Here is a 126,286-nt window from a genome sequence, read left to right as displayed (position 1 = left end):
CTATGCTTATGCCTTTTACTGCCCTGCTTTCTCAGTCACTGCCCCTCCAGCCCCTTTCTGCTGACCAGATCATTATCAAAATCTCTCCCATAGATGGGAACTCTTTGGAATTAGTTTATGCCCTTGATTCCTTTGCTCTTAATTTATGGAGTCTCAGGAATTAGAGGAGATAAATACATTCCACCTTCTTTTTCTTTCTTTCTTTTCTTTTCTTTTTTTTTTTTTTTTTTTTTTGTACCAGAGATTGAACCCAGGGACACTTCACCACTGAGCTAAATCCCCAGTATTTTTATTTTGACTTATTTTGAGACAGGGTCTTACTAAATTGCTTAGGGCCTCACTAAATTGCTCAAACTTGTGAGTCTCCTGCCTTAGCCTCCTGAGTCACTGGGATTACAGGCATGTGCCACCACACCTGGCTCTACCTTCTTGAATGGCAATTAGAATCTGAATTTTTAACTGCCTCCAGATTATTTGGATATACCAAATATGTAGACCAACATCTGTGAGCCATCAGCAATGGAAAAAGCATGGGTTTGGGAATCAGATTTGAGTTTGAATTCTGAGTCCCTGACATCCTCACATCCATGCACCTCAGTTTCCCCTCCATAACATAATGTCCTGGGTAGAATACAGTTCCAGATAGAACAATAGAGTCTACCTGATAGAGTTTGGGGTAAAATTTCCTTAGGTACTATACATAAAGCATCCAGCACAGGGCTTGGCAGACAGTAGGTGTCAAAAAATAGGAGTGATCACTTTTTAATGGGAGCAAGTGAGAAATGTGATTGGAAAGAATTGAATCAGGTTTTAAGAGGGCATGGAATGCCAGGACTTATTCTTGTAACACGGAGGAATCTTGGCAAGCTTGTCAGCAGGGGAGCAAATGGATCCTAAAGGATTTGGATTGTTTCCTCAGTCTGGTCGGGGGAGGGAGCAAGAAGCCCTTGGCCCAGCAGTTCTTGGGTTAAAATCTTCGTCTGCATCTGAGTTATTTGTAACCCGTTGTCATGGCAACAAGTTTGGCAAGCGAGCCAGTGCTGCAAGCTCCTGACAGTGGGGAGGGGAGGGCAGTGGGAGAAGACGGAAGATTTGGAAGGGGGTTCGTCTGTGACCAGCGCCTCACTTTCCTCTGATTTGCCTGAAGCTTTCAGCTGGAGATGAGGGTGAGCGTCCTCTAGGGAGAATCATTGGATGTTGGAGACTCTCCTTCCCAATCTCCTGACATTTCAGATGTGAAAATAGGCCAAGAGAGGTCCAGCAGCTGGCTCAAGGCCCCACAATAAGTCAGGGACTGAGACAGGACTAGACTTTTTGTTTTTGTTCTTTTTTATTCATTTTCTTTGGGAGGTGGGGAGTCTCACTACCCATGTTACTCAGGCTGGCCTTGAACTCCTGAGCTCAAGCAATCCTTCTGCCTAAACCTCATAAATAGCTGGGACTACAGGCACATGTCACTGTGCCTGGCAGCACTAGACTTTTTTTTTAAAAAAAGGATTCAGGGTCATAGAATTGAAGCATAACACACTAGAGGAAGCCTCTGAAAACATTTAATCCATCTTCCCATGAACATGCATGCGTATGTCTTTTTGTTGTTCTTGTTCATATAGGAAACCTGGGACCCAGAGTGGTTTAGAACTGACTTAGCATCACACAGCATTTTTTTAATAGAAAGATCCTTATTATTTTAATTTTTTCATATTTTTAATGGGTGCATTATAGTTGTATTCACACAACAATTTTGATGCTGCCTTGAAATCAGAACCCAGAGGCCTCTGGCCTCCCAGGCCTGAGTACTTCCTGAGGAAATGGTAGTCTGAGATTCACAGTTCAGAGAAGTCCCTCTCTGTTGACTGCAAGATGTGGCATCCTTGAGTAAGACTGATTTCACTGCATCGGCCTCTGACATCCCCAAATCCAACATACATGTGTTTGAGTCACATTTTCCCTGCATACAGACACACACCCCCTTCATCTTGCATGTGTGTCCTCCTGCCTGTGGCAACACTATTGCACAAGTAGTAGCCCAGAGCCACCCCTATCATGTCCTAAACACACCTGCCACTTGCCTTCTTCTCGAAATCACCCATAGGGATAGGCACTTCCTGAGCATTCTCTTATGTAAGTCAGTTCTCACAATTATCATTTTCTTTCTCCCAATTTAGCAGATGGAAACCTAAAGGACCAGGGAAAGATAACATGACTGGCCCGAAGTCACACAGTATTAGCCTGAATCCCTCCTTCTCCCAAAAGATGTTTCTGCCCATTCTATCCCACACTGATTTCTCAGTTCTCAGAGTTCCTCTGGCACTTGTCTTTGTCTTACTCACCCCCTTAAACTTGTGCAATACATTTCCTCTGTGTTCTCTGTCTTATGTGCAAAATGAACTCCTGCCTCCTTATAGCCAATCTCTCACCAAGTTCATTTGATTTTCTTCTTTCTGTCAAATCTATCTTCCTTCCTCATCCTCTGTTACCACCCTGCTCCAGCCTCAACATTCATTGATGATGAATGACCCCAAATCACACTCCCTGTCTTCTAAACCAGCCATCTTCAAATATGTTGCACACCTGCAGTGAGAGGGCATCAACCCAAAAGCCAACATATTCTTCCCTCCTATGACACTAAAGGTTTAACTCCTTCTTTGATAGTTAATGTTATTCAAAGTGCTAGCCCCTGCCTAACTTCTCAAACCTTAGCTCTTACCACTCGACCTCACACAGTATGCTCTGACCACTGAACTAAATATAAGTGCTTCCTAGTATGGCCGGGGGTTCACTTTTCTGGGTATTTCTGCAATGTCTTCTGTATAAAAGTATCTTAACACTGGTCCCCCCAACCTAATGAACTCAGCTGTTCAAGCTCAACTTCATCCTTGCAGCCCACCTTGATTCCCAAGTTAGACCTAATTCTGTCCTCTGGGCATCCATACCTCCTAAAGTTTTCCTTTGTCCCTGAATCATGTGGACCTGATGGCTGGGGTACTCTGTCCTATCAGATTGGAAGCTCCTTAAGGGCAGGGACTCTGTCTCTAGCAAAACCCAGCAGCATGGCCCATCCCAGATGAAATGTTCGTAAAAATTCATTGAATAAATCTAAGTTCATGAATAGTTGATTAATGAATGAAATTGGGGTTCAGGCCCATACCTCTAACCCCAGCAACTTGGGAAGCTGAGACAGGAAAATGGCAAGTTTGAGGAAATTTAGCAATACCCTGTGTCAAACTGAAAATTCAAAAGGGCTGGGGATGTAGCTCAGTGGTAGAGCACCACTGTACAGAGAGGGGAGGGGGAACAAAAAGAAATTTGGGTTGGGTTCTGTGATTGCACATTCTTGCCCCCAAAAGGCATAAAAGACATCACTTGTTGCCTGACATCTCCCCTCTGCCCAGAGGCATGGTTTATAGGGAGGAGTCATGACTTGAATCAGCTGATGCAGGGTATGGCTGCCCAGCAGTCCAAATCAGCCAGGTTGTGACCAATGATGCTGCGAGGTGGGGAGGGATGGAAAATAAAGTGATGTACTGTGTTATGTGCTATTATTTTGCCTCCTCTTGTAGGTAAGGAAATAGGCATAGGATGACTTGCCAAAACCATACAGGTGTGGTGAAACTCCAACATTGATCCCAGTGACTCAAGAGGCTAAGACAGGAGGATCTCAAGTTTGAGGCCAGCTTGAGCAACTTAGCAAGACTGTCTCAAAATAAAAAATAAAATTAAGGTCTGGGGATGTAGCTCAATGTTAAAGCACCCCTGGGTTCCATCCTCAATATTGCAAAGAAAAAAAAAACAGGAAAAAGGAAACTTGAATGAGCTAACGATGATAATATGTCTGAGCCATGGAGCATGAATAACTTCACCCTCTGCCCAGAAATCCCAAAATGACTAAATAACCCCCCATCTCCCCCAAATTAATACGTGTTCATTGATGAAAACATCCTACCATTCAAACACAACCACTGTTAGCATATTGGTGTGTTTAGCCTGTATTGTAATCTTAAAAAATATTTCTGATCATGCTGCATGTTCTTTTTTAAAAAAATATATTTTAGTTGTTGATAGCCTTTATTTTATTTATTTATATGTAGTGCTGAGAATCAAACCCAGTGCCTCACACATGCCAGGCAAATGTCCTACCACTGAGCCCCAGCCCCAGCCCCCATCATGCTGTATGTTATACTGTATACTGTCATTTTCACATAGACATTTCCCATTAAAATTATTTGTAACCACCATTTAAATTGCTGCAAAATATTCCATTGAGTACATATGCCATTTTGGCATTATTTGGTCATTCTTTTCTTTAGAATTTTTTTTGGGGGGGCAGATTTTGGGTTGGATATTCTGTGTCTTATTTTGGGTACCAGCATAAAGAAAGAGAGATTGTTGGAAAGAAATTAAGAAAAGCAAGGTAGGCTTTTGGAAAGCAATAGTATTTGAGGGGAACTTGGAGTACAGAATACATATGCAGGATAAAACCTTCAAATGATACAAAAAGATATGCAGTGAAGAATAAGTGTTGTATCCCTTACCCTTGGTTCCCTAGTTCTCCAGTGGCCTTTGTGTGGATTTTCTGAGCCTGTATGTGCCTGGGTATTCTAGGGGAACTGTTTTCAGGACTCCCCATTGGATACCAAAACTCACAGACACACAATTCCTTATATAAAATGGTATACTATTTCAAATAACCTACACAAATCATCCCATTTACTTTAAATCATCTCTAGATTACTTACAATACTTAATACAATGTAAATACTATGTAAATAGCTCTTATATTGTATCATTTAGGGAATAATGTCAAGAAAAAAAGTCTACACATATTCAGTAAAGACATAATTTTTAACTTTCCCCCCCAATTCTCAATTGTCCAAATCTTCAGATGTGGAAACCACAGATGTGAGGGACAATTGTAATTACAGATTATGTGGATAGGATGTGGACTAGTGTGGGGAGTGTGTAGCTATGATTTTTGTTCTTTTAAATATGTTTATTGAGATATAATTTATCCACTTGTAAAATACAATAGCTTTTGGTATATCCATAGAGTTGTGCAATCATTACCACCATCAATTTTAGAATATTTTCTTTTACCCCAGAGAAAGCTTACACCCCTTAGCTGTTGCCCATCAGTGTCCCCACTCCATACCCAGACACCTAATCAACTTTCTGTATCTATAGATTTGCAAATTCTTAACATTTCACATGAATGGAATCATAAAAATGTGTCCTCTGTGACTGACTTCTTACTTAGCATAATGTTTTCAACAAACATCCATGTTGCAACATATAGCAGTACTTTATGCCTTTTTAGAAATACATATAGAGCTTTTGCTAGTATGGTCATTTTGATAATGTTAATTCTGCCTATCCAAGAGCAAGACAGATCTTTCTATCTTCTAAGCGCTTCTTCGATTTTTCTCTTTAGGGTTCTGTAGTTTTCATTGTATAGATCTTTCACCTCTTTTGCTAAATTGATTCCCCATTTTTTTAAGGCTATTGTAAATGGGGTAGTTTTCCTCATTTCCCTCTCAGAGGATTTGTCACTGATATACAGAAATGCCTTTGATTTATGGGTGTTGAATTTATATCCTACTATTTTGCTAAATTCATTTACTAGTTCTAGAAGTTTTCTGGTGGAATTTTTTGGGTCTTCTAGGTATAGAATCATATCGTCAGCAAATAGTGCTAATTTAAGTCCTTCTTTTTCTATATGTATCCCTTTAATTTCTTTCGTCTAATTGCTCTGGCCAGTGTTTCAAGAACAAAGTTAAATAGAAGTGGTGAAAGAGGGCATCCCTCTCTTGTTCCAGTTTTTAGAGGGAATGCCTTTGATTTTTCTCCATTTGGAATGATGTTGGCCTGGGACCTTTACAATGTTGAGATATGTTCCTGTTATCCCTAGTTTTTCTAGAGTTTTGAACATGAAGTTGTGCTGTATTTTTTCAAATGCTTTTTTCTGCATATATTGAGATGATCATATGGAAATTCCTTGGAAAACTGGGAATGGAACCACCATTTGATCCAGCTATCCCTCTCCTCAGTCTATACCCAAAAGATTAAAAACAGCATATTACAGGAAAGCAGCCACATCAATATTTACAGCAGCACAATTCACAATAGCTAAACTGTGGAACCAAGCTAGATGCCCTTCAGTAGATGAATGAATTTTAAAAATGTGGTATATATACACAATGGAATATTACTCAACAATAAAAGAGAATAAAATCATGACATTGCAGGTAAATGGATGGAGTTGGAAAAGATAATGCTAAGTGAAGTTAGCCAATCCCCCCAAAACAAATGTTGAATGTTTTCTCTGATATAAGGTGACTGACCCATAATGGGGTAGGGAGGGCAAGCATGGGAGGAATAGACAACCCTAGATAGGGCAGAGGGGTGGGAGAGGAGGGAGGGGGTAGAGGGTTAGCAATGATGGTGGAATATGATGAACATCACTATCCAAAGTACAGTGATGTATGAAGACATGAATTGGTGTGAACACACTTTATATTCAGAGATGAAAAAATGTGCTCTATATGAGTAATAAGAATTGTAATGCATTCCGCTTTCATGTATTTAAAAAATAAAATCAATTAAAAAATGACACCAAAAAAAAGAAATACATATAGACCTACTAACAATTTTAGATTTACCAAAAAAGTTGGGTGGAACGTATAGAGAAGTCCCATATACTCCTGACCCTATGCTACTTCCCTCTATTATTAACATCTTATATTAGTGCAGTACACTTATTATAGTAGATTGGTGTGTTTGCTTTCTTTTGCTATGACAAAATACCTGAGAAAATAAAATTAGAAGGGGAAAGATTTATTTTGGCTCATAGTTTTTTAGAGGTTTCAATCCATGGTCATTTGGCCCCATCACTCTGAGCCTTTGGTGAGGCAGAACATCATGGTGGGGAGTGGGTGGTGGAGCAGGGTAGCTCAACTCACAGTGGCCAGGAAACTTAATGGGAGGGGGTGAGCTACAAGATATAGTTTTCAAGGACCAGTTGAGGACCAAACTTTCAACATGTAAGCCTTTGGGGGAACATTTCAGATCCAAACTGTAACATTGAACCAGTATTAATTCATTGTTATTAACTAAAGTCCATAGCTTGCATTAGGGTTTGTTCTTACTATAGTACATTCTATGAGTTGCTTTTCTTTTTCTTTTTTTTTTTTCTTTTTGTTTTTCTGAGACAGAGTCTATCTATGTTGCCCAGGCTGGTCTCAAACTTCTGGGCTCAAGTGATCTTTCCACCTCAGGCTCCCAAGTAGCTAGGATTATAGGCACAAACCACCACACCTGGCTTATTCTATAGTTTTTTTCTTTTTTCTTTTTTGGTACCATGGATTGAACCCAGGAGTGCTTAACCACTGAGACACATGCCCAGACCTTTATATATTTTATTTAGAGACAGAGTCTCTATAAATTGCTTAGGTCCTTGCTAAGTTGCCACGGCTGGCTTTAAACTCACAATCCTCCTGCCTCAGCCTCCCTATAGAATGACATTGAATCATTCTATACTTTTTGACAAGTGTATAATTATGTATTTGCCATTATAGAATCAAACACAGTAGTTTCACTGCCCTAAAAAACTCTTCTGTACTCCACTCAAGCCCCTGGTAACCACTGATCTTTTTCCATCTTCATAGATTCGCCTTTTCCAGAATGTCATAAAGTTGGAACCATATGTTACTTAGGCTTCCTTCACTTAGCAATACATATTTAAGGTTTGTCCATGTATCCTCATGGCTTAATCACTTATTTCTTTTCAATGCGGAGTAATATTTCATCATATAGATAGATATACCATAGTATGTTTATTCACTCATCCACTAAAGGACATCTTGGTTTTCTCAAAGTCTTGGAAATCATGAAAAAAATAATCTGCTCTAAACATTTGTGTGCAGGTTTTTGTATGGAAATTAGTTTTCAACTCATTTGGATACATATCAAGTACAACTTCTGGATCATATGGTAAGAGGATGTTTATATTTTAAGAAACTGCCAAATGGTATTTCAACATGGTTGTTCCATTTTGCATTCCCATGAGCAGTGAGTAAGAATTCCTGTTGTTCCACATCCTCATCAGCATTTGGTGTTGTCAATATCTTGGAATTTAATCATTCTAATAGGTGTTTAGTGATGTCTCATTGTTGTTTTAATTTAAAATGCCCTAGTGACACCTGACATTGAACAACTTTTTCTATGCTTCTTTGCTATGGATATTCTTTGGTGAGGTTCCTGTTCAGATCTTTTACCCATTTTTAAATTGGATTGTTTGCTTTCTTATTGTTGAGTTTTAAGAGTGTTTTGTTGGCTGGGTATGTAGCTCTGTGGTAGAGTACATGCTTAGCATGCATAAGGCCCTAGTTTCAGTTCAAAGTGAGAGAGAGAGAGAGAGAGAGAGAGAGAGAGAGAGAGAGAGAGAGAGAGAGAGAGATTGATTTTCGTATGTTTTGAATACCAGTCCTGTATTAGAATATGTTTTGCAAATATTTTCCCCCATAGTGTAGCTTGTATTTTTATTCTCTTAAAAATATCTTCAGCAGAACAGTTTTTAATTTTAATGAAACCCAACTTATTTTTTTCTTCCATCAATTGTGCTTTTGGTATTGTGTCTTAAAAGTCATTGCCAAAGCCAGGGTCACCTGGATTTTTTGCTGTTATCTTTTAGGAGTTTCATAGTTTTTCATTTTAGGTTTATGATCCATTTTGAATTAATATTTGTGAATAATATAAGGTCTGTGTATAGATGAATGTTTTTGCATATGGATGTCCAGTTGTTCCAGCAACACTTGTTAAAAAAAAAAAAACTATCCTTTCTCCATTTAATTGCCTTTGCTCCTTTGTCAAAGAGCAGTTGGTTTGGGCTGGGGATGTGGCTCAAGCGGTAGCGTGCTCGCCTGGCATGCGTGCGGCCCAGGTTTGATCCTCAGCACCACATACAAACAAAGATGTTGTGCCTGCCAATAACTAAAAAACAAATATTAAAATTCTCTACCTCTCTCTTAAAAAAAAAAAAGATCAGTTGGTTGTATTTTGTGTCTATTTCTGGGCTTTCCATTCTGTTCCATTGATATATTTGTTTATTCTTTTTTTATACCTTTATTTTATTTATTTATTTTTATGTGGTGCTGAGGATCGAACCCAGGACCTCTCACGTGTCAGACAAGCACTCTTACTGCTGAGCCACAACCCCAGCCCCTTGTTTATTCTTGATTATTATAGTTTTATAGTAAGTCTTAATGTCAGGCAGTGCCAGTCCTCTGACTTTGTTTATCTCCTTCAATATTATGTTGGTTATTCTAGGTCCTTTATCTTTACAGGTAAACTTCAGAACAAGTTTGTTGATGTCCAAGAAATAACTTACTGAGGTTTTCTTTGGGATTGAGTTGAGTCTCTAGATCAAGCTGGGAAGAACTGATGTCCTGATATTATTGATTGTTCCTAGGCATATACATAGAATATTTCTTCATTTATTTATATTTTCCTTGATTTCTTTCATCAAAGATTTGTTGTTTTCCTTGTATAGATCTTGTACATATTTTGTTAGATTTGAACCAAGTTATATAAGTTTTTGATGCTAATTTACATGATAGTGTATTTTTTTTTATTTCAAATCCAGCTATTCATTCCTGGCAGATAAGAAAGCAGTTGGATTTTATATATTAACCTTGTGTAATGTAAACTTGCCATAATTGCTTATTAGTTAAATTCTTTGGAATTTTCAACATAGACAATCCTGTCATCTGCAAACAGAGATATTTGATTCCTTCCATTTCAATATGTATATCTTTTATTTCCTTTTCTTGTTTTACTGCATTAGCTATGGGTTCCAGTATGTTTTGAATAGGAGTGATGAGAGTGGACATCTTTGCTTTTTTTCCTGATCTTGGTGGAGTAATTCTAGTTTCTCACCAATAAATATGATGGTAGCTGTATGGTTTTTGTAGATGTTATTTAGCTGTGTTCTTTTAATTAGGATTTTTCTTTAAAATCTTTGTTTTGACAATTTCAGACTTACAGAAAATTTCCAAGAATAGTACAAAGAATTGCTATATGCTGTTCACCTCAATTCCACAAATGTTAACATTTTACCATATTTGTTTATCCTACTCTATTTCTTCTTCTGTCTGAATTGATAGTTGTAGACATGATGTCTTTTTATTACTAAATACTCCTTAAACAAGGAGTTGTCTTACATAAACACAAAGCAATTATCAAAAATTGTGAAATTTGGGATGAGGTTGTGGCTCAGTGGTAGTGCGCTTGCCTAGCATGCATGAGGCACTGGGTTCGATTCTCAGTAATACTTACAAACAAAGTAAAGGTCCATCAACAACTAAATTTTTTTTAATTGTGAAATTCACATTGATGCAATACTATTATATATGTAATCTACAGATCTTAGTAACAACTTACTAATTTTTCCTCAACGATGTCCTTTATAGCAAAATAATTCTATGAGCCAGTGCATGGTGGCACACACCTGTAATTCCAGTGACTCAGGAGACTGAGGCAGGAGGGTCAAGAGTTCAAAGCCATCCTCAGCAACTTAGTGAGGCCCTAAACAACTTAGCAAGACCCTGACTCAAAATAAAACATGAAAAGGGCTGGGAATGTGGCTCAGTGTTTGAGCGTCCCTGGGTTCAATCCCTGTTACTACTACTAATAATAATAATAATAACTTTTATCTGAATAATATGCATTTGGTTGTTATGTCTTTTTAGTATCCTTCAGTATAGAAGAGTTCCTCAGTCTTTCTTTGCTTTTCAAAACACTGGCGTTTTTGAAGAGTGCAGGCTAGTTATTTTTAGACTGTCCCTCAATTTGAGTCTAGTGTTTCCTCATAATTAGATTTGGGTTATGCATTTTGGTAGAAACATCACAGAAGTGATGCTGTGTCCTTTTTGATACATGATATCAGGATGCATATAATGTCTATTTGTCCCATTAATGATCATGCTAGCTTTGATTATTTGGTTAAGGTAGTGTCCACCAGGTTACTCCTCTGTAAATTACCATAACTAATAAATATCTTATGGAAAGATGCATTATGCTTATGTAAATATACTGTTATTCAAACTTGAACCCACCAATTTTTTCATGTAGAAATAAAGAATCTATATGTATTAGTTGGTTTTCTAGTGTAAAGGAGAATTTTCTCTTGCACTTATTTATATCTTCATGGATTCATGGTTGTCTCTTTTTATTGTGGGGTATAGCATATTAATATAGTTCCTTATTTTATTTGACCAGTAGAAAGCCTTCTGTATTAGTTGGAGTCCTCAGATAAACTGTGTGTGTGTGTGTGTGTGTGTGTGTGTGTGTGTGTGTGTGTGTGTCTAGATAGATAAATAGATTGATTGATGGTTTTATGATTTATTAGATTGGCTCACATGACGCACAGTGACTAAAATGCTTCACAATAACCATCTGCAAGCTAGAGAGCTGGAAGCCTCAAAACTAGAGGCCAATGTTGTTCTCCACCCCCAGGCCAAGGATAGAGACCCAAGAGACAACCAGAGGGCTGCTGGTGCAAGTCTCAGAGTCCAAAAGCCTGGAGTCCAAAGAACCTGGAGTCTGATATACAAGGGCAGCAGCAACAGAAAACACACCCACTCCAGAAGGAAAAACTAGAACAGTATCTGGTCACATTCATTGTGATTCTTCCCCCCTCGGTTTACTGACCTACATGCCAATCTTTTCTGGAAACACCCTCACAGACACATCAAGAAGTGATGATTTGGGGCTGGGGCTGTGGCTCAGTGGTAGAGTGCTCACCTAGCATGTGTGAGGCTCTGGGTTCGATCCTCAGCACCATATAAGATAAATAAATAAAGTAAAGGTATTGTGTCCAATTACAACTAAAAAATAAACATTTTAAAAAAGAAGTAATGATTTATTAATTCTTTAAGCATCTCTCAATCCAGTCAGGTTGACAACCATATTTAACCATAATTCCCTCTAAACTGGCTTCTTTGTCCTTGTGGCCATTGTGACTCCATTTTTCTTTAACTTCCTTGTTTTCTGATAATACAAGATGCTCCGGTCCTCTTGTCTTTTCCCTGCCCTATCCCAGGTTATTTTTGGTAAACATTAGCATTTAGAAACCAAAATTTGAGTACTAGTGTTATTGTTGAATTTTAATAGTTTGCTTTTTTTAATTCAGAAAGAAAGCTGAACCTATACTACTGATAATCAAATGTTCTTTTTTGGAAGTGTTTGCAGATGGGCAGTGGCTGCCTGTAAAAGTTATTAACTTTATTTTTCAGTGTTGGGGATGGAAACCAGGGCCTCACACGTGCTAGGCAAATGCTGTACCATTGGAGCCACATCCCCAACCTGAAATTTATTAGGGGTTAATGTGTTCTGAAAGCAAGTTGCACCTTGGAATGTGGTAACACAGAGGTTAGAGGAAAGAAGCAGAATTGGAGGTGATTGGCAGTGAGGTTGGGCTAGACCTATTGAAAGGCTAATAACAGCTAATACTTTCTATTTACTGACAACTTACTGTGTGCCAGACAGTGTGTTGGGAGCTTTACAAACCTTTTCCCTGATCTCTACAATAATTCTGAAATATGGAATGAGGTTTACTGACAGGCTAGTAATAGGTGAGAAAAGGTAAGAACCCAGAGAGAGGGGAAGATGGTGGGGGAGACCATTGAACAGGAAAAATCATATCCCTGAGTTTTAGAGCAGGTACTCTGCTGTATTAGCTAGGACTATGAAGATTGCAGCTCTCATCCTATCTCTGATACCCACAAATTGTGAGATCTGGTGTGGCCATTGTAGCCTCTTTGAAACTTAATTTCATTGCCTGGCTACCTTACAGGGTTGTTAAGAGAAGCAAATTAAATATGACTCCAAAATTCTGAATTGCTACACAAACAGAAGTGGTTACTATTTACCTGGCCTTAAAGCCTGAAGTCTCCTCTTCTGCCAGAGACCATAATTCTCTTGGAAATACAATTGATTTAGGTTATAGGAAAAGATCTGTACCCTTTCTTTTGTCCATATGCCATGGGATTTCTAGGATATTCCTTTGGCAAATTTTGATGCCACAAAACCTACCATAACTTACATTTCTTGGTAATGTGGCAGGTAGCCTTTAGAATGACTCCCAGTGATGTTTGGTAGTCACACCCTTGTATAATGCCTTCTCCTTCAGTGTCAGCTAACCTAGAGACTTGTTTCCTCCTGCTAGAATGTGACTTCTTTCTTGCTAAACTACATTTTTTTCTCTTGTTGGGTGTGTGTGTGTGTGTGTGTGTGTGTGTGTGTGTGTGTTACTAAAGATTAAACCCAGGGCCTTTTACATGTTAGGCAACTGTTCTACCACTGAGCTACACCCTTATCCCCTTGTTGGCTTTGACAATGTGAGTCTTCATGTTTGTTAAATCCATGTGTCAAAGAACTAAAGACCAACATTCAACAACCAACTGAGTTTCTCAGTCCAACAGTCTTTGAAAAACTGAAAATCTGACCTTGGAAGTGGGCCCTGTCAAACTCTTGAAGCCTTTTTTTTTTTAATATTTATTTTTTATTTTAGTTATCGGCAGACACAACATCTTTGTTTGTATGTGGGGCTGAGGATCGAATCCGGGCCACACGCATGCCAGGCGAGCATGCTACCGCTTGAGCCACATCCCCAGTCCCGAGCTACCAGGGACCCTTGATTATCTCAATAGATACAGAAAAGCAAATGATAAAATTCAGCATCACTTCATTGTTTAAAAAAACTTCAGCCAAGATGGTGGTACACACCTGTAATCCCAGCGGCTTGGGAGTTTGAGACAGAAGGATCACAAGTTCAAAGCCAGCCACAGCAAAAATCAAGGCACTAAGCAAGTCAGTGAGACCCTGTGTCTAAATAAGATACAAACTAGGGCTGGGGATGTGGGCTCAGTGGTTGAGTGCTTCTGAGTTCAATCCCTGGTACCAAAAAAAAAGAAAAAAAAACTCCAAAAAATGATATAAAAGGAGTGAACCTCAACACAGTCAAGGCTTTATATGACAAATTTATAGGCAATTTCATACCAAATGTGGGGAGACTGAAATAATTTTCTCTAAGATCATGAAAAAGACAAGTATGTCCACTTTGACCACTGTTATGCAACATAGTATTGAAATCTTAACCAGAGTAACAAAATAAAGAAATGAAGGACATTCACATAGAAAAAGTCAAACATTTTTGCAGACATCATTTTATATGTTGGAAAACCAAACATAACACACAAACACACACATACACACACACACACAAAAAAAAAATCTTGAAGCCTTTTTATGAGACCCCCACCCCTGACTAACATTCCTGACCCATAGAAACTAAGATAAATGTTTTAAACCACTAAATTTGTGGTCATTTGTAACTAAAAAATAAATAACTAATATAGTAACCATATTTTTGTGGGGGCACAGGGGATTGAAACCAGGTATGCTTTGCCACTGAGCTATATCCCTGGTCATTTTTTAAATTTTTTATTTGAAGATGGGATCTTACTAAGATGCTGAGAGTCTTGCTAAGTTGCCAAGGATGACCTTGAATTTGCATTCCTCCTGCCTCAGCCTCCAGAGTCCCTGGAATTATAGGCATATGCCACCATGTCTAGCTCAAATAATTTTTAATTGACATTGCATTTAAATTGTATCCCTTTATAATAATAAGAATCCATAAATAACCAGGAAAATTATGAAAATGAGTTATGAGTAATAACCAGTCTTACCACTTACTGAAGGACATTGTGAGGCTATAGGAATTAAAACACCATGGTACTGGTTCAAAACTAACAACTAAATCAATGGAACACAGTAGAATGTTCAGGAAAAAAATTAGGTCCATAGAGAATAAAGGGTATCGAAGATGATATTTCAATTTATTGGTGGAAAGATTGTGCAATAAATGGCACTTGGATAATTGTCTTGTAGTTAGGCAAAAATAAAGTTGCATCATTTTTTCATTGCTCACACCAAATTGAATTACAGGTGTTTCAAAAATATATTACAAAAACAGTCATACTTTATAATCACCAAAACAATGGAAAACCCAAATGTCCCTCAGCAGGTAAATGGGTAAACTATGGTACAGCCCCACACTGGAGGACTACTCAGCAGTAAATGTAATGGACTCTTGATACAGGAAACAATTGGGACAAATCTCAGAATCATTATGCTGAGTGAATGAGGCCACACAAAAAAAGAGCACATAATGTATTATTCCATTTTTATATTGTTCAAGAGCAGATAAAACTAGATGAAACTCTAAAACTGATAGAAGTCAGAACAATGGCACTTTTTGGAGCAGCTGATGTTGAAGGGTCATTAGAATGATGGAAATGTTCTATATCTTGATAGAGATGTGGGTGACATGGGTTCATGCTTTTGTCAAAACTGATTGAACTTTTCACTTAAGATCTGAGCATTTCATTGTATGTAAATTATACCCCAATAAAAACTATTATTACTATTATTAGTTACAATATCACTCAAAGTTTTAGAAGAAAGTGTGAATAGATATTTTTGTAGAGGAAGACCTTTTCTGTGTGACTCAAAACCCAGAAACTATGAAGGAAAGGATGATGTTTTCATCTTATTTCATTTTGTTGTTTATTTTATTTTATTTTGGTACTAGGGATGAACCCAGGGGCACTTTACTACTGAGCTAAAGTCCCAGCCCTTTTTATGTTTTGAAACAGGGTCTTGCTAAGTTGCTCAGGGCCTCACTAAGTTGTTGAGGCTGACCCCAAACTTGTGATCCTCTGCCTCAACCTCTTGAGTCACTGGGATTACAGATGTGTGCCACCATGCCCAACTTTGTTTTATTATTTTAATTTATTGAATAGGTAATTTATTTATATGTTATAGTAGGCTAAATAATGATCTCCCAAAGATGTCTGCATCCTAAACCCCTGACCTGCAGTTATTACCTTAAATGGTGTTTTAGTTTGTTTAACTGCTGTAGCAAAATACCTCAGACTGAATAACTTATAAACAACAGAATTTATTGCTCACAAGTCTGGAGGAGGAGTCTAAGATCAAGGCACTGGCAAATTCAGTGTCTGGTGAGGGACTGTTCCTCATAGCTGGCACATTCTTGCTGCATCTTCACATGATTGATAGACAAAAAGGGGCTAACAAGCTCCCTTAGGCCTCTTTTATAAGGGCACTAATCCCATTCATGAGGGTGGAGGCTCCCCAAGGCCCTATCTCTTAATACCATCATCTTGAGGGTTATTTTTCAACCCATAAATTTTGGTGCAACATGTACATAACACATGGCAAAACACATGAACTTTCAGATCATAACATATGGCAAAAGGAACTTTGTGGATGTGATCAAGTTAAGGACCTTGAGATGGGGATGTTAATTTGGATCATTTGGGTGGGATTAATCTAATCACAAGGGTCCTTGAAAGTGAAAAGAAGGAGGAGAGTCAGAAAAGGAGGTGTGACAATAGATGTAGAGATGAGAGAGCAAGTGTGTGTGTGTGTGTGTGTATGTGTGTGTGTGTGTGTGTGTGTGAGAGAGAGAGAGAGAGAGAGAGAGAGAGAGATTTGAAGATGGAATCATAAACCAAGGAATGCAGGTGGCCTCTAAAAGCAGGAAAAGGTAAAGAAATGAATTCTCCCCTAGAGCTTACAGATGGAACATACCCTTTGCTTTTAGCCTTATAAGACCCATTTTAGACTCCTGACCTCTTAGAACTGTAAGATAGAAATTTGTATGTATGGGGGTGTTGTGGTACTGGGGATTAAACCTGGGACCTTGTACATGCAAAGTAAGTGACATCCCACTGAACTATATGCCCAACCCAACTTATATTATTTTGATCCTGTTTTTTGGTCATTTGTTTTAGCAGCAATGGGAAACTAATGCAAAAAGTTCAAAAATCAAAACCATAAGAAATGTATACTTAGAATTAAAAAGTGTATCCTGAGAATTATTGTCTGCACACTGTCCCCATCTATCTGTTCCCCTTAACTCTTATAGAGATAAGCATTTTATTTACTTCTTGCCTGTTTTTCCATTGTTTCTTTATGCAAATATGAATATTCCCATTATCTTTCTCTTAAGCAAAGAGTATCACTGTTTTCTGTTCTTCACTTTTTTCCCAATTAACAATATAAAGCAGATGCATTCATCTGTATAAATTTTAAGCTTCTGTTGGTGAATAATATTATAAATAAAGTCAAAGTATACAATTGGAAAAATATTTGTATGCAACCCACAGTAAAAATGAAAATCTGTTCATTGATAGGGACTTGCTCAAGTAAATTAAATGTCACATTCATGAAATAATGTCAAATATATAATATTAAGTGAAGAAGGCATTGGAAAACCAGTATGAATAATATGAGCCTTTTGTTTATGAAAAACTACTACTCTTAACCTAGAAAAATATATAAAGACTATGTAGTAAACTATTAATAATAGTAATATTGGGATGTGGGATTATGAAGGACTTTTCATTTTCTTCACTAATGTTTATGCAATGTTCAAATTTTTGACATATATCACTTTCACTATCAGAAAAAATTGAAGATATATATTCTAAAATATCTTCATCCCCATATCCTTTATTAGTCATGGTTCTTGATTGCAAATAGTGCATTGTGTCAGCAATGACTCTGGTTAACTGTAGCGGAAAATGAAATCATTGTAATTAGAAGGTGTGGCAGAATCATTTACAATTTACTGAATTTCCCAATATTAGAATTAGGTGAACCCATGTAACTAGCTCTAGCCAGTGGACTGGTGTTCCATCCTCCCATTCTCTTTCTCTACTGTGGCAATCATGAAGACTAGATCACACAGCCACAAGATGATATGTTCCATCAGCCTGGATTCCTGAGTTACCACTTGGAAGGAATATTTTCTGAAAAGCTGCTATACCTACAGTAGATTTTGCATAAAGTAGGAAATAAAACTTATATGAATCAAGTAGTTGATATTCTTTAAGTTGTCAAAGAAATCCAATCTATCCTAATAGAAAAGGATGTAAGGTCATTCATGGGATCCATGAGAGGTCTAGAGAACCAGGCAGGGTCATAAATCAGGGGTGGCAATGCAGCTCAGGTTTTGCTACAGGAATGGTCTGATAGGATAATCCTTTTGCTCTCACTGTTAACTGAACACTTGCCTGTACATCCCTGGACCCTACTCTCCCTTAACACTATTACTGTACTATTTGATTCTTGATTGCACAAAAACTACCTTGAACAATCACTAAATAAACCTACACACTTTTGTGTCATTCCCTCAATATCAAAGTTCTATGCAGGATCATGTGAGTCCCAGTGCCAATGAACCATCTACCAGGGGATAGTGAGAAGAAGTATGTGTCCTTCTCCCAGGTTTCAGTAGTGCATGGTGCGGTCCTGCCTCTAAACCTGCCTTGTATGTCTCCCAAATAGAAAGAGTGTTTGAATGCTGAACAGCCAAATTACTAATGTTCACTCTAGTGTCTCCTTCACTGACCAATATTTTACCCCTTGACTTAAATGAAACTTACCTCTCCCTTGAAAAGAGTAAATCTAAGCTGACATTCTCTAGCTAATAATATCCTCAATTCATGGGCCTTGTTCCTCCATCACAGCCCCAAACCTAGATGAATACAACTCTCCACCCTTCCCTGTGTCAATCCTGAACTCATACAATTGCTCAGATGGGAGCCACTAAAAATTCACAGTAACCTCTGTTTGGTTCTTCAAATTGCCATGACAGCTTTGCTAAGTCCCCATTTCCTCAGCCTGTTACATCTCCCTTTTCTTTTCCCCCTCACCTCATATCCTGCTGCAAGTAGAAGACCTCAGATGGCAATATCTTCACTTTCTTACTGTGAAGTGCACACAAACTCATAAGTATCCAACTTGTCCTCTCCTCATTCTTCTCTCCTAAGCCAGTAGAAGAGGTATCCTTTTTCCTGATGACTAATCCTTCCACTGGTGCTCTGTATCCCATTCCCCTCCCCATCTCCTCAGTGACATTGGTCTAAAAGTTTCCTCTCACCTTCATTTATCTCCAGTCTCTCCCCCTTTACTGACTCAGGCTTTAATGTTCGAGTCTCTTGCATCTTTAAAAAAAAACCACATTTCCCTGTTTATGACATCAAAAAGAATGTATTAGTTAAGAATAATTTTACCAAGGAGATTCAAGACTTATACACTGAAAAATATAAAACATTACAGAAAGAAATTAAAGAAGACCTAAGTAAATGAAAAGACATCCCACATTCATGGATTGGAAGATTTAACATTATTAAGATGGTAATACTACTCAGAAGGATCTAAAGATTGAGTGCAATCCATATCAAAATCCCAATGGCCTTTTTTTTTTTGCAGTAATGGAAAAGCTAAACTAAAGTTCATATGGAATTGCAAGAGACCCCCAAATGATCAAAACAATCTTGAAAAGGAAAACAAACAAACAAAAAATAGTTGGAGGATTCACACTTCCCAGATTCAAATTTTCTGCAAAACAACAGTAATGAAAAAAAAGTGTGGAATTGGCACATGTATAGACCTATAAATCAATGCAATGTAACTGAGAATCCAGAAATAAACCAATACATCTTGATTTTCAGCAGGTTTGCCAACACCATTCAATAGAGAAAGAATAGTCTCTTTAATAATAGTGCTAGGACAAGTAGATAACATGTAAAAGAATAGAGTTGAGCTTGGTGCAGTGGTGCATGCCTATAATACAATCTACACAGAAAGCTGAGACAAGATTGCAAGTTTGCAGCCTGGGCAACTTAGCAAGATCCTGTCACAAAATAAAAAATAAAATGGATTTGGGATGTAGTTAAGTAATGAAGCACCCCTGGGTTCAATCCCTAGTGCTGATTTAAAAAAAAGATTTCTATTTCATACCATATACAAGATTAACCTGAAATAGATCAAAAGACTAAATACAAGAGCTAAAACAATAAAAGTCTTAGAAGAAGAAAACATAGGGGTAAATTTTTATGACTGTGGATTTGGCAGTGGATTCTTACATATGACATCAAAAGCACAATCAACAAAAAGAAAAAAGAAAGAAATTGGATTTGGGGTCTAGGGATGTGACACAGTGGTACAATATCTGTCTAGCATGTGAAAGACCCTGTTTTTAATCCCTAGCACTGCCAAGAAAGAGAAATTGTATTTCATCAAAAATTTTAAAAACTTTTGCATATATAAGGACACCATCAAGAAAGTGAAATGACAACCTATATAGTAAGGGAAAACATTTGCAAATCATATATCTAATGAGAGACTTATATCCAGAATAGATTAAAAAAAACTCTTACAACTCAGCAACAAAAAGACAAACAACTCAACTGAAAAATGGGCAAAAGGCATGAATAGGAAAGAAAGATATAGAAATGGCCATGAAACACATAAAAAGATATTAAGAATCTTTAGCCATTAGGTACATGCAGATCAAAATCACTTCACATTCACTTGGGTAGCTATAGTTCTTGTTTAAAAAAATTACTTTTTAGTTGTAGGTGGTCACAATATATTTATATCAGTTTTATGTGGTGCTGAGGATGGAACCCAGGGCCTCACATGTGCTAGGCAAGCACTCTACCACTGAGCTACAACTCCAGCTCTATAATGCTTTTTTAAAAGGAAAAGTAATGAGTGTTAGCAATTGGAACTTTGTAACATTGCTAGTGTGAGTGTAAAATAGTGAAGCCACTGTGGAAAACAGTTTGGCATTTCTTTGAAAAAGGTAAACATAGAATTACTATATGACCCAGCAATTACACATATAGGAATATACTAAAAAAATGGAGACAAGTATTCAAATATATGCACACAGTGTTCATAACAGTACTAATCACAATAACCAAAATTGGAGGAACTCAAATGTTTATCAACTAATAAATGGATAAATAAAATGTGGTATATTCATACAATGGAATAGTGTTCAGCCATAAAAGGGAATGAACTCCTGATACATACTGTATTGTAGATGGACCTTGAAAGTAGAATGCTAAATGAAAAAAGCCAGACATAATAAGCCACATGATTGCACTTATATGAAATATCCAGAAAAGGTAAATGCATATAGACAGAAAGCAGATTAGTGGCTGCTAAAAGCTGGGATTATGTAGGGAAGAGAAGTGACTACTTAATGGGCATAGGGTTTCCTTTTAGTGTAATGACAGTATTTTGGAACTAGATAGAGATGATGGTTGCACATTATATGTGTACTATATGCCACTGAATTGTACAGTTTAATTTTTCATGAATTTTATATCAGTTATAAAAACCATGGTCTCCATTTCTTGACAAGTTAAACATAAATTTACCATGTGACCCAGTAATTCCACTCAATATCTATCCAAAAGAGATGAATACATATGTATGTACAAAAAATTGTACTCAGATGTTCATAGTTAGCAGTATTACTCATAATAGCCAAAAGGTGTAAAAAACCCAAATGTCCACCAACTGGTGAACACAAACAAAACATGGCATATGCATACTATTTGGCAATAAAAAGCAACAATACATGCTATAGTATATAAGAACCTCAAAAACATTTTGCTTAAAGATGCCAAGCATGTGCGCTTAAAGGTGTGCATGCAACACAACACATATGCATCACATTCTATGATTTCATTTATATGAATTTTTCTAAAAATACAAATCTATTGAGACAAAATGTAGATTAGTGGTTGCCTGGGGGTAAGTATGGGGCTAGGGAGTAACTACATATGGACATGAGTGATTTTGCGGGGAGATGTAAATGTTCTAAAAGTGGCTTGGGGCTGGGTGTTGTGGTGTGCACCTGAAGTCCAAGCTATTAGCAAGGCTGAGTCAAGGGGAACAATTGAACCTAAGGGTATTAGGGCCAACTTGGGTAACAAAATGAAACCCTGTGTCTTTAAAAAAAAAAAAAAACAGTGGGGAGGTTGTCGTGATGATTGTACAACTCTGTAAATATGTTAAAATTCATTGAATCATACACTTAAAATGACTGAAGTTTATGCTATATAATTATACATTGGTAAAGCTAATTTTATAAAAACAACAACAAAAACATTGCCTCATGGCTCATTGCTCTCTAGCTTTTGCCTGATTTCTCTCCTTTCTGTCACAAAGAGCTTGACAATGTTGTTTGCACTTCTGTCCATGCTTCCTCACCTTTCCTTCACTTTTTCATCTTCTCCTGTCACCCCCTTAACCCATCATATTTCAACTTCCACTCCTTCCTTTCTAACCCATTGTAATTTACCATCCACTCCTGCCACTCCATGGAAACTGCTTTCTGCAATAGTACAAGTGGTCTTGTTGCTAAATCTGGTGGATGGTTTTCAGGCCTTGTTTTGTGTCATGTTTGGCACGGTGGACCACTTTCTCCACTTGGTACATAATTTGCCCTTGGCAATTATATTCACACTCTTAGATTTACTCTTTGCTCCTTGGTCCCTACTTCTCAGATACTTTTATGGGATGCTCTTCCTCTGCCCTTTTCTTGAATGTTTTTGTTTATTAAGGCTATGTTCAAGCCCTTTTTGCTTCTCATGCTCATGGAAATAAAGTCCAACCATATGAGCAAAGCCAAGCCTAATTTCTTTAAAGCTTGCTATAGCAAGGAAATCAGCCACCATCACTTGTATTTTGGCAGAGACTCAAAGGAGGCAGAGGGGTGGGAAAGCTTTAGTGGGACAGCTTCAGGTATGCCCTGTTTGGAGATTATTTGTCAGTTAAGTAGAAGAAGGGCATCTTGTGTAATTTGTGAGGAGGGCATATTTGTCTTTCTTGGTCCTAAGTTGGAAACAGGGACTAAAGTTCCAGAAGCTGTTATTCATCAAGTCCTGGTCATTTGGGATTGATTGTTTCAGATGTTACTAATTAGCTTCTTGGGTCAGCACTAGAGGTAGCAATCTGACTTCCTGCAAGTCTCATGTATAATAGGCTGGTTTGCTGGCCTGCTTATCGTGGATAAAGGGTAGAATTCCCGGACAGGTTGCTGCAAGTTGTGGGTCAGAATTCTATATATGGTGTGGCCATTTTTCTTTTGTATATTTAGTCTCTCACTCTCTACAGTTTGGATGGGCTATCTCATCCATTCTATGTATATAGTAACCATCTAAATGCTGACACCTCCCAACTCTACAGCTCCAGCAAACATTTCTTTCCTGAGCACCAGATCCATGTATCCAACTGCTTCCTGTGTATTGCTCTCTAGCTTTTGCCTGATTTTTCCCACTGAACATCCCACAGTTGCTTAAAGCTCAGCAGGTCCTTCAGTATTTCCCCCCCAGAAATTTATTTCTCTTTGGGTGTTCTTCTCAGTTAATGGTTCTGTCATTCACCCAGCAACCTTAGCCATAAACCAAGCTTCCTTTTGACTCACTGAATACAATCCATTTGCTGATCACGTTTATTTTTTTAAATTTTCTAAATATTATCTAATTCAGAGATTCTATACAGGGTTCATGGACCCTGGAAGCTTTCAGAGCATACAGAATATACTGAATCGTAGGCAAAATTTGGTATCTGTGTATTAGCATTTTTCTGGGGAAATGAAAACCAGGTCTTCATCACATTCTCAGACAAGTCTGTGACTCAACAAAAAGTTAAGAACCATTTCTCTAAATCCATCCATTTTTCTTCATCCATCCCCCTACACTGACCAGATGTAGTCACCACATGGACTATTTCTTCCTATAGCAGCCTCTCTGCTCTCTTAGAACTGCAAATCAGGAAGAAATTTGCTGAGGCCATGGACCAAAGCTAGCAGTGGTATGTGTATTCTGCCCCAGGGGGCTCTGCTGTGCCATTTTGTCCTGTTCCCTTCTCCATTTTCTACCAACAGATCATGTGTTCTATTTTCCTTTTCCTCTCCTCTCCCCCCTCTCTTCATCTTCTCTTCTCTTTCATTCATTTTCTTTCCTTTCCTCTTTCCCTTCCTCAACATCTCTGTTATGCTTCATTTATGCACTAATTATAGGGTAATCAGATTGTTGATACACAAAGCTTGAAGCCTCTTAAAACCAAGACTTAAGGCAGCACTCATCCTACTAATTGGCTCTCATTTACAGTGTCTCCAACACCCTCCCTGTAGAAGATGAAAGGAGAGTGAGGGGCCTGAACTTGGAGGTGTGGTGTCAATAAGTAGGGAGACCCAGTCTCAAGAAAGCTGTAGTAGGTTAGGACACATATGTGGAGCAGGTCAAAGATCCACCAATCTTTGATTGAATCTTAAAGTTTAAAAGAAATTTCTAATTTTCTAGATTGATCTTCCTCCCATCTCTTACAGTCCTTTGTTGCTTTATTGTCCACAACTCATATTTCCAACAAGTTCTATTGGTTTTATCTCAAAATATATTCTATTCTGTCCTATCGACAATGTGAACATTCTTTAACATCACACTCCTTTATGTATTGTGGCTTTATAGAACCATACCTGACTTGAAATCAGATACCTTGAATCCTCCAATTTCGTTCTCCAGTGTTGTTTTGCTTGTTAGGTCTTTTGCCTTATGTATAAACTTTAGAATCATATTGTCTATGTCCAAAATATGGCTTTCTGAGAATTTGATTGAAATATGTTGAATCTACAAATTGGGAAGGATTGATATCCTAATAATATCAGGTTTTCTTCTATGAACATGGAATATCTCTCTATTTAGATCTTATTTGATTTTATCAGTTTTTTTTGTTTTAAACCCTCAGATATTATACATATTTTATTATATTTGTAACTAAGTATTTCATTGCTGCTATTTAAAAGTCTTTCTTAAAATTTTAAGATTCTGTCTATTGCCGATATACAGGGAAACAAATTGATTTTTGTATGTTCACCTTATATTCTGTGACATGGCTGTACTTACCTATTAGTTCCAGGAGATTTGATTTTGTTTTGCTGTAGATTGTTTTGAATTTTCTTTTTTTAAATATTTTTTTTAGTTTTAGGTGGACATGGACACAATGTCTTTATTTCATTTTTATGTGGTGCTGAGAATCGAACCCAGTGCCTCATGCATGCTAGGTGAGTGCTCTACCACTTGAGCCACATCCCCAGGCCTTGAATTTTCTATAATTGCATTGTTCAGGTAAAAATATATTCCAAATTTGCCCACTTATCTTTCTCTATCATCACTATTCTAGCCCAAGCTATCATGTTCTCCAATTTGGACCGCCTAACTAGTTCCTAGCTGCTCTCCCTGTCTCTAGTTTTGCTCCCACTGTAATCCATTTTCATACATCAGAGTAAGCTTTGAAGAACATAACTCAGATCATGTCACTCCCAGCTCAAAATTCTCAGATGGCTTTTCATTGTACCTGAAATAAACATCTTTACAGCTTTACACAGTCTTATTCTAAAACTTCTTTCCTATCACATCTAGAACTAGTCTTTCCTTTTGCTTCTCCAATTGGACTTCTTTCTGAAGTCCCTTGAATACACTCAGTTCCTTACCACCCAATGGCCTTTGTCCTTGTGTCTCACTCTGCCTGGGATGCTATGCCTCTGGATCTTTTTGAAATGATTGCCTTCTTATCATTAAAGCTTACCTCAACTTTCATAACTGTGAAGAGTCCTTCCCTGACTAATGTATTTAATCTTGTTTCTAAGCTCACTTTGTACTATTAAATATTCATTCTCATAACACTTTTGACTTTTTGAAATTATTATTCATGTATTTGTATGATTGTTTGTGTTTGTCATCCTCCCTCAAAAATGTGAACTCCTCAGGGCTGGGGCTGTGGCTCAAGTGGTAGCGTGCTTGCCTAGCATGCATGAGGCACTAGGTTTGATTCTCAGCACCACATAAAAATAAAATAAAGATATTGTGTCCACCTAAAACTAAAAAATAAATATTTTTTTTTAAATGTGAACTCCAGAAGAGCAGGAACTCTCTTTTTTTTTCTTCAGAGGAAAAAAAGTAACATTTATTCCTAACCTCATCACTTAGCGACAACAGTTTGAACAACTCAAGGTTTATCTGTTATGTAGTTTCCACAAATTTAGACCAAACTGTAAACACTGTTTTTTTAACCCATTTTTTCACCCATTTTTCATTTGCCCATATATCTAGATTTATTATCAGTCTTCTATAATATCGCTTCAGATGGTTACAAAGCATTACACCATATATAGAAACTACAAAGTATTTAACTGGTCCCTTATTGATAAATAATCAATTGCCAAGCATAAATTTTCTTTACCACTAAATGGCCAGCACCTGGAACAGTGACTGGACCCTAAGTCTTTAATGAATGGCTGCACTTGGGCTTGAACATTCACAGTAACTTGGAGCTGACTACTTTGGTCCATGAGGAAGCCAATGGCTCTTTGGGTAGTTTTGTGTGGTAGAAATTTTACCATTCTTTTGCGATAATGCTGAATTCTTGACCATATAAACAGAAGGGGAAAATGTATAATCATTAGAAAAGATGATGAGGAAGCATTTGATGAAACTTAGCCCCTATTCATGATGAAGTTCTTAGCATACTAGGAGTAAGAGGAAACTTCCTTAAACTGATAAAGATTATCCTCCAAAATCCTACAACAAACACTATACATAGTGGTAAAATATTGCAATTCTTTCTCTTTTTCCGAAACAAGATGCCCATGTCATCTCTTTTGTTTGATATTGAACTGGAGATCCTGCACAGTAAGACAAGGAGATGAAATAACAGAAAAAAAACATTTGGAAAGAAGAAACAAAACTGTCATTTAAATCTACTTTCTTATCTTTCACTCACTCCTCCTCCTTCTGTTTTCTGGAGGCCCACAGAACAAAGCTGTCCCCTTTTCTGCATAATAGTCCCAGTTCTACTCCCCTCTTTGGGCCTTGATCACCTCCTCTGAAAAAGGAAATTTGGAGTTCTATCTTCTCGTGCTTCTTTGAGTTCATAGTCTCCTTCCTACAGGCTAAACATTTCCATTTTCCTCAATGGTTCCTAATAGGGATAATTTCCAGATCCTTCCTTTCCTAGCAACACACTCAATTTTAGTTGTTTTTTTTTTTTTTTAGTTTTTTTTTTTTTGTTGTTGTTGTTGTTGTTTTTCAGTAATATGGTGCCCCAAACTGGGGCAGAAGGTGATGACAGGCAAGGGCTCAGAATGGTGGAAGTGGAGGGAATTCGACTGAAAATAGAACTTAAAAATGGTGGAGAGAGGAGGCAGAGGAGGAGAGCTGGAATGAGGGAGAAGAAGCCGGGAACAACATCTGAGGAAAAAGTGGCCTGGCTGGTGAGCTTGTGAGAGGTGCCCCATCTTCCTGCCTTATTTCCCTGGAAGAGAAGAAAGGTCTCCTGCATGGCTTGTGGGTACAGAGATGGGTACAGAAAGTGTGGTAGGCCACAAGCATTTGGTGCTTTGCCAGTCTGCCCTTCCAGTTTTCTTGCCTCTGGTCTTCAGGACCCTCCCTCTCATAGGTGGAGTAGGGGTAGAGGCAGGGGACATTGACAAAAGTCAGATCAGGATGGGAAGCGAAGCTGAACAGATCCAGGTCCCTGTCCAGGAGGCAGGAGCAGCCGCCACAGTGGGAGGGAGCAGCAAGCCAACAGCTGAGTGAGACAAGGCCTGGGTTATTTTTTTTCCAGTTTGTTGGCATGTGGGTGGATTTTTCTCCTTTTTTCTTCTCTCCTGCTCTCTGCCGTTTCCACAGAGATGTGGGAGTTTGCAAATTTGTCTCAGTGGAGGGGAGAGGCAAGAGCTGATTTGGGGGGTCCTTGTCAGGGACCAGGGGAGCAGAGAAGGACACTGCTATTTTGGCAGCAGGGAAACTAGGACCCATTTCCCTGGGGCAAGGAAGGCATTCATATTCTGCCTTTCCTCTAGCAGCTGCAGGTTTGCCTTCTCACCTCCTCTGGCTCTTGGCTCTCAAATCCATCCCACCTGGTGATTGCATAGGCTTCACTTCACTTCTCTTCTCACTCTGCAGTGCCAGATGCCCTTTTCTCAAGGCTCTGGACAAATTAGGGGCACACTTGAAACTCTCCTAAGCAAAGGCTGCTCTCCTTCCCAGTATCTCTGGTGATGGGGGTTGGGGAGGCCGAGGAGCATCTTTTTTTCCCCAATATACATTTTAAAAAGTTTTGTAGTTGTAGATGGACAGCATGCCTTTATTTTATTATTTATTTTTATGTGGTGCTGAGGATTGAATGCAGTGCTTCGCACGTGCAAGGCAAGCACTCTGCCACTGAGCTACAGCCCCAGATCCCCCATATACATTTAAATGATTTTTAAAAAGTACCTGGTTGGTTGTGGTGGCACACGTCTTCTCAGAAGGCTAAGGCAGGAAGATTGCAAGTTTGAAGGCAGCCTGGGCAACTTAGTGTGACCCTGTCTCAAAACAAACAAACAAACAAACAAAAGGGTCTGGAATTGCAGCTCAATGCTAGAGGAACTCAGGTTCAATCAATCCCTAGTACCCAAAAGAAACAAACAAAAACCAAAAGCAGTACCTGTAGCACATACTAAGAGCCAAATAAGTCTTTCAAGCTTTCAGAGGGGAAAGCTTTCCGAAAGGCTGAAGAGGTGTGTAGTTTAGGGAATGGCTTCTGGAGGATGTGAGACCTCAACAAACTGACAAAGGAGCTGAGAACATGCCAGGTAGGGGCAATGATCACCAGCCTGTGGGTCCAGACACCTAGATGCTGATACTGGTTCTGCCATTCATTGGTAATTTGATGCTGAACAAGGAAGTACTTTCCCTTCTCTTGAGCTTTGTTTCCTTGTCTGGAAAATGGGTTGAATCTCTAAAGCTCTATGGATCTATACAAATTTAATGTTGATTCCCAGTTTGGGGAGTTATGAGCCATATAATGCGATGATGTTTATGCAGAATGCATTGCACACCATCAAGGGGGTAGGATGACCAACTGTCCCGATTTGCCTAAGACTCAGAGGTTTTCTGGGATGTAAAAACAATGTACTAAATATACTAAAACAATCCTGGGCAAACTGGGACAGTTGGTCACCCTAACAAGGACTACATTCACTAATTATTATTTATATTATTATTATCATCATCATTATTATTATCATCATCATCATCATCATCATCATTATTACCACTAGAGGGCAACACTCGCTCATGGCTGGGAGTAGGTCTTACCCCCACCCAAAAGGAACAGAATGACGGGTGATTCCAGGACCAATCGATCCTCCCAGTCTTTCTCCTGGAGAGAGAATGCTGATGAAGACAGAGATCTGAATCCCAGGAGCTTCCTTTCAGCTCTGCCAGCCCCCTGTGGTCTGACTGCCAATTGTGCCTGAACCCCGACTAGCACACAGGTGCTGGGTCTGTCCCACTGTGGCAGAACAGCCTGCTTCTCAGGAACTGGGGAAATAGAGAGATGCTGACAAGTAGCTTTGGTTTGTCTGAACACAGGGACACTTTCACCTGGTTGTGTAGTTCTCCCTATGCCTTGGCTGACTGGCAACATACACATTCCACAAGAGCAGCTCCATTGATCCAAGAGCTGGCTTCCTCCTTCCGAAAGAATTGATTTCTGTATTACCTTCTACCTCTTATCCCACTGAATTGTAGTTATGATTTATCTATCTATATACCCCATTAAGTTGTTGATTCAGGCATTCAACAAACACAGATTGCTTATTGCTTACCTACCACATATCAGGCTTTTTGACAGACTTGTGTACAGTGGGGAACACAACAGACAGAATATCTGCCCTTGGAGAACTAACAGTCCAATGAGGGAGGCAGGAGGTAAACAAACAAAGAACTGCACGAATCAATATGTAATTACAAACTTGCTAAGTTCTGGGAAGGAGAGGACTTACTGAGCATGTGTCAGAGGGATCTGTGTAGTCTGGGAGTGAGAGAAGTTTCAGCTGATGAACTGACATTTGAACTGAGATCTGAAGGATAAACAGGCCAAGGCAGCAGGGAGAGCTTTCCACAACAAAAGAACAGCAGGTGTGCAGAGTCTGAGCCTAGTTGGGGTGTGGTGGGGGATGAGTGTTTGCTCCTTGAGGGCAGGCGGCAGCCTGACTCTTTCTTGTTCATCTCTTGCTGTGGCTCCAGGCCTGTGACACAGAGTTGTGAAAAAAAATGTTTCTGGATTAGAACTGATGGACTTTCTGTTATGGAAAGCATCATAGACTGGGTGTCAAAAGGCCTAGCTTCAGGGGCTGGGGATGTGGCTCAAGCGGTAGCGCGCTCGCCTGGCATGCGTGCGGCCCGGGTTTGATCCTCAGCACCACATACAAACAAAGATGTTGTGTCTGCCGAAAACTAAAAAATAAATATGAAAATTCTCTCTCTCTCTCTCCCTCTCTCACTCTCTCTTAAAAAAAAAAAAAAAAAAAAGGCCTAGCTTCAAGTACCAACCCTTCTGGGCAATTTGATTCAATTCAGTTTCTTCTTACTATGTACCCCACTAGGTGCCAGGACGCAGGGTCAAGCCCATTTAGGGGATTGAAAAATAAATAAAATTGTCTCTGCCTTTAAGCAGCTCATGGTGAGGTAAAGTAGCCAACAGGTAGACTGGTCTCTTTTTTTTTTTTTTTTTTTCAGGCTCTAAAACGAGGGGGTTTGGATTACATACTCTTTAAGGTCCCTTTCAGCTCTGATGGTCTTGACCTGTTCTTCTTTGAATAACAGCCAGTAAGATTGTGGTGGGGAGAAATAGAACAGACTTTTCGATTTCTCATGCCCTTATAGGAGTCACATGGGATAGGGCTGGAGCAGTGCAGGCTTGGTTCTGTTTATGGACCAACCATTTTTCCATTTATGAGTGTCTCTGGAGTAGTCAAGGCTCACTGCTTTTGGCTGGAATGTTCCAGCATTTGATAAATCTTTTTCTTTCCTGTTCCCCCTCCACACTTCCCCGCTCCCATCCAGTTTTCTTTTCTACATCCAGGACTGTGTTTTCAATATATCGGTACTGAGAAGAGTCTTTAAAAATTAACCCCTCCATCCAGTTTTTCCATTCCCTATGCAACAGATCCTCCAAATGAAGCCACACAGCCACTATTTGGAGACCTCCAGTGATATGCTCTGTTCACTAAGCTTCGCCTATGATAGTTTTCTTCCCTGGGATCTGTCGCCCTGTAATTTTCACCCATTGCTTCTGGCTGTGCCCTTTGGAGCTAAGCAGAATAATTCCACTACATTGCCTCCCTGACAGCTTATTGGATATTTGAAGACAGTAATCATGTCCTCATAAGCCTGTCCTCCTCTAGGCCAAATATCATCTGTTCCTTCAAATGTTCTTCATTGTTTCAAATCCCTTTAGCATCTGTAAATATAGTTTAGTTTATGTAGGATTTATATCTCGCCTACTTTAAAGAGGATATTAGGCGACTCGTCAGTTTATAACATGAAAGAAAGACAATTAGGGATAAAATGTGGAAGAAAACAGAACAGAGACCATGTAAAGGAAGTACGAATAGATGTTGCCAGGTACCTAAAATGAACTGGATTATAATTGGACTCTGAATTTGGCTCAAAGTTTTATGGCAGCTAGGACAAAATTGGAAACACGTTGGGTTATGTGGTTTCGTGTTCTGACAGGATCAAGCTTACAAATCATCTTCAGAGAGAAAATTTCTCCTAAAACAAAACTCCAGATTAACCTATTAGGATTGCTTTCTGTGCAGCTATTGGAGGCTGACAGGTACTTTGGTTACATCTCATACCATCCCCCACTAGGGGGAAGGGGCCTGGAAGGATAATTAATTAATTAGCCAAATGCTGTCTCAGTTTTAAGCACCGCTGTCTCTGTCGGAATCCCCGAGAGGAGTGTGTCTTCTTTTTTCCTTCTATGTTCCTCAAAGATAGTCACTTTTCTACCTTTCTGCCCTCTAAAGTCTACAATCTTAAGGCTCTTTGGAACACCAGACCCTGGAAATAGCCCATGAAAAGACCTGTATCCTGGTGGTACTGACCACAGCAATTAAGTGCTGATCACTTTTCTCTGGCTCTCAGTGTTCTCAACTGGAAAACGAGTTTATCTCTGAGATCCCTTCGGCTCTGATATTATTTCTAAACCCTCTAGGGGAAAGACTGGTGGGAATTTTTTTTCTGAGGGTGCTTAGAAGCAAACCCAGGGCCTCACACATTGCTAAGCACATGCTCTACTGAGATTCACCACCTGAGTTTTGTTTTTAATTTCAATTTTCCCATCTCGTGCTTGGCAGCTAACAAGTATAGGAGAAGGTCTGCTCATAGATAGAACTGTGAGAATCCAGTAGGCAAACCCAATTTGAACAGATGCCACCGTTGGATCTGAGGAAAATGTTTCATGGCTCTCTGTATCCTGACGAATTCTTGTTGACTGGATACTGGCAGTGGTGAGATGTGGATTTTAGGGTTCTTTCCTACTCTAGCTTCACATTCCTTGGCAGAACTGGTCCCAGGGTAAGGGGAATTTGAGCAATCACACTGGAGACTAAGGCTCTGGGAAATGACTATGGGAGGCAGCAGACAGGAAAGGAAGGTAGTGCTATAGTTTCTGCTGAGCAACCACAATGAACCAATACTAAAGTCATTCTGTGGTGTGAAATATTCAGTGCACACAATATACCTGTGGGCACCTCCCCACCTGCTATGTCACTCCTTTGCTTAAAAATCTTCTGTGACTTTTCATTGCCTATGAGAAAAGATTTCCCTTCAAGTTACAATAGGAACCCAGAACACAATCATATATGATATATGCTTGTGGCTCTCTGCTGCGAGACTGGGAGCTCCCTGAGGGGCTAGGCTATGTACTTGATTCACCCAGGCTCTCCTTTATCGTTCACTTGTCTTTCTCTTTCTCTATCTATCTATCTATTTCCCTCCCTCTCTGTCTCCTCTTTCTTTCTTTCTTCCTCTCTTCCTCCTTCTCTCTTTCTTTCTTTTCTTTCCTTCTTTCTCTCTCTATTTCTTTCTTGGGATTGAACTCAGGGGCACTTGCCCACTGAACCACATCCCCAGCCTTATTTTGTATTTTACTTAGAGACAGGGTCTTACTGAGTTGCTTAGCACCTTGCTTTTGCTGAGGCTGGCTTTGAACTCACAATCCTCCTGCCTCAGCCTCTTGAGCCACTGGGATTACAGGTGAACCATGCCCCATGCCTGGCTACCTTGTCTTTCTTTTGAGCACTATCACCATCTGTATTAGTCCGCTAGGGCTGTCATAACAAAGTATCACAAACTGGGTGCTGCCAACAAAAATCAATTATCTTGCAGGTCATGGTGGCACATAACCCCCAAAAGCTCAGGGGGCTGAGAAGGAAGATCACAAGTTCAAGGCCAGCCTCAGCAAGTTAATGAAGCCCTAAGCAATTAAAGCAAGATCCTGTCTCAAAATTTTTTTAAAAGAACTGAGGATGTGGCTCAGTGTTTAAGTGCCCCTGGGTTCAATCCTTGGTACCAAAGAAAGAAGGAAGGAAGGAAGGAAGGATGGAAGGAAGGAGGGAAGATAGATATGATTCTCTCATAGTTCTAAGGAATAGGAGTCTAAAATCAAGATGTCACCTGGGCCATGCTTCCTCTGCAGCCTCGAGGGAAGAATCCGTCTTTGCCTCATCCATCTTCTGGTGGCTGCTGCAATTCTTGGTGTTGCTTGTCTTATTACTCCACTTTCTGCCTCCATCTTCACATGGCATTCTCTCACACATGTGTTTCCATGTCCAACATTCCCTCCTCTTTGAGGATAACAGTCATTGGATTAGGACCCACACTAATCCAGTATGACCTCAACTTGATTATATCTGCAAAGACCCTTATTTCCAAATAAGGTCATACTCTGAGGTGGTTTTTTTTTTTTTTTTTTTTTTTTTTTTTTTTTTTTTTAGTGGATACAGATTTTGGAGGGATACTGTTCCTTGTCTCTCTCCCCTTTAGAATGTCAGCCCTATAAGGCAAGGGATTGTTTGGTTTGTTGCTATACCCTCATTATTTAGAGAAATGCCTAACAGATAGTGGACACTCAATAAATATTTTGTGAATGAAGTTTAGTACCCATCTGCCTCCATTCCCAGAGGGAATCTGAATGATCAGAAGCGGGGATGAGGTCAAGAATGCAAGAACAGGAATAATGCTTTGCAAATGTTTGCTGGATGAATAGAAATATTGACTGTCTATACTACTTTAACATTTACAGAGTACCTATTTTGTACAAGTTACCAGGAGAAGATACAAAGAAGTGAGAAGGAAGCAGACAAATATCCTGACTATACCTCCATGTGACAGTAGGCAGCACCCTCAAACTAAGTGATTAAGTGATTTCATATATGTAAAATATTTAGCATAGGGCCTGGCACATGGTAACCACCATAGAAGTGCTAGCTATTATTATCATAGTAGTTGTTATGTGCTAGCTCTCTGCAAAGTGTTAAAAAAAACAGCTTTATTGAGATATACTTCATGTGCCACAAAATCCACCCTTTAGAGGATATGAGTCAGTGGTTTATAGTGTATTAGCATGGTTGTGCAACCACTACCACAGTCTAATCTTAGAACATTTTCACCCCCCTCCAAAAAAGCCCCATACCAATTAGCATCAGCCCCAGCCCCACTCATGCCCTAGCCCCTGACAACCATTACTCTATTCTCTATACCTATAATTTATTTATTCTGGAATTTCATATAAAAGGAATCATACAATATGTGGCCTTTTGTGACTAGCTTCTCTCCTTAACATGTTGTCAAGATTTATCATATTTTAGCATGTATTGGTACTTCATTCCTTTTTAAAATTTTTTTAGTTGTAGATGGACACAATATCTTTATTTCATTTACTTATTTTTATGTGGTGCTGAGGATCTAACCAAGTGCCTCACACATTCAAGGCAAGCGCTCTACCACTGAGCTACAACCCCAGCCCCTTCATTCCTTTTTTTTTTTTTAAAGAGAGAGTGGAGAGAGAGAGAGAGAGAGAGAGAGAGAGAGAGAGAGAGAGAGAATTTTTTTAATATTTATTTTTTAGTTTTCGGCGGACACAACATCTTTGTATGTGGTGCTGAGGATCGAACCCGGGCCGCACGCATGCCAGGCGAGCGTGCTACCGCTTGAGCCACATCCCTTCATTCCTTTTTAATGACTGGATAATATTCCATTGTGTGGCCATACCACATTTTGCGTATCCATTCATCAGTTGAATTGGTTGTTTCCACCTTTTGACTATCACTTTTATTATTATTCATAAAGCTGCTATGAACACTCATGTACAAGTTTTTGTGTCGATGTATATTTTCATTTCTCTTGGAGAGATGCCTAGGAGTGGAATTGCTGGGTCATATGTGTAACTCTATGTTTAACATTTTGAGGAACTGCCAAACTGCTTTGCAAAGTGACTGTACCATTTTTACATTCCTGCCTGCAACAAATGAGGATTCCTATTTCTTTACATGCTTGCTAACACTTCCCATTGTCTATCCTTTCAGTTTTAGCTATCACAATCCATATGAAATGGAATCTCATTGTATGTGTTTAAGGAATTTATGTTTATTTTCCATTAACCTTGTGTCCATTTTCTGTTCAAGAGCCTGCAGAAGGACACCATTAGACCACTCAGTGGTTGTTCCTATCCAGTCAGGTGTATGAGCAGTGGGAGCTGCAGCCCAGTCTTCCTTCAGTGGCAGGCTGAGCACACCAAGCTATTGGAGAGAACTACTGAATAGGCATAGAGGGACTTGCATGCCTTCAGACCAGTCTGCACCTTGGGTTGAATAGCAGGAAACTCAGCAGCTGGAGAAGTTCATTGACCCTGAACTTCCTGCCTTGGTCTTTGCCTTTTCAGCAGCAGCCTGCTTTTCTTTTTCAATTTCCTCATGATCTCTGTAGAAGTAGAGATCAGGCATGACCTCCTATGAGTGTTCACAGGAGCTGGTGCCACACATGCACAGAACTTCCCAGGCCAATATCCACCACATTGGACCCACTGAGTGAGCCCCCTTGCAGTGCTGGGTGGCAAAGTTCATGTAGCACAGAGGAGAATCTGTGTTACATGGAGCCATGATAAGCAGGTTATCATAGGACTCTGTGAGAGGCTAGTAGTCAGCCCTGGGATCAGTGAGCACCAGCAGATGTGGCTCCCAGAAGGCTGCCTGAATCTGTTGAGTAAAAGTTCCAGAAGCCAAGTGCCCACTAATAGGAGTGGTGCCAATGGAAGTAGCAAGCTTCAATGCAGCCCATTGGCCAGTGTTTCTGGAGAAGAAAACACTGACATCAATTAAGTTTTCAGTAGTAACAATGGCAGAAGCTTCTCCCAGCTCCTTTTTTGATTTATGATGTAGATGTGGTCATTTTTCCTTTTGTAGATATATTGTTCCATTTGGAACTAAGTGAGTTACTGATGCAAGAAGTTCAAAGACATCCTCTTCCTCATGTGTAGGACATGAAGAGCTTTGGATATTGGAAAGTTTCCCTTTAAGTTACAACAGGAACCAAGAGCACTGCCTTACGGATATCATAGAAAGCTCATTGTGCTTTTGATTTGCATTTGCCTGATGAATAATAATGCTGAGCATCTTTTCATGTACTTATCGCCCATTTGTATATCTTCTTTGGAGAAATGTCTGTTCAAATTCTTTTGCCCATTTTTAAAAATTGGGTTGGCTTTTGTTGTAAGAGTTCTTTACATAGTTTACATACAAGTCCCTTATCAGATATATGATTTGCAAATAATTTCTCTCATTCTTTTCTGTGCAAGTTGTTTTTGAATGTTTTTTTTTTCTAAGACCACCTCTGTGAACTAAGTGTTTTGATAGGGAAATGGGAATTCAGAGAGGAAAAGATGGAATTTAAATCCAGTTTTGTATAACTATAAAACTCATGTTTTCCCCTCTTATCTCAATGTCCTCACAAAGATAAATCAAGACATGTTTAAGGCTTTAAGGAGCTCAGTCTGGAAGAAGATATAAAGCCAAATTCCATTTGTCCCAAAAATGCCACAAGAGAGGGGCAGAGGAAGTGTAGTGGGAAGTCAAATGGCGGGGGGACTTCTTACTGGGGAAATAAGAGTTGGCTTCAGTAAAGTGGCATTTGAGTTAATTCTCGAAGGATGGGAGAATGGGATGGGTACAGTTTCATTGGATGGAGATGATGGAATGAATGAGGAGAGCATTTCCAAAGGAGAGCGGGAAAAGAGGGTTGAATGAATGGAGCTTTGATCCCAAGTTTAACTTTGACGGGGAGTCCCAGGGCTTGTTGGAATGGAAAACCCTGGGACTGCCTTGGTTGAAGCCCCAGGGACTGGCTAAGATCTGGTTGGCTAGGATAGGGAATCTGGGCACTGGCTTAGATGAAAAGTTTAGGGGCTGGCTGGAGTTGGGGGATGCCTGGGATGTGTGTGTGTGTATGGAGTTCCAGGTGTTTCCTGGGACTGAGGGAGCTTCACACTGACTGGGCTGGAGGGACATGGGGCTGACTGGGATAGGAGGAGGGTCCAGACTAGGACTGGAGACCCAGAGACTATCCATGGTGGGGGCTGGACAGAGGTCTCCGGAGACAGGAGGTCCAGATGTTGTCTAGGATGGGGTATCTGACATTGCTTCGGGCTGGCAGACCTACGGTTCGGGAGAGAATCCCGTCTGTTGTCTGGACTTGGGGACTGCCTGGGATGGGTTTTTTCAGAATGGCTTGGATGAAGACCCTGGGCCTGGCGAACCCCAGAGAGATGTTGGAACCTGGTTATAAGGAGAGATTCTTTAGGCTGCATTTGTGAAGTGAGGACCCTGGGACTGGTGGGTGGAATGAAGAGATCTCCTGAAGGATGTGATGGGGCTGGCCCCGGCCGGGCGCCGGTGCCTAGGGGCTGGTCCAGCTGCGGGTGCGGGTGGCGGCTGCAGGTGGGGCGCGCGGGGGCGGGCCGGGCGAGCAGGGTGGGGGCAGGGGCGGGGGGCGGGCCGGCGGCCGGGGCGGTCCCGCGCGGCCGCGCTGCGCAGTGACTCCGCAGCGGGCGGAGCGCCGTGGGCCGCGTCCTCCGGAGCCGTGGCGGTGGCGGCGGCGGCGGCGGCGGCAGCGGCAGCCTCAGCTCCTGCTCCCCGTGCCGCCGGCCCCAGCGCTGTCTCCCGGGCCCCCCCGGGCCCCCGGGCCCTCAAGCCCGGTGCGCGCCCTCGCGTCCCGCCGGCCCCCTCCCCCGGCTGGGCCCGGGGGAGGGTGGCGCCGTGAGCGAGCGGGGACTGGGCTCTCCTGCCCCTTCCCCTGCCCCTGGGCCGCCAGGATGGAGGCGGGGTCGGGGCCCCCCGGCGGCCCGGGATCCGAGAGCCCCAATCGGGCGGTGGAGTACCTGCTGGAGCTGAACAACATCATAGAAAGCCAGCAGCAGCTGCTGGAGACCCAGCGGCGGCGCATCGAAGAGCTGGAGGGCCAGCTGGACCAGCTCACCCAGGAGAACCGCGACCTGAGGGAGGAGAGCCAGCTGCACCGCGGGGAGCTGCACCGGGACCCCCACAGCGCGCGGGACAGCCCCGGCCGAGAGAGCCAGTACCAGAACCTGCGCGAGACCCAGTTCCACCACCGCGAGCTGCGGGAGAGTCAGTTCCACCAGGCGGCTCGGGACGTGGGCTACCCGAACCGGGACGGCGCCTACCAGAACCGGGAGGCTGTGTATCGGGACAAGGAGCGGGACGCCTCCTATCCGCTCCAGGACACTACCGGTTACACAGCCCGTGAGCGCGACGTGGCCCAGTGCCACCTGCACCACGAGAACCCAGCCCTGGGTCGCGAGCGTGGCGGGCGGGAGGCCGGGCCAGCGCACCCGGGCCGCGAAAAGGAAGCTGGCTATTCCGCCGCGGTGGGCGTGGGGCCGCGGCCACCGCGGGAGCGGGGCCAGCTGAGCCGTGGCGCATCAAGGAGCTCCAGCCCTGGCGCTGGCGGAGGCCACAGCACCAGTACCAGCACCAGCCCGGCTACAACCCTCCAGAGAAAGTAAGGAATGTGTTTGTACCCCCACTTCCCGCTCTTCCCCTGTTAGCTCCCTCTCCAACTTGTCCGACTGATAAAGTAAGAAGCTCGTGTCTGATTCCATGTCCTCTTCTCCTGTCCCAACCGGGTGAAGCCAGGTTCTCCTCGTCCAGCCAACACCCTTTCCCTGGCCAGGGCACATTGGGTTGGCCAGATGAGTGCAGGCATCTCTCTTCTCCCAGTACCGCTGCCAGTGAGGGACTAGAGCAGTCATCACCGCCCCCCCCCTCCGCTTCTTCAACCCGTAGCTGCATCCTTGCCAGAGGATGGGTTTTCATTTATTTATTTATTTTGGCTGTGCTGCTTGGGGTTTTTATTGTCAGTGATGGTGTCAACTCAGAGCCCCAAGGGAAAGGAACCCCCTTCTTTTCTTTTTTCTTTCTTTCTTTCTTTCTTTCTTTTTTTTTTTTTTTTTTTTTTTTTTTCCTTTTTTCGCCTGATCTTGTCTCCCCTGTTGGTCTCTGGCCTCCACTCCATCCTTTCCCAGAGAGGCAGGTGGGGACCAGAATGGCTGCTGGAAGCTGAGACATCCCTCTGAGGGGAACTGCAGCACATCCTGGCCAGGGGGGGAGCAAAGATGGGGGAGCAAAGATGGAGGCCAGGCCCTTGGCTAGTTCCTCAAAGTCCACCCCCTCTCCACCCTTCAAGAAAAACAACACCCATTTAAAGAGCCCTACCAGGAAGGGAAGCCTACAGATTTCCCCTCTGTTGGATCGGCTCCAGTTCCTGTGCTGGGGTCTGTGTGTCTATTTGGGACACCTTGGCAATATCTTCTGGGTTGGTGGGACATGGGCTGGGTCCACTTTTTCCATGTAGATCTCATCGTGTGCTGATTGGGATAAACATATCAGGCTGAGAGTCAAGGGTGTGCAGGCTCAGGGGGATGCCCTAAAGGCTCCCTTATTGCTTTTCTGCTGTATTGGAAAGAATACTGAATTGGGAGTTAGGAGACCTGGGTTACCCTTCCAGCTCTGCTATAGATTGACTTTGTGACCTTGACTGAGTCCCTTCTTCTCTCAGTTCATCAATTCCCCTATGTCTTTTTTAATGGTGAGGTCTGCTGTGGATGCTTTTTAGGGACCCCTCCAGCTTAGATTCCATGGTTCTCTGACTAATCCAGCCACACTACAGAGCAAGCCTGAAGTCCTCTAGCGAATGGACAGGCTTCCCCCTCCTCTCACTGCTCAGCTGGTCCTACCATGTGCCACAACCAGTGGAGTGTCTCTTGGAGGCTGGGCTGGGGGTGGGGAAGCCTTCTGCCTCAGGAAATCTGCTGGGAGACAGCTCTCTGCAACTCCCCCGTGGTGAGGCAGCAGGCTGGGGTGCTGGGTTGAGATGGCTGGGCCCCAGGAGCAGCAGCTGCAGCGTGAGGGCTCGGCTGGGCTCCACTGCAGCGCACCCTCAGCTGAGTCTTGGTGTAGACTGCTCCAGGGTAGTCTGGGGGCCAGGGGAATAGGCTTGCCTGCCCAGGCAGAGCTACTGGGAGCCCAGTTGAGGGGACTGACCATGTACACCATGGGGCACCACACTGGAAGAGAGATGCAGGGAGATTAGGGCCTGTTTAGGAGAGGGCCATGGTTGGGTGGGGGCATTGTGGTCCTGGAATCTGACTGCAGAAGACTTTTCTAGAGGGGGCAGGCTTGTGACAGAGGGAGCAGCTTCATTATGTATGGTTCCAGGGAGCAGAAGCAGGAACAGTGGGGACATTTGAGATAAAATCAGGAAGAACTTTACAACCTGGCCACTGGTGATGCAGTAGATTGCCTCAAGGCGTGGGGGTGGCAGCTGGCTGTACATGTCCAGCAGAGGCCTGGTGGGGATCCAGGAGAGCTGAAGAAAGTATAAGACCCAAATGGGGTATAAAGCCCAGTGAAATGATCTGGGTCTTCCCCAATTCCAGTATTTCATTGCCCTCACATTCTCTATCCTGCAGACACAGGTCTGAATCTCTTGGTTGGCTGGAAGCCCATTTGCTCTTGTGCCATCCTTGAGGGCTTGCCTCTTGTTCCATCTTTGTGTGCACCTTCCAGGTCGCTCATTGCATATCCTTGTTTCACATTTCCTACTGGATTAATAAAGGGGTTTAGATTGTACTTTGAATTTCTCTCCTAACCACTTATTAACTATTCACACATCCTTGATTACCTCTTTTAGTCTTCACAACAAGCTTTGTGCAGTGATTATTAGCAATTCCATTTTAGAGATGGCAAAACTGAGGCTGCAATGTGAAGGAACCTTGTTCAAGGTTATGCTACTAGTTGCTAATGGAGCTGGTACTAGAACCCAAGTGTGTCTGTCTTCAAGGCACATTATTTGTTCATGAGTGTTCTCCAACCCCTAGGAGTGTCTTGGCCTTGGGTCCTGAACAGGTAGATACTGAACTGGGAGAGGCCAGAAGAGCCTTAGGTATCTGCAAGGTTTGAGTTGGAGGAGATGAGTCTGGGATGAGTGGGGGAGTTGACAGGGAGGAAGGAATATTGTTTCCCTCTTGTACTCTCCTCCCAGCAAGGCATTAGGAGGACCTGGCAGTGTAGTAGCCATTGGTGTCACTGCTGCTGCTGTTAAGTGACTCTCCTGCTAGGCCTTTCTGGGTTTGTAAGGAGTGGGTGAGAAGGCTGCTGCTGGAAGCGCAGGCAGGCAGGGTGGGAGTTCAGCAGCAGAGGCTGCAGCATTGGGGGAGGACAGGCAGAGCTGGGTGCTCCTGGTCCCCGGGCTCCCTCTGCTGGATGAAGAGGGGAGAACGGGGCTTTGGGCTGAGCTGGAGCTTGTTGGGGGCCACTCTGCCTAGGGATTTTCTTTAGCCCTCCCAATGACCCTGGGCATTTGTCACCGCAATCCACATGTTATAGCAGAAGAAACTGAGGGCTTCGAGAAGCAAAGCCCACAGAGGTCATGCTACTAATAAGACAGACTCCCGATCCTGTGGACTTACCTTTCCCTGCATTGGACATCAGCTGTCATTCCCGTCACCATCCATATCAGCCATCCAGGACTCCCACATCCTCCCACACTGTCACTTCTGGACAGGTTCCAGGATGCCAGTATCCCTTCTGCTGTGCTCTGGGTGTGGCTTTCCTAGTGCAGTATAGAGCTAGATGAGTCCCTACATCCTTCTGGTCTCTGGTCCTCTGTTTGTGAGGGTTTCGTTGATTTGTCTAGTAGTTGTTGGTCTTAACTAATGCTCAGATCTTTTTACCTGGAATTGTCACCCCCACTCCACCATCCTGCCACTATCAGAGAAGAGCTCAGCTTTCCTTGTTGATCTGGCCTGGCCCCCTGCAGTTCTGGCACCTGGAATGATTTACAGGAATGCTCAGGGCCCCTTCTGAGGGGGTCACTGTGGAGTACCCCACGCTGAAGAGAGCTGTGTTTCCCACGCTTTTTGCATGGGCCCAGCTCTGGCTCTGCTGTAGGTGGTGGTAGGCTGTAGCTGGTATGGTGGTAACTCTCCATCCTCTGTCCCCACCCACCTCACAAGCTGGCTCACATTTGGGGACAGCAGCCTGAGGGACCAACCTGGTGTTCTTGACAGCCAGGGCAATGCGTGGTCTACTGTTTGGCTGCCAGGCTGTCCTCCGCAGGCAGTGGGGTGCTGGTGTGCTCCCTGCACGGACTGAGGCTACTGAGAGGAAGCAAGGGAGAGACTCAGCCCAAGGAGAGGCTCTGGAGAAGCCTGTCTCCTTTGGGGTCTTGGGTTCTTTTCTCAGGGGGGTTTCTCCCACCCCCTAACAGGGAAAACCATTTATATCCCCCTCACACACTGTGTTATGAGCATCATGCTCGTGTGGGAGGAAATGATAATGTTGAGTTTAATGAGAATTAGAGGAGTCTTGCTTTTCTGTCTAGATCTAGGGCAAGAATGGAGTTGTCATCCACAAATATTTCTTGGCTGTATGCACAGAGCAGGAGGGGCCACCAGGCTGAGCAAAAACCACCATGATCATGGCGCTTGAAGAGCCCCTCTCTCATTGGCCAGGGAGACAAGTCTGCAGGCCCAGTTCATGCCATAGAGATGGGGCTCAGGACCAAATGAGTAGCAAAGGTGGTGAGGAATGGAATTTCTCAAAGATGGAGGAATCAGGGAAGGCCAAGCCAAGGACCTAGGCAGTGGGGAAAGGGGCTCTGAAGAAGGGTGGGTGGTACCTGGTATCTGACGGGGGGGATTGTGAGGAAGACACCAGACTCAGGCTTGTCACCTGCTTTCTACCTTTTCTTCCTCTGTTATCCTGCCTACCATGGCCTCTGGGTTTGCTGGGAGCATAGTAAATGCCTGGAGCATGGTGAAGAGGCCACACAGGTACTGAATGAGGCTCAGCCTTCCGTATAACAGGTACTATACTATGTGGTTTTATATAATAATAGCTAACATTTTCTACTGTACTTACTGTGTGCCAGGTCCTGTTTGTTTTAAACACTTTCCATGTAGTAATTTATTTTGTCTTCATGTCAAGCCTTTCATGTAGAAATTGCTATTAACTCCATTTTACAGATGAGAAAACTGAGGCTCAGAAAGGTTGGCTGGCATACCCAAGATCAGTTAATAAATAAGTGACAGAACTGTGAAGGAGCTAAATGGGAGCCTGAAGGAGCCCAGGTGGTGGGGATCCAGGGTTCATGGAGTTCTTACCCATAATGCAGTACTACTTCTTGTCTTATTTTCACATAGAATCCCTGCCAGGTGGATGCTATCAGCCTCATTTTTCAGATGAGGAAATGAGGATCAGATGGGGGCAGTGACCTGCCGGAGGTTGCACAGCTGGATAGGGCCTGGAACTGTCTGGTTCCCATTTCTGTAGAACACCTTTCCCCTCCTGCAGGTTGGGTTTAAGGACATCAGAGCCACTCCAAATGAGGCTCTGGCTTTTCCCCTACAGAGTTCCCAGGACTACTGCTTGAAGCAAGGCAAGTTCCCACTCATAATCACCTCCTCATCTTTGCCATAGTGTGTGTGTGTGTCTGTCTGTCTGTCTGTCTGTCTGTCTCTCTCTCTCTCTCTCTCTTTCATTGTCAATGGGCCTTTATTTTATTTATTTATATGTGGTGCTGAGAATTGAACCCAGGGCCTCACACATGCTAGGCAAGTGCTCTACCACTGAGCCACAACCACAGCCCCTGTATTAATCTCTTAATAGATCTTGCTCTGGCTTCAATAATTCCACTCTCTGGCCTGCAAATTCCTTCACCTGTAGTCCATGGTCTTCTTAGGGATCTGACCCCAACTTCCATTTCTCATCTTTTTGTAGTCTCTTTCTGACAGAATATGCTCCAGCCGCCCTGGCTGGTGTGCCCTGTCATTAGCCCACCCAGGCCTTTTGATAGCCTTTGGATCTTGGCTTATGCTATTCCCTTCTCCCAGACTGCTCTGTCTGGTTCCTGAACTGAACTTAGCTGTCACCTCTCCCATGTTTATTTGATAGTCCCTAAGGATGTTCAGTTTATCCCCAACAGTTTTAAGGAACAGTCTGCCCCTTTTTATACCTTAATGGTTGTTTACATCTTGTGTCTCCTCCAATAGACTGAGAGCGCCCCAAAGGATTCATATTTAACTGACATATATTGAGTGTGTATTGTGTGTCATATATGTTGTATGTATAGGTACTGGGAGCATGAGTGAAGGAATGAAAAAGCTTGGAAATACACAGCATAGCACAGAACACAGTAGCTGCTCAATCAAAGCTGACTAGACAAATGAATGACTCATTAAGTCCTGGTGAACTAATGCCAGGGGTACCTCATTTTTTTCTCTCTTCTGGAACTCCCTTTGAGAGAAATGACAACTTCAGAATTATACTGGCTTTTTGCTGTTTTTTCCTCATGCACTCTGAAGTCATCTGGCCTTTGTTCTCTCTGCTTCTCATACCCACCAGTCTCCCAATTCATAGAGTGACAGAGAAGCAGAGTTGGATGAGCCTTTAGAGACATACAGGCCAATATGCTCATTGTTATCTCTCTCTACCATACTATGGCTGTGTCTTGCCATGGTCTTGACTTTTGATGTAAAATCTTCTTTTCTGAATAGAGGATAGAGGCTCACCTAGGACCTGTGTGCAGTCACCCAGCCCAATGAGAAGTTGTTAATTTATACATCATATTTATTTGTCTTGCAGTGCTAGGGATTGAACCCAGGACCTTACGCAAGCTAGGCAAGTGCTCTATCATTGAATTACCAGTGTGCCCCCCACCCCCATATCTGTTGAATCTTTTTAAAATTTTTATTTATTTTTTGGTACTGGGGATATTAAACCCAGGGGTGCTTAACCACTGAGCCACATCCCCAGCCCTTTTTATTTTTTTATTTAGAAACAGGATCTTGCTTAGTTGCTCAGGGCCTCGCTAAGTGGTTGAGCCTGGCTTTGAACTTGAGATCCTCCTGCTTCAGCCTCCTGAGTTTCTGAGATTACAGGCATGTGCTACCGTGCCTGGCTTCATTGAATCTACCAAGCTCAGGTCCTGGGCTAGCCACAGTGTCTTGGGGTGGGAAGAAGACCTGAACCCTCTGGCTCATTTCCTGCTGTACTCCCTGGAAGGATAATAAACATTGGACATGGGGAAGAGTGATGAATAAATGACTTATTTCCTCCCTTGGGGGAACTCTTTAGGGCAAGATGATTTGCTAGCAACCCTAACTTCCCCATGGTATTTAGTCTGTCTCCAAGCATCCAAGTTGAAAGCATTTACATGGGGCAACTCATTCCCAAGTGCTTAATAGCTTAAGCTCCTTGGAATCTTAGTGTTCAGATAAAGTGTGGTGCCCTGGAGGGAGGACTTCTTGTGACTCTAGGCATCACATCACTTTTGGAACCTCACTTTTTTCCAGTAGGAAACAAGGATTCTAGTGTATTTTTTGATATGTAATATTCCCACCCCCCACCATAAAAATGTATCAGAAACTTTCCTGGCTGCTTCTCATGCTTGTCAGGGTCCTGATCAGTCTGGAAAGCTGAAGGCTGAGGATGGAAAAATATTAGATGGAGCTGCCCTGCCCCCTAGAGGCGGAGCATAGCAAATAAAACAACAACAAGAAGACTTCCCATCACATCCTTTTCAAAACAAAGATGACAAGCCAGAGCTACACAGCCCATCACAATTGTTTGTATAACATCTGAGCTGTAAATTTATCACTCCTATCACATAAGAGGTACCATTTCACTAATACCATGTGCATTTCCTTGGAGCTATATGGTTTTTAAAAAACTGAACAGTTTATTATTAATTGACAGTAATTATATTGGAGCTATGGTTTTTTTTTTCTTTTCTTTTTTGGTACTGGGGATTGAACCCAAGGGTGTTCTATCACTGAGCTACATCCCCAGTCCTTTTATTTTATTTTGAGATAAATTGTCTAGCCTATCCTCAAACTTGTGATCTTTCTGCCTCAGCCTCCCAAGTCACTGGAATTACAGGTGTGCACCGCCACGCCCAGTGGAGCTATGGGATTTTTATACCTTTTGAAAGGGGTAATATGACTACTTGTGTAGGCCTTATGATTTCTTAATGGATCCTAGGATACAGTGTACCACACTTATCTGGATCAAAGCAATGTTTTTCTCACTTTAGAATTATTGTCATTATGTCTGTGATGAAAAGTACCTAACTTTTACTTACCCAAAATTTCCTTATAAAACAGGGAGGCATCTTACACAACTGCATGTCTGATATGCTAGCCACTTCACAAACAATCCATCTCATCATGGTTATTTTTTTCCCCTAGTACTGGGGATTGAACCCAGGGGTCCTTTATCACTGAACTACATCGCCAGCCCTTTTATTTTAATTCTTATTTTGAGACAGCATATATACTAAGTTATAGAGGCTGACATCAAACTTGTGATCCTCCTGCCTTAGCCTCCCAATTCCCTAAGATTACAGGTGTATGCTACTGTGCCCGGTTTCATCATTATTGTCAGAATTAAATAAGATGACATAGTTGAAGTGCTCAGCACATAGTATGTGTTTCCTCAGCATTAAGCATTATTATTAATAGTAACTTCACAAAGCTCTGCGCTAAGGGAGGGCAGAAAGGACAGGCCAAGTGGGAGCTCACCACATTTCTGAGAAAGAGGTCAGTGCAGTGAGTATCATGCTGTGTCTTGTACCCTCGCAGGCAGAGAGTTCTGTGATTTGTATTATACGGTTCCTGACCTCAGAGCACTCATTGTTGGGTGGAGAAGATGGTTGTGGAAACACAATTGCAATGTGGGGTGCAATGTGCTATGCTTGGGGAACTCAGGGGGCCAAAGGTGCCCATAGGAGGGACATCTACCCAGATTGTGAGGGGAAGGCTTCTTGGAGCTAAGGATCAGAGGATAACTACGAATTGGCTAGGTGAAAAGATACAGTGTGCTGGGGTCAAAAGGGAGGGTGAGTGCTGGGCACTGTAGGTGGCATATGTCTGTAATAACAGTGGCTTGGGAGGCTGAGGCAGGAGGATTGCAAGTTTAAGGCCAGTCTGGGCAACATAATGAGACCCTGTCTCAAAATGAAATAAAAAGGGCTTGGATGTAGCTCAGTGGTAGAGTACCCCTGGGTTCAATCCCCAGTGCCTGAAAAAAAAAAAGAAAGAAAGAAAAAGGGGAGAGAGGTAAGGTAAATTACAGGGTATGTGTTGGGGGAAGAAGCACTTTTGTCTGTTTAGTACAAATTCAAGAACCACCTGGGAGGCAGGTGGGGTCGGAGAGGAGCTTGGAGAGTTGGCCAGCCTGGATCACGAGGATCCTTGAAGAACAGCATCAGGAGGTTTATGCTGTTGGAAACCGGAAACCAGCATGGGGATTTAAGCTGGAAGGAGGTATATCCATTGTACATGACAGGGAGGGGGCACATGGATAGTCATGTTTTGAAGAGATTGCCCCTGGAGGGCAGATTAGAAGAAAAATTGGAGGACATGCAGTGAGGAGGCTGGTGCAACAGTCTAGATGAGCCATGAGAGACAATAAGACGCTTGGCAGTGGCAGTACAGATCACCATGGGGGAAGACGGATGATGGCAACATACTGACAAGTGCTGTGATGGAGGGAAGCACAGGCCACTGCAGGTGCTCAGAGGAGCATCAAGGTTATAATGATACCAGCGTTGAAGTCAAGAAACTTCAAGGTGGAAGGGTCCTGAAAAATCCTACAGCTCAAGGCATTCGTTTTACAGGTGAGAAGACTGAGGCCCGGGGAGAGAAAGCACTTGTGTAAGGCCGTACAAGGTTTGAGAGCTCTGAATGGAAGAGTTGCTCTAGTACTAATGCCAGTATTCAAAGCATCTTTCCTTAAATGTGCTATTTCCTGCCTTGAAATCTTATGAAGGTGTTGGGGATCATTATTTTTGTGTTGTACATGTGACAAAACCAGAACTCCAATAAGGTTGGGTGACTTGTTGGAGAGGAGGTAATGAAGAGAAGGCATTGCATAAAGGGGCTCTAGCTTAGATGGCACACAGACCCTTTTATCTGTTCTGTATCTTTAGAAATCACAGCTGCTGGATTCAGAGCTAGGGCATGAACCCAGGGTTCTCTTGCCCCACCCAGCCCAGACCCGGCCTTCTTTCTGCTGATTTCTCCCTTAGGTAGCTCATTTAGATGTAACTGAGACAACTCTGGGGCAATTTCTAGACCCAGACCCAAGCTTGTCCCCCTCTTTCTGTTTTCATAAAGGAAGGGAGACTGCATGGATTATTAGTGTGTCCCTATAGCCTTGGGCAGGGAATCTCTGGCCTAGCTGTCTTTGTTTTGGGGCCCTGTGGTATGATGCACAAATAATGAGCTTTTTACACAGACTTGGATTTAATCTAGATTCTACTCCAATCTGCTGCATGCCCTCAGCAAAATCATTTTACCTTTTCTGAGTTTTTGTTTTCTCATCTATAAAATGGGATAACAATGCCCGTCTCTTAAGATGAACCAAAACAATTTGAATGGCATTCCCTGCTACTTACACGTGTTTAAAAAATATCTGTTTTCCTTCTCTTACATGAAATCTCTCATGGACAATGACTTGAAGAATCCAGTGTGAGGCAAAGTTTCCTTCCTCTGAAACCTGGTTTATTTCCTCCTTCCTAATATGAGGCTGTCACATTTCATTGAATCTTGCTTTTTGCCTCTGCTACCAGTTAATTTGAAGTACAGCTCTAGCATCTTTGTTGATCTCTGTTTTTGAGATCTTATTTTGTAGTTCAGTTTCTACATTCTGTCCTTATGTGTGTTCTTGGAGTGAGCAACTTCAAATCCTTTGTGACTCAAGCAGGTATAAATAACTAATAGGTGTAAATAGTTGAATGAATGGAAGGCTGGAGAGGTTGGATTGGGGATGGTGAGATTTAAAGAGGACCAGAGGATGGTGCAGGCTGTGTCAGCTGAGGAGGTACCTCCATGGATGGTTGTAGGAGCTAAAGAAGTTGTTATCACTGGGTCATCCCTTACCTACCTCTCTTGCTTCTGCTTTAAAAAGAAGCAAAGCTTGGAGAACAGGACCTCTGCTCATCCAGAATCATCCCCTTTATATTTTTTATGTATAGTGTAGGATACAGAGGTCTAAGAAAGAGAAAGGATTTGTTTTTTTTTAAGTACCACATAGTTACTTTTTTAAAATTATTTTTTAGTTGTAATTGGACACAATACCTTTATTTTATTTATTTTTATGTGGTGCTGAGGATTGAATCCAGGGCCTCACATGTGCTAGGTGAGCACTCTACCACTGAGCCACAATCCCAGCCACCCCCCGAAAGGACTTGTTTTTAGAAATTAAATAAAATCACTGCACTAGTCTCAGTTACTTGGAAGGTTGAAGCAGGATGATCACTTGAGCCCACACATTCAAGAGCAGCATAGATAACAAAATAAGACCTCATTTCTGTCTGTCTGTCTGTCTGTCTCTCTCTCTCTGTCTCACACACACACACACATACACACACACACACACACACACACACACGGTGGCAGATGCCTATAATCTTAGTGTTTTGAGAGGCTGAGGTAGGAGAATCACAAGTTTGAGGCCAATTTAGTAAGGCCCTAAGTAACTTAACTCAGTGAGACCCTGTCTCAAAAAACAAAAAGGGCTGGGGATGTGGCTCAGTGGTTAAGCAACCCTGGGTTCAATCCCTGGTACTAAAAAATAAAGCAACACATATGCATAATTTTTTAAATGCATTTTTATTTTTAATTGACATATGGTAATTGTATGTATATATGGGCACAGTATACATGTATACAATATTTAATGATCAGATGAGGTTAATTAGTACATCCATCACTTCAAACATTTATGATTTGTTTGTGTGGGGAACATTCAAACTCTTTTCTACTAATCTGAAATGTTCCATTGATTGCTGTCAACCATAGTTATCCTTCTGCCTATAGAACATTAGAACTTAGGCCTCATATCCACCTGCATCTTTATACCCATTAATCATTCTCTCTCTATTCCCCTTTCCTCTGGTGCCCTCCCCAGTGTCTGCAACCATTATTCTGTCCTTTACTTCTATGAGATCAATTTTTTTAATTTTGTTTTTTCTTTCTTTTATTATTATTGTTGGGGGTGTACTGGGTGTTGAACCCAGGGATGCTGTACCACTGAACCACATCCCCAATCCTTTTTATTTTTTTTATTTGAGACAATGTCTTACTAAGTTGCTAAAAGTCTTGCTGAGTTGCTAAGGCTGACTTTGAATGTGGGATCCTCCTGCCTCACTCAGCCTCTTGAGTCACTGGGAGGCGACTCAGGTGGTGTGGTGCCTAGTAAGATCAACTTTTTAGCTTCCACATATAGGTGAGAGCATCATACATACACAATTTTAAAAAGGCAAATAGTAAGGACTTGTACAGTTAAAAATAAAACCTTCTTGGGGATGGGAATGTGGCAGGAGGATCACTTGCCTGGGTTTGATTCCCAGCACTACAAAACAAAACAAAACAAAACAAAACTCCTAAAGTCTACCCGCCTCCCACTTCCTAGCCCCAAGATGTAACTACTTTTATCATTTTGTTTTTCTGGTGATAACTTCATATCTCTAAATAACATGCTTCAACAGTTATTTCTTCATTTATCAGCTTTGAACATTATCTCCTGACCTCTTGCTTCTGTGACAAATGATAATTTAGCTTGTTTGCAACACTTGCTCTTTCTCTCCCCCATCTCAAATTTCTATTGTTATGTTACTATTTGGTATCCTCTCTTGGTTACCTTTGTAACTTTATTAGATAGTATTTTAAACTGTGATTTCCTATTCCTACAATTTTCTGGGTTTACGTAATATTTCTTGATCAGTTGCTTTGCAAGACATAGATATTATTGTTCCATCCTTTCCTTCACCATTCCTCCCTTTATTTTATTTATTTATTTTTTGTACTGGGGATTGAACTCAGGGCCTAGCATATGCTAAGCAAGTGCTCTACCGCTGAGCTACATCCCTAGCCCTTTGTTTTATTTTAAGACAGGGCCTCACTAAATTGAGTACATTATCATTCTTTGCTATAAAAATAATCAGGTCTTCATTGCTTTATCTAGAGAGACTAATTATAAGGATTGACCAACAATACAATATGTTTATGTAGTTATGATTTTGTCACTATTATTCAGTGTAGGGCCAAATAGTGTACTATAATTGTACCTCATTTCCCATAGTTCTGCTGTCATAATATCTGTACTACTAGGAACATCAAAATGAAGTGACATTTCCTTTCTTACATTCTAACAATTGATGAAAATTGCATCACCTTTTACTTTATTTGAACCAGGACTTTCTTTCCTTTTCTTTCTGCCTTTTTATTTATTTAATTTACTTACTTTCTTCCTGTTTGTGGAGTTTATTGAAATCATGGGATAATCATAGCACATCTTTTGGGAATATCATTTTACTTAGAGATTTTTAGGAGAGGAATTTGTAACAATTCATTCTAAAATATAATATGCATGCAGAAAAGTGCTCATATCATAAATGATATGAGTATTTTACAAAGGACATGGTCAGTTTTTATAGACCAAACACTGATTTATCCGGCACTCAGATGAGGTCTTTTTTTCCACATACTTGGTACTCAGGGAGCCCTTTCAATTTGAAGGCCTTGTCTCTTCTTACATTATATCTTTGATAATTATTCCCCTTCATTTTTTCTGTTTTCTCTTTCTGGAATGTCTGTTATTTGATGTTGAACATCCTGGATTGGTTCTCTAGGCTGTTTATCTTTTCTCTCCTATTTTCTATTTTATAGGTTATAAATGAGTTAGTAGAAAGTCTCATTGACCCATCTATACCCAGGCTCACTTCTCTACAGGCTGGTTTTATTTTGGTGGGCCAACAGGGAGTTGGTTGTCATCATGGGTGCTCCCCAAGTACCAGAATGATAAGCATTCTATTTGGAGGCCACCTTAATTCATCCCATAATTTAATTTCTTCAGCAAGGAGACCTCTGATATTTTGCCTAGGGGCAAATATTGAGTGGCCTAGGTCTTGGGTCTGGTGATTGGGGTAGCAGGGAAGGGAGGATTTATATACTCACCTTCAGTTTATCCCCTGTCTTGAGCCTCATGATCATTTCTACCCTCCCTGCTACCTACCATTGCCAAGTCTGGAGTTTCTCTTGGCCTCTGTTGGCCTGACTGGCTCCCTCTTCAACTGTAACCTCCTACATGGTGTCCTTGGCTCTCCTTCAACTGCAGGTAATCTTTTGTTTATTTTTTTGCTCCCAGAAATTTGTTGAAATCTCTCATCTTACTGATACCACTCTCTGTGATTCTCTTCCCTGAAATGAGTTCATACCTTGTTTTATTGTTTCACTTTCATTTTGGTGAGGCACTGGGAGAGAAAGGAGATAAACATTTTTTGCTATTGAGGTATAAACTTAGGCTAAAGCTACTTTTAAAAACATTTGTTTTGCTCTCTCTCAGATTGAAGCTGAAAACTACTAATGAACCCCCCTACCCCCTAGCCGAACTTGGAATGGCCTCATTTGGGCCTTGTACTGCTACTGGCCCCAACCCTTATCATGAGCTTCCTTTAGCAGCCCTGGAGCATCCCTTTCCTCAGCCTCTGCCTCCTAGACTATGCAGTCAAGGGAGCCTCAGCTGAGGATTTCACATCTGGGCTCTGTCCCCAGTCCTCCTGCTGCCTTGGGCCAGCCCCTCTGACTTCTCTGGGTGCCCTGTCTGTGACTCAAGAGGCTCTTGGTCTTCTATGAGCTGGGCTTTTCCAGGATTGGCTGGGTGCTTGGAAAGCAGCCCAGCCTCTTTGCTCAGGCATTGGGAGCAGGTGGGCCAGAGATGGGCCCCGAGCACACAAGAGGGGGTTTGGAGGCTGAACTGAGACTTCTGCAACAGCAGGCTGCTCTAGCTGCTCCCCCTTCCACCCACTCTCTTTCCCATCATGGCTGAACCTCCAGCCCTCTGCTGGAGGCAGAGGGAGGAAAGAAGGGAGGGCTGGAGAGCCAGTTCCTTTTTCCTTTGCTTTTTTTTCCCTCTCTCTCTCCCCCATCCAGCCCTCCCTCTCTCTTTCTTCCTCTCTCTCCCTCCCTCATCACAGTGTTGATCTGATCTGGGCTGTAATACCTGTGCCTACTCCTACCTTCCTTCTTGGGCTCTCCCCCTTTCCATCCTTGAGTGATTGTCTTTTCTAGAAGCACTCCCTGAATGTGAATGTTCTTGGTGTGGAGGGCCCTAGGCTGTGCTATGTGGAGGAGATACAGGAGACTGGTGAGGAAGAAAGGCCAAGCTCACAGGCTGGTATGGGAGATGAAGCCCTGCTTGGCTCTGGTATGACAGAAGGAAGCAGCAGCTGTAGCAGTTAAAAGCACCGGTTTTGGAGTCAGAAAAACCCAGATTTGAATCTCAACTCCACTGCTTATTAACTGTGTGACTCTGGGTAAATCACAGTATTTCTATGAACCTGTTTCCATATCCATTCAAGGAGACAAAGAATGACTACCTTCCACACAGTCCTGGACCATTGTAGATGCAAAATAAGTAGTAACTTTATTATTACATGGATTTTTTTTTTTTTTTTTTTGGTACTGGGGATTAAACCCAGGGGTGCTTAACCACTGAGCCACATCCCCAACCCTTATTTTTTTTATCTTTTGAGACAGGGTCTTGCTAAATTACTTAAGGCCTCACCGAGTTGCTGAGGCTGGCTTTGAACTCGTGATCCTCCTGTCTCATTATCTTGAGTAGCTGGAATTATAGGCGTATACCACTGTACCTCACTCTGTACCTGCTTTTTCTTTTTTTATTTTTTGTGTTGCTGGAAACTGAACCCAGTACCTGGTGCATGCTAGGCAAGCTCTACCACTGAGTTATATCCCCAACTCCCCACCCTTTTTTTGTGGTGCTGGGGATTAGACCCAGGGCCTTGTGCATGCAAGTTCAACCCTTTTTATTTTATTTTGAGACAGCGTCCTGGAAAGTTGCTGAGGTTGGCATTGAACTTTTGATCCTCCTACCTCAGCCTCCCAAATAGGTGGAATTACAGCATCATCGCATCCAGTAGGAATCTGCTTCTTATTGCCATTTCTAGTTCCAATTCTTGGCTCAAATGTGCCCCCGAGAAAGGAGTCTTCCTCTCCACCTGAATCAATTTTCAAAGGCTTTTCTTTTACTTTTCACATCGTCTTGTGTAGTACTTGAACTCAGGACACATATTTACCTCTCCTTAGTGCTTTTTTACTTCCTTGCTGTCACAAGTAGGCCTTCATACCACTTGTGGTCTAGGGGAGCTCTTGCATGTTCCTTTGGTTAAGGCTGTAGCCCCACTCATCTTTCTAGCCATTCTGTTTCCTTCCTAACCCTGCACTCAATTTGTATTGAACTATCTAGAGTTCTCTAAGCATTTAGGCTTCTTTATGTTTCTTCTGCCTTTATTCTGGCTGTTCCCATGGCTAAATGCCTTTTCCCCCTTTTCTACACTGCAGACAGCCACTCAACTTTTGAAGAGCACCTTCTGTGTTCCTCACATTGTTCCAGGCACTTGGAAATAGTGAACAAATCAGATAAAAACCTCTGTCCTGTGAAATTGACATTCTAGTATGTGTATGTTGGGTTAGGGATAGAAAACAAACAAGCAGTTATGTATGTCAAATGGTGGTGTCATGGACAAAAATAAAACTAGGCAGGGGGATGGGTTGTACAGAAGGCCTGGTCAACTCATGTACAACCATTTGTGGTAGGGGGGATACTGGGGATTGAATCCAGGAGTGCCCTACCACTTAGCTATATCTGCAATCCTTTTTATTTTTTATTTTGAGACAAGGTCTTGCTAAGTTGCCCAGGCTGACCTAGAACTTGCAATTCTTCTACCTCGGCCTCCTGAGAGGCTGGGATTATAGGTGTGTGCCATCATGCCTGGCTGCATGATCATTATTAAGCAACCTTTTCCTCATTTAAGCATTTCCAATGTTATAACATATTTTTATAATCATATGGTATTCAATGACCTTAGGTTAGTAATATTTTTAGCTTGATTATATTGATAAGATACTGAGACTTAGAGATGTAAATCTCATAGCCAGGAAGGGTAGATTGGTATTTAAACCCTGAACTGAAGCCTCTGCTCCCAACCATTGTCATTCACCAAGCCTCACTACAACTCTCTAAAGTCAGAATTATATAAGATTCCTTTTATAGTTGGGAAAACTGAGTTCAGAGAGGGGAATGGATTTACCCATGGTTGCACAGCCAGTGAATGAATTTGAACCCAAATCTATCCAACACTCAAGGCTATGCCCTTCTGCAAACCTTGAGGTTTGCAGGGCTCTCTGGGTTTATCCACCTTTATATTTGCAGGCTCTATCTAGGCAAGCTACCAGTTAAAGCCCTTGGTTCTCCCCCTTCTCTTTGTACTAGTGGTTCATATGTAACCTTCAGATACTCACAGCCTGTCTGTCTCCCCTTCTCCTTTGGCCACCCCTTGGGCCTAGCAGAGGGACCTGGATAATAAGACCACATAATTTCTGAAAGTAACTTCAAGAAATCTGGACAGGGAATTCTGGGGTCCTGGGTATCTTGGAGTGTGTTCTAGAAGGGATAGGCCAAAGATCCCAATGGACATGACTCCTTGACCCCACAGATATTTGATTTATGGGGAGGGGCCCCTAAAGAGTGGGGCCCAGTGTAGGGGCCTCTGTTTCTCACTATAGCCTATGATATTGAGGCTTGTAATTGACTGGGCTCCAAGATCCTCCTCCTCTGGTTTCCTGAGCTAGCTCCTGCCTTGCAGTGAAGGGAGTATCTGTGGGGGTGTGCTATGGGACTAGGCCTTCAAGATCTTTGGCTACTCAAGAATGCTTCCTTCACAGTAAGCCCTGGATATGCACACAGATTTTTAGGGCATTCTTTAAGCCCTGGATATACACACAGATTTTTAGGGCATTCTTTTTAAAAAACAGTTTTTAGTTGTCAATGGACCTTTATTTTATTTATTTATATGTGGTGCTGGGGATCAAACCCAGTGCCTCACACATTGCTAGGCAAGTGTTCTACCACTGAGTCAACAACCCCAGCCCCTTAGGGCATTCTTTGTAGTATTTTGTTCAGAGTACTCTCAGGATACTTATCTTCATTTCTTAGTACCTTTGAACAAATTGTATATTTAATGTGTTCTTCCATTAGAAAATTTAGAAAACCTTGGAAAAGTAGAGGAGAAAAGCATTATGCATAATTACAACATAGAGAGGCAGCCACTCTGAACATTTGGTGTATTTCCCTCATTCTTTGCATTTTTTCATGTAGTCGAAATGATTTTGCACATATGATATTTTTTCTTATTTTTCTCATTTGCACATTTTCCTATGTAATTGCATATTCTTCCTCACCATCATTTTTAGTATTGCAGATATGCTATGATGTACTTAAGTATCCTCTACATGTAGGGCATAAAAGTGGGACCCATTTTTTCATTGATTTAAGTTATGCTGCAGTGGGCTTCCTTATACATACAGCTTTAAGGGAACTTACAGCTTTTAAAGAATTGACCTTATATAGGAACAATTGCATCCAGGTTATTTCCCTTTGTAGATGGACCCTGTCAGGGTCTGATCCATTCTTATAGTATTTCATTCATTCATTCATTGAATTTAACATGTTCACCTTGTATATCTGTAAACCCAACCCTGAGAGCTGGAGTTATGAGCAGGAATGAGATACAGCCCTGGACTGCCAAGAATTCCCAGTCTGCTGGGAGAGTTGGGCATGAAAATGGACAATTTTGGAACAACTTGATCCTGGTTGAGATGAGGCAAGAATAGTCTACTGTGGGAGAAAAGAGGAGGGGCTCTTAACCCATCCTGAGGACATGAACATAAGCTTCCTGGAGGAGGTGGTGCCTTTGTGAGTCATAGAGGATGAATAGGAGTTGGCTGGAATAAGAAAAGAAGCTTCCAATTAAACACAAGTTGAGCTAGGTATGGTGGCACACACCTGTAATCCCAGCTACTCAGGAGGCTGAGGCAGGAAGATCACAAGTTTGAGGCCAGCCTGGGCAACTTAGCAAGATCCTGTCTCAAAAAAAAAAAAAAAAAAAATCAAAAGGACTGAGGATGTGGCTCAGTGGTAAAGTGTCCCCTGGATTCAATCCCCAGTACCACAAAAACAAAACAAAATAACCTTATTTGTTTTGATTGCTTTTCCAAGTCCCACCAAATATGAGTAAAGGAGTAAAACAGAAACATGTAAGGTTTTGGATGCTGACCAGAAGTAAACTATTTCACAAGGAGGACCTAGCAATGCTCAGAATTCAGAGGTACTATACACTTCAGAAGGCAGAGTGAGGTACGGACCCAAGAATAGAGGAATGTAGGCAGTCTGTTCCTCCTGGCTCTTCCCCAATCCCATCCAGTCAGGGACTCCCTCCACCTGCAGCCCCATTCCTGCAGATGGAGGTTGATTCTCTGGAGAAATTGAAGTTAAGAAGCTTTGGGTTGAGGACAACAGGCACAGTGAAAGATGGAATAAAACAGGACTGCAAGCAAAGGGGTTTGCAACCTGAAACCTCTTTCCATTCCCCCATTTTCAGGACACCAAAGTCAGGAGCACACAAGAGATCAAAGGATTATTCTCTAGGGAAACTGAAAGACCCCAGAAAAAAGGCCCCTAAGAAATGACATTTGGGAGTCTCCCAGCAACAACAATAACAAAAATAGGCCCTCAGCTCAGTAACCCCCTAGTGAAGCTCACTTTTTAGCAAGTTCCACCTGCACCCAAAGCTTCTATACAGCTTGTAGTGCTCTGGGAACTGATAGCCAAGGATCATCAATCAGAGATCCTTAAGTTATGTATATTTTATGTAAACTAAACCTTAATATGATTGATGTGTTTTTTTTTTAAATTTTATTTTTTTGCAGTACTGGGAATTGAACCTAGGGGTACTTACCACTGAGCCACATCCAAAGCCCCCACCCACACTTTTTTTTTTAATTTTGAGGCAGAGTCTCACTAAATTGCTTAGGGCCTCTCTAATTTGCTGAGGTTGGCCTTGGACTTGCAATCCTCCTGCCTCAGTCTCCTAAATCACTGGGATTACAGACATGTTCTACCACTCCTGGCTACAACTGATACTTAGAAAACACTTCAAATTCTAGGCAGCCAGAGATTATCAGATAGTCCAAAACCATTTAGGAAGACCATCAACCTGAAGAACAGACGGAATTACCAAACAAACAGAAGTAAGGAACTGGAAGGGATTGAGGTAATAAAGGAAGGAGAAGAAACCTGGGAAATTAAAAGCAGAGCCAAAATAAAAAATAAATCAGTAGAATCAGAAAGTAAAAGGTAAGGAGATATCCTAGGAAGCATAATAACAAGATAAAGATGACACAAGAGAAAACAGTTGAGAAAATCTGAGGATCAATTGAGGAACTCTACCACCTAGCGATAGTAGTTCCAGAAATAGAAAATGGAGGAACAGCAGGAAGAAAATTCTCAAACACATAATATAAGAATTTTGCCTAGAACTGAAGGAATGAAAACTCCTGCCAAGTACCCAGCAAGATAGATGATACAAAGGCCCATGCCAAGATATGCCACTGCGACATTCTGATACATGGATTTTTTTTTTTTTTTGTACTGGGGATTGGTCCCAGAGGTGCTTTACCACAGAGCTACATCCCCAATGATTTTTAAATTTGAGACAGGGTCTTGCAAAGTTGCTTAAGGCCTCGCTAAGTTGCTGAGGCTGGCCTCAAACATGCGCTCCTCTGTCTTAGCCTCCTGAGTCACTGGGAATACAGGTGTGGGCCACCATGCCCAGCAGAATACCAGGGATGAAAGAGAAGATCCTAAAATCTTCTAGAGAAAAATAACTGCATCACTTACAAAGGATCAAGAAAAAATAATGTTGGATTTCTCACCAGCAGTGCTGGAAGCTAGGAGATGATGGAGCAGTTTTTTGCAATATTATGAGGGAAAAGAATTTCCAACTAGAAGTCTATACTCAGTTGAATTATGAATCAGGAGTGAGGGAATGATAGAGACATTTTCACACATGGAAGGTCTAAATATTTCATGTCCTATACCTCCTTTCTTAAGAAACTTTGGAGAAAGTCCTCCAGCAAGATGTGGACATAAACTCAGGGAAAAAAAAGTCACAGAAACTAGAAAACAAGAAGTACAACATAGAAGAGAGGTGAAAGGAATTCCCAGATGATGGAGGAGAATGTCTTAGGGTAAGACCTGAAGAGCAGCCATTTTTTTTTAGTTGTAAATTGGCACAATACCTTTATTTATTTATTTTTATGTGGTGCTGAGGATTGAACCCAGTGCCTCATACATGTTATGCAAGCGCTCTACCACTGAGCCACGACCTCAGCCCCGAGCAGCCAGTTTTGAGTACAGCAGAAGGATTGATATCTTTAAGGGGAAAAATATGAACTAGTGGATTACTTGATGTATCACAACATATTTTTTTAAATTTATTTTTTAGTTGTAGTTGGACACAATACCTTTATTTTGTTTATTTGTTTTTATGTGGTGCTGAGGATCGAACCCAGGGCCTCTCACGTGCTAGGCGAGTGCGCTCTACCACTGAGCCACAACCCCAGCCCACAACATATTTTTTTGATATTTATTTTTTTGTAGTTGAGTTAGACAAAACAACTTTATTTTATTTATTTATTTTTATGTTGTAATGAGGATTGAACCCAGGGCCTTGCACGTGTGAGGCAAGTGCTCTACCACTGAGCCATGTTACAACATATTGAAAAGAGAATTGCCTTTCTGACGGAATCTGGGGAGCAGTTGATCATTTGATGAAGAAAACTAAGCAAACAAACAAAAAAGACAGTGATCATTAACAGGGAGAATAAAAAAAATTGCAGTCCCCAATACCACAAAAAGTAAAGATTGTATGGGAAAGGAAAAACAATTATATATGATATGATTTATCCATTACAAGTTGACCATTCCTAATCCAAAAATCTGAAATCCAAAGTGCCCCCAAATTCCCATCTTCGAGCAGTGACATGATGCCATAAGTAGGAAATTTCACTCCATGAAACTTTGTTTCATGCAGAAAATTAGTTAAAATTTGTGTGAATTACCTTGCGCCTGTTCATAAGGCGTTTATAAAACATAAATGAATTTCATGTTTAGACTTTGGTCCTATCCCCAAGATTCCTCACTAATTATATGCAGTTATTCCAAAATCAGGAAAAATCAGAAATCTGAAACACTTCTGGTCTTAATCTTTTTGGATAAGGTATACTCAACCTGTGTTAGTATCTATGCAGACATTATAATGTAAACCACCAACATTGATTTCATTCAGACTTTGTGATGTAAGTCTAATGGTGGAATGAGGGGAGGGCACATGTGTACCTGCGTGACAACTGGAATGAATGAAAATGGTCACCATTCTGTAATGCATATAAAACAGCATTTAAAGACTCATGGTGGTGGTAGTATGCATGAGAAGGTTCTAATGGTGTACTGCACAGTAGGAATTCAGGACATAATTTAGAAAACTGAAAAAAATATTAGGAAATAAATTGGCATGTGTGTTCTTTAGAAATGAGGGGGTAAATACTGAAAAAGCAGTGAAAAGAATTGGAAAGGGATCCATCGCCTTTGAGAGTGGCCACTGAGAGTGAGGAAGGATATAGCAGGGAATTGTTTTTCCTTATAATCCTGCAGTGCTATGCGACTTGAAATTCTATAGACATGTATTACTTTGGTAAAAAAATTAAATTAAACAAGCATGTGTGAATGTGTAACAGTTAATTCCACTATTATGTTTCCAAAAACATGGAAATTAAAAAAATAAAATTAGAAAAGACCCACAAGGTCTGGGGGATAGTTCAGTGCCTAGTATGTGCAAGGCTCTGGGTTTCACTCCCAGTATTATAAAATAAATAAAAAGAAAAAAGAAAAAAAAACAAAGAAAAAAGGACACACAAGCAAGCCAGTCATGGTGGCATGTGTGGTTGGAGTTCCAGCTATTAGGAAGGCTGAGGCAGGAGGATCACTTGAATCCAGGAGTTAAAGGCTGGCCTGGGAAACATAGTGAGACCCCATCTGAAAAACAAAACAAAACAAAAGACATGTAAGATAAGGCCAAAAATGAATTAGTGATATGAACACATATTTTAGGAATATGAAAAGTAATTTAGAAAAAAATTACTTAAAAAGTCAAAAAGGAGACTTGTTTTTGTTAAGATCCTTTACAATATGATTTTTAAAACCATGTTCATGTATTACTTCAATAAAATTAAAAATCATTTGAAAACAAATACAAATTTAAAAAATTAAATAAAGAGGGTCAAGTGTGTTCCAGATAGCAAATACTAGGTGTGCTCAAAAGGCAGGGGGAGGGTAGAGGGAGAGATTTAAGAGTTTTATTGAGGCAGAGCCTGATCTCTGTGTGTTTGAAGAAGTTATTGAATGTTCAAAGCAGGAGAAGCACATCAACTGATTTGTGCTTTAGAATGTTCCTTTTTCTCAGTCCTGATGAAAAAGGAGTTGTTCATGGAAGACACATGCAGTCAGCTTGGGAGGGAAGATGCCTGGCTGCTGAGGGCTGGTTGTCAGCTTTTGGAGAGAACTGCATGATCCCTGGGCCAGGGTACCTCTTTTCTCAGGACACTCTTCGGAAGATCTTTGTTCACAGTTGTCCTTCAAGAGTGTGTCTGTCTCTGTCTCTGGCTCTGGCTCTGTCTCTGTCTGTCTGTCTCTCTCTCTCTCTCTCTCTCTCTCTCTCTCTTTCAGTACTGGGATTGAACTCAGGGCTTCATGCATACCAGGCAAGTGGTCTATCTCTGAGTCACATCCCCAGGCTGTTTTCATTGACGTCCAACCTCTTTTCTGTTGGACACACAATCTGTGTGTGTGTGTGTGTATGTGTGCCCGCACGCACATGTGTGTTAGCAATCAAACACAGGGCCTTGCACTCATGAGGCAAGTGCTTTCCCACTGAATCACACCCTCATCCCTGGACACATGATCTTTTAGACACATTACTCAAATCCTGGCTTGAAGACATCTGTCTCATTTGGGTGCCTCTGCATATCTTGTTTCTGATGCTTTTGTTTTGTTTAATTAGTTTAGCTTTCAGAAGACAACTTTGTATCTAATTCCAGGTTCTTGGGGAGAGGTACCATGTTGTTCACCCAGTTGTTGTTTATATTTGATTTGGAGAATCAAAACTGGAGGCAGGGAATCTAGTCTGGAGGCAAGGACAGAAACTCCAGTGTGGCATCCTGAGAGCCTCTAGTCTTTTCAGCTGTTCTGCATTGTCATCTCTGTCAGTTCCATAAAAATTCAGGAACTGTTGAGATTCTGCCATTTATTCTCCCATCTTCAGATTGCCTCTCAGTCCTGGAAGCCATAACATCAAAATTCTTGGGCAGAATACATGCCCAAGTTTTTGGCTCAGAAAATACAGTTACTATACCCAAAGGCCTCAATAAATTACTGTTTATTGAGCATCACTACTGAGCATGGGAATGATAAATCCAAATCATGAGAATCTTGGGGTCTTAAGTGGCCTTTATTAGAAGGCTTTGGGGATCAGCAGGAGAAATTGATTTCTTCTACTTACATGGATAACAAAAGGGGATTTGGTCCCTAGGTCTTTGCATTTCTATATGTGGACAGCTGAATCTAGTTGATAAAAGAGATAAACCTGGGGTTCTGAAAAAACTAAATTTTAAAGTCGGAAGGTTACTTGTAACTTAACTAACATGGCCCTATCATTTTGTAGATGAGGAACCAAGGTTCAGAGAGAATTGATTTGCCCAAGTCTACACTGTCAGTTAGGGAATGAGCCATAAATCAAACCCAACTTCTTTCTACCAGTCTATTCTGCCTTCCAGAATAGTGGCCCAGCTTCATGAAGTAGAAGGTAGATTGACCATTTGGCAGGGCATTGGCCCATGAAGAGGGGTAGGATAGCACTGCATTGATGATTGTTGTCTATTTGTAACATACTAAATGCATAAAGAATGATAGACCCCTCAGGTGAGCTGTATCCCTACATTGAGAGTCATATGGTGCTGTCTCCTCAAACTAATAAGAATCAAACTGCAGTAAGAATTGGCTAATTCACACTGCATTGTGGCCTGGAGCTCTTTCTCTTCTTCACTATCATCTTGAGAACTGTAACTGTGACTCCCAATACTTTGGGAGCAGAGGTATATATCTGAGAATCTCTCAGATGAATGAATGATGGAGAGGAAGGGTCTGTCAATACCTCTGGCTTGATACTGGGGAATGAAGTGATATTGAGCTACTGGTACAGTGAAATGTGGTAAGAGCTTGAGCTTTGGGGTTCACTACAAGCTCCTCTACTTGTGTGACCTTGGGCAAGTCACTTCAGCTTCTCTGAGTCTTGGTTTCATCATCTTAAAATTGGAAGATTAATCCCGACTTTATATATCAAAGGAAATAATTTATGAAAAGAGCCTAACACTGTACCTGGTAAATTGTTAAGTGCTCAATGATTGTTTGTGATGATGAAGAAGGGGATTATATACATTGCTTAATCCCTAAAATGAATGTGAGCAAGTGGCCAGTCCATGAGCTTCTTGATGAGTTGTCTTTCCAGGTTAGGGCCTAGTAGATTAAATAATGTGTGCTGGGTTTGGGGGTAAGTGGGTAGTGAAGAGATCAGCCTGTCTAGAGCAGAGGGTTAGTGTTAGGACAGAAGTTGAAAGGCTCAGCCTCTATTCTGTAGGCAATTGGGAAGTCATTGAAGGGCCCCTCAGACTTGGTACCTGAGAATAATTGGGCCAGGCCTCAGAATCTATCTTGCTACTACAGAGTGAGATAGAAAGTTTTAATAAAAAGGTATTCCATGGCTCTGCTCCTATGTTCCTTTGGGGGCTTAAATGATTAAAAGTTGGTGTCACTGTTATCAGATGAGCATGCACTTGTGCCAGATGCTGTTAAGCCTCAAAGCCACTCCATAAAGGGAGGGATTCTCACCACTGCCCCCACACCCACCCCTTTTACAAGTGAAAAAACTGAGGCTTCATGTAGTGAGGTGACTTCCCCAGGATTATATGGCTGGGAAACAGTCAAACTGGAAGTGCTGTACTCACCTGATACCCTGATGCTTACCTGCCCCACCTCACTCACGGGGCCTCCATTCACCCTTTCAACAGATGCTCTCTCTCAAGCTCCATCTCCCTCCCTGTGTGTCCTTTTGTCCTTCGGCACTCAGCATAGTTAAAGATGGGGCTTCTTGGCACTAGTCATATCTTGGCTCTCTCAGCTGAGGAAAGAGCCTATAATGTGTTTACCTCTGTGTTCTTTTACAGCCCAGCCTAGGAGAGGGCAGGAGGCCTGGGGTAGAGGGAGGATGAAGACTACCAGGGGGAAGAGGAAGACAACTTCCCAGACTATCTCATTTCCATGGTCCCTGGCCATCCTCCCGTTCCCTACCCCCAGTTTACCAGCTCCTCTGCCCTAATCTCCCTTACACAGTACATGTCCATACACAGACACACACAAGTACATGAAGAGTCGGACACACATGGGTACCATCTCTCTCTGTCTTCCACACAGATACACACATGCACACAACACACACACACACACACACACACACACACACTCTCATACATTCCTTTCAGGGAGGAGTAGCTGGAGGGGAGGGGAGTGGTTCACATTTCACTCATTTCCTTGCTTCCCTCAGAGCTGTCCCCCACTCCATTCTCTTCTGTTGTGCTCCCTTTGTCTCTGAGGGGCCTCACAATGAAGAAGGCAGACCAATGTAGTAGAAAGGAACCCAGCAGCTGACTCATTTACCCCCTTGGCTCCATTCTCTTCATCCGGAAAATAAGCAGGTTGGGCCAGGCAATTGGCAAAGCCTCTTCTATGTTGTTAATAATACCTGGCATTTGTCTACTGGGTTCCAAAGGGCTTAATCATCCCAACAGCTCTGCAAGGATCGACCTCATGTTACAAATGGGGAGACTGAGGCTCAGACTCAGAGAGGTGAAGTGACCTGCCAGGTCAAGGGGCTGGTAAGTGGTAGAGCCAATATCTGAGCCTAGGTCTCTATGTTTAAAGCTCAGGCTTTGCCCCTGCCCACAGCTGCTGGCTGCTTATTAGGCCACTCCAGAGAAAATCACATTCCTCACCATGACCCATTAGGCCCCACTGCTGTTGATTTATGGGTACCTCTTTGATCTCACCTCTGACCACCCTTCCCTTGCTCACTCCACCCCAGCCTGTCTTCCTCCATGTTCTTCCAACTGGCTAGGCACTCGCCATCTCAACCATCTCACAGCCTTTGCACCTGCTATTCTCTCTGCATGAATGGAATACCCTTTATCTCATTTCCATCAACATGCATTAGGCCTCAAGGGTACTATGTAGGGCAGGGGAAGAAAGTAGAAAGCACATGTTGACTGTGTTTTTTTTCTTTCTGTTTCCCTTTCAGATCTGATGGGGAGAATTCCAGAACTGTCAGGTCAGTACCTCCTTTCTTTAGTAGTAGTTGGGAAATTGGGCTGGACATGGGGTGGGAGCCTCTCATTTCTTACTTTGGGATCCATGGGCAAGGGTAGGGACCAACTCCAGGGTTCTTTCCCCATTAATATTAGGGGTGGGTGTGGAGCAGAGTGGAGTGGGAGGAAAGGGTGAATGTGGCAGGTCTTGGGAGGGGGTTGTAGACTGTTCTTCAGTTTTTCTGACCCTAGCTGACTCAGGGGCTTGGCTGAACACTTCAGGGGCTCATAGGAGCTGGCCAGATATGAAAGCTGATCTCCGGAGAGATCAGCTCTGGACCTGGGACTTTTACCACCTTCTCTTCTCAGGAGAAGAGGGTATGATGAATGCAGGGCTTACCTAATCTAGTGTTCTTGTTCCTACCCTGAACTATGTCAGCCCTGAGTAGTGGGATTTAGGTGGACTTTGGGTATGACACATCCTAGACATTAGAAAAACATATCATTGTGACAAGTAAACTTTTTTTTTGCTTGGTTAAAACGTTTATAAGATTCAGTAAGTTTTAAAGGTAGAATCAATTGCCACTTGAGTAGGCAGGAGGAAAATTGGGGTAGAGGCAAGGGCTCTTTGTGTATTCCCCCGGCTTCAACCATCAGAAACCTCATGAAGGCAGAAGTGTCAAATATAAGGATTATTTTGGGAATGATGGGGGGCTCAGGATAGGGCCCAATCAGTCTTAGCTTCCAGGCTATGGACTATGGGATGGGCCTCTGAGATGAGATGGGTCCAGGCAGCCAGAGGCACAGGATTGGGACAGTTAGTTCCAGCCAGGGCTACCACTAGCATATATAGCACCTTTGTGAAGAATAGAAAAAAGTTGTCCCTTTCAGGAGCATCCCTTCTGATTCGGATCAATTGGAAAAAATGTTCCTTTACCTCTGAGCCATCTCACCAGGCTTCCCAGCTTCTGACCATAGCAAAGGTTAGATATCAGCCCCCACTCATGCCCTCTTGGCTGTTACCCCTTGTGTAGGGCACAGTTTGCCTAGCCATATGCAGCAGTGCAGGTCCTGTCATCCAGACAGTGGATATGGGCTGGAGGAAGAGGATGTCAACACACACAGAGAGATATAAGACACCTATCCTAGTGTCCCAGGCAGGGGGTCTGTGTTTAACACATTGGGCCAAGGTCAGAGCCATGGGATAGACACACAGTGAGGTCAGTGTGAAAGCAGGGGGAACATGATGGACACAATCAGCCCTGGTGTCCAGGAAAGGGGTATATGATGAGCTATAATTAGTCCCAGCATGCAGCCAAGGAGCATGGCACAGGCACAGCTTGTCCTAGCACTTAGGAAGGCACTTGTCTGGAAAAGGACATGGATCTCACCATCCCATTATGGATTTGGGAAAAGGTAACCTGAACTGACCTTGAGCTCAGGGCTCCTAATGATATGCCTGCCAATTGTTGAGGAATCAGCTTCAGGGTGCCTCTGGTTCTTACCTCTTCCTGCCAGGGGAGTTTCTGAGATCTATAGCTCAGGGTATTTAATAATAATCATAATCATAAGTCATGTGATGATTTATGTTGGGCCTTTACGACTTACAGAAGTTGTCATGGACTTTCTTTTGTTTGATCCTCCCAGTGACACTGTAGGTGGAACCTGGGCTGGCCTTATCATCAGTGTTTTACAGTTGAAGAAACTAAGGCTCAGGATGGTTATGGATTTTGCCTACAGTCACCCAACTAATATGTGGCTGAACCAGGATTCAAACCCAGGTCTGCCTGGCATCAAGCCCACAGCCCTGCCCACACCATCACTGTGGGAGCTCTCAACAGCCTTACAGATAATAATAATCATCCTCATCCTCATGCTAATATTAGTAATCATAGCAATTATCATTGATTCCTCACACACTAAGAACTCTGAATATGATCTTATTTAGTGCTCACAGCAGCCCTATTAGGCATGGATTCTGATTCCTGATTTACTGATGAGGAAAAGGAGGTTGTGAGAAGGTTAATGCCTTGCCCAAGGAAAGAAGAGTAATGGGCAGGATGGCATTTCTCTGATTCAGAACTTGGATTTCTGGCTCTAAAGCCAGTGTTGGTTTTTCTTATACTTGCTTCTTGAGCATCCATCCTGGGTGCCTGGTCAAGGAGGCTATAGAGGCTTTGGGGACTCAGCAGGTAGGGAAGTAAGGGTCAAACCTGGGCCACAGGAAGGACTGAAAGAATAACATTATGGGGCAAGATCTTGCAAACATGGTGGAAAGATTCTTTACCTAGGAACCAGGACTGGATAGGACCCTCTAAGGATGCTCTCAGGCCCCATGTGTAAATTCCTGAGTTCACTGCAGTTAGGGGTCAGGGAGGTCTTCTGGATACACACACACACACACACACACACACACACACACACACACACACTCCTGAAAATGGAATTAGTGTGCATAGGAAAGCAAGGTCGTATGTTTAAAGACAGGGAACAGTCATTTAGGCTGAAACAGAAGATTTGGGCAGGAAAAAAATTAAAGTTCAGAACTCTGGTCAAGGATGGGTCACAGATACTTTCTATCATCAGGGGGGAGCTGAGAAAGGTTGGGGAGAGGTTAAGCTCTGTAGCATAAAAAAAAGGCAGAAACTTTGGATCCAGGCAGAGGGCTCCATTTTTGGCTAGGTTACTTTCTAGTTGTGTGATTGGACAAACCTGTTTGTCCCTTAGAACTCATTTCCTCATCCAATAAGTATGTGTGTGTGCGTGTGCACGTGTGTGTGTACACACGGAGAAGGGTTAGAAGAAACATCAAGGAAGCGAGACATGATGTCATCTGTAATTTGGAAAGCTGAGTAAGGAGGATCACAAATTCAAGGCCAGCCTGAGCAATTTAGCAAGCCCCTCAACAATTTAGTGAGACCCTTTCTCAAAATAAAAATCACAAGGGGATGTAGCTCAGTGGTAAAGCACCCCTGAGTTCAATCCCCAATACCAACAAAACAAAAACAAAGAAAAAGAAAAAGTAAAAGAAACACCGGAGAGAGGGGCTAGGGCTCTGCTGTTGTGAAACCTGCACAGCAAGGAGTGAGCAGGATAGGTGGACTGCAAACCACCTAAGGCAGGGCCCAGGCCTGAGGGTTTCTAAGTATTGGGTGCCAGAGGAAGTGTAGAGTCTAATTAGAGCTGAACAGCTGGTGATGGGGGAGGGCAGTGGGCAGAGTTAGGTACTTGGACTTCCCTTAGATTCTAGAATAGTTGTCAGACATAAAGGCACCTTAAGCCAAAGTCTAGAGAAGAACTGGCCCTGGCTCAGAATCACAAAGCCTGCTTCCTAGCTGTGTGCTCTTTGCAGGCACTTAATTTCTCTGGTCCTTAGTTTCTCTTTGGTAAAATGGGAATGGTAATTCTGACTTCTCTGAGTTGATGAGAGAACTTAAAGCAGTGCTCAGCATAAAACAGTGGCTCAAGGAATTGCAGTGCCTTCTGTCCTTCCCTAATCCAATCCATTGTTTTATGTTGTAGAGTCAAGCGGAAAAAATATGGGGAAGTGCAGAACTTGAAAACAGACAGGGAAGGAGGGGCTTGATTGATCCCTTCACCAAAGATGAGGGAGCCCAGTAGCCCAGTTCCAGCAGCTCCACTGGCAGGCAGTGAGGGGTCAGGCTGGAACTGGGGGTGGGGGGACCAGGCTGGGGTTGCTAGGCACGCAAGGATGAGAGCCGGAGGAGGTGGCCTGTTGCTAGGGAAGGAGGGAGGGGGTGGGGGAGCCACTGACACCCGCGGAGCCAGGGACGTCCCCATGGCAACTAGAGCCGCTGCAGTAGGGAGGAGAAGTGGGAGGAGGAGCCACTGCTGGCTCTATTCCCAGAGGAGGCCTCCCACTCTGGGCCTCAGTGCCCCCATCTGTCCAACCAGAGTTTGGATTAGATAATCTGGAAGATTCTTCCTTGTTTTGACCTCCTGGCAATCAGAGATGGCCTAGCCTTTATGGCCCTTCCATGGCTTTCCCCATTCACATGTCTAACATACCACCAGTCCCCAGAGTCACCCCAGCTGTGTCCAATTCTTCCCTCCCATGCTGCTGCTTATTCAACTCAGCCCAGCTGCCCACCCTGCCCAAGCTCTCTCTATTCCTACTGCTTTGTTTGACTGGAACCTTGTCACTTATTGCTTGCTGAATGGCTGTTGAGGTGTGTACAGGGTTGGGGGGGACAACTTCTTTCCTGCTTGCTCTGGAAATCCTGCCCTGACTGCCATTACCTACCCTGACCACTTCTTCTCTCCTGGGCTTCTCTGGCCTCATAGGTTTGAGTCCCTCCTATTAGCCTTAGGAATTACTGCTGTAATTTATTGACCTGCTTCTGAATTGGGCTCCACACAGTACACTTGACAGACTCAGCTCTTTACAGTAAATTTATGGTGACTTATTGTGAATCTCCATTTTACATATGAGACAATATTCTGAGAGCTTATGGGACTTGCTGGAGGTCCCACAGGTACTGTCTGGTGGAGCCAAGTATGGAATTTGGCTCTGTATAATTGCTGCTACCTCAGGCTTGAGGTGGGGATAATCAGCAGCTGCAGAGCTTACTGAGTGATGGCTAAAGTTACTGTACGTCAGGTACCATGCTGGGCACTTTACCTGCAGTCTCTCTTCTCTTCTTCACAATAATCCTATAGGGCATATGGTGTTGTCATTTTACAGATGAGCAAACTAAGGCTTAGAGAATGAAAATAATTTATCCCATGGTAGAATTAAGGTAGGAATCCGAACCATCAGATTTATGATTACCACACTACCCTGGAGTTGACTCAGTTATGTTCCCGAGGCATAAACAGAGCATTCCCTATGTAGCAAGCTTGTGTTGGGCAATCCACAGGGGGAATGGAAGCAGGCAACCATGGTCCCTACCCACAGGAAGCTCCCAGTCTGGGGTTGCTACAGACAGATGAGCCAGCTCTGAAAAGTCCATATGGGAGTGTGCTGACGAGGTGTACAGCCAAAGTGTAAGGACAAGAATCTGGAAGGGTCAAGCTGGATTCTGACAGTGTGATGGAGAAGGCAAGAAGTGGGGTGAGCTGGGGAAATTTTCCCAAAGCAGATACCTTTCCAGGAAGCTTTAGAGGGGTGAGAAGGAGCAAAAGGTTCTTCTTCTCCTCCCTTTCCTCTTTGTGTTCTCCTGCCCCCCTCCTGGCCCAGCCCCAGGAAGTGGGTGACCCCTAAGCTGGCTGAGTGCCTGGTTGGCACCAAAATAAACTTGCCTTCCCTCTCTTCCCCTCCCCTTGCCTCTGTCCCCTCTGTCCTGGCTTTAATTAGCAGCCCTGGGGATGAGTCACTTGGCAGCTGGGGAGGGAGGCTGTGCAGAGCCCAGTCAAGCTTCAACTCCTGCCCTGAGCCTTACGGGCAGTGCCACTGTGTTCATGTGTGTGGGTGTACATCGCTGCATGTCAGAGAGGCTCTGTGTCAGTACGGCTGTGAAAAGTCAGGGCAATGTCGCATGCTGGCGTGTGGCCATGCACATCAGGATATCTGCATACAAACATATCTGGTGGTTGCTGCATTTGTTTTGGCATGTGACTGAAAGTTAGTGTGTGACTGTGTGGCCATAGTATGTGGCTGTGGCAGCAAGTGTCAGGAAATGCGGGAGCTTTTGAATGAACAAACACAAATACCATATAATTGCATTTACCCCTCCCAACATAAGTGTTCTATATGGGTTTTTGCTTATGCAAGCCCAGCACTCATATTCCCAATTTTCACTTGTCTGGGTACATTTTGCTGCAGGGAACAGAAGCCCACTCAAACTAGCTCAAGAATAAAGGGGGGCACTGTTGTGAGGCTACATCTCACAGAATCTAAGAACAGTAAATGAAGTACTGCCAGGTCTCTTGCCAGGTCTCTTGCCAGCTGGTCCTTGACCTGAATGTCAAGGACCAAGATTGCACTCTTACTCTCTGCATCTCCTAAGCCTATATTGTGTGTGTGTGTGTGTGTGTGTGTGTGTGTGTGTGTGTGTTTGTGTGTGTCTCACACACACAGCTTACCTAGTACCTGTCATTTCCTTTTCATTTCTCTCTCTGTACTGGCTTCCTCTGCTATCACATGACTAACGTGGCTGCCAACTTGGAAGCTATGTGACCTTCCAGCTTCAGAGTCTACCCCATCTGACTGCACTGAGTTCATCCAACCAGTTGTAATATAAATCAGTTGGACTTGATTCTCTTTGAAGTGAGTGAGGGTAGAGAGGTAAAATACTCAACATTTAGTCAGGTGCACTGGTACACACCAGTAATCCCAGCTACTCAGGAGGTTGAGGCAGAAGGATCGCAAGTTGAAGGCCAGCCTCAGCAATTTAGCAAGATCCTGTCTCAAAATAAAAAGGGCTGGGGACATAGCTTAATGGTAGGATATGTCAGGCCTTTGGTTCCATCCCTGCTACTGCCACATATACATAAAATACTTAGCACTTAGTGTTTCTTCTCCAGTGAGTACAGTTTTTATGTGTATACAAGTAAAGTCAGAGCCTAGGGAGGGGTATCCTGTTCAGAGGCCCAAAGTTATAAGATTGCTCATCCACCAAAGTTTTAGTTCCTAATTTTTTGCAAAGATAACCTCAGCTCATTTTGTTTTCAAGTTCTTGAATTGTTTTCAAGTGCTCTTGCATCAAAATACGTGGTTTTAGCTAAAACTGTCTTCTTTTTACTTTTTTGTGTATTCTGGGAGTTAAACCCTAGGGCCTTGTGCATGCTAAGCATATGCTCCACCATTGAGCTACCTTGTCCTCTTATTTTATGTCAAAGTAACTTTTAAATACACAGTGAATATTATCATTGCTCCTAGTTTTTGGTGATTTTCATAGCCTCAGAACAACTGGCATAATGCTACTGATGGTAGCTGCTACCAAGATCTTGATTGCTTCAGGAATTTTTCTGTTTTATTAGTGCAGTCACTGAATTTATAATTATTTGTAGTATATAATTACAAGCACATATTATCAATATTATCAGCTTGACGCTTCAGCTTATTTTTCCATTAATACAAACCCTGCAGTTTTTACATTAATTACAGAGGGAATTAATGACCCCTTAGACAAGTTTTCACCTATGAGTAAAGAGTTAGGAACCAGCTGTGCTACTAATAACTGGTCTCCAGACGCAAGGGCGATGCCCAAAGCTCCGGCCTCACATCCTCTGACTGAGTCTAGAGTCTTCCCACTACTTCCTTGGGGGCCTTCTGTTTCTGGCCTGGCACATAATAAATTGCTGTTGTTATTTTAATAAAAATGACCAATTTATTATTACTGTTAAAGCCATCTTCTTTTTATAAATGGTAAAACTAAGTGGGAGAAATTATCCCAGGCTCAGGGCAGAGTCTCCTTCAACTCCTCCTCCTTCTTTATTTTTATTGTGCCAAATATGAATAATCACTTTGATTCAGAAAATATCTACTATATTTCAGGCACTGTTAGGGAACACTTGACACACATTATCTTGAATCCTGTGGTTACCCTGCCAAGTAGGGGTGATTTACAGGTAGGGAAATGGATGCCTAGAGAGGTAAAGTGACTTCCCTGAAGTCATCCATTCATCTCTCCATTCATTTATTCCTTCATTCAAGCATGATTTATTGAGTACCTACAAAGTGCCAGTTGATATGATGGGATTAGTAGGATAGCGAATAATAAATAGAGTGATGGACCCTGCTTTGATGGAGCACATAGTCTGGTCAGGAAACAGACAATTACCCACAATTATAGGGGAAGTATAGGGTGTCATGGGTGTACTATGGAAGTGTGTCCAACCCAGCCTGAGGGTCAGGGAAGCTTCTCCAAGCTGACACCCAAGCTTTGACTTGGAGGATGAGTAGAAGTTAGCCAGGGGATGGGGTGGCATGAGGCAAGGCAAAGTGGATGGTGTTGCAAGCCAGAACTGGAAGGAGTGTTTGGCACCTGCATTTATGAGGAACTAAATATGTGTAGTGAGATGGTGCTGTCATGAGAAAGAGTCTAGAAAAAGGATAGAAGGTACATTGGGAGGCTGGAACTGGGACCTCAGTCAGTTAGGCCTGGAGCCAGTGAACTGCAGGATGCAGTGGCAGAGTTTCCATATTTCTTGGTGCCTGGAGACACTGTCAGCGTGCCTGGCCCCAGGGTGCCTCTTGGGTGGGCTTGTTAAGCATCAGTACTGGAGTCCAGGGTTCTCAGTGCCCTCTAGTGTCCATCTACCCATCCTACACTCTCCACTTAATGTGTATTGTCTGTCTCCCACATGTACATGTGACTGGGTGCCCTATGCTGGGTGCTGGGAACACTAAGGGGACATGTTCCTGTCCTCATAGAACTCCCAGCTGAGAAGAGGCAACAAGTATATGAACAGAAAGTGTCAAGAGAAGCTGGCCTAAAGAAGAGCAGGATGGAAGGACACCAGGGAATGACCCACCCTGCCTGGGGTGGGATCAGGGCAGCCCAGAAGGTACAACCTGTAGCTGACTTTGAAGAATAAAGGGGGACTAACCAGGTGAGGAGGTGGCTGTAGGGGCCTGGAGGGCAAGCACAGTTGAGAGTGAGGCATGGAACAGCATGTGGCTGAGAATTGCAAGCACTTCTGTCTGGGAGGAGCACAGGCTGAAGATAGGGGGAAGGCTGCGACTACCTGGAGGTGGGAGATAAGAGCTAGCTCACAGAAGGTTCTAGGATGCCTGCCACTGGGTCATTCATTAGGCACTTAGTGCATGGAATCTTATGAGATGCTTCACAAGCTGGACATAGTGGTGCACACCTGTAATCCCAGAGACCCTGAAGGCTGATGCAAGAGGATGGCAAGTTTGAGACTACCCTGGCCAACTTAGCCAGACCCAGTATCCAGATAAAAAAGGGCTGGGGATGTAGCTCAGTGGTAGAGTACCGCTGGGTTTAATTCCCAGTACCTCAAAAAATAAATCAAATGAAAATAAAAAAATTTAAAAAAGATCCTTTGGGATCACAAATGTCTCTGAGGATCAAATGAAAGAGACTTGATATTTTCTCCTCACAGAATAATATTTTTAATACAATTCCAGGGGTATCAGAGATACTCCTTTCCATGCCTATCTGTGAACCACAGGCTTCCAGAATGCTCTTAGTATAAATAAGGAAACCCTTAGTATGGCCTCCAAGGCTCTGCATGATCTGGCCCCATCTACATCTTCAGTCTCACCTTGTCCCCTTTGGATTCCCCACTCAGCCACATAGGCTTCTTTGCAGTTCCTGGATGTAGCACCTCAGGTCATTTGCCTAGGTCCTTTCCTCTACCTGGAATGCTCTTCCCTTGCTACTGTCACTTTTCGCTTAGTTTAATTTTATTAGTTGGTGAATATCTGTTTCCTCTCACATGGATGGAAGTTTCATCAGAGCAGGACATTGTGTACCCTTAGTTAGTGCTATATCTAGCACCTGGCACAATGCTTGGTCCATGGTATCTATTGAATAAAGAAAATGAAGGTTCCACCCATGCCCCTGTGACTGGGTCAAACTCCTTATCCTCAATTCCTTCTTCCCTTCAGCCTCCTGGGGCATCATCCCATGAGTCTACAAAACAGGCCCAGATATGTTCAAATTCCAAAAGTGACTCCAGATTAAGGTGTCTTTTCCTAGAATTCTTCCCCCATCCCTAAACAAACAGGCTACTCATGGTTCTCTTCATATCCCTGGGAAAGGAGTCAAACTCTTGGGTTCAACTTGAGACTCTTAGTGATGTATGCATTTTGTCTCACTGAATCCTAATAAGAACCCATATGTTAAGAATTGTCATTCCTCTTCTACAGATGAACAAACTGAGCCTCAGAGGGGCTACCCAGCTAAAAAGTTGTAGAGCATGTAGATGTTTTGTCTTACCAGAGAGAGGAAGGGGCTTGCCAGAGGTCACACTGCATCAGTCTTAGAGGCAGGACTAGAATTCCTGTTTCTTAACTCCTGTCAAGCCAAGAGGAAAGTCTGGGACAGAGGTAAAGCCTGTAGGGTGATAACTGCAAATGGGCTCAAGGTGAGCTGCTGTGTGAGAGCTAGAAAAATTGCTCTAAGAGAGAACACAAAGCAGAGGCTGAGGCCAGAGCCCTGAGGGCTGGGCTTTAGGGGGTGGGCATAGGGAGAGGAGACCATAAAGGGCCCACAGATGCCAACCTTGCGGTGGTCCGGAGGGCCTCTTTCTCTCAGCAGCTTTGGCTTTCTGGAGAGGAAGCAGCTGCCTCGGCAGGGAGGCAGGAAGGCTGGCCTGTTGCCTGTCAGCTCCTATTTCTTCTAGATCACTGACCCTCTGGCCCCTCCCAGGGCCACCTTCTGCTCAAAACAGCCAGGGGCCTTGGCTCTGAGGCCATGAAAGGACAGGAGACCTCTGAGCTGTATCTGTGGTCCTCTTCAGGAGCCTCACCTTCTTCAGACCCCAGTGGTTCTCTCCCTTACCCAGTGCCACCTATATGGAGGAGAGAGATTACTGTGGTGGGTAGGAAAGGAACCAGGGCAGCTGGATCCTAGTGAGGCTGGCCCTGTGAACTTCAGTGAGACTCTGCTCTTCTATAGGCCTCAGTTGCCCATCTGTAGAATTAGGCTGGGCAACTTCCTTAGAGGAACAGACTCTTGATTGTGAATGGTGTGTCTTCTGATTTGTACTTTTCTCTTTAGGGAACATTTCTCTAGGCCATTCTAGAGAACAACACAAGAAAAAGTGAGAGTTTATTACAGTGGTAAGGAATATTGGCCAGGGCCCCATCTTGATATTCCAAATGGGTGATTTGAATTTTACTTGATGTGGAGTGTCCCAGAATATCTCCTAAATATAGTCTCTTTAACCATGCTAAAAATTAGGATGTTTGTGAAAAGCTTCTATTGAAAGATTTCTGTATTCACAGTGAAACAACCAAGGGGACATATTCCAGATTTGGGAGTGGCCAAGCTAGGTCCTGATCTTGGGCTTCTGCCACTGGTACTGAACTTCTCTCCATCTCCGCTTTCTCTACAGAAGAGACCTAGTGACACAACTTCTCAGGGTGCTCTGGGAAATTCCAGTGGAGGTGCACATAGGGGGCCCAGCTGAGGTTTGTTTTGCCATAAGAAGTAACGAGCTCTCCAAGCTGCTTCCTCTTAGGAGGAGTTCCCAGCTCTCCTGGGGGAGCAGTGAAGGAGCAAAGTTTCCAGTTGCAGCCTGGCCTGCAGCCCAGCAGGCCTGGCTCCGCCTCCTTGGTTCCTCCTTCTAGGGAAGGGCTGGGGAGGAGGGGGTGGTGACACGGTGGAGGCACTGGCGGGCCAGGGGGGCCTGCCCTTGGGACAGGTCCAGACCCATGGAGCCCCCCAGGAGGAGCAGCAGGTAGGAACCTGGGTCCCATAGCCTGATCCCCTTTCTCCCTGCCCAGGCCCAGACCCAGTCCCTGGGCTGCTGATTCAGCAGCCTCCTAGCTTCCTGGTTCCTGGCTCCTTTCTTGGACTCTTGGAGGCCTTTGGCTCGGGGGAGGGAACCCGCTGGAGTAGGCATGGGCATCTGGGTGCCCAGCTCTGTAAGGCCCTTGGAGCCCCAAGCAACACAGTCTGTGGCCTGGGAGGGGTGCGCTTGGTGGCTGCCCTGGCATGCTGGCCTGGCAGGCACAGCACTGCAGGGTTTCAGCCGCTCCAGCTGCTGAGATCCTCTGATACAAATATTCCAGCAGCCCAAGGATCTCTGATTCTCAGATTCAGTAAGATATCAGGTCAAAGATTTGGGGTGGTGGCTGGCACAGAGATGGTACTTAAGAGACAGTCCCTCTGATGATGATAATCATGATCCTGATTATTCTAGAGCCTCAGATAAGAAGTCTCAGATTCAAAGATTCTCTGTAAGGTTCTAAGATTTGGGCATCTTCAAATTCACAGCAAGTGAGAGAGTGGGCAGCTGGCCTGACCTGCAGCCCCATCTCCTAACTTTTTACTTGGGCTCTTGAATGGTCAGGCCCCTACTACAACCTGCTCTTAGGGAATTGGGGAGGTGGGTGCTGATTGACTCTGGCCAACTGGTGTGACCCCAGCATATGCTGGGTAGGGCAGGGACCAGGCCCTTAGCCTTACTCCTTATTGTCCTTCTTCCTCCCCCTTGCCATTCTCTGGACTTTAATCTTGGGAAGAAGTAGGAGGTAGAGGGGCCTTTGGACTCTGCACTGAGGGGTGGGGGTACAGCAGCTGGGGGGGTGGCATGTGGGCCCTGCCTTGGGGTGGGGGGCTCAACACTGACCTTGGAAGCACATACTCCTGCTTGGAACCTTTCTGTCCTCTGCCTTGCCTGGGCTCTACCCGCCTACTCAGCCCCTAGTCCTAGTCCTATCCTGTCACCAAGACCACCGAGACCTTGTCAGCCTCCTCTGCCCTCACCCATCCTCTGCTCTGGCATTCTCTGTCACTCCCTGTCTTCTCTCTGTGTCTTTTGTCTCACCCTTTCTCTGTCTTCCTCTTTCTCCTTTTCTGTCTCTTTCAGTTTCTCTCTGTCTCTCTCCCTCTGCTCCTTCAGTGTTTCCTCCTTCTCTCACCCCCACCTGGGTTCTTCCCCCTCTTTGGGACCAGAGCCTCTCCTTTCTCCATCCTCCCCTCCCTTCCTGTGAGGGGTCTTCTATAAGGGGAGCCCCCTATATAACTTTTCCCTTTCTTTCATCCCCCTTCCTCCTCCCCTCCTCCCAACCCATGTGGCGTCTGATGTGAGGAGGGCTCCTTTCCCCCTTCCCTGCTGTGGTGTCCCAGCGTCTCTCAGTGGCCCAGGTCCCCACGGAGTCACCTGGAACACAGGAGGCCCAGCCGGCTCTTTCGTCTCTACTGCCCCCTGTTGTCGTTGTGTTCTGTTTGTGGTTCGAGTGCCGTCCTCTCTTTCTTGACTTTGTGGTTTTTTTCTTTTTTCTTCCTTCCTTCCTTCCTTCCTTCCTTCCTTCCTTCCTTCCTTCCTTCCTTCCTCCCTCCCTCCCTCCCTCCCTCCCTTCCTTCCCTCCCTTTCCCTTCCTCCTTCTTCCTTCTCTTCCTTCCTCCCTCCCTCCCTCCTTCCCTGTCTTATCTTCCTTCCTTTTCCCCCTCCCCTCCTCTTCCATTCCCCATCCTCCATTCCTCCCAGCCTTCCCTTTTTCCGTCCCCCACTCACTCTCACTTCCTTGTTCCCATTGCCCATCCTGCCTTCCCCTCCCTCCCTGTCTTTCTCTCTCTCCGTCTCTCTTTCTCTCTCTGTCTCTTACTGTCTCTCAGGTCCACAGCGTCTCATACTCTACACCAGTATTGCTGTCCTACTCAGGTCCTTGACTCCATGAAGCTTACCCCCTCAGGCAGGCTGGCAGAGAGCAGGTAAGAGATAGACCCATCCCTCTCCCACTCCCTCACCCTCCCAGACCAACATGCAATATCATTGCCAGACCCTTCCCCATGTCCCTTAGCCCCTGGTGTGACTGTGGAATGGGTGTCTGAATGTCTGAGTAGAGTACCTGAGAGATCAGGTTAGCAGATCAAAGAGGACATATAGAATTTATTTCTAGTTTATCCTTTTTAAAAGAAATCCTTCCCTAGAGATCTGCCCCAAATGGCAAAAGTGGTTCGTTTCAGAATTTGTGACACCTGAGCTGTTCTGAAGTATGAATAGGAGTTTGCCAGTTAGGTAGACTTGGATGTTTAGGCTCAGGGAAGAATCTATCCACACCTTTGGAGGACATTGTTTCCAAGTTAATTAGAAAACATGCTTTATGTTTTCTACTTAGAATTCAACAAAAGCAAATGTTAACGACGATATCAAAAAGACTAGACCCTTCCCCCATTTGAAAGTTTAAAATACTTGCATTAAAGAGGAAATTAAGAATGGAACTTATAGACTATTTAGAAGAAATGTCATCAATGAGAGATCATATACCAAAACCTATGGGATATGACCATAGGGATTCCAGAGGAAAATTTATAGCCTTCAATGCTTTTATTAGTGAACAAGGCAGAGTAAATTAAATGAACTAATTATTCCACCAGGAAGCTAGAAAAAGAACAACCAAAAGAAAACAGAATAAAGTAATTACTGTAGATAAAGCCCCAAATTAATTAAATTAAAAAAAGATTTGATAAAGTAATAGGTAGCTTTTGAAAACAGCAGCAAACTAGGTAGACCATCCTTTAACAGATACGACTGAGAATAAGGCAAGAACAATAATAAAATAAGGTATGAGGGAGAGGATTTAATCATGGATTCTGAGGAAAAAAATATAAGAAAATGCTTCGTGTGCTTTTATACCAATAATCATGAAAATTTAAATGAAGTTTGTTGTTTTCTAGGAAAATGGAAATTACCAAAATGACCTAAGGAGGGACAGAAAACCCAAATAGAATGGAAAAGGATAGAATAAATTAAAAAGTTGGTCAGTTTTTTCCTTGGAAATTGTACCAGGTCCAGTTGGTATTTTAGTAGTCCTAGTATATGATGGAAGTTCAATTGAGTCTGGAAAGGTCAGATAACAGGAAAACATGGACAGCTTTTCAGTTCATTCTCTAAGGCCAGCCTGGGCAACATGGTGGGATCCCATCTCAAAAATAAAACGGGGCTGGGGGTGTAGCCCTGGGTTCAGTTCCCAGCACTGCAAAAACAAATAAATACATACATACATATATACATACAAAACATAACACACATTAAAAAAACAACATTATAAAAAAGGCTAGTAACTAGAAAGGTTTAAACCAAAAAAAAAAAAAAAAAAACCCAAACTATAGCCTAATCTCACATATTAATAGAGCAACAAATATCTTAAATGAAAGATTAGCAAATGGAATCCATTAGGGTATTAAAAAATATAGCTTGACAAATGAAGATTTTCCAGGAATACAGGGATTGTTCAAAATTAGGAACTCTTATTGTAATCTATTACATTAAGAGATTAAAGAGAAAAGATCATATAATCATCTTCATAAATACTGAGAAATGATCTTATAAAATTACACATCTATTCTCTTGCTACAATGGACTCGTTTGTTACACAGCAATAAATAACTAAAAGAAGTAAACTAGGAATCAATGAAAACTTCCTTAATTTGGTAAAGAATTTTTATCAGAAACCAAAGACAATTGTCAAATATAACAGTGAAACAGTAGATACATTACCACTAAAATTTAGGAATAAAATAAGAATGATTACTATCACTGTTCTTTTATAAATAAATAATGTTTTTGGTGGGGAACAAGGGAGAGTACTGGCATTGAACCCAGCAGTGCTTTACCACTAAGCTATATCCCCAGTTCTTTTAATTTTTTTTTTTTTTTATTTTGAGACAGGGTCTTTCTACATTGCTGAAGCTGGCCTTAGCATTGCAATCCTCCTACCTCAGCCTCCCAAGTCTCTGGAATTACAGATGTGTGCCACTGTGCCCTGCTGCTATCACTATTTTTTTAACTAATAATTTTTCTGGAGGCTTTAATCAATGAGATTTTAAAAACATGTAAGTAGCCTAAATATTAGAAAGAGTCACAAATTTTGAAAATGACATGATTGTCTACTTAGATGATCAAAGAGAATAAAATGGAAATTTATTAAAACTAAATAATAAAATGCAATGCAATGGATAGAAACCCCAAACCATTAACTTCTCCTAATACTAGCAATAACTAGTTAGAAGACATAATAGAAAAAATCCTGCTCATAGTACCAAAAATTCTAAAATTCTATAAAATTACTGGGAATTTTCAAAAGTGGAAAATATTTCTCTGTAGAAAACTGTAAAATTTCAATGAAGACTGTAAGAAGACTTAAGTATATCAAGGATACAACCAATTCCTGGATGGGAAGGCTCAATATGGTAAAAAGTGACATTTCCCCCCAATTTGATTGAAAGATTCAGTGCATTTCTTATTAAAATTTCAATGGTATTTTCTTTGTGAATTGGGCAATTGGATTTTAAAGGTCATTTGGAAAAGTAAATACTCATGAAGTACTAAGAAAAATTTGAGAAAAAAAGAGTAATGAGTGGGAATGCCTTGTTAGCTACAAAAACTTACACTAGAACTTAAAAATGTTATATCCTCATAGAAATAGGATATATAAATGAAAAAATGAAGAATTTTTAAATAAATCCATATGTTGACATGAGAAATTAATTTATGATAGAGAAGACACTCAAATCAGTGGGGAGTTATTAATCAGGATGTGACTATTGGCTCCCGCTTTGGGAAAAAAATTAAGTTAAATCCTCACTTCGTGTAAAAACAATACAAAGAATACAACTTTAAAAGTACTAGAGAAAATCTGGAATATTTTTATAGTATTAGGGTGGAGAAGGCCTTTCAGAGCATGACTTTGAAACCCAGAAGCCAAGCCAGTCACTGTGATATGCTGTAGGTGGTATGTAGTAGGTCCCAGCTACTCAGGAGGCTAAGGCAGGAGGGTTGCATGAGTCCAGCCTGAACAATATAGGAAAACCTCTATCTCAAACAAACAAACAACAACAATATGACTAAAACAATAATGAAGTACCATTCTTAGGTACCAAAATGAAAAAGACAGGAAGGCTTAGGGGAAATAGGATTTCTCAGATACTTTGACTGAAATACAAATTGGCACAGATTTTTTATGGGGCTAATTTGCCAGTTGCCACACAAATCTTAAACATGCCTATTTTTCTAAGTTCAGAACCATATTTAGATTTTCTTGTAAAAATCAACTTTTTTCTACTACTTGCCAGAGGTCTTTTCTAAAACATCCCAATCCAACTGCAAACACAAGCATATGAATATGTATATACCTGTATGTACCTGTGTTTTAGTGGTACCAGGGATTGAACCCAGGGCCTTGCATATGAGCTATGTTCCTAGCCCTGTGCAACTCTGTATCACATACCCTTGTAGAATGTCATTCTCAACCAACTCTTTTATTTTTATTTATTTATTTTTGGTACTGGAGATCAAACTCATAGCCTCATGCATGCATGTAGGCTACCACTGAGCTACATTCCTAGCCCATCAACCCAACTTTTTCTTTTTTTTTTTTTTTAATTTAGAAATAGAGACTCACTGAGTTGCTTAGTGCCTCACTTTTTGCTGAGGCTGGCTTTGAACTCGCGATCCTCCTGTCTTGGCCTCCCGAGCTGCTGGGATTACAGGCGTGCACCACCATGCCCGGCTCAAACCAACTTTTAATTAGAAGGTTGCATGATGTATGCTTCTCAAAATAAAGACAGGATTGCAAGATTAGGAATAATCTTTAATTTTAGCCAATCTATAAAAATGTTAAAAGCAATGGAAATAATTTTATCGGCTCTTTTTTTAAAAAATGTTCATTCCTTTGGCCCTGTAGTTGAACTTTTAGAAATCTACCCTTTAATAGTACTTCCAGATATATACAAAGATGTCAGTACAACATGCTTGTGATAGTGAAAAAGGAGAACAATCTCAATGTCCATCAGTATGGAATAGCTTTTAGCTGATGATACACACACACACACACACTATTAGCAGATTGAAAGTAAAACATAAATATCTGTACACAGTTATGAAAAGACCTCCAAGACTTATTGTTAAATGGAAAAATCAAATTGCAGAACAGGGTAATAGTATGATACTAGTTTTGCAATGAAAAGAACCCCCCTCCATAATGACAATGAAAACATGTTATACAAACCCTTTTATCATTTCAAAATTCCTGTTTTTTTTTTCCTTGGTCCTATTTCCTTGCTAACTCATTTTCCTCCTCCTTTATACCTTTTCCCAGATCTTTCTTTTTCTTTTAATTAGTAACTCATTTGTTCAGCAAGTATTTTCTCTTGCCTGCTTTAGGTTAGGCCTTGTGCTGAATTTTGGTAGGATATTGGAATTAATTGTGTCTGGTCCTACTGACAGGGAGCTCAAATCTGGAAAGGAAGAAAGACACATAGACAGTGACAGCATAATGTGGTTTGGGATAGGACAGGATTAAGCTCAGAAGGCTGCCAGAAGAGGAGCACTTAACCCCATCTGGGAGCTGGGGAAGGCTTCCTACAGGAAGGGGAATTTGTTCTGAGTCTCAAAAGAGTAATAGCTTTCTTTCTCCCCCCGCTCCTGCCAGAAATGGTCTTGTCTAATCTTTGACTCTTTGCAAGCAGGATGACCTCAAGGGGGAAAGAATTTAGTCAATACCTTTATTCAAGTCCAAATTCTTCTACTTACCAACTCTGTGAGTGGGCAAGTAATTTAGCCTCTGAGCCTTTGTTTCCTCTTCTGTGTAATGGGGCTAACTCCTGGAGTTATTGTCAACTCTGGAAGAGCAGATACTACCCATGTCTTATTTTCTTCCTAGCCAAACATGTAGCACTGGATTAGATCTAAAAGCTTTACATGTCTAAGGATGATCCTAGAATAAAGGATGGGCCTGACCATAGCAGGGCTCTGTGATAAGACCAAGAGTAGTACATGGGGTTGTCAGGGTTGCATTATAAGAAGTGCCTGGTCTTGGTGTGAATAATATAGGAGGCAAAATAAGAATAGATGGGTTTGGGCAGGATGGTGCATGCTTGTAATCCCAGGTACTCAGGAGGTTAAGGCAGAATTGCAAGTTTGAGGCCAGTCTGGGCAACTTAGTGAAACCCCATTTCAAAATAAAAAAATAAACATAGGCTAGGGATATAGCTCAGTGGTAGAGTGCCCATGGGCTCAAACCTCAGTACTGAAAAAAAGAGAGTAAGTTGTCTTAGGAAACAGAGTCTAGGTCAGGAGTTCTGGCTCTAGCACTTGGTCCTCTTCTGCTGCTGCTGCTGCCATCTCCTAATCTCACAGCCCAGAGCAGTGAGGCATGGTGGACCACTATTTACCATGCCATATCTGGCAATTTCCATCCCAACTCTGTCACTCATGAGTTGAGTAACCCTGAACAACCCACTTCACACATCTCTGAGCCTACTTCCTTATCTGCTAAAAAAGGACAGAATACTACTAACATTATGGGGTTCATTTACTGAGGAGTAGATGAGATGATTCAGATGAATCCATTCAGAATTTATCTCACTAAGTGTTGTTATTAGTATTTATAGCAGTAGACACTTAATGATGGACAGCTGCAGCCAGGGCCTATTTTGGGGAATGGTTCTTGTCCTCTGTGGGTCCTCAGTCAGATAGGGAGACTGAGAAGGGCTGTGGCAGAGGAAAACACAGTGTGTGTGTGGGGGGGGGGCGATGGTAGCCTAGATGAAAGGATCTGGACCAATCTAGGGCTAGTGCAGATCAACTCAGCCTAAGTCTTAAAGGATAAGTAAGAGTTAGCCAGGGACAGAAGGGTGACACGTGGAAGAGCATTCTAGGCAGAAAGAATAGCATATGTGAAAGAACCTAGATATTATTTATTATTATTATTTTGTGGTGCTGGGTATGGAACCCAGGTTGTTGCACATGTTCAGCAAGCACTCTACCACTGAACTACACCCAGAGCCTGATCTAAAAGTTTCTTTACCTGGAACATATGAGTCCCAGATGGGCTTTGGGAGGCCTATGAACCTCCTGAAATTGGATGCAAAGTGTTGCATGTGTTTAGCTATGTACATAGTTTTTGTAGGGGAGATAGTTCATGGCTTTCATGAAATACGTAAAGGGATTTGTGTCCTTGTGAAAAGGTTGGGAACCAGTGTCGTTGGTGACAGTGTCATGTGAAAAAATTCTAAATAGGAGAGTAATTTGGTGAAAGTCATGTTTTAGAAACATATTAGCAGTCAATATGAAAACTGGATTGTATGCATAGAGACCAGCTGGAAGGCCTAATTTGGGGTATTGGCGTAAAAGAGATGAAATTGAGCAGGGCTACTGTGTTGTACGACTCCGGTAAGCCCCATTCATATAGAGGAATTTTAATTTTGAATTGTGGAATCCAAATCCTTTGACAATTATTAATGAATAATTGAATAATAATGAAGCTTCAATAGAAATGTCAGGGGATATAAACTGTTATGGATATAGGAGGTGGAAAGGGAGGAGACAAGGATGAGTGGACTTTAATAGAAGGTCATTAATAGAAGGCCAGAGTAAATAGTACAAGAAATGGGAACCTCTGTTAATGCACATCCAGCATTCAAAGTCCTTCGTCTCAGACATAATTACTAACTTCCATCCTACTCCTGGTTCTTGGGGATCCCGGGTCACCCTGGAAACACTTATTTTCCTGTGGATTTTGGAGAGTGATTAGTTTGTGAATCAGGTAGTTTCCTGAATAAAGTAACATTGGAACTAGTTGTTCAAGGTCCATAAAAATTTTGAGAAGCCAAGCATGGTGCCTTAGGAATCCCAGCGACTGGGGAGGCTGAGGCAGGAGGATCATGATTTCAAAGCCATCCTCAGCAACTTAGTGAGGGCCTAAGCAACCTAGCAAGACCCTGTCTCTTAAGAAAATATTTATAAAAAAGGCTGATAATGTGGATTAGGAGTTAGGTGCCCCTGAGTTCAATCCCCAGTACCAAAAATAAATAAATAAATAAATAAATAAATAAAAGATTTTCAAGAGCTAAAGTTGGAAGATGAAGGATGCTCTGAGGGTCTACACAAAGCCTGGAGGTGAGAATGGGTAAAGCAAAAGGGGGGCAGAGGTTAACATGCCTCAAGCAGCTGTCTGGGGAGTTCAGACTTGTTATTTTTTCCTTTGGGTAGACAGCTGGGGAGCCATGAGCAGTTCTTGAGTTGGAAAAGTGGTGTGAACAAATTAGCATTTTAGAAGGAAGGGAAACAAGGGAGGAGGCTGTTGCAGTAAACCAAGAAGCTAAGGAAGTAGCAGTGGGGATAGAAAAGAGGAGAGGGACCAAGAGGTGATTGAACAGAAAACTGGAGTCAGAGACTGAGGAAATAATGGGGTTGGAGGGAGAGGTGGAGATGGCTGAGTGTGGACTTGACAGTAAATTGGAGTGTTCAGGCCTACCAATGGATTCATTCATTCATTGAGTATTTATCAAGAGCCAGCCACTGGGTTAGGTACTAGAGATAAATCAGAACAAAATTAGATGCTGGTCCTGATGGATCTTACAGTGGGTGAGACAAATAGTAAGTAAATATATAGAATGTGTCTGGTGTCCCTGATTGCGATGAAGAAAAATAGTGAAGGGGTAGGGAATGTTGGGGTGTTTTCTTAAGAGGGAGGGTCCCTCTGATGAGGTAGTATGTGAACAGAGACTTGAAGGAGGTAAGGGAGTAAGCCATGCACCTATCTGGGGAACAATGTTCCAGATAGAAGGAACATGAAGCCCAAAGGCCCTGAGGCAAGAATGTGCTTGGTACATTTGGAGAACAGCAGGGAGGCCAGTGTGACTGGAGGAAGGTTGAACAAGGGGCCATAGGAGTAGAAAATGAGGTGACAGCAGCCACATTATGTACAGACATTTCGAACTATTTAGGAGGTACAATCAGCAGGATCTAGTGACTCACTTGCTAACTGAGCAGAAAGAATCTAGGGTGACTCTCAGGTGTGTTTTGGACTTGAGCGACTGGGTGTATGGCAATGCCTTTCACCTTAGTGAAATGCAGGAGGCCAGGTTTGCAGTGCTAAAGATGCTGAGTTAGAGGTACCTCTGAGATCTGAAGGCCCTGAGGGCCATCCTGGTCGAGCTGTCCAGCAAGCATTAGACTTGATGTGTCTGGATCCAGGAGAGAGATCTGTGCTGGAAGGAGCCACACCTGAAGTTAAGAAATGTGACAGCATCACTAAAAGAAAGTGTGGAATAAAAGAGGACCAGAGCAGAACTGGGGGAGGGGTTCAGATGTGTAAGGAATGGGCACAGGAAGAGAGATTGTCAGGCTGTGGTGGGGTGGGGGAATCAGAGAGGTAGGAGGAAAGCCAGCCAGGAGTGGGCTCACGGAAGCAGAGGAAGGAAGGGGCCATGCAGAGGAGGGCCTTGTTAAGAGTATCAAATGTTGCAGGGCGGGAGGAGTAAGTCGAGGGTGGAAGAAAGTCTATTGGCTTTAACCATCAGGAGGGCCTGGGCGACCTTCCTAAGAACAGCTTCTATGCAGTGGTGGGCGCATGAGGCAGATTGCAGTGGGTTGAAGAGTTTGTGGGAGGTACTGAAGCAGAGATGGCCAGTGTAGACAAATTTCTCAAGGAGCTTAACTGTGAAGAGGAGAGAGGGACAGAGGGGGATGTGGGGGCAGATAGAGGGTTTTTGTTCCCAGATGGGAGAGACTTGAGCTTCTATAAATGAGGATAGGAAGGAGGCAACAGAGGGGGAGAGGTTGAAAATACTGGAGGGAGAGGGGATGATTGTTGTGGAGGAGGTAACAGGGATGGGCTCCAGAGCCCAGGGGGAGAGACTGGCCTTAAATAGTATAAGGACCACTTCTTTCTCACAGAGAAGGGCAGCAGTGATGGTGGTGGGCATATAAGGGTGTTGAGGGGATTGGTGACCACAATGATTCAGGAAAGTTCAAAGCAATTAACATAATTGTGAACAAGAGCATGGATGCTGGAGCCAACAGGAAGCCCCATGAAACAGACTGGTGGTGTCAGGGGCTACTCTTGCAGGAAGCACCATGAACAGGGTCATGAAATTCAGACAGAATACCAGTAGGCAAAGATCTGTGCAAAAAAAAAAAAAAAAGAATCTTCAGAGGGGAAGAAACAGAATCAACAAAGGCATAGAGACATGAAAAGGCTGAGTGTGCTGATGGAAGCTAGTTTGATAAAGGTTGGCCATGAATGAGTAGGATAACAGTGATACCACTGATAATGACAGTCATAAAAATAGTTACCACGTGTTGGCCAGGCAGGGTGGCACATGCCTATAATCCTATCTACTCCAGAGGCTGAGGCAGGAGGATGGAAAGTTTGAGGAAACTTAGCAACACCTTGTCTCTTGTCTCAAATAAAAGACTGGGTATATGGCTCAGTGGTAGAGCACCATTGGGTTTAATACCCAGTACCACACACACAAAAAGTTAGTTATCATGTGTTAAACCCCAAATTACCCTGTGACAGGTACTTTATCATATTTGAATTCATTTAATCCCACCACGTCATGCAGGATAGATATTGCCTCATTTTGCAGATTAGGAAAATGAGTCCCAAGTTGGTAAAGAAATGGACTCAAGGCCACCCAGCTAGTAGGTGGTGAGGCTGGTATTGAAACTCAGGTCTGCTGACTCCATCTGACAGGAAAGGCCAAGTGGGGCTGTATGATGGGGGAGCATTGAATGCCAACTTGAGGGGTCTGAACTTTATCCAGGAGGCCATGTGAAACCAAGATGGGTGCCTGAGCAGAAAAGATTGGTGCACAAAGGTAGACTTTAGGAAGGGGTACGTGGTCCAAGAAGTTAGAGAGAAGAAACAGGGATGCAGTTTCAGGGGAGGAGGTAGCAGGGGCCTGACCTAGATAAGTGGGAAGTAATCAGTGGGACTGGACTATCATTTGTTTCTCATGACAGCCTTGAGAGGTGTGGATTTTTCTTCTCATTTTATAGATGAGGAATGGAAGACTCAGATGCCCAGGACTTGAGTCCTGGTTCATGTGATCTTGCTGACTCAGTGAGTGTGTGGAACAATGTGTCACAGGGAGCTCTGAGTCCAAGAAGTGTGTGTGTGTGCCACATGTGTGCATGTGCTTGTCTGTCTATCCGATAGACAGCAGTGCCTTCCCCTGCTTGTCTGTTTTCCTCCCCATCTCTTCCTGATCCTCCTATTTCTGAGATTTTATACTTACTGTGTCCCCAGAGCTGAGTAGTCTGGGAATAGGGTATTTCTATTTCCTTGGCTACCCCCCAGAAGATCAGCCTTTTCATTGCCAAGGCGCCTGGTTCACCCCTGTCCTACGTCTGTCCATCCACCCCATTAAACTGTAACCCAACCCCAGTGACTATCACATGCAATCTGGCCTCTGGTACTGCTCAGCAGTACCCTGGGGACAGGCGCTGGTTCCTGCAATAACTCTTCTTCACTGTGTTGGCTGCTTCTGTGTGGGCAGATGGCTACCTTGAGAATTAAATTCCATTCACAAGCAGTTAACAATCCCCACTGTGTTCCCATTGCTATTGTTTGCCAGGCATTTGATGTATGTTCTAGACCTTGCAACAGTTCTGGGGAGGCATCATGAGCCCCATTTTATAGATGAGGAAACTGAGGCTCCAAGAGGGGCAATAACATGCCCAAGGACACATACCCTAAAAGCCAAGAGGCATTTGTAGAGCTGGGATCTGAACCCAGGTCTTTTTGCTTCCCAAACTGTGCCTTTCTGTTCTCCATTTCTAAGCATCTCCTATTTTCCTGATCCTGAGCCTTCAGGAAATACAAATCTTTGTCCTTCAAGGACTGGGTGGATTTCAAGACAGATTTGTCAAGTTTACCCAAAAGACCTAGTAGGATTGAGTCTGAGACCTGGAATTCCAAGAACTCTGGGTTCAAATCCTGACTCTGTCACTTGCCCAGCAGTATAACCTCAGATTATCTAACCTCTCTGAGCTTCAGTTCCCTAATCTCTAAAAGGCTGCTTTGCAGAGTTGTTGCAGGGGTTAAATGAGATGTATACAAAGTGCCAACGTAGAACAGGTTGCTGTTATTCACATTAAAATGAAGGTCGGGCACCTATCAGAGTCAGAAACGAAGTTTATATACTCTGGGGATATCTTAGGACTGAGTCCAGGCTGCGTAAGGGGGAGGGCTGTCCCAGGAGGGGCCCAGCAACAGGCTCCTTGGAGACTGAGTTGGGTATGGCCCTGGATAATCCATCACACTGGCCTCCCCATTCAGACCCCTATCTTAGCCCCACCTCGCAGTTCTGGCCCTTCATGTATCTCCCCTGCTCTGCAAACTAATGCCTCTGCCTCTCTCTGTCACCCGCCCGCCTGTGGCCTCTACCCTGCCCTTCCTGGCCCCAGGGAAGAGGAGGAGGAGGAGGAGACTGAGGAAGAGGAAGAGGAAGACGCTCACCAGTTCTGCTGTCCGGCCTCCGAGTGCAGTAGTCCCTCCTCTCGGTAACTGAGAGGACAAGGGCCATTTTCTATGCAGAAGCAAAAGCCTTAACCAGCCCCCCACCCAGCCCCTGTGGATCCCCCATGGGACCCTGTCCCCTGCTTCAGGAATCAAATGGGCTAGCATTGTGCCCCTTCTTCCCCTACTTCCTTCTTGGAACCCCCTCCCACTACTGTCTCCCCTGGGCTCCAGCCCTGGAATTAAAAAGAGCTGGAGCCCTAGGTCTGACTAAAATGTGGGAGAAGCAAAGCTTGGAGCTTGGAGCTTGGAATCCCAACCCTCCCGCACATGCACTCCCACTTCCCACTTCCCACTTCCCGATTCCCGGGCACCCTGGAGCCTGCCACTCCTGGAGAGGTCTCCAAATGACATCCCAAGGACCTACCTCTGTCCTCTGTGAGCACAAACAGAGATGCAGGGTGCCTAGGGCTCAGAGGACCAGACGGGGACAGGACCCAGCCTGCCTAGATCCCTGTCGTTCGTCCCCTTGCTGTGGCCATTGCTGCCATTTCCTCCACTGCTTGAAGGCCTTGCCCCATGCCCCTTGCCACTCCCATAGTGCTCTGTAAATATGATCAGGAGGAAAAGGCCTTTCAGAGTGTGTGTTGCTGTGTACAAAGGAATTTCCATCAATAAAAGCTGATCTCTTCTCTCTGTCTGATGTATGTTCCACTGACCCTACTTCCCTGTCCCCATCCCCACCAGGGACTTGCCTTCTTTCCTATCCAGGGCTGGGAACAGAGACTGGGAGACAGAGTAGGATTTGATTTGTGGTATTCTCAACACCCAAGAGGCACTCAATAAATAAATGTGCAAATGGCTCCCAACTTGCCCCCTTCAGCCCATTAACCTGTGGCTGTTATGAGCTGGCTAACCTTGGACATGTTCCTTGACCTCACTGAAACATAGTTTCCTATCTGAAAAATGGGGAGGGAGGCTGGATCAGAGGGTCTCCAAGAGCTCTTCCAGCTCTGACATTCTATGAATTTGAGATGCTCTGATTTTAAGAAACCGCACTACGTGCATTTAAGATATGATGATTCTGAGACACATTCCATATAATTCTGTGATCTCTATTTCTGTAATGCCATGATGTTTGGAGTCTCCAATCCTGTAATTTTAAGATTATATGATTCTACAATTTTAAACAAATCTGATAATGGGATTTTAATATTCTATGATGTTAAGATTACTTGATCCTATACTTTTAAGGTTTTGATTCTACAAATTTAGGGATCTCTGAATCTGAAAGGAAGCCATTCGTCCACATTCAATGAGCCTAAATATTCTTTGCACCCAGCTTGAAGCAAAGACTCCTTAGAGACTGTCAGCAAGAGAGTGGATAGTGTGCTAAATTTATGTATTTATAGGCTCCTCACCTTTTATGATGTGTCTGTATTAGGAGCACAGCCAGGAGACCCCAAAGTGGGCTCATACCCTGACTTTCCCTCTCCAAGCCTTTGGTATCAGACAAATCTGAGTTTACCTTCTGGTTCTGCCATCTGTTATATTTGTAACCTTGAGCAAGTCTTCTTCTCCTTGAGCTTTATTTTCCTCCTGAGTGCAGTGAGAATCTATCTACCTCTCTGGTTTGTCATGAAGCTTATTACCAAGAAAGAATGCAATGAGCCCAGCATAGGGGCTAGTACATGCTTGGGCAAGTGTGCCATGATTAGTGGTTCTTGTTTGGATTAAGGTCCAGGTTAGAGTTCCTTTCTTTCCTTCCTCCCTTAGAACCCCTGTCATGTAGAACCTGTAGTTTTTCCAGAACCTCACCTCATTTCCTCACTCACTGCTTCCCTCAGATACTCAACTCACCTATTCATTCACTCATTCATATTCTCATTTCTCACTTCCCTCTCTCTTCTTTCCTTCCTTACTCTCCTAGAAGATATTGCTTGAGAACCGACTGGGTACAAGGCCCCAAGCTAAACACTTTGAGAGATCAAGTAAGACAATGGCTGAGTCCTCCATGAGTTCTCCATCTCTCAGAGAGATGCTGAGGTGGGTAGAGAGGGGTAGCATCTAGGAGGGCTTGCTGGAGGCAGAAGGGTAAGAGTTGGGCCTTGGAGGCTCAGAAGGGTTTGACTAGGTGGCAAGGGAAGAGAAGGCTTTATCCAGGGGGCACGGACCAAATGAGCAAAAGCCTGGTGGAGGGCTCCAGGGCCAGGTTGGGGAATGTAGAGTAGGTGAGTCTAGGTATCCTGTAGCTGGGAGATGGAGATCATTCTACCCTTCATTTGAGTGGAGATAGAAGGAGGTGAAGGTGCTCAACTAAATGAAGAGAGAGGGCAAATCAAGGTTGGATGGCCATCCTGAGAGCCATTGGAGTGGAGACTTTGGGTAGGCAATTGTACTGGCCAAATCAGGCAGGGGACCTGTGCTGTGGGAAGGGGGCAGGTTTATAGCCATTGTAATAAAAATATGTCTCCATGTATCTGCACATCCATACACATATCTTTGTGTGAGGTTGTGCAGGTCTCCCAGTAGCGAGAGATTGTGAGCTGCTGAGCATCTGATAGAATGTGATTATGTGAGGCTGGGTGTGAGGAATTCTGAGAATGTGAGGTCACTTGTGTGAGGTGGTGACTTTTGGTGCCTGGCAGTCTCTACTCATGTGTCTGGTAGATGTAATCACAAGGCTGGGTGTGGGTGGCATTTAAGCATGTGGGGCTATGACTTTTAGGTTGACAGTGTCAGGCAGGATGATCACACACATACAGACACACATGACTTCTACTGTGGTCTTAGGGGACCAAGGTGGCTGCTGAGCAACAGATGTGTGCTAGTCCCTGGCCTGGGCATGGTAGGTCCATGAAGGTGAATCATACCAGGCACTGCCCTTGGGAAACAGGCATGGGGGAGGGGAGCAGGGATGGTCACTTCAAGAGAGAATAACAAGTTAGCTGGTAATAAGAACCACCATGAGCTGGTGGTGGCACATGCCTATAGTCCCAGCTACTTGGGAAGCTAATGCAGGAGGATCACAAGTTCAAGGACAGCTTGGGCAACTTAGTGAGACCCTGTCTCAAAGAAAAAGGAAGGTCTGGGGGTATAGCTCAGTGGTAGAGTGCTTGCTAATCATGTACAAGGCCCTGGGTTCAATTCCCAACACTGCAAGAAAACAAATAGAGCCACCATGATATATGTGTGCACAAGACACAGAGTAGGCAGTACTGATGGGTAGGAGTGAGTCGGAACTGACTTCACAGATGGGCCTGCCTGCTCAGCATACAGCAAGGTAGAGATGAGCTCGCCCAAGCCTATCCAGTCCAGGGTGAAGGGGAGAGAGGATATTCTGAGTAGAAAAAAACAAAACAAGTATATGAGCAAGTATATGAGCTTGCCATGTCATGAAATTATAAGTGCCTGCTGCTGCCAACATTTTGGGTCAGGGTGGGAGGTGAGAGTTCTGAGGCTCCAAATGGGATGTTAGCCTAGAAGATGGGAGATTCTCATCCTGAGGGACCCTGGGCAAGTCACTTTGATTGTCTGGGCCTCAACTTGGATTGTGGAATTGGATGTTTCATAGTCTACCCCAGCCCTGTAGATCTTCTACCCTTAGCCAGCCAAATCCATGAGTCATTACTCTTGAAATGAGGAACTTCTCCCATCTAACTTCAGTCTTTCATGCTTCTTCCTGGATGGCTCCCTCACTCACATACTCCACAAATATTTACCCAGTGTCTGGCCCCTTGCATGACACTGTGGAAAGGCATGAGGAGGTGGAGAATGCAAGGACTTTAATTTGGAAAGACTGCACCGTGCCAGGGTGGGAAAAGCATGAGCTTTGTGTTCAGATACACTTTTTCTCCCCTTTTTTGCAGTGCTGAGGTTGGAACCCAGGGACATGTTAGGCAAGCACTGTAACACTGAGCTACACCACACCCCGTGTGTTCAGATACACTTTTGTTTGATTCCTGGCTCTACCACTGCTGAGCTCTGAGACTTTGGGCAAGTTACTTTATCTCTCCATGCCTCAGTTTCATCATATGTGTTATCTCCTTCAGGGAGAACAACCCAGACCTTGCACGCTAGCTATGCCTAGCGAAAAAGATGCACTCAATAAGTGACAACTATTATGTTTAGGGTGACAGAGAAGCAAAGCTAGATTCCAATCCAGGTCTGTGTGCTTCCAGAACCTGTGTTTGCCCACTGTCTACCCAATCAATCCCTTAGCTGGCCTCCTTCACCCCCCATCAGCTCCTGGGCCAAGTCAGGCTGGGCTGTGGGATTGGGCCACAGAAACAGCTTGCAGAAGACTCTTGGAGAAGAAAGAGATGACTGCTGTCCCTCTACCCCTCTGCCACCTGCCACTGGCTGTGGTCTCCTTGCCCAGTCTTGTTCCAGAGCCTAAAAGTCCCTGGCCCTATCTAGGTGCTTTGACCTTCTCCTCTTGTTTTTCTTGTTTCTCACTTCCAGTCCCCTCCCTCCAGCCTAAGTTGTCATGGGGATAGTCCTGACATCCCTTACTTCCTCTTGCCCTCATCTTATGGTATCCATGGCAACAGCCCCCATTCATTTCCATGGCAACTGCATCCTGATCCCATCCCCTGCTGACTGCCTGGCTCCGGGCAGTGCCAATAAAGGGAAGGAGGGAGTAAAGACCTCCCATTTGGAGCAGCATCCAGGGAGGGTCAGTGCCCCACCCCCGCCATGGCAGGCCAGCCCCAAATCCCTAGGGATCTGTCCTATCCTGCTCAGTTTCTTCCCATCTTAAATCCTTGGCTCACAAGGTTCCCTAGCTCCTCATCTCTCCCAGCTGCTTGAAGACAAGGCCCAGTCTATAAGCATCCTCCCCCAGGAAGCCTTCAAGGCAGCAGGAGGGCTAGCAGAGGCTTGGGGGTCTGAACCTCCCCCACTTCTGCCACTTGCTAGCTATGAGACCTTTGGCAGTCACTTTCCTTCTTGGAGCCTTTTTCTTCCTCTGTAAACTAGGATTCCTAATTCTTCCCTCACGTTTGCCATGCAGATTAAATAATATGTGGAAAATGCCTGACACGGGGAAGGTGCACAGTAAGTGCGAGTTTATTTTTATTCTGCTCAGCCACCCCCAAGCAGAAGGGATCTCTCTCCTGCACTCCCCCAACACTTCCTCTGTTCTACAGCCCTGATAACTTTCCGCTTTGTACTGTGGTTATTTGTGTAATGTGGCTTATTTCCCCCTCTGCAGAGGATGATTGTTTCCCCCACAGAATAGCCCAGCAGACAGTGTACATGGGCACATGTGTGTATGTGTGCATGTGCCCACATGTGTGGTTGTGTCTGTATATGTGCATGTCTGCACATATTCATGTCTGTTTCCATGTGATGGTGAATGTATGCTTTTGATTCTAGGTTTGTTAGCCTTTGGATGTATCTGGTTTTGTACCTGTGTGTGCATGTGTGCGAGTGTGTGTGTGTGTGTGTGTACATGTACAAGCTTAGCTCCTGGCTCAGGGGAGTCCAGAAAGAGAGGGGTCTCCCAGACCCTTTCCGAAGTACAGGAATCCAAAGAAGGAATTACATTTGCTTGAGCTCTGCACAGATGAGAAACTGAAGTATAGAGAGGGAAAGTGACATGCCCAGACTCACATAGCTGATAAGCTGGAAGCCAGGAACTGAAAGCAGGCCTATCTACTTGTCCTCCGTGTGTGTGTGTGTGTGTGTGTGTGTGTGTGTGTGTGTGTGAGAGAGAGAGAGAGAGAGAGAGAGAGAGAGAGAGAGATTGAGATTTTCCATGTGATCAGCATGTACCTGAGTGTTTTGGGGGCTCTGACTTGCAGGATTCCACACCCCCAGCTCCAATTTCTTCAGCCATGTGTGTGATCTCAGAAGCAAGTACTCTCATTTTTTTGCCAGGCCCTCTTATGCCAAAGAGTGGAGAGCTGGGAGCAGCACAGAGCCAGGAGTGGGGAGAGGCAACAAGATGTCATAAAAAGAAAGCCTAGGCTCTGGGTTTGAATCCTGGCTTTCTCAGTTAATAGTTGTGTGATCTTGAGTAAGTTTACACCCCCTCTATGAGCCTCAGTGTCCTCATCTAAGAAATTGGGCTACTGGTGCCTGCTTCAATAAGTTGGGAGGACTCGATGAGCTAATTAAGCCCTTGACCGAAGGATAGAGGTAACTACAGAGCCCTATAGCAGCACAGAGGAGGGGCCTGTAAACCAGTCTGTGTGAAAAAGGTAGAGAGGCATGGAAGGACACACCTGAGCTAAAATTTGAAGGGTGAGCAGGAGGTAGTCAGGTTGGGATAATGAGGCAGGAGTCAGGAGAGCCACTCATGGTCATGTTGAGGAAACTGGAGGTTATCCTATGGAGGATGATTACTATAAAACTGAAGTTAAGTCACATCCCTCCTCTACTGATCTAAATCAGAGCAAAAGCCAGTCTCCTGTGGGCTCAATGTCCTTCATAATTTGCCTCCCCATTACCTCTCTGACCTTACCTCCTCTCTGTCTTTCCTCATTCACTCTGTTGCAGCTATACCAGCCTCTTCACTGTTCCTCAGACAGGCCAGGCACAGTTCTATCTCAGGGCCTTTGCACTGGCTGTACCCTCTGTCTGTACTGCTTTTGCCTTAGCCACATAGCTCACTCCCTCACTTCCATCAGGGTTCTGCATATATGCCATTTCCCCAAAAAGGCCTTCCCTGATCACCACATCTATAAAAACACTTCATGCACTCTGCTTTATTTTCCTGCTTACAGATTATCCCTACCTGAACTGATTTATTTCTTTAATAGTCTGCTTTCTCCATTACAGTATTACCTCCCCAAGGGAGCACTCTTGTGTGTCTTGCTCACTGCATAGAGGGTGCTTAGTAGTTTGTTGAGTGAATTATGGGGAGCTGTGGAAGAGTTTCCATGGGAGATCAAAATGGTCAGATTCATATTTTTGAAAGCTCTCTCTTGCCACAGTATGGAGAAGAGTTTGGAAGAGGAGATTGGAGGATGTGGTACAAGTTCAGGTGAGATTTTTATTAAGCAACCACCTGAGAACATTCACTGACTCCCTTATGCCAGAAGTGTTTCTTGAGCATCTACTCTGGGCCAGGCGCCATGATCTGTGTTAGCTAGGAGATAACCAAATTCTCTTCCTGTGCTGGGATTCTGGGAGCCATGCACACAAATAGCTGTCACGCTTTGCCAAAGCTAATCTGTGCCATAAAAAGAAGGACAGCCATGTGCTGTGTGTGGGAGCTCTGAACAGGATCAGCAATAATTTCTGGCTGGAGGCAGGATTCAGGAGGGCTTCTTAGTGGTGGCATATGACCTGAATCTTGACAGAACCAGGATGTGGGGAATTTCTCAGATTGCACATGGCAGAGATGATGGGGATTGCATAGAAGGTGGAAGGTAGTATATGAGCAGTCTTGGAGGTGGGAGACTGAAGAGCATCGGGGAGAAACAGGATCTGGGCCAGGATGGATGAAATAGGGAGGGGGCTGGCAGCCAGCCCCACAGTGTGGCTTAATGTTTGACAGTGTGGGCTTTGGAATCAGTCTGCCTGGATTTCAATCCTGGCTGTATCATTGGCAGCTGTGTGACAGTGAATACGTTACTTAACCTCTTTGGGCCTGTCTCTTTATTTGTAAAATGAAGATAAATAACAATATCTACCTCATAGGGTTGTTTGGAAAAGTAACCAAATTATTGCATATGAAGTGGTAAGAATGTTAAGTGCTCTATAATCATTGTCTGTTGTATCTTGAAGAGGTCTTAAGTGTCAGAATAAGGAATTTGGGCTATCTCTTGTGGGCAATGGGAGCTATCTATGGATGGTTCATGAGTAGAAGAAACAGTTGATCAAAGCTGAACTCAAGCAGTGTGCTGGGAGGGGAGATGTTTGTGAGATTGGTGGGCAGGTCCTGCAGTCCTGAGGGAAAGAGTCTCTTGGATGATGAGGGTGGGCTGGTTTGGGTTTAACCCATGGATGGTGATGTCAGCCCCCCCACCCCCCACCCCCCACCAGGAGAAAGAGAATTTGAGGTGGAGGGCATTCCCCAGTCTGTTTCTGCTTTGTCCAGGGCAGTGTTGCAGATATAATACTTGGGAGGGTGGAGGATGAGCAGTGGGTGGGAGTTCCCACCAGGGCGGAGCCCAGCTCTGTGACCCAGGGCCTAGCCTATGATTGCAGTCTCCCTACCACACCCAGCCCCCAGTCCCCAGCACAGTGTTCTGCTGAGAGGCTGGTGGGCCTGTTGCAGCTCAAGCTCCTGTGCTGGTAGAGAACTCCCCATCCATATACCCCAGCTTGCCTCTCTGCCCTGTACTCTAGCCTCTCCCAAGTAGGGGCTGAGGAATGGGCCCTTAACCTTTGTACTATCCAAGAACCCCCCAACCATGTGCCCCCAAACCAGACCATTCTCTGGGCCCAGGCCACATCCATTCCCCCCACAACCTCCTCCATTCCTCACTTGCCTGCTTTTCCCCTCCTGAGCCCTCCTTTTGGTTCTCCCCACCTCTGTGGCTCCTCACCATGCCGGCTCAGCTCAGGGCTCCGGGGCTCTGTCGCCACCTGGGTTCCCTGGCAGCCTGGTTGCCATGGCACCGTGGGAGCAGGTCTGGCAGAACAACAGCTCTGGGTAACCCGGGTAGGCAAGACCCGGGGCCCAGCTTCTGCCACTCTTCGGCCTCGAGACCCCCTTTCCCTCCTCCCCAGCTGAGCAGAGGAGGCCATGAGAAGAAAGAGGAAGCTGCCCCGCAGGGCAGCTCTTTACCTGTGAGGATGTTGGATGGGAGGCACCTCCCACTTTCGCTGAGCCCTCGCCCTCGCCCTGCCCTCCCAGCAGCAGCAGTAGCAGCAGCAGCCCTGGAACCCTGGGAACTGGCCAGACCGGGCCTCCAGGCTGCCAAGGGCAGGGGCGGGGCTGCAGGAGTAGGGCTGGGTGGGGGAGGGGAGAGTCTGGGTGGGCAGGGTATAGGGGTGGGCCTCGGGCACCAGGGAAAAGGGTTGGGAGGGGATGACACTCCATGGGAACTGGTCTGGTGTGGTGCTGAGGATGGCACTGGGAGGAAAATCACAGCACACTGTGTCCGAGATAGGGCTCACCAAGGGATGGAGCTGGGAGGGCATAGGTCTGGGGAGGGGGAAACTAGCCCATGGGAGGAGAGGAGAGTTTGAGGCTGGAGCTATTAGGGGACTTTTTTCTTTTAGGACTATTAGAAGAAGAAAAAAGGGCTAGAGAGGACGGGACTGGGAGGAGACTGGTGTGGGGATAAGGCTGTAAGGGATGAATAGGACTGGGGGCAAGAGAGCCTTGAGGGAATGGCATCAGAGAGGATGGGAGAGGATGGCATCAGAGCTACAGGGAGAGAGAGATCTAAGGGTTGGGGGCAGAAGGGGAATGAGGAAAGGACTGAGAGCTAGAAGGCTTGACGGGAAGGGACTGTGGGGGCAGAGTGAGGAGACAGCTTGAGGATTAGGACTCCCCTTTAAGTGTTGGGGTCCCTGTATCTATGAGGAAGCAGGGAGAATGGGATTGGGGGCAGGGATTTGGTTCACTCACTCTCAGTCTGGCCCAGCAGGCCAATCTCCTGTTCCCACATCCTGGCTCATCTTATCTCATCCCCACAGTGTGGAGGGTGATGCCCCGGGCAGTGACCTGAGCACAGCAGTTGATAGTCCTGGGAGCCAACCCCCCTACCGACTGAGCCAGATGCCCCCTACCAGCAGCCACATGGGGGGCCCCCCTGCTGGGGTGGGCCTTCCCTGGTCTCAGCGGGCACGCCTCCAGCCAGCCAGTGTGGCCCTGAGGAAGCAGGAGGAGGAGGAGATAAAGCGCTCCAAGGCCCTATCGGACAGCTATGAACTCTCCACAGACCTGCAGGACAAGAAGGTGCAGAAGATATGGCTCTCTGGTTGGGAATGGAAGTGGGGTACAAGAGAGAACTGAGGGAGGGGTCGGGATATGGAGCTTGAGGGTGGTATCCAGGGAGGGATGATAAAACTAGAATTGGAAAAGACTGGCTCCAGGACCCTTTACCCTCCTGAGGACTCACTCATTTACCACCCATCTACTGAGTCTTGTATTCACTCAGCAAGCATTATTGAGCTCCCTGCCCAGGTCCTGGAGACCTGCCCCCAGTCTTCAAAAACATTCATTAGCACACACGTCCGTTGACAGTTTCACAGTATGATATAATATATTGTTTAGCTTTTTGTTTTGAAAAAGGGGAGGGAGGGGACAAAATACTACATATGGGAAAAAAGAAATCTGGAAGGGCATACCAAAATGTTAATTGTGGTTATGCCTAGGTGTTTGGACTTTAGGAAAACAAACCTACCTATCTCCCTTCCTCCTGACTTCTTTCCTCCCTGCCTGACTTCCTTTTTCTCTCTTTCCTTCTCTTCCTCTCAATTCTTTCTTCTTCCTTCTTTCTTGAAACTTCTTGCTCTTCATTTCCTTCCTTTCCTTTTTTGGTTTCTCTGATTTTTTTTCCTGCCTTTGAATAATCAATGTATACTTCTTATAAATGAAAACAATAACAACATAGTCCAAGCCCATGTGGCCAGTACTGAAATTCAAGAGAATTAGATTGGCACATCTGAGCAACTGTCAACAGCTAGCTGTGACTCCAATGGGGATGTGCTTGAAGGCCCAGGGCATAAGCCTGTAGCGTCTTTCTGACCTTGTTCCTCTTGGCCTTCCCCTGTCAGGTGGAAATGCTGGAGAGGAAGTATGGGGGCTCCTTCCTGAGCCGCAGGGCTGCCAGGACCATCCAGACGGCCTTCCGCCAATACCGCATGAACAAGAACTTTGAGCGGCTACGCAGCTCAGCTTCAGAGAGCCGCATGTCCCGCCGCATCATCCTGTCCAACATGCGGATGCAGTTCTCCTTTGAGGAGTATGAGAAGGCACAGAACCCAGCGTACTTCGAGGGCAAGCCTGCCTCGCTGGACGAGGGTGCCATGGCTGGTGCCCGGAGCCACCGTCTTGAACGGGGACTCCCCTATGGAGGCTCTTGTGGTGGGGGCATTGATGGTGGTGGAAGCTCTGTCACCACATCTGGAGAGTTTTCTAATGACATCACAGAGCTCGAAGACTCCTTCTCCAAACAGGTCAGGAGCCCTGAAAAGGGCCTTTCTTCCCCATCCCCAGGCTCTGGCTGCTTCTACTGCTTTTTGCTCATATTCCCAATTGAAAGGAATTACACTGCTGAGCATTTCATAGCAATAAATAACTACAATCTGAGTTGGGACTGTGAAAGTGATGAGACAGAATTGGTGAGATAAAAAAAATTACATTGCTAAAGCAAGCCAGTTAAAATATGGGTGTATAGGACAAATAAGAAAATAAAAGTTATCACTATTTGGAACTTGATCTGCTATCATAAAAACTAGAAGGTAATGAGCTCTTACTGTGTGCCAGGCACCATGTACGCCTCCTAACAGACCTGTAAGATAGAGATTATTATCCCCATTTTTCAGAGGAGATTGAGGCTGAGGCACTGGCCCTGGTACTTGTTCAGAAGGATCTCCCAATCTGGTGGGAAATAGCAGACATATGCATTCTACTATTTCCTGAAATAGAGTGTGCTCAAAGCCATGAGGAAGGATTCTATGAGGACCACAGAAAGCTTCTTGGAGAAAACAGCTTTGGAAATGGGCCTTACCAGACTGAGAAGATTTAGCAAGTTAGAGATAATTGAGGGGTGTCGCTTGCAGAGGCATTGCATCAGCAAAAACATGAGAATGTAACTGGCACTGATGGGAGTGGGAGATCATTCTAGGCTTGGGGTGTGTCAGCATAGCTGCCCAGGTATGAATCTAGTTCTGCCATTTCTCAGCTGTGTGACATTAGGCAAACAGTTTAACCTCACTGATTTACTTATTTGTTTTGTGGTACAGGGGATTGAACCCAGGGGTACTTTACCACTAAACCACATCCCCAACCTTTTTTTTTTTTTTTAATTTTGAGGTGGGGTCTCACTAAATTGCCCAGGCTGGCCTTGAACTTTCAATCCTCCTGCCTTAGCCTCCTGAGTTGCTTGGATTACAGGCATGTACTACCATATTCCAGCAAGCCTTCTTTTTAGAGTGGTTTTTATTTTATTTCAGGGTTGTTTTTTTTTTTTTGCAATGTTTTGAAGATTCATTTCAAGCTGAGCACAGTGATGCACTCCTGTAATCCTAGTAACTCAGGAGGCTGAGGCAGGAGGATTGCAAGTTCAAGGTCACCCTGAGCAATTTAATGAGACCCTGCCTCAGAATAAAAAAGGGTAGGGGATATACATCAGTGATGATTCCCACTAGCCTCCCTGCCAAAATGAAGATACATTTCAATTAGGTAACCCATATGGAAGCACCTAGTACATGGTAGCTGCTAAGTACATGTTAGGTTTCTTCCTAAACCAAGGAGGTGGAGTTGGGGATGTAGCTCAATGGTAGACCATTTGCCTAGCATGCACAAGCCCCTAGCACCCTCTACCTCCCAAAAAGGAATACCAAACCAATGATGTACTTGTTAGAAATTGAATGAATGAAACTTTATAAGAGAAGAAATAACTCTGCTCTATACTCTGTGATCTGGTCTTGCCATCAGCCTTCCTTAGAGCTAGTAAAGAGGTGGAAGAAAGTAGTATTGAAGCAAAGGTCTATATCATTCATCTACTCATTCATATGGAAAATATTTAATTAAACATCTCTTCTGTGTCAAGCAATATATTGAACTGAGCTAAAAAGAGAAGAACCAGAACTGCACCCATCCCTCAAGGGAAGAATAGAGAATAAGGGATCACAGTCTGGTGAGAGAGAGAGAGGAACAAGGCCTGGTCCCAGCTGTGGTGCTATACAAGTCTGATGGGGAAGTGTGTATCACTTATCTATTGCTACGCAGCAAACTACTCCCAAATTTAATAGCTTAATACTGCCCTTAGAGACTGTGCTTAAACAACAAACATAAATTATCTGAAGCCATTTCTTTTTGAGGGCCAGGAAGCTGGGAGGGGCTTGGCTGGATGGTTCTAGTTCAGGATCTCTCATGAAGCTGTGGTCAAACTGTGTGGTAGGATTGCAATCTCTGAAGACTGGACTGGGACTGACAGGTCTACTGCTTTCAGGCTCACTTACTTGGCTGTTGGCAGGATTCAGTTCCTCACCACATGGTCCTCTCCCTGGGACTGTTCATGATATAGCTCCTCCAAGGTGAGGGGTCTGAGAGACAGAGAGAGAATACAAGCCAGAAAGAGAGTGCTCAAGATGAAGCCAGTCTTTTACAACCTAATACCAGAAGTCACATGCTTTCACTTCTACCATGTGTTACTGGTTACACAGACCAACTGTGGTATAATGTGGTACCTGAGGGTGTGAATACCAGGAGTGGATATCTGTAAGGGCCAGTTTGGAAGCTGAATACCACAGGGAGGCAGAGTTCCCAGGTGTGGTCCAGATTCTTAAGGCTAAATTGAATGGGTTTCCTAAGAAAGAGCACTCTGGGAGCCCAGGATTTTGGTTTTCCCCAGGGGGATGGCAGAGGCAGGAATGTGGCTTGAATCAGGGAGGAGGTAGTATTTGGCTTGAGTCTGTATGGATACAAAGTAGATATTGGGGTGTCTGAGAAAGGATCTTGTGGTCATTAGCCTGAGCTCTTGTGAGCTCACAATGGCTCCCTGGGAGTTATTTTATAAACCATAAAGAACCTGCCAAGGGTTGGGGGAGGGGATTATACTTTCTTGACCTACCCACCAGGAAGATTCCCCCTCTTTTCCTCCCCTCCTTCCCTCCTTCCCTCCCTTCCACCATTCTTCCCTTCATCTTCCCCCCCCAACCCTGTCCCTCCCTTTCCCTCCTCCCCTTCCCCTCTGTACAGGTAAAATCTCTGGCTGAATCCATCGACGAAGCCCTGAACTGCCACCCATCAGGGCCTATGTCAGAGGAGCCAGGGTCAGCCCAACTGGAGAAGCGGGAGTCAAAGGAACAGCAAGAGGACAGCTCAGCCACGTCCTTCAGTGACCTTCCCCTCTACCTGGATGACCCAGTTCCCCCACCATCCCCTGAGCGACTGCCCAGCACAGAGCCCCCACCCCAGGGCCGGCCTGAGTTCTGGGCACCAGCCCCGCTCCCTCCAGTTCCTCCACCAGTGCCACCAGGGACCCGGGAAGATGGTAGCCGTGAGGAAGGCACTCGCAGAGGTCCAGGGTGCTTGGAGTGCCGGGATTTCCGGCTGCGGGCTGCCCACCTTCCCTTGCTTACCATTGAGCCTCCTAGTGACAGCTCTGTGGACCTGAGTGACCGCTCAGATCGCGGCTCTGTCCACCGCCAGCTGGTATATGAGGCTGATGGCTGCAGCCCCCATGGGACCCTGAAGCACAAGGGGCCACCGGGCAGGGCCCCAATCCCGCACCGCCACTACCCAGCCCCTGAGGGCCCAGCCCCAGCCCCACCAGGGCCCTTGCCACCAGCCCCAAACAGTGGCACTGGGCCCAGTGGTGTGGCTGGGGGTCGGAGGTTGGGGAAATGCGAGGCAGCAGGCGAGAACTCTGATGGTGGAGATAATGAGAGCCTTGAGAGCTCCAGCAATTCCAATGAGACCATCAACTGCAGCTCTGGCTCCTCTTCTCGAGACAGTCTGAGGGAACCTCCGGCCACTGGTCTGTGCAAGCAGACTTACCAGCGGGAGACAAGGCACAGCTGGGACTCGCCAGCCTTCAACAACGACGTGGTACAGAGGCGGCATTACAGAATTGGCCTCAACCTTTTCAATAAGTATGTGCCCCCTGTTCTAGCCTCCTTACTTACTTACTTATTTACTTACTGTTCTAGCCTCCTTACCCTGCTTACTCTGCTAGTGGGCACTTTGGTCCTTGGGATTGAGCTCCAAGCAGCAACCTTGGTTCTACTAGCCTCTCATTTGGTAGAATGGTGTTTTTTCCCAGCTGTTCAGGGAAGAGGATTGAAAACAGAATGGCAGAGTAGAGAGACCCCCAGTACACCCGGGTTCAGGTCCTAGTGCTGCCACTGACTGACTGTGTGATCTTGGATAGATGTTTTCCACTAAATGAATTCTGAGCCTTATTTCCCCACCTCCCCTTTTCAGAGAGGAAGCAGTCTGGGTTATAAAGAGCCCTAGTCTGGGAAACAGGAGACCAAGACCCTTTGTCTGCCTTTGGCCACTCACTATGTAGCCCTGGGAAAGGTGTGTTCCTTCCTTGGGCTTTGTTTTTTCCATCTATCTATAAGCAGGGGGGTGTATTTGGGAGGTGTTGGGAGGACAGAGTGGTGTGCTAGACTACTCAGTGACCGTGACTGAGCTCTTTCTGGGTGCCTGGTCTCGTGCCAGGTGCTTAGGAGTGGGTTGGGAATGTGGCATTTGATGAGAAAATAATTCAAAAACATTAGCTGCAATTAGAAAATGTTAGCTGTAATGGAAGGCATTAGATGTAATGTCTCACATCTTCATAGTCTGTTAAACACTGCCACCTATATTTAATTCTTAGAGTAACTCAGCAAGTTGGGTAGTTATGTCCCTATTTTATAGACAAGGAATCGAGGCTCGCAGAACTAAAGAGGATTATTCACAGTCATACAACTGGGAAGTGATAGATTTGAAACTCCTAGAATACCAGTGTCTCCCAAATTTTAGCCTTCTGGAGAGCTAAGGTTCTAGGGCTCTGGATGTGGGATAGCTCCAACCCAGATTTTGGACTGGCTCTCTAGAAACCTAAGGAGCACCTTGCCTGTAGAAATACTAAGGCTGGGTGATACCTACCGGGATGAGAATATGGGACATGGAACAAAGTGACCCCTTCACTTCTTCTCAAACCTGAGGATGTGTGACTCAGAGAGACCACCTTGTCCTCTTCTCAGGCCTTTTCTCAGGACTCCTGGTACCTGCTAGAAATATCAAAGCTCCTGGCATAAAGCTGGCTCTCATTAGATACTGATTTTCTTCCAACTGTGGTATGATTCCAGTGAAGGAGGCAGTTGGGGTGAGGAGACCTTGGAATTTTGAAGCTCTGTGAAATGAGCAAGTGGTTTCCTCTCTTTTAGGCTTTAATTTTCTCATCTGTACCATGAAGGGATTGGACCATATTATAGATTTGATATCCTTGGTCCTCTGAAGCCATTGTTAGTTGGGCCCCAAATTAGTTCTAGAAATGGGACAGAGGACAAAGTTCTAGAATGACTGTCATCTCATCCACCTCCTCTCTTTTTACAGGAAGCCAGAGAAAGGTATCCAGTATTTAATCGAGCGGGGCTTCCTGTCAGACACACCAGTGGGAGTGGCTCACTTCATCCTGGAGCGGAAAGGCCTGAGTCGGCAGATGATAGGGGAATTCCTAGGGAACCGGCAGAAGCAGTTCAACAGAGACGTGTTGGAGTGAGGACCCCAGCATGGGGCAGGCGGGCTTGGGATTCCCAGGAAAGGAAGCTAGCAGGGAAGAAGGGGACAGCTCGTCCTTGTTGATCAGATAAACTTTTCAAAACAGGATGAATATATCTTCCTGCTCCCTTATACTTCTGCCACAAAGGAATCTGATCTATCTTGATCTTACTTGGAAAGTCTACTGAGTGACCCTGGGCAGGGCATGCTCATCCTATGTCCTGCTTTGGGCCTCAGTTTTCCCATTTCTGGAATGAGTGGATTGATGGATAGGATCCCTAGTGACCACCTGTCCTGCCTTGATTTTCTGGGATGAATTTATTTTACACATTCTGCCCTTAAATGTTTAGCCCACAGGTCTTGATTTTAGAAATCTGTTGGTGGGGATATTAGTCCATTTGAGCAGGTCAGGGTGGATCAGAAGGGTTTGTGTGCGTGTGTGTGTGTGTGTGTGGGGGTGTGTGGGTGTGTGTGTGTGGGTGGGTGGGTGGGTGGAAGAATTGAGAATGCTGCATTCCCTTCTTTGTTCCTCAGCTGTGTTGTGGATGAGATGGATTTTTCTTCCATGGATCTGGATGACGCACTCCGGAAGTTCCAATCCCATATCCGGGTTCAGGGTGAGGCCCAGAAAGTGGAGCGACTCATCGAAGCTTTTAGGTATGCCAGCTTTCCTCTCCTGAAGCTGTCCCTCTCCACTTTGGGGATCCATGTAATGTATGTCTACAAGTCACTTCTCTGAGCCTCATACTTTTCTCACCATAAAACAGAAACAATAAAACCTATCTTCCAAAGCAGTTGTGAAGATCAGAGGTAGTACATATAAAGTATCTAGATCAGCATCTGTAACATGGGCATTTAATAACAACACCAGAAATAAAAACTAACATTAATGGGGTTGGAGATGTAGCTCAGTGGTAGAGCACTTGTCTAGCATGCACAAGGCCCTGGGTTCCATTCCCAGCTCGGCCAAAAAAACAAAAAAGCTAACATTCATGGAAGACATCCTAGGTATCAGGCACCAAACTGGACACTCTACATGATTATTTCATTAAATACTTAAAAACCACTCTATGGGTAGGTGCTTCTATTATTCTGATTTTGCAGATTATAAATTAACTTGCCCAGGGCAGTGAGTAAGGAGTGGAACCAGGATTTGAACTTAAGTATGTCTGACTGCACAGTCCATCATGCCCTTAACCGTTATACATTACTATAAATGCTTTAAGGATCAGACAGGTGTGGGTCTGAAACCTGCTCCACTCCTTTGAAGTATTTAGAGGAGAAACAGAAGAGTTGCTGAGAACTTGTTTCCCATATGGGAGAAGGATTTGCTTTGAAGTCAGAAAGATATGGCTTTACCATTTACCAGCTGTATTACCTTAGGCAATTTACCTCACCACTTGGAACCTGAGAGAGAGAGAGAGAGAGAGAGAGAGAGAGAGAGAGAGAGAAAGTGAGAAAGAGAGAGGTAGGCTGAGGCAGGAGGATCGTAAGTTCAAAACCAGCCTCAGCAACTTAGAGAGACCATAAGTAATTTAGCAAGAACCTGTATCCAAATCAAAAATAAAAAGGGGTGGGGATGTGGCTCAGTGGTTAAGTGTCCCTTGGTTCAATCCCTGATACCAAAAAAAAAAGAAACAAAAAAGAAAAAGAAAAATCAAGAAAGAGAGGGGAAGAAGGAGAAAAATGGCTACTTTACAGGATTGTGAAAAGATTACATGAGACAATGAACAATACATAAAATGGGAAAGCTCCAAAAAGATAGTGATTGTTGTTTTTACATGTTAGTCTTGGGAGATCTGAAATGAACAGACCCAGAAGGCTAAGGAAGTATTTCTTGGAGAAAAGTGTTGGTTCTGCCAGCCTGGGCAAATGGTGGGTAGGTAGAGATTGCTGGTACCTGAGTTTGGACTTGACCCCTCCTGCCCTACAGCCAGAGGTACTGTGTCTGTAACCCAGCCCTCGTGCGCCAGTTCCGGAACCCAGACACCATCTTCATCCTTGCTTTTGCCATCATCCTCCTCAATACCGACATGTACAGTCCTAGCGTCAAGGCTGAGCGGAAGATGAAACTAGATGACTTCATCAAGAACCTGAGAGGTGACCAGACTTATCATCAGCTTTTCCTACCCTTTGCCTGTGAAAGGAAAGTGGGTGGGGTGTGAGGTGGGGGAAGGATGAGGGAGATCCCAACTGTTTTTAGAAATTAACCTGTGTGGTGTTTCACTTTCTGTCAAGGCTGAATATCTCCAGGGCATTCACTTTTAAATTCACTCAGAGTCATTTTAAAAAGGGCTGGGGATATAGTGCTTGCCTAGAATGCATGAGGCTCTGGGTTCCATCCCCAGCAACACATACACATACACACAAAAAAATTGTTATTTGCCCATATACTCATCCACACACTGAATATTTATTGAACATCTTATATGTACCAGGCTTCTAGGTCCTAGCATTAGAGCACTGAATATGATAGATAAAAGTCCTGGCTCTTACATTATTTCACCCAGTCATTTACTTATCCATTCTTTGCTCTCTCCTTCCTTCTTTTCCTTATATATACCCATAAAGACTCATTTATTTTATGTACCCTTTCCTGCACTCACATATTCATTTATTCACTCAGCCACTAGTCAGTTGATTCTTAATGTGTGCTAGGCCCTATGATGGGTGCCAAGGACAATGGAGGAGAGTCTGCCATATTCCCTGCTCTGAGAGAGCTCCCCATGTGTGGAAGAGACTGACTTGTAGTGCCCAGATAACCAACATAAGACAGATACTGAATAGTGATATTAGAAAAGCCAAAATCCAGTCAGACCTCGAAACAGCTCCTCCGGAGAGCCTACCTCCAACTGGCTTCCTGGAGGATTTTATTTTAAGTTGAGCCCTAAAGGCATGGATAAGGAGACAGAATAGATATAGGGGAGGATAACTAGTAGGAAGAACAAGGAAGGCACAGTGGGAGAAAAATGTAAAGTTGTTTAGAGAACAATGGAAATGGGGTAGATGATAGGTTGAGAAGGTCAGATGGAGCTACTACCTGAGGGCATTGAATGCCAGATGAAAGGTGTCACTTTGACTTGTTATTCTTGGTTTATTGTATTGATGTCAAGCCCTGCCTCTCACCAAAGAGCAGACTGCTAAAAATGGAAACAGAAATGAAAGAAGAAAATAGAGTTGGGCGTGGGGGGGAGCCAAAATCAAGACAAAGTTGCTGAGCATCAGGGTCTGTACAGTTAGTAGGCTTTAAACTCACTGACAGCTAAAGTGAAAAAGGCAATATGGTGAAGAGTATTCCTTTAAGCCAAGTACCATGGTGCATGCCTGTAATCCTAGTGATTCTGGAGGCTAAGGCAGGAGGATCTTAAGTTCAAGGCCAGCCCCAGCAGCTTATCGAGACCCTGTCTAAAAAAAAAAAAAAAAAATTAAAAAGAGCTGGGGATGGATGGTAAAGTGCCCCTGGATTCAATCCCTATTACTAAAAAAAAAAAAAAAAAATGTTCCTTTAGCACCTGTCCCAGGAGTAGGCGTGGCATTTCCAAAGGAGACATCATTTCCTCTAGCAGAAGGTTTAGAAAGAAATGAGTGGGTTTCACTGAGCAGACAATCAGGAGGGGAGAAGGATGGTAGACTTAGGAGGAGGGAGTTAGATCAGAGGCCATCTGGAGCTGTCTATGAAAATCCTGCCATTATTCATTCATCTATTCCCTACCCCCAATATGTATGTACAGTCAGCCCTCCATATATGCGGGTTCAACATCTGTGAATTCAACCAACTACAGATCAAAAATATTTGAAAAAAGTTGCATCTGTACTGAACATGTACAGAGTTTTTTCTTGTCATGATTCCCTAAACAATGCAGTATAAAAACTATTTACATTGCATTTATATTGTAGTAAGTGTAAATAATCTAGAGGTGATTTTGCATATGCTGGAGGATGTGTGTAGGTTATATGCAAATGATATGCCATTTTATATAAGAGACATGGACATCCTCAGATTTGGGTATTGATAGAACCAATCTCCCTTGCATATAGAAGGACAAATGTGATTCTAGAGGCTATGTGGGAAGGGGATGTCTGTGTGTATTTCCCCTCTAATTATTGAATAAATAAAGCAAACAAATGAAAGTAATACATGCTCACTTTAGAAACTTTGGGAGCCTGGGAATATAGCTCAGTGGTAGAGCATGTACTTAGTATGTATGAACTCTAGTTCGATACCGAGTGCTGCCAAAACAATTTTTTTTGGAAAATATAGAAAATGTCTTTTTATGGTCTCAAATTCTGTCATTAGAGCATCCATGTTTAATATTTTGGTATATTCTGGTCTTTTTTCCATGCATATGTAACTTTCTATATAGTTAAGTTCATGTTATACATGCAATTTATTATCTTACTCTTTTCACTTAACTTGCTATAAGAATTTCCCCATGCTACTGAAATCTTTTTGTAAATGCCAAGTTTTTAACATCTGTATATTATCTTATTAAATAGATATATAAACCTTTACTTAACTGTTTCTCTCCTGTTAGAACTTAGGTTGTTTCGGAGTTTCCTAATAAGTAGCATTTTGTGAACATTCTTGGACATATATCTTGCATGTTATTTCTGAGTAATTTCTCAGGGCAGATTCCTAGAAGAGGAATCACTGGCTTTGGATATTTAGGCTTTTGCCAAACTACCTTCCATAATAGTCATGTTATTATACATGCCCAGTTCTCTACACTGGATATTATTTTTGCTAATTTAGAAGGTAAAAAATAATACTATATGATTGTCTTAATTATAGTGTGTTCTGGGCTGTTTAGACAAAGTCCCTACCCTAGGAAAGAAAGCAATTTGCTGGTTTATTGAAGGGCAGCTTCCCTGCCCCAATCCTGGTCAAGGAATCAAGGGTACCCAATTAACCCTTGGTCCTAACTATTATCATGGTCCATATGTAGGTGTGGGATATTGTGGAAAACCCCTACCAACCACTCCCTACATTTATGTGACATATCCTGGGGTTACTCCCCTCATTCAGGGGTTGACAATGGTGAAGACATCCCCCGAGACCTCCTGGTGGGCATCTACCAGCGCATCCAGGGACGCGAACTACGGACCAATGATGACCATGTGTCCCAGGTGCAGGCCGTGGAGCGCATGATTGTTGGCAAGAAACCGGTAAGTGCCCTGGGAGGCTGCAGAGGGCCAGGGTTCTGGTCTTTCTCCACCACTATGTGGTAAGTCACTGTCCCTTATGAGCCCAAGGTTCCCTTCACCTACAAAATGGAGTGAGTGATAATGCATTCCTTGGGGTGGGGACAGTGTTGCAGATGGTGCAAGGCCCATAGCGGTTGCTATATAAATATTAGCATCCTTCCCACCTCTGGGTTTGCTTGCCCACTCCAAGTAAGGAGCCAAGCTAATATTAGCTGAGAAGCAGAGCAAGAATACACTTTGGTCAACAAACATTTATGAATGCCTTTCCACTGAGCTCAGCATTTCACAGGCCCCCGGAGACAAATGTAGGAATCAGATATGGTCTCTGTCCTTAGGGGCACTCAGAGACCAATGGGGTTGCCAGACAGACATTTATAATACTTCCACCTTATGGTCTAGTTTAGGGGAGTAAAAAGGAAGGAGAGGCCATTTTCAGCATGGGTAAATTAAGGAAACCTTAGAAGGAAAAACTTTGGAATTGGAATTCGAAAGAAGGGTGGAATGTGGCCATGTGGAGCTGGACAGGAAAGGCATTACAGACAGAGGGTGCTACAAGGAACAAAGCAAGGTGTCAGAAAAGCTGGAGCTTTATAGTCTTTGTGTCAGAGTGGCACATTTTATCAGAGGTACAATTCCTCTTGCGATTGAATGTTAAAGTGCTGGGACCCTGAAGTTGATGGGCTGGCCTTGCTGACACTATTTCTCCATGCCTGTCCAGGTCCTGTCTCTTCCTCACCGTCGACTGGTTTGCTGCTGCCAGCTCTATGAGGTGCCAGATCCAAACCGCCCCCAGAGGCTAGGGCTGCATCAGCGGGAGGTCTTCCTCTTCAATGATCTCCTAGTGGTATGGGCACAGTGCTGAAGGAGATGGGAGGGAGTTGGTCAGCTTGGCTGCTAGATCTGTGTAAACCTTGTTGACATTGGTGTGTGGAGCATGGCGGGTGAGGTGCTCTACTGTGCCATCTGCATAGTCACCAGCAAGGCCCAGGTCTTCTCTGCTTCTCCTTTTCCTCATGGGTTCATTTGTGGGTTGCCATGGCCACAAAGAGGCAGAAAATGGTTGACATACAAATTTGCAATATGGAAAGTGGTAGGAGAGATGTCCCTGTTCATCTTAATAGCCAGGAAGGTTGTGTGAAAAGAGGTGAACTGTGACCCTGGAATCAGTCTGAAACCTTCCAGTGGTCCTGATTGTGGAAGGTATTCTTGAAATCAAGCCCATCACCAGTACAGAGGTGTTTGTCTTTTAGGGATGGGACTTTCAAGTTCTTCTGGGTAAAAACCAATTTTGTAGATGGCCTATATGACTGCAGGGACAGAAACATACCCTCCTCCAAGGCATCCAGTTGTCTTATCAGACAGTTCTGATGGTTAGAATCTGTTTCCCTGTGGGTTTCCTCCAAGGATCTTCACTTGACCTTTGGGATAACAAAAAGACATTGCTAAATATCCTTTGGGTGGCAAAATAACCCCCAGTTAAGAATCACTGCTTCAAACAAATATCTTCAATGCCCCCTCTGAGCCTGTTTCCTGCTGTGTGAAATGGAGCTAACCTGTACATCCTAGGGTTGTCATGAAGATGAAAAAGAGGTCATAGCCAGGAGTGGTGGTACTCCCAGAAACTTGGGAGGCTGAGGTAGGAGGATCACAAGTTCAAGGCTAACCTGGTCAACTCAGACACCATCTCAAAAAATAAAAAGGGCCAGGGACGTAGCTCAGTGGTAGAGTGCCCCTGAGTTCAATCCCCAGTACTGAAAAAAAAAAGTCATATGTGTATGTGGAATGGTGTTACCCTGAGGTGGGCCTGACCCACACAAGTGCTAAGTCAGTTTTAGATGCCCCTCGTGTGCTGACATCTGTGTCTGGCCCTATGCTGGGCACTGGATATGTGAGATGAATCAGACTCAGTCCCTGTTCTCAGGAAGCTCACAGTCCCAAGGACTTAAAAAAGTACTTTGAATCACTGTGAGCTGTAATCATCCTGAAATCAAAACAGTTACTTTTTAAGAGCCACTTGCGGGAGCTGGGGCTGAAACCCAGTGATTCAGTGCCTAGCATGTGTAAGGCCCTGAGTTAGTTCCTTAGTACCACAAAAAAAAAAAAAAAAAAAAAAAAAAAGGCACTAGAAGATTGCCTGAGCTCATGTTAGTGGAAAGTCCAGAGTGCCTAAGTACTTAGTAAAGCTCTTAGGTTGTTGAGAAAAAGACTTGTTAACTCTATAAATAGGCAGGGCAGAGAGTGTCATTCTGTGCTGGCTGTAGAGGGTGAGGACCAGGGGGTGAGAGAACTTGAAAACCAGATTCCTGTCCTCCAGGCCAGTAGTGGGCAATTATATACTCAAAGGACTATCATAGAGCTCTAGATGGGAAAAGCCCTGATCTGGCACTCTGATGGAAACTCAGAAAAGGGAAATGAAAATCCATGTGGGGCGTTAGGATGGGCTTCTTAGAGGGAGCAGCATTCAGTCAGTTCCTGTAAAAATTGTAAATACTTGTGTGCCTTGTCATGACATCAAGAATTTAGATAGAAAAATACCATCTTTCCTGTTCTGTTCCTCAAGCTTCAGTTCTCCCCAACTTGTGGGTATATGTGTTTGTGTGTTTATGTCTCTTAGAGGGGGTGGGAAGGGAGGGTGATTACTAGAATTAGGTGCCATGTGGAAATTCCCCACCCCAAACCCTGCCTCTTGTCTTTTTCCCACCCCTGCCAAAGGTCACCAAAATTTTCCAGAAGAAGAAGATCTTGGTGACATACAGCTTCCGTCAGTCCTTTCCCCTGGTGGAAATGCACATGCAGCTCTTCCAGAATTCATGTGAGTCCCTTCTTGGACCCCAGCATCTTGAGTCTATCCCATGGCCGCCATGCTCATCCTTCATCCATACCAGCCTTCAGGTTTTGGAGTCCTTTACAAATGGGTTAAGTTCTCCAAAGCACCTACCTGGTCCTGGGATGAAGAGCAGGCCAAGGTGGAGTGTGACTCAAGTCTGGCCCCTAGGGATCAGGGAAGCACAGTGTGTGTGTGTTCCCTGGTGGGGCGAAGAGATGGTGATCATGCTGTGCTCTGAAGGACTGAACCAGGAGGAGCATGGTTGGGTGGCATTCAGGACAGCAAAATCTTTGTGAGTAGAGGCAGAGGTACAAAGGAAAGGGTTTTTAGAAAGCAGTGCAGAATTGGGTTTGCCTTTACATCCTGGAGTATAATGAGTAAGAGGGTCACAACTATCAGGAGTTCGGGGGCAAAGGGGATCCACTAAAGACACTGGAGCAGAGAAAGAGACACGTCAAAGTTGGGCATTAGAGAAATCATTTCCAAGCCAGGTTTGGTGATGTAGTCTCATCACTGGGAGGCCAAGGCCAGAGTTTAAGACCAACCTGGGTAACATAGTGAGACCCTGTCTTGAAAAAAAAAAAAAAAGGAGAGAGAGAACTCATTTCCCATCTTGCTTTAGTTCTGCAGAGGCACCCAACTTTTCCTGTCCCCTTCCTTTACCCACAGATTACCAGTTTGGAATCAAGTTGCTGTCTGCAGTACCTGGTGGGGAGCGAAAAGTCCTTATCATCTTCAATGCCCCTAGCCTCCAAGACCGACTGCGCTTCACATCTGACCTGCGGGAGTCCATCGCTGAGGTGCAGGAGATGGAGAAGTACCGTGTGGAGTGTGAGTAACCCAGCCATGTGTCCTTCCCCCACTCTTGACATAGTGCCCTACAGACATCAAGAATCCCATCTTCAGAGAATCTCAGAGTTGAGGGTTGGCTTGCATAACTTTCCTATCCTTATTCCAGGAACCCTTCATTCTCTGCTTGAATACCTTCAGTGACAAGGAGCTCACTACTTCCCAACCTCAGATTACTATTCCAGGCTCTAAGAGCCAATGCCCTGGCCCCCACATCTATTCTCCAATTGGGAGCTAATTCTTCCTTCTATTAAAAGGCGTCATGGAGAAGAATCAGGGGATAGGAGGTAGATCTGTAGTTTCAGATCCTAGATATATGATTTATTATCTGGATAAACTAGAGCAAATCACTTAACCCCCTGAGCCCCAGTTTTTTCCTACATGAAATTTGGATGACCAGAAATCTCCTCCACAGAATTGAAGAGATGAAATGAAACAAGGCAGCCAAAGAGTCCCAATATATCCTAGGCGTTCAACAAATATCATTCCCTATCTCACCCTCTCCCTCCCTCTTCCCACATATCCATTCCTGAGCTGAGTCTCAGCAACTTGTTCTCCCAGCCCTAGGGGGGCTACACCAAATCATCTTGAATCATATACAATGGAAAACAAAAGTGATTACATCTCATTTCCCCCAATGTCCTCCAAGTTTTTTCTTCTCCAGGCTAAGCAGTCACAGTTAAGTAACATGGTATTAAGGAGAGAGGCAGGCACACAGAGAGAGACAGAGGCAGCGGACAGCTCTTTGGTGAGGCCTTCACAGTTCCAGGGTCTACTCTACTCAGCAAGGCAGGGTTAGAAGTTTCAGTTCACCAAATCCCCAGAGACCCTCAGGAAATGCAGAGCAAGACATTAGCATATCAAGATGAGGGGAGGATAATTAGACTAGAGTTTCTATGACTTGCTTGAAGAATTGGGGGTATAAGGAAGCCAGGAAAGCCCAAGCTCTGGAATCAGGAAGACCTGCTTCCAGAATGTTGGCTCCACCATTTCCAGCTATATGACCCTGGGCAAGCTCTATGACTTCTCGGATTCTCAGTTTCTTCCTCTGCACAATGTGGATGATGCTAATAATGTGGATTGAGAGGGATCAAGTATGTGTAGCACCCACCATACTGCCTGGCACATAATAGAGGATTCGATTCCTGTCAGTTTCCTGCTCCTGCCCTTCCAGGAGCTCCTCTGCCCTGGAGCAAGGTATCTGAGAACTGAGTGAGCTCTGGAAAGATTGTCCTCCTCCATAGGCTAGAAGGGTCTTCTTGTCCTTACTGTGAACCATCTGCCTTGAAGTTCTTTTTTGAACTTCAGGGGTGTTTGGGGAGACCTGACTGCTAGACAGTAAGAAAGGGGAGGAGTACAAAGGGCAAAAGGAGGGGAAAAGGAGCAGGTAGGGCAGGCACTGAGAGGAAAGAACTAGCAGGAGGAAGTGGTGCAGGACAGGTCTGGGCACCAAGGTGGCTTCAGAGACAGAGCTGCAGTTTGGGGGGAAATAAGTGCTGGCTGTCCAGGGGGCAAAACAAGAGGTCTGGGAGCCTGTGGAGGGCTGGGCCAGTCAGGTGGGTTCCCACTCCCATTCCTGATCTTTGCACCCTGTCTCTTCCACTGTCACCCAGCGGAGCTGGAGAAGCAGAAAGGTATGATGCGGCCTAACGCCTCACAGCCTGGAGGGGCCAAGGACTCAGTGAATGGGACGCTGGCCCGCAGTAGCCTAGAGGACACTTATGGGGCAGGCGATGGGCTCAAACGGGGCGCACTCAGCAGTTCTCTGCGAGACCTCTCTGATGCAGGTAAGTCTTCTGGGCCCTGCCTTGGCTGGGGAGACATGGGACCGGGTGTCCTCTTTGCCTCCTGTCACTGGCCGCCAGCCTTCCCTCCACCTGCTACACACGCCCGCACCCTGTCTTCACCCAGAGCCCTGGGCACTGTGCCACAGGGGGCCTGGTAGCCAGGTCAGAACAGGTGGAGCCCAGGGTTTGGGCCAGGGAGTGTGAAGTGGGGCCATAGGCTCAGCCCCTCTCTCTCGCTGCTCCTCCTCTCCTCCTCTTTTCCCTCTTCTGTCTCTCCTGTACCGCCTCTCCTCCTTCTCCATCTTTTCCTCCTCTTTCTCTTCCTTCTCCACCTCTCCTCCTCCCCACCTCCCCCTCTTCAATGGGGGAAAGGGATCATGGGGTGTCTGTCCCCGGGAGGGGCCCAGGCCTGGTGCCCAGCTCTGGAGCCCAGCAGGGTGGGGAGGGGGGGTTGCTGCTCTGACGCTGGGCTCCTTGCTTGTGGGTGCAGGGAAGCGGGGGCGGCGTAACAGCGTGGGATCGCTGGACAGCACCATCGAAGTAAGTGCCAGCTCCTGCCCCACTCGTCCTCTGCATGAGCCCTGCCCCGGCCATGGAGCCCCAGAGGAGGAGGGGACCTGTTGCTTCCCCCTCTTCCCTGCTGGGAACTGTGTGGCTGCCTCTCCCAGCCTACCACTCTCTCCATCTGTCCTCAACTCTGTCTGTCCTCACTCTGCCTGTCTCTCAGTCTGTCTTCCACTCTCCCGTGCCCCCTCTCAACCCCAGGGCCAACTCCAAGTAGGGATGCCCTTGGACTTGGGCCTCAAGAAGCTCTTACCTCCAAGTCCTGCTCTTTGACCCTGAGCGAGTCACTCTGCTCTCTGGTCCTAACATTTTCCTGGCCTACAAAATGGGTGTGAGGAGGAGGTCCTACTAATTCTTCCTATGCCTGCTGAGGTTCATCCGAGATAGTGGATGTGACAGCAGAGCTTTGCCAGCTGGGGAGCTCCATGTACAAGTACAGGACTGCTGTTTGGTTTTCATCATCACTTGGGGGTCCCTGTCTCCCCAGCTCCAGCCCTCAGGGACAGGGGTGGTGTTTAGGGTTGCGGGTCTAGGATGTCTAGACTGGCCTGACTTCCCCCCCTCCCCGCTTCCAGGGGTCTGTTATTAGCAGTCCACGCCCTCACCAGAGGATGCCACCTCCGCCCCCACCCCCGCCGCCAGAGGAGTACAAGAGCCAGAGGCCAGTCTCCAACTCCTCATCCTTCCTGGGCTCCCTATTTGGAAGCAAGCGGGGCAAGGGGCCCTTCCAGATGCCACCACCGCCAACAGGCCAGGCCTCTGCCTCCTCTTCATCTGCTTCCTCTACCCACCACCATCACCACCACCACCACCATGGTCACAGCCACGGTGGCCTGGGGGTGCTACCTGATGGGCAGTCCAAGCTCCAAGCCCTGCATGCCCAATATTGCCAAGGACCGGGTCCTGCCCCACCACCCTACCTCCCACCCCAGCAGCCCCCTCTGCCCCCACCTCCACAGCAGCCCCCACCCTTGCCCCAACTGGGCTCCATTCCACCACCACCCGCCTCAGCCCCACCTGTGGGGCCACATCGCCACTTCCATGCCCATGGCCCTGTCCCAGGGCCTCAGCACTATACCTTGGGCCGGCCAGGCAGAGCTCCCAGACGAGGGGCTGGAGGACACCCTCAGTTTGCTCCACATGGCCGCCACCCCCTGCACCAGCCCACATCCCCATTGCCCCTGTACAGTCCTGCCCCCCAGCACCCTCCTGCCCACAAACAGGGCCCCAAACACTTCATCTTCAGTCACCACCCACAGATGATGCCAGCAGCAGGCGCAGCCGGAGGCCCTGGATCCCGGCCACCCGGGGGCTCCTATTCCCACCCCCACCACCCTCAGTCACCCTTGTCACCACACTCACCCATCCCACCCCACCCCTCCTACCCACCCCTCCCTCCACCCTCACCACACACCCCGCACTCACCTCTGCCTCCCACCTCCCCTCATGGCCCGCTGCACGCCTCTGGGCCCCCTGGCACTGCCAACCCACCCAGTGCAAACCCCAAGGCCAAGCCAAGCCGGATCAGCACCGTGGTCTGATGAATGGAGCAAGTGAGCTAGGGAACAGGAAGGTCTGGGGGAATTCACAGGAGAGGGACCTTGCCCTTCTCTCCCTCCTCAGTTTTTTTCAAAATATATATACACATAGCAATGTCCTCCTCTCCACTTCCTCCCTGCCTCGGGGCCCCTCCTCCAAGCCCCTGCAGTTGCCACGGGGTTTCCTTCCAGATTAAAAGACCTTTACCACTTGCAGCCTGGACTCAGGGCACTCCAGAGCTGGGGAGTGGTGGGGGTCTTTCAGAGATCCTCGTCCTCTTTCACCTGTCTTCCTTTCCCCACCTTTTCCCTGGAGGTCTGGCTCGGTGGCCTCAGACCTCCGGGCCAATGTGAACCCCCTCACAGCTCTGGCTGGTGGAAAAGGGCAGCTGTCGGAGCTGTGGGGGTGAAGGCTTCCCCAGAGCTCTTCTGGCCATGTGGAGCTGGGAGAGAGCTCTGTAGAGTTGTGGCCAAACCTCAGCTGGCTCGGCCCTCTCTCTGACCTCAGGGCCTGGCCACACACCTCCATGTGTCTTTCTGCCTGCTGGAGGACACAGACTGTCAATGCACTGGGTGGGTGGGACCCCGCTTGGGCTGGCCCCCATGTGGGGCAGTGCTTCCTCTTTTGAGCCAGTCTATGCCCTCTCTCCAGTAAGCCCCAGCCCAGACCTCTTTGACTTCAGGAACTTGCCTCGCCCTGCAATGTTCTTATCCTGATCAAAGTCCAGACAGGTTTAGGGGGGGGCTCAGGTCTGGGATGAGAAGGGCACTGCCCTCCCTCACCCATATTGCATGCCCCCCCCATTCCCTTCCACCTCTCCCAGCAACAACCGAAGACAATGCACTTTATAGATATCACCCAAACACACCTCTCTGGGGCAGGGCACCCAGCATCAGCCCTGGGGAGAAGCTCCCAGAGGGCCATCCTGAGCCCAAGATGTCTTTCCTGAGGCAGAGATTGAAGCCATCAGAGCCGGGGCTGGGAGCCAGAATGCCTGAGTCCTTCTGTCCGTCAAAATCTCTGCTGCCTCTCCAGCCCTTTTGCAGCCCTGTTTATTTATTATAAATATATTTTTTACAAGCCCCAGCTCCTCTTCTTGCCCCGCACATTCAGCTCCTTTCTCAGCTCCTGCCTTCCTCTCCCCTCTCCACTATGGGCTGCAGTACAGACAGACAGATGGACCCTGGCGTATGGAAGGCCAGGGACCCTGGGGCTTGGGGGCCGGGGAGGGTGGTGGTGGGAGGGGCTGTATGGAGAGGAGCTGGGGTTCAGGCATTGTCTTTTTTTCCTCCTTGTATATAAGAATGTATATTTGATGCCTCATAAAATAACTTGTGCTCACCTCCCGCCTCTGCCTCCTACTTATGTCCCCTATCCCCACTGTGGAGCCCATGGAGAAAGAGGCCTTAGCCTGGGGAGGTGATGCGCTAATGGTAGAAGTTCAGGTGGGCGAGATGCTTTGGTTTGTTAGGAGGTGGAACAAGAAAGGTTTCCCTGTCTTATTTCATACATAGTCTATGTGACAAGAGTGGCAACAGTGTGGGCTCTGGAGTTGATCCAGTTCATATCCTGGGGTTTTCATTTCCTAGGCATGTGAACTTCAGGTGTCACCCTTTCTGAGCCTCAGTTTCCTGAATTTGCAACTTGGGGTGATCAACCCTTGCCACATGGATTGTGATGATGACATGAGCTAACAAGTGTCAAGCAACAAGGATGGAGAGGTGTTCAGCAAATTAGTTCCCTTATTTTCATTTGGCAGGTTGGATACTTCCATGGTTTTATGGCCTCTATTCCTGTGGCTTTGCCTTGGAGCCCCCACCCTGCATGCAATGGCTGGTCACATTTCTGTCCTTAAGGGTGGGAGTGTGACTTGGGCCAGGAAGACACAGGGCTAGATACATTATAAGAGCTCTTTGTATATATTTAGGTTGTTAGATAACAAATAACTGGACTGCCTTTCATTTACAGAGGAGGGTCAATCCACACAAAGTCAGGATGTGGTTTTCCTGACTTCTAGCCCATGCCCCTTTCCAGTGCCCCAAGCTGCTTCCCTATGAAACAAACCTTTTTCTAGCTGATGATTGGCTTTTGACTTAGCAGAGGAGGGATGGAGCAGAGCATCCTGACCCTCTTGATTAGGGTCAGCAGGGTCCCCAGAAACAGCATTCAGTTAATATTTCTGCTGCATTCTGAGAATCTGGAATGGCCTCTAAGAAGGAATGGTTTGGATGGCCCCACTCTGTAGCAACTTGGACCAGTGTCTTGGTTTTCTTCCTAATTCACATTTAAAGGCATCCCAGGGAAGACAACTACAAAAGCAGTAGCTGAGTCTATCTAAGCATTTGATGTCTCCTTGCAAACCAGACCTGAGCGTTTTAAGAATTTAGGTACAAAAAGTCCCCAATCAAATTCAATCAGCATTTTTGTTTCTTCTCTGGTAATCCAAGATGGACTACCTTTGGTTGTTCCCCTTTCTCCCACCTTCAGCTTGAGGCTGGTTGCATCTTCCTAGAGCTCAGCCTTTAGCACTCAGATCCTGCCTCAGTGACTTGACTATGCTGCCCTTGGTGAGTCATCCAGCCCTTCAGAGCCTGTTTTTTCACCTGTAAGGAGGGGATAGCAATCATGCAGTACAGTTGTTACTAGATGAAAGTGAAGCACCTACCTCCTGCCAGACACACAGTAGTATTCTTGGCCACCTACAGAAACAAGTGCAAACTGCTAGTCTTGACACTGGGAGTTCTCCATGGGGTGGCCAGCTGATCTCTATAGTCTCCCATTCCTCCCTCATATTTGGATCATACACTCACTGTTCTCTATAAGTGCCTGTGTGTACTTTCCAACCTCAGTATCTTACCTGTGCCTTTTCCCCCTGCCAGAGTGTCCCCCCAAACCACCAATATCCCTGATGGAGGTTTTCTCACTCTTGAAACAGAATTAAAGGGACCATCCTTCACAAAATGTGTCCTTGATCAGATTCCCTGAGATTCTCTCATTATCTTCCCAACCAGGCCCAAGTGGCTTGAGAGTAACACTGATCTGCATCATCTCCATCCATAGCATTGCCTAGCACAGTGCCTGGCACAATACTGATGTCACTCAGATCTTATTAATGAAATGAATGAATGAATAATATTCTCTCTCTCTCTCTCTCTCTCTCTCTCTCTCTGTGTGTGTGTGTGTGTGTGTGTGTGTGTGTGTGTGTGTGTGTTTGTTTTGTTGGGGATTGAACCCAGGGCTTCATGCATGCTAGGCAAGCACCTTACCACTGAGCTATAACTCAGCCCTTTTTTCAAAAAATGTATTTTGGGACTGAAGCTTACTAAGTTGCCCATGTTGGTCTTGAATTTGTAATCCTCCTGCCTCAGCCTCCTGAGTTGCTGGGATTATAGGCATGTGCCACCACATCCGACTTGAATAGTTCTTTTTATGCTTAGAATAAGGTATCTTTGTATTGGTTGATTTATTAATTGATGCAACCTTGTGTACCAAGCTTTTGGGAACCTCTGGGACCTCCTCATGCTTCCTTCAGCTCTTTCATAAGTTCTCTTCCTATCCTCATTGTGGTTCTATCTCTAGGATGTCCTTGCCCCCACCTTCTCCTTCTCAGTTGAGGTTCCTGGCCCAGACTTTGGAGCAGTAGTTCATCTCACCTCCCCATTTCTCTGAGGACCTGGAGACAAGAAGCCTATTGACTATTCTTATATCAAAGGACAAAGGTTCTAGGATCTCACGGAGTTCTTAACCTTTGTTCTGTCCAATAAGTCTTTCTGTGCTGATGGAAATGTTCTTATCTCTGCTGTCCAATATGGTAACCACTAGACACATGTGGCTGCTGAGCACTTGAAATGAGGCTAGTACAGCTGAGGAATTCAATTTTAAGATTTTAATTAAATTTAGAAGGATATGGTAGCACACACCAGTAATCCCGGTGACTCAGGAAGCTGAGGCAGGAGGATCACAAGTTTGAGGCCAGCCTGGGCAACTTAGTAAGACCCTGTCTCAAAGTAAAAAATAAAAAGTGCTGTGAATGCTGTTTAGTGGTAGAGTGCCTCTCCATTCAATCCCCAGTACCAATAATAATTCAACTAAAATTCATGGATGGTATAAACCATAATGGACAGTGTAGGACAAGACTTTCAGGATTTGATAACCTGGTGGGTAATGTCAGGACAATCTAAGATCAGGTCTGGAAAGAAACACTGGGTGTGTGGGGACACAAAGAACTCCACTTGGGGGTGGGAGTAGGGTCAAGGAAGGTTTTCAGGAACTGCCCCTTTAGCTAAGTTTGAAGACTGAGAAGGAATTGGCATGCTAAAGAAGGTCATTCACTAGAGGGGGCAGCACGTGCAAGGGCCCGGAGGTGTGAGAAAATACAAGTATTAGTGGCATGGCAAGAAAGGGGAGAGTGCAACTCAGGTGGTAGGCGCAGCATACAATGAAGCATGGAGGCAGATAGGCCTCCTCTGCTATGTTGCCAACAGGTTTTCCAACTGGCTTCAGCAGCAGCTAAAGAAATATCAGGTGATAGTTGGACTATATAGTATTTCCACTGTAAAATTACTATTTTCCCCTTATAATGAGTATTTTGTGGAGAGATGCATTGAGAATATGTAAATATTCTATTATTCCTCAAACTTTTACCCACCAGTTTTAACATTCACTGATGATTCTCCACTGAAACAATTACTATGGCTGAGGTTGCCAAATGGTGATTTTCAAATGCCATCATTCTTTTCATGTGTATTTGTTGGCTTTCCACTATAAGGTACAACTTTGCCTCCTCCCACATTTATTTATATCCTCATGGACTCATGGCTGTTTTACTCTATGTGCTATATATAACCCATTAACATCATTCTTTATTTTAATGTTCAGAATGCCCCAGATCTGGCCAGCAGGAAGCCCTTCAAGTTGGCTCCTGTGTCCTTTGGCATGTCTCCATCTTTCTTTGAGCACTTTCCTTTCTTCTGGCACCAAGAGATGCTTCAGACCTATCTTATGTTTTCCCTGCCCCAACTCTGGAAACAGTCATTGTGTCAAAGGAGCCTGATTCTTTCTAGTAGAGAATGGCATTTAGAAATCAAAGATTTGGGCAGTAGGTGTTATAGAATTTTCTCTATTACTTTGAAAAAGTTTGAGCATCCATTGGTGATTTTTTTTAACCCCAACATTCCTTCGATATTTATTATTAAACATTCTACTTTTAAAAAGAGCTTTCCCTTTTCCCTCATTTTACTTATATCAATGTGGATTCATGAATTTTTAATCAATGAGCTATAATCCACTACTGCCATAATTCATTTTGATTATTACTATTTGAATATATGATTTTATTGTTATGTATATGTATTAAGCACATAGTATTCATCTATATTTCTCTGTTTCTCTCCCTGTCTATTTATCCAATAAACCATGTGCTCACACAGGTACCTTGAAGAGGTTCTTTTAATAGTCCAGGCTAGAAGCCATGCATAATAAAATACACCTATGGTCTCAGCTACTTGGAGGCTGAAGGTGGCAGGGTCGCTTGATCACCCTATTTTGAGACCAGTCTGGGCAACACAGCAAGACACTGTCTCAAAAAAAAAAAAAAAAATGTGTTTCTGGCAGGGAGGGACTGGGGTTTCCCCTGACATCTAGAAAACTAGAAAGGAGATGTCACCATTTGTATTACTTGGGGCCGAGTGGGGATAAAGATCCTGAACAATCAAGGTAATATAAAGATACAGGGGATTAAAAAAAAAACAACACTAGCACAATGCCTGAATGCCTGGCACAAAGGATATTCTTAATGAGTTTTAACATATTGGTTGCTGACTCTCAGAAATAAAAGTAACAGCTACCAGATACTGAGGACTTGCTATGTGCCAAGTACTGTACAATAATCATGCAAAGTAGGTATTATCATCCCCATTTCAGTTTCAGAAGTTGGGAGTTGCCCAAGGTCGCAGAACTAGAAAATGGTAGAGCTGGTAGAACAGGAAGGCAGGCCTGTCTGACCCAGGGTGCGAGCTCCTACCTGCTCCCTCAGCTAGGATTTCCTAGACTCAGTCCTGAAGTAGGTAGAATCTACCTAACTGGGCACACAGTATGTGATTAGATATAATTAACTGAATGAAGGAATGACATTCCCCACCCTAGATGCTTAATATATATAGGACATGTTTGCAAAAAGTATACATTATTTTTAGTCAATATACTCAGTCTACTCAAAACTATACAGTTGTTCATTTTTCTTTTGTTCATTAAACATTTACTGCTTACCATGCCAGGTGCTAAGTATGGCTACATGGTCCCTGCCCTTAAGGAATTCATAGTCTGGTAGAGGAGCACAAGACAAGCACTTAATAGCATGTGCACAAATACTGAAATATGTGTACAGTTGGTATTCAAACTACATGCCATGGGCCTACACCTGATGAATAATAGAGATGATCCTCAAATGCAGTAGATGACTGATGGACAAAATACTGATTTGATACTCCTTCAAGGTAGTTGGGACGAACATGTTACCCAGGGGGAAAGGCCTTACTGTTCACTGTTCCACTAAAAATCTGGGAGAC

General features: G+C 44.2%; 1 protein-coding gene and 1 pseudogene across 7 annotated transcripts; one reads left to right on the top strand and one right to left on the bottom strand.

Annotated features, from left to right (window-relative positions):
• Window positions 1–29,823: 29,823 nt before the first annotated feature.
• On the bottom strand, window positions 29,824–36,397 carry LOC143638512 (small ribosomal subunit protein uS2 pseudogene; annotated as a pseudogene).
• A 1,585-nt stretch (window positions 36,398–37,982) lies between these two features.
• Window positions 37,983–120,927, top strand: Iqsec2 (IQ motif and Sec7 domain ArfGEF 2). 7 transcript variants are annotated; one of them, XM_077106278.1, is made up of 15 exons: window positions 37,983–38,855; window positions 65,739–65,768; window positions 100,202–100,463; window positions 101,285–101,686; window positions 104,436–105,331; window positions 106,785–106,946; window positions 107,484–107,606; window positions 108,883–109,049; window positions 111,976–112,115; window positions 112,873–112,998; window positions 114,867–114,966; window positions 115,651–115,812; window positions 117,444–117,617; window positions 118,108–118,157; window positions 118,757–120,927. In XM_077106278.1, the coding sequence occupies exons 1-15, from the start codon at window positions 38,149–38,151 to the stop codon at window positions 119,720–119,722; spliced, it is 4,467 nt and encodes a 1,488-aa protein (XP_076962393.1). In that variant the 5' UTR covers window positions 37,983–38,148; the 3' UTR covers window positions 119,723–120,927. The 7 variants fall into 7 exon arrangements, with proteins under 7 accessions (XP_076962393.1, XP_076962388.1, XP_076962387.1 ...); XM_077106273.1 differs by lacking the exon at window positions 118,108–118,157 and adding an exon at window positions 78,966–79,061 and having other exon boundaries at window positions 112,873–112,923; window positions 118,757–118,848; XM_077106272.1 differs by lacking the exon at window positions 118,108–118,157 and adding an exon at window positions 78,966–79,061 and having other exon boundaries at window positions 118,757–118,848.
• Window positions 120,928–126,286: the final 5,359 nt, after the last annotated feature.

The sequence above is a fragment of the Callospermophilus lateralis genome, chromosome X, assembly GCF_048772815.1.
Source record: "Callospermophilus lateralis isolate mCalLat2 chromosome X, mCalLat2.hap1, whole genome shotgun sequence".
NCBI lineage: Eukaryota > Metazoa > Chordata > Mammalia > Rodentia > Sciuridae > Callospermophilus > Callospermophilus lateralis.
The sequence above is the reverse complement of the archived record's forward strand: the minus strand, read 5'-3'. Positions and strand labels throughout refer to the sequence as shown.

What these genes read in the sequence shown, in the direction of transcription:
- Iqsec2 (XM_077106278.1), top strand. Translation starts at nt 38,149, where the DNA reads ATGGAGGCGGGGTCGGGGCCCCCCGGCGGCCCGGGATCCGAGAGCCCC. An exon ending in GAGAATTCCAGAACTGTCAG is followed by an intron (nt 65,769 to 100,201) that starts GTCAGTACCTCC and finishes TCATCCCCACAG; the next exon opens with TGTGGAGGGTGATGCCCCGG. An exon ending in TGATTGTTGGCAAGAAACCG is followed by an intron (nt 112,116 to 112,872) that starts GTAAGTGCCCTG and finishes ATGCCTGTCCAG; the next exon opens with GTCCTGTCTCTTCCTCACCG.